Source organism: Zonotrichia leucophrys, chromosome 11, assembly GCF_028769735.1.
Source record: "Zonotrichia leucophrys gambelii isolate GWCS_2022_RI chromosome 11, RI_Zleu_2.0, whole genome shotgun sequence".
Classification (NCBI taxonomy): Eukaryota; Metazoa; Chordata; class Aves; order Passeriformes; family Passerellidae; genus Zonotrichia; species Zonotrichia leucophrys.
Window position 1 is genome coordinate 7,258,052 of NC_088181.1, and position 109,287 is coordinate 7,367,338.

The following is a 109,287-nucleotide window of genomic DNA, read 5'->3' on the forward strand; positions in this document are numbered from 1 at the left end:
GTGGCCCCAGGAGCTGCCACACATGGTCCAGCAGAGACCTCCCTTGGTCTGTGTGAGCGTTCATGTGCAACAGCTCATGCTGTTGCACTCAGGCCTGGGTGACACCAAACCAGGTGCTGCAGCTCTCCTGGAATTCAGAATGGCTGGGGAAGGTGCCTGTGTGTGAACAGCTTAATGGGAGGCTGAAAGGACGAGAGCTGAGAGGTGTATTTGTGCAAAGACCACAGGTGTGGCTGGTGCTGAGTGGGCTCTGTAGTGTTCTTCTGAGGAAACACCACTCCATGAAGGGTTGTGGGCTGTGACCATGTGCTGGCATCATGCTCCATCCTTTAGGCCCTTCACGTGCCCACCCCTGGGGTGGCACTGCCTTGGTCAGTCAGGGCCCAGGTGAGCAGCCCCACACCAGGAGTCCATGACTGACAGCTCATCCAGGGTATGGGTGGTCTGGGGATGAGCAGGGTGTGGCCTCACCTTTTGCCAAGCCCCACCAGACACAGGCACTGGCAATCCAAGAGGTTGTGAGATGTGCAACATCCAGTGTCTGACACAGGTACATCACCTGTGCAATGCCCTTGCAATTGCCTCTTCCAGTGCCAATGTCCCTAGGGCTGGAGGCTTGACTGCTCTGAAGCCTCAGCCCAAGGCACAGGACAGCTTGTCACTGAGGCTGAGGTGCCCATTCCTATGGGGGGGTCCAGATCAGAAAGGTGTAGGAGCAGCAATGTTTTGTACCTTGCCAGGATTGTCTTGGCAGGCCTTTTCCAGCACCAGTGTCCCTGGAGCTCTGGGCTCTTTGGCTCTCTCAATCCTAACCCTAAGCATAACGCTAGCCCTTAACCCAGATCTGAGGAGCAATTTCTGAGCAACTTTTTTATTGTGCTCTGATTCTAGAACTTTCTTCACAGACCCCAGGAGAGGTTCAGTGAGGATGGAAGCTGTCACCCTGTGGCCATCCTCCTTTTTTCCCCAGCCTGGCGTGTTACCTTGCGATCTGCTCAGTTGACCTGGTTTCTCTGTGCTTGCTCAGTCAATGGTTCTGTAATGCAGGCTGGGTTTTATTTGATTTGAGCTGAGGCTCCTGCCTTGGGCAGGGATCTCTGCTTGTGCCTCTTGCAGGCTTCTGGTTCACCCTCAGAGGAGCTGTTCTGGAGTGGTGCAGATCAATATCCCAGCCTGCTGCCAAGGACACACATCCAGGGCAGCATCCAAAGCCTGAATGTGGACAGAACAATTCTGCTCAACCCAACAGCTGTTATCAGTGCTGGAAAAGCTGGGCTTTGGGCTCTGATTGTAAAGCCAGGGCTGGGATGGATCCAAGGAGCATTGCTGCCTCTGCCAGTGGCTTGGCCTGGCTGCCATCCCTGTGTTCTCTGCTGGACCAGAGGAGATGTGCTGTTCTGGACATCCTGGTGTGCCTGGGCTTGCACAGAGGCAGGAACACCTGTGCTCATGGATGTCTGCCCCACTCCTGGAGTACATGTCCTGCTGTGCTGCTGCTCAGAATGTTCCAGCATGTGGGAACCAGTATTTTGGGGAATGGGCTTTGGATGCAGCTTGCCTGGATATCTCCTCTGTGCTGCTAGTCTTCTATAGAAGCCATTCTGATACATGAAAGGGGACAGCTGCTCCCTCTGTGCCTTGAATATCCTTTCATGCCAAAGCTGGGAGATGGTGCCCTTTTAGAAGTTCAGATACCAATAACCTGGCCTTCTCTATCCTGGAAAAAACATGGATCCCGCCAGGACTGCTGCTGGTGGCTGCTGACTGCACTGGGTAGTGAACGCCCTCTGCCCCTCATCCTGCTGGTGCTCATCCCTCTGCTGATGTAGCTCAGGAGGCTCGAGGAGGTGCTGCCTGCCTTCACTCTCACACAGAAGGTGGTTTCAGAAGCACTGTGGCCTCGAGTGGATGTAGTAGGAGGGCAAACCCACCCATTCCTTCCAGGAACCACCTTCTCCCAAGTGATTCGACCTCTGGGAAAGCTCAGTGAGCTTCTGGCTGGCAGATTCCAGCCTGGAGCTTGGAAGTTTGTCAGAAAGGGGAAGTTTAGGGGAAGAAGACAGATGTCACCATCCATCCTGGTGGGTGCTGGTCACAGAAACTCAGGCTGCTGGCTCAGAGCAGCTCTGCCTCTCCCTCCAGCACCTTTCCTGAGTTTCTAATTGGGGCCACATTGAGCCAACAGTGGGAAATCCTAAGTCCAGGGAAGCTCTGCAGCATGTCATGGGACACAGGAGCACTTCCTGGTCCAAAACGTTCCTGGATGAGTGGAGTGGTTGATATGCTCAGTCCTCAGGTTGATGTGCTCCAAGGAGGTCACCTGGCTTCTGCCTCTCTCCCTTGCTTTGGAACAGAAGGCCTGGGGTGTTTCTGTTCTGGAAAAGCCCTTCCTTCAGCATCCTTCCATGGGCACCAGCATCCATCCTCCAGAGAGCAGCCTGCACTGGGCACCTTCACCCATCTCCAGTGCAAGGTGATGGAGCTGGGCTGGCTGCCCAGTGCTGGGAAGGGTGGACTTGCCCTTACCCCACACACCGGCCATGTCCAGGCAGGAATATGTCCCCATGAAGCACCTCAGGAGATAAGGAGAGGTCACGGATCCTCCACCCTGAAAGCTGGAGCTGTGGGGAGATGCTCCCGCTCCGTTCATGGAGGGATGCCCTCCACACGGCAGGAGAAGGGTGGAAGCTGGGTAGTGCCGCCCTCTCCTCCCGGCGGGGCCGGTGGGCCGTGGGCACCGTCGCTTTCATTTCGCTTCTCCTGCTCAGGCGGTAAATCTCGCCTGACGGGGCAGGAAGAGGCACCGGGAGGGGGAGGAGGCACCGAGGCGGCGGCGCTGCCGGTCGGTAACCTCAGCGCTTCCTCCCGGCAGGGCGCCTTTCCCGCGGCGCCGAGGATGCTGCCCTGACCCCGCAGCCCGGGCAGGTGTCCCCAGGTGCCAGGCATGGCTGTGTCCCCCGGAGGGATCCCCGCCGAGCTGCAAGGTAAGCATCGCCCGCCGCCGCCACTGCCGGGCACCGCTGCCACATGGGGCTGCCCCTGCCGGGCCTGCCTGGCCCCCGTTTGCCTCGCTGGGCTTGGCAGAGTCACTTTTGGGTCCCTCAGCGGCAACAGCTGAGGTTGAGGGGGGCCCATGCAGCGTCTGGGGGTTCCTCTTGTCTGCAAAACTAATTTGCCTGAGGATGGACCCTGGACCAAGAGCATCCCCAGATAACCTGGCTGCTCAAGGATGGGATTCTGCACAGCTCAAGCTGCCGGATTTGTGGGTGCAGCTTGGTGCTGCTCAGCCCCATGGGCTTGGGCTCCTCTGGCCAGCTGGGGGTCCCCAGGAGCTCCCCAGGAAGGCACAGCCCGCAGCTCAGCATGGGGGGTGCGAACACCACTGCTCACGGCCTTCCCTTGGCTGATTGGAGCAGCAAAAGGCCACAGGGGTCTCAGGCTCCTGCAGCCTCACCAGCCCCACCGAGGCTGGCACTGGTGGGGAGGAGCTGGGTCACCGTGTCCCCACAGCCTCAGGCTGGCTCTACCAGGGTGGGTCCCTGGGGAGGCGTGGCTCAAACCACTGACCCATGGGGATTGGTGTCACTGTGACAGCCCGGTGTGCTCTGCACAGCGATGGACAGCTGTGCCTTTGGCCCTGTTTCTCCCACGAGAGGCAGGAATCAGGAGGGCATGGAGGGGGTGCTCAGGGCAGGAGCCATGCTCACACTGGCCCACTGATGGTGACAGTGACCAGCTGTGACCTTGGGGAGGCTGGCACGTGTGACCACACTGGCTGCCCTGTGGAGAGGAAGGACTTGGGTGACCAGCTGCTCCCTGGTGGTAAATTTGGAAAGGAAAGAAGAGAAATCAGGAGCCTCTTATTGCTCAGTGCCAGCTCCAGTGGGTGAGGCAGCACAGGCAGTGTGAACCAGCAGCCCCAAACCCTGTGCTTGGTTGAGGCTGTGGCAGAAGATGGGGAGGTGGGTGCATCATCCAAGCAGCAGAGGAGACCCACAGGTGGTGTGTGAGGCTTGTCTGAGGACAACCAGGGTGTGACTGTCAGGTGTGGAGGGAGAGGAGATGATTCAGGTGGGGACAGTATCCTCAAGAGCAACATGGGAGAGGAGCAAGGTGACTTCAGCCACCTAATTTCATGTGGACATTGGTCTTTTCAGAGGGCATCACCACCTTCCTGGGGACAAAGAAGGTGCTCCTGGTGCTGAGCATCCAGCTGCAGGTGAAATCCAAGTATGATGACTTTATCTTGGTATGTGCAGAGTCTGGCCTGGTTCCTGCTTTCCTGGTTTCCCCAGGAAGGTGTTTTATGGTGGCAGTGGGGTACAGGGGTGGCTTCCATGTCACCATGGTCCCTTGTCACACCTTGCCTAGGTCCTGACACCCTGGCGAGCCTATGTGCTGCCTGTGATGCTGCCAGTGAGGGTAAGTGTGGGGACTCTGGTACAGCCCTGGGGGGCCTGGGGCACTGGAGGGAGTGACCCCTGAGTCACCTGGGCCACTGGGTCAAGAGCAGGATGGGGAGAGAGATGGGGGAAGGGGAGGGGGTCTTGTTTGGGGGCTGGTGAAGGGTGGGGCCAAGGCCAAGCACTGCTTGAGGCATGGGAAGTGTGGGAGTTGGGGGGAACCCTTGGGTTTCCTTTCTCCATCAGCACTGGGTTTGATCCTGTTTCTCTCACCCACAGGTTCACAGCAGCTTCAGCTTCCTGGAGGTGAGGGAGATGGCAGTCCAAGAGCCCAGTGTGGTGAGTGGGACAAACTGGGACAAACTCAGCCTGGGCATTACCCCCCTCTCTGCCCACTCCCCGTGGCAAACCCTGGTCCAGAGCCCAGCACAGGATCTGGGGGTGTTCTGGTCCCCCATTGAGGGTCACCAGTGTTGGTCTCATCAGGGTGCTGCCCTGGAGCTGGGGGTGCTGGGTGGGTGCCTGCCCTCCTTCCCCTCTGCCATCCACAGACAGCACCTGGCCATGGCACCTCCTGCTCAGCAGGGACAAGGTGACAAATGGCTGCAGGCTTACCAAGGTGAAGACAAATTTAGCAGGAGGGTGTTTTAAACCCCGTTAATCCTCTTAGAGAGGGGCGGGCACACAGGGCAGATGTGGCAGTGGAAGCCATGAAAGGGAGGATATCAAGGCTTGGATGTATTGGCCAAAACAGGGCTGTGGTCCTGGTTAACCTCCTGTCTGCTCCTTTCTAACATCCTGTCTGGCTTTTTCTTGGTGAAGCATCATCAGCAACCATGGCCTCAGCCTCCACACAGGATTTCTGCTGCTCAGCAGGCGAGAGCTGCAGGAGCTGGGCACAGACAGAGGGTGCAGGGGTTGATTCCTCAGGGTGGAGGGGGCTGAGATGTCTGACTGGGCCATGGAAAGCCCAGGGATTGTTGAAGTGCAGGCAGTCCCACGCTCTCCTGCCTCCACAGCCCCGGGCACTGGCGGAAGCTCCGTCCTGCACGATGCCAGCAGATAATTGTCATCCTGCTCCCACGCCTCAATCAGCGTGTAATTAAATCACGGAGCATGTTGCCATGGGATTTTTTTTTTTCCTGGTAGGAACCATAAGCTGAAAAAGCCCTAAACCTCGATTAAATAAATTCAGGGAGGAAACCTCCATGCTCCAGCTGCGGCTGCTGCAGGCAGAGACAAGGCTGTTCTCACCTCACTGCATTGGGCTGCCTCTGCATCAGCTTAAGCTGAATTTTCAGGAGGTTTATGCCTTATTCTGGCACACTAATGTATTTTATCCTGAATTCCTGGTGCTCACAGCATTCTCTGTGCTTGTGGCTGGGTTTGCAGTGAGGAGCTGATGGCTGTCACTGTTGTGTCTGGGGGCTTGGGGACGCTGTGTGCTGCCAGCTCGCTCAGGAATCTCTTATCCTTTGGACCCTGCAGGTTGTCATAGAAACAGATGCAGCGTCTTTTGCCTTCCGGTTCATGTCCTTGGATGATTTGGAGCAAGTTGTTATCCATGTCACCATGTCACTTAAGAAGGTCTTTCCAGACTCATCCCTTGGGTAAGGGTCTTCTGCTCCTGAGGGGTGCTTGTGTAGGAACCAGAGCAACCCCTTTGCCCAGAAAAGCCCCCAGACTGCAGAATCCTGGAATGGTTTGGAAGGAACCTTAAAGATCATCTAGTTCCAACCCACCTGCCATGAACCAGGACACCTGTAGCTAGAAAATCCCAGATATAGGATGGGTCTGCAACAGTGCTTTTAGCAGGAGAAAAACACATGGATGGAGGCAAGACCCTGTTCTCTGATTCAATATTTCTGGCCACCCTACACACAGGGTTGTAGCTAAGCACAGAGTGGTGGGGATGCTCTTCTGGCCCACCCTGACACCCCTCTGCTCCCTCCCCAGGACACTGCTCAAGAACTGCCCCCCCAGCCTGTATGAGAGGATCCAGCAGATCACAGACTCACTGGAGGAAGTGCTGCAGAGCAACCCTGGGCCATGTGGTAAGTCCTGCCATAACCTCCCTCAGGCAGGACCAGGAGGGTTGGAGCACTCTGAGAACCATTCCAGCCCTGCACCCACCCACAGCAGCTCTGCTGACAGCCCTCACCTCTGGCAGGGCACCTGTGATGGCTTTGGTCAGATGGAGCCCTGCTGCTGGGGTCTGCTGCCCACCCCATCCCATCCCATGGGGCAGGAGCAGGTTTGAGGGGATGCAGCTCCCCAGGAGGAAGCAGGACAGCAGGCAATATTGCTCAGGATCTACCTGCAAGGACCTGTAGCTGTGCATGCTTCTACCCACCTCACATGGCACCAGTGCAGAGCCAGGAGCTTTTCCTGTGGCCTGCTCTGGAGCAGGATTCTTGCACTAATCCCCAGGGCAATGTGCCTTGCCTGGAACCCACATGGAGCAAGCAAAGCAAGCCACAGCCCCCACTGGGGCTGACAGTGGATCTCTCTCCCCTCTGGGCAGGGAAGGGGGAGCTCTCAGCATCACTTCTGAGTCCCTGTCATTCCTCTCCTGTTTCCCACTCCCCTCAAAGTTCTCCTCCATGTTCCCTTGGGAAGCTCTGCCCCCAAACTGCCTTCTCCTTGCAGGGGGGTTTTCAGAGACCTACGCTGCCCTGTGTGACTACAACGGCTTTGCCTTCCGCGAGGAGATCCAGTGGGTAAGCTGGTCCCTCCTGAGGATGCAGCAGGGTGTCCCTTGGGGACAGGATGCTTGTGGCTGCCTCATGGAGCTGCTGGGGCTGGGAGCTGCAGCTCTGAGTGCCCCCTGCTCCTGGCTGGGCTGGAATCAAAGTGCAGGTGGGAGCAGCTGCCTTGGACCAGGCTGTTTCCCAGACTGTGACCCAAGGAGAGGCCCTGGAAATGTGGGACCTTGCTGGGTGTCCCAGGAGAGGAGAATCCTTCTGGGACCCAGCCATTGCAGGACTCCCTGTCCCCCTTTTCCCTGGACACTGATCCCAGCTCACCCCTCCCCACACCCTCTCTCCCACCAGCCTGGGCTGTGCTGCCTTCTGAACATTCCCTGCAGAAAATGTCCAAGGCTCACCAATCTGTCCCACCAAGCTGGGACATGTCCCCTGCCAGCCATATGGGAAGGGTTTAGGCTTTGGGGTTAGGCAAGGGGCTCCCCAAGGGCTCAGCTCCCTCCAGCAGCAGCACCAGGGACCTGAGCCCTCCCCAGGAGCCAGTGCTGAGCCTGATCCAGTGTGCCTCCTTCTGGGAAGGATGTGGACAACATTTACCACAGCCAGGACTGCCGGGAGTTCAACCTGCTGGACTTCAGCCACCTGGAGAGCCGGTGAGCCCCCAGCCCTGCTGCCTGCAGGCTCCCAGCACCATCCTCATCTCCCTGCCCCTGCTGGGGGACCCAGCACGCTCTCCTGCCCGTGTTAGAGGCTTTTATGGGTTACACGCTCCAGGGATGCCACATCTGCAGCCTGACTCTCCCCCTCACCAAACACCCTGAGCCCCGTCCCATGGGGCAGCAGCTGAGAGTCCAGGCAGCCTCTCTGTTCATTTTTAACTCTTAGATCAGCCTGGGAGCTGTTTATAGGGCTGAAAACCCAATGCCACAGTGGCTTCTTGCAGCTCGTGGCTGTCAGGTGTTTCCCTATGCAAAGCAGCTGGTGCAGCTTGCCACCCTGAAACTTGCCCTGCTCCCCACCAGCCCCCCCAGATATCTGTTATAACCCTGTTATCACCTGATTATAACCTGATAGAGGGGCTGTGAGCTCCAGCTGTGCCTGGAGCTCTCCCTGTGGGGCTCAGCCCTGTCTCCATCCCAAGAAAGGCAGAGCAAGGGCTCAGCTCTCAGGGCAGGCAGCTGCCAGGCTGGGACACAGCAAGTCAAAGTTCTGGGCTGAGTGTTTTGGGGAACAGAGGATCTGTGCTCAGCTGGTGAAAAAGGAGACCGTTATAGAGATTTCTTTGGATGAGGAAGTAAAAAAGAAACTTGTTTCCATTCAACCAAAACCTGTGGTGTTGCTCACATGAGCGCTCAGAGTTAAAAAGAATTTAAAACCCTGAGGTTTAGATAGAAGCATGCAAATACTTTGATTAATTTGATTTTCCCTAAGAGAATAATCTGGGGAAGATGATCTTTAAACCCACAATCCCGAGTCCTGTTCTGTTGAACATTGTGTTGGAGCACACTGAGGTTGGGTGTCTTGGAGCATCCCAGGGCTGGGTCAGCTGGAGCACCTTGGGTTTGCATGGGATGGGTGTGTTCTGGCATCCTGGGTATCTTGGGGCACCCTGGGCTGGATGTCTTGGGACAAGCCCCAGTTGGGTGTTTTTTGTCACCCATTTGGGATTAGCCTTGGCTCAGCCTGGCCCTTGACTCCCTCCTCCCTGTCACCCTGCAGGGATGTGGCGCTGAGTGTTGCTGCCTTGTCCTTCAACCTCTGGTTCACCAAGCTCTCCTGCAAGGATTTCAGGCTGGTGAGTGCTGCTGCTGTGGCTCTGGGTGCACCAGGGGTGGCCAGGCTCCCAGAAAGGCTTTCTTCTTCCCTGACAGAATCAGGAGATCTCAGAGCAGCTGCTCTACATGCTCAGCAAGTCAGTGACCCTGGAGGAGCTGGTGCTGGAGAACAGTGGCTTGAAGGGGTAGGTGAAGGTGTTGCAAGGCAATGATGAGCAGGATTTTGGCAGCCTGGTGGCTCTTCCCTCAGTCCATGGAGCAGGGAGGTCCATGCATGGACCCTTGTGCCAGGGGCTGGTGGCTCCATCCCCTCCACACTGGGAAGCTCACTGGGAGCAGAGACTCCCATAGCCTGGCAGTGAATACCACCCAGCCCTGGAGGTGCTCTGCTTCCTTCTGGCTGCTCAGATGAGCCAGGTCTGCCCCACAGGCAGGAGCTGCTGGCATTAGCTGTAAGACTACAGAGCTGGTGGCTGTCTCTCCTGGAGTTATCTAGGCATTGCTCAGATGGCTGACCCTTCTCCCCACAGTGACTTTGTGCAGAGGATGGCCCAGGCACTCAGCAGCCACCCCAACTCTGTCCTGCACACCATCAACCTCTCTGGCAACCAGCTGGAAGATAGAGGTACCCAAATTTGGGCTGGGATGAGATTACACCCACAAAAACTGATGTTCAGCTCCAGCTCCCACCAGCAGCTGGCTCCTGCCCTGGAGGCTGCAGCTCAGCTCATGGTGCAGCCATTCAGAGCTCCCTGCTCCCATCAGGGGTCTCTGCCTTCAGCCGGCACGTGGAGAGGAGTCCCAAGGGTCTGCAGAGCCTCAGCTTGGCCAGGACAATGCTCACAGCCAAAGGTAGAGCCCAGATGCCCTTGCCCCCTCCACAGAAGGAGAGACGGAGGGGCTGCAGGGACACCCTGGAGAGGGCACCTTCATGGGGGCAATGTCCTGCTGCCCCAGCTGGGGGAAGTTCCCTTGCTCTGCTCCCTGGCTCTCCCCAGTGCACAGAGCCTGTAGCCATGCCTCTCTCCCTCTCTCTGAGCAGGGATGAGCACATTGTGCAAGGCCCTCACAGATAACAAAGCCACTGGGTTCTCCCTCCGGCACCTGGACCTCTCTGGGAACCCCGGCACGCTGGCTGGGGATGACATCAGTGTGAGTACCCGTGCTGTCATGGGTGGGGTGGCACACTCAGACTGTCCCCAGTCTGGTTTGGGTGGCTTTGGTCTGCTCTGCTCTGTGCCCTGTGCACCCCAGGGATGGGGAGGTCATGGCTGGGAGCAGCTGGGGACACCCTGGGGACATCCCCCTGCATCTCCCTGTGGCAGTATGGCAGATGCCATCTGCAGCAGGGGGCTGTGTGATACATGGCAGTGTCCCATGAAAGAGTGGGCTCCTGTGTGCAGGATTCACCCCTGTGCTCAGCAGGAGGGAGAGTCAGGCTGGAACTGGGATTCCAGGGCTGCGGGGTGAGGGTGGGACTCAGGGGCAAAGCTGCTGAGCCCCCCGTGCTCTCAGCACCTGCAGAGCCTCCTCCAGCACTGCCACTCGCTGTCCCACCTCAGCCTGGCCGGCACAGACTGCCCTTTGGATGCTGTGAGTACCATGCAGGGCTCCTGGCAGTGAGCCCTGCCCTCAGCCCCCTCCATCCCTGGGCTGTGTGAGGGGCTGCAGTGCCCCTGGCTCCTCCTCCACACGGCTCCCATCCCACCCTGGCAGCTCTTTGGGGCCCTGCTCCACGGACCCCACAGCAGCCTCGTCCACCTGGACCTCTCCAAAAATGTGTTCTCCCACAAGTAAGCTGGGGATGGCATCAGGGGGGTGTGGTACCCAGGGGTGGGATACCCAGTGGGGTGTGGTACCCATGTTTGGGGTACCCAGGGGTGTGGTACGCAAGGGCTGGTGCTGGGATGCAGTTGTTGCCATGTTGTGCCCATCCTTTTCAGGAGGGTGAAAACCATCTCCCCCGACATGAAGGAGTTTTTCAGCCAGGCCTGCTCCCTCAGACACGTCTCCCTGGCAGGTACCAAGCTGCCAGCTGATGCTGTAAGGTGCGATGGGGCTGCGGGGATGGAGCTGGGGTGAGCACAGCCTGGGGAGACCTCGGTCAGGGCTGGTGGGAGCATGGAGGGAAGGGGCTGGGAGAGGCAGAGCTGTGGGAAGGATGCACTTCTCCAGCATCCCAGTCCCACTGCCTGCACTGCTGGGGTGCCCATGGCAGATGCTGGTGCCCCCATTTCTTGCACTGATGGGGCTTTGGTCACTTTTCCAGGGCATTGCTGCAAGGGCTGGCAGACAACAGCCACATCAGTGACCTGCAGCTGGATCTCAGCAGCTGTGAGGTGAGGGCCCAGCAGCCATGGGCAGCCCCCCTCTGGCCAGGGGGTGCCCCTGTGGCAGTGTGAGAGGATCTGTGCCCTGCCTGACCTCCCCAACAGGAGGATCTGGTTTGCAGGGCTCACTGCCTCCCCTGTACTGATGTCTTGCTGTTTCTTCCAAGCTGAGATCAGCGGGGGCCCAAGTCATCCAGGACCTCATCCCTGATGCCAGCTCCATCAGTCACCTGGACCTGTCTGACAATGGTAGGTTGCTTTTTCCCAGCCTGGGAAAAGATCTCCTGCATCTCCTGCACTGTCATGTCCCAGCACAGCGAGTGAGGTGATTTCTTTATGCCCTCCTACCTCAAGACTTGCCAAAATTTCTCATTTTGCATCTTTCTTGGTACAGTCCTCTTCAGTTCACTGAATCTGAGGTGGTCTCATGTGGCTGGTTCAGGGTTGGAAGCACTGAAAGTGTTTCCCTGGGCAGAAACTCTTCCCACTTTTCTGCTTCCAGCCTTGTTCTGCTGTGGCCTCCAAAGCCATGGGCAAGTGATCCTAATCATCACAAACATCACAAGCTGCCAGTTGTTAATTTCACCTAAACTTTCAAACAGCCTTGCTAAGATCTCACAGCAGACCATACAACTCCTCAGCAGCCAAATGACTCTGGGAAAGCTGATGTGGTTTGGAGTCCTTCAGGACACCAATGCTCCAGAAGCTCATGCTCTCACCCAAAATTTTCAGTCAATCTTTGCCAAAATATACTTCTATTTTTGGCTTTCCCAGTAGAGCACCTCTGTGCAGGAAAGGCAGTCCATAAGTGGGTGTTGGTGCCTTGTGCTCTCGGCTGGTTGAGCTGCTGGGTGAGCAGATCCCTGCCCATATCTCTGCTGGATTTCCCTGGGGTGGTGCAGCCAGGAGGATGGGAGTGCAGGCAGCTGCCTGGAAGCTGAACTCCCCCCATGGTGTCCAGGGTGGTGGGTGGGTGATGGGGGGCACACCCTGAGGGATGGCAGAGAGCAAGGGCCATCTCCAGCTCCCTCAGTGCCCCCGTGGCTCAGCACAGCCTTGGCACCCCCATGTCAGGAGTGCCCACAGTGGCTGCTCCTCCCTGGAGGCCATTTCTCAGGGACCCCAGCTCTGCACAGGTCTTCAGTCTCCTTGGGGAAGCCAGGAAGGGAGGAAGATGCTCAAGAGCCTCCCTGGGCATCTCCAGCATCCCTTTATGGCAGCTTGGTGGCTCTGCAGGTCTTCTGAGAGGGACCACCTTGGTGCCACCTCCATGGATTTGTTGGATCATCCTGGGGTGTCTCCCTGTCCTGCAGGCTTTGACCCCGACATGGTGACCCTGGTGCTCTCCATTGGCAGGAGCAAATCCATCAGGCACGTCTCCCTGGGGAAAAACTTCAACATCAAATCCAAGTGAGTGCCAAGCAGCAGCACTCAGGCTTGGAGCCACCCTGGAATGGTGCACCCACCTTGACTCTCCCTCCCCATCAAAAGCCCATGGGCTGGTAGGAATTGCCTGCCCATGCAGGGAGGGTCACAGTGATGACACCCCTATTACTGCACCACTGCCAGCACCTGGTGCAGTGTCAGGGATGGGTCACAGCCCAGGCAGGAGTGGGAGGGAGGGCAGAGCTCTGCCTCTGTGGCCCCAGGGCATGCACAGTAGCCCCCTCACACACCTCTCCTGCAGGGAAGGTCTGTTGGATGTTCTGCACCGCATTGTCCAGCTCACCCAGGAGGAGGATTGTGTAAGTCCAGCTTGCTCTCAGCCACCAGAACCATCCCATCCCTGCTCCTGGTCACCCTCAGCCAGCACTGTGCAGTGTCCATGCAGGGCTGCCATCCAGGTCCCTCCTGCACTGGCTGGAGCAATCCTCCTTCTCCCCCACTGCCATTCAAATCCTTCTGCTTTTATTTTTCCTCAGTCTGAAGCAAGAGCTCAGACAGAGAAGTGGGAAATGTGGGAAAATGGAAGCCTGTATCTGACTAAAGTCATGGAGGAGACTTATTGTAACCTGCATTCAGCACAGCTTTCCTAAAAAACCTCTCTTTTCTCCTCACTGCCTGCTGGGCATCTGAGCTAAACCCAGCCTGTCTAAGCAGTCCCTGCCCCTCTGTTCCTCAGGGTTCAGTATCACTCCAAACCAGCACCAGCCCAGAGGCTGCTGCACGGGGGGGAGCTGTGTCTGGAGGGTGACATGCACCTTGACATGTCCTGGTCCCCCTCCTTGTCCCTTTTCCAGCCTCTGCAGTCGCTGTCAGTGGCTGAATCACGCCTCAAGCTGGGAACCAACGTGCTGCTGAGTGCCCTGGGCAGCAACACCAGCCTCGTGTCCCTGGACATCAGTGGCAACGCCATGGGGGACACAGGGGCCAAGATGCTCGCCAAGGCCCTGCAGATCAACACCAAGCTCAGGTAGCAGCAGCTCTGTGACACCCCGTGGGTGGCCCTGATGTGATGGTTGTGATGCTGATGCCATCAGAGGAGTTTTGTCACGGCTCCTGGTGGCCATGGATGTGGTCCTGGACCACTCCTGGTACAAGGTCGGATGCTATTACTGCATTTTGCACCCATGGCAGTCATCTGGGGACATGTGAAGGGCAAGGGAGCAGCTCCATCCCTGCCCTGGTTCTTGCCACCTCTTTTCCAGGTTCCTGCCCAGCCCAGCATGCTTCAGACAAACCTTTGTTGTCACTGCCCTCACCTCATGCTCTGCCATCACTTCCTAAAACACCATTTTTGACCACATTGTGTACACAAAGCCAAAGCAGGGGTGTCTGCAGAGGACAGGGAATGGTGTTCAGCCAGGGCTGTTTCTCTGGACATGTCTGTCCCTGCCCACAGGATGGTCCCTGAATGTGTCCTCCCAGCCCTTCACTCCCTCCAGGCACCCACCTAACTTATAGCTCCTTGCAAAGTCCAAGTTTATGTTTTGGATACTGAAAGTTGTAGTTTCCAACCCCATTTTTAGACTGTCTGATGCCTGGGGTCAGCCTTGGGCTGACTCTTGCTAGCAACCCCTCAGGGTGGTGTGGGTGTGGGCAGGGCTCACCCAGGTCCTTCTTTTTGCAGGACTGTGGTTTGGGACAGGAACAACACAACAGCCCATGGGCTCCTGGAGGTGGCTCAAGCTTTGGAGAGGTAAGGAAGGAGCCTCTTGGTCCTCCTGGCTTGTTACTGCCATGCAAAAGAGCCTCTGTCACCAGCATGTCACTGTCCCCAGGGCGTCACACAGTTTCATACATGTCCCAAGGGAGCTGGTCCACAGCTCTGGCCTTGCAGCCAGAAAAGCAACCTGGCACCCATTGGGTGATGATACCCCCATTACCAACCTCAGGGCTCCCCTGGGCTCTGCATCCCACCCAGCACAGCCTCATGTCACCCCAGGATCCCCCCATGAGCACGGGGTGATCTGCTGGTGGTGCTGATGTGATGTGATGCTCCTCTCCTCCCTGCCCGTGACAGATGGGTAGAGCTTGTTCCCCTGCTGAGCACACCCACCACCTGTCTGGTGTTTGGCTGTGCAGATCTCCAGAGGTCTGAAGAAAGAGGGGTGCATGGAGAGCCTGGGCACGTGGTCACTGCCACCCCATCGGGGCCTGCTGAGGGCCGGAGTTTGGCCATCTTATCTCTAGAGCTGGACCTCAGCACAACGTCCAGGCTGCTGTTGGGTGGGCTCTGAGCCTGTGTCACATCCATGGGGACACGAGCAGAGGGCTGAGCCCTGGGTGCAGCACCTGCTGACCCCCTGTGCCCCACAGGAATTTCACGCTCAAGTCGATGCCGCTGCCGATGAGCGACGTGGCGCAGGCGTACCGCAGCCACCCCGAGAGGACGGAGGAGGCCGTGCACAAGGTGGGGAAATGGGCTGTGGAGCCCAGGCCAGGTGCCACCATCACTGCTCATGGGCCAGATGCCACCATCACTGCTCACGGCCTCTGCCTTTGCAGCTCCAGTCCTGCCTGACGAGGAACCAGCTGCGGCAAACGCTGCCGGCGCAGACCTTCCGGCTGCAGCAGGGCATCCTCACCACCTCTTCTGAGCAGGTCTGAGGGACAAATACTGCAGGGGGCTGCTCCTCCCCTGCCCCAAACCACCCTGGCTTGCTCATGCGAGCTCTTGCAAGCAGCAAAACACCCTGTTAACCTTGCCTGAGTGGAAGGCAGAGCAGATTCAGGGATGGAGCAGGTTGCAACCTGGTCTGGTGGAAGGTGTCCCTGACCATGGCAGGAAGGCTGGAATAGGAGAATCTTTAAGATCCCTTCCAACCCACACCATGCTATGGTTCTGTGGTGAGGGTGGGGGCGGATGGAAAGCAGATCTCCTGGAATCCTGCTGGTTGCATCCATGCTTTTCATGCATATGCACTGCTGAGATAACTTGCAGCTACACCAACCTGTACAGTGTGTTCCTGCCTCCTGGGCACTCTTGCCAGCACATTCCTGCTGTGTGCATCCCTGGTTATTAGGCAGGGATGCTCTCGGAGGCTGTAACCTGCCTGTGCCCCCTCTGAGCACACTCCTCTCTGGGAAAGTCACAGCAAGGAGGGGACCTGGCAGTGCTGCCCCAGCGCTGGCACAGGACACAGCCTCTCTGTGCCCCAGATGGTGAATGAGATCTGCCTGAGCGTGCAGAAGCATGTCGACATCCTGAGCACCTGCACGGGCAGGGAGGTGGAGACGGACATCCTCTGTGCTGAGGAGGCCATCAGGAATGCCAACCTCTGTGTCAGTGTGAGTGCACAGCGTGGGAAACCCCCACAGCTCCGTTCGGGATCGAAGCAGGGCATTGATTAATTAATGACATCATTAACCAGCAGTCAGGGAATTCCAGAATGTCAATGCAACAGACACACACCACCGAGCACTTGCAAGCACTAAAGAACAGCTGAGAATTTCTGAATTCCCTTCTAGAACAAAGATCAAAATGTTCTTAGGCCCCTTGCCCCAGAGCCACACAGTTGTGTGCACACCCCCACAGGGTTACAGCCCCCCTTCCTCTGGCATCCCATGCTCACACATCCCTCCTTGGGAGAGATGGGAGCTCCAGCTTTGAGAACACCCTGCAGCCCACAGATGCCCACACTGTTGAGAAACCTCCCTGAATCCCTGGGGCACCTTCATCCCACCCCAGCAGTGACAATGCTCCATCAGCCCATGACAAAATCCGTCATGTTGGTTTGGCAGCTCCTGGCTCTGTCAGACCTGGTTTGATCCTGCTGGTCTTGGTTCTCTCTCCCCACTGCACCTTTTCCTCTTCTGCTTCTCTTCAAACCACCCCCTTTCCCCTTTTCTCCACCTTTCTGGCACCCCCTGGTTACTTAATCTGGCAGAGACAGGATTTAAGAAGACAGTACTGATGTTGGGAATGCATGAAAGGGTTGGTTAAGGGTCTCCCTGATGCAGGTAGCAGTGTAGTGGAGTGCAAGAGGAGAAGGAGAGTCAGTGAGTGGCAGGGAGAAATTGAGAGATGAGGATGCTCAAACCTGGCCCAGTAAAGCCAAAAGATCACTGTGTCTCCCCAGCTGATGTGGGTGATGCTCTTCCATGGGAGAGCCACAGGGGGAGGCTGTGCATGGAAATATGGGAGGAGAAGATGAAGTGACACGGGATGATCCACACCATCTCTTTCCATGTCAGATCCTGCCCCTCTTGTATGAGGCTGGCAACACCCCCTACCAGAATGGCAAGCTGCAGCACAAGCTGGAGTGTCTCACAGAGGAGGCATCACAGACCTGCAGCCGGGAAATCCAGGTGGGCACCATGGGCAGCACGGAATGTTCATCAGCCTTGGCCCAAGGATAAAGGGGGATGGTGTCTACTGAAAGCCATGTGAATCCTGATAGAACAGAAACTGAATCCTTCCTTTCCTGCCCAAACTTCAGGCAATTATGCAGGCGGCGCTGGACACAGCCCACGGGCTGTGCCCAGCCGTGGTGCAGAAGAGCGGGGTCAGGGATCAGCTGGTCACTGCCATGTCAGAGAGGATCTGCCTCCAGGACCAGCTCAGCCTCAGCGCTGTCCTGGACCAGATGGTCACCGATATCTTCAGCAAGCTGAAGTAGGTGATGTGCTGTTCTTCCTCCTTGCTCAGTCACTGGCACTGACCCCGGGCCAGAGGAGCACTCTGGGGGCTCTCTAGCAACTTCTCTCCCCACATTGTGGTAGAGATGTGCTGGGTCCTGCTGCTGGGTTTTCCCACCTGTAGCTTTTCTTCCTGCTTGGATCCACTTTGGATGAGTCCCTAGGTGCTGGAGAAACCTGTGGAGTGATGATGTTCTTGCAGGCACATCCCCTTGGCCAGCCCTGACCATCAACAATGGGATGCATTTGGCATTCTCCATCCCAGCCAGTGCCTATTCCCATTCCTGCTCTGGCAGCCCAGACCCAGCAAGCTGCAGCATGTGGGCATGTCCTGGGATGCTCTGTGTGCATCCATCTCCTCAGCAAAGCCCTCCCTGGGGAGATGGCCCCATGGCTTGCAGGGGTGCTGGGTGCTGGCCCTGAGCACCCTCTTTCTGCTCCCAGTGAGATCAAGCTGTCCGTCACAGCCGCTGTAGCCGACTGCATCGTGGATGCTGTGCTGGGAGACCTGACCATCGCCCAGTGCAAACTGGTGAGTGCTGGGGCTGCCAGCACCTGTGGGATGGGGATGGATACCCCAGCATTGCGGCTGGGATGCACAGTGGGGGTCTAGATACCCCAGTATTGTCCAGGTACCTGGACACCAATGCCGTGACCATGGATTTGCAGTCTGGGAAGCAGGATAATTCCCACCCAGGCTGGTTTTCCTGCCAGGTAATCCTCTCCCAGTGTGGTCACAGCAATATTAACACCCTGAGCAAAGTACCAGCACTGCTGCTGTGTGCTGGGGTGACGCCAGGCACCGGCCACTCCTGCAGCAGGGCAGCTGCGCCGGGCTGGACACCGGCTAATCAGGCCTAAATCCGCTCACAAATCCCAGCCGTGGGTAGGGAGCAGAGCAGCGCAGAGCACACAGGGCAGCCCAGCACGCTTCAGCCCCTGGGATAATTTAAGCGCTTCCTAATGGTTTTAGGCAGAGAGCCTCTCCAAGCAGGGGCTCGACCTCCTGGTGCTGCTGCCGGAGTCGGCTGAGGACGATGCCACGGCGCTGGCGAGGGGCAGGAATCCTCCGGACCTGGCTGCAGAGGAGGTAGGGACCGGGGCTGCCGCGTGATGGCCGTGGTACAACCGCCCTTTATCCGCCTTACGGGATGATGCCGGGCTTAGCCACAGCCCCTGCGGGTGCACGCACCCCCAGCTCCCCCCAGGGCAGGGCTAAGGCAATTAGTGCTGGGAAATGGGACCGTGAGCCTGCCAGCCATGCTGCTGGCACTAGAATGTGTCCTTGTGGCGGCCTGGCTGCTTGTACCTTGTCCTTCTGTGGCTGCTTTGGGACCTGGGATCCAGTGTGGTGAACAGTTCTGGATGGGGAAGTATCCAATCCAGCACCGTGGGTGGTTTTGGAGCTGGGATAAGATGAAGGGGTGCAGCTCTGGGAGCCTAGGGGTGATGGAGGGACTGCACCCATCACTGGGCGAAGCCTGGCAGGCTCTGGCTGCCATGGGATATGTCTTGGCACAGCCAGCCTGTCCCTGTCCATGCCGGAGCTGCCACCATCCCTCTCTCCCTGCAGTACAAGATGGCCCTGCGGAGGAGAAACAAGCACTTCAGGAGCATCCGGCCCACACCAACTGTGAGAAGTAAGGTCACCGTGGAGCTGTCCCTCTGCTGCAGCTCACTGGGTGCTGTGCTGTCTCCATAGGGCATGGCAGGGGCAGGGGGCTTGCAGCAGCAAAGGGGGAGCCTCATGGTCGGAGTCCCCCATGGTCATGGGCTGAGGGCAGCAGGGTCAGGACCCTTCCGAGAGCCTCTCCCAGTGCTGTGGTGGAGTCTATGGGGGAAGCTCACCTTGACCTTGCTCTTGTGCTGGTTTTGGGCCCCAGATGGCTCGGTGTCCTTGGGCAGTGGAGTAAATGCCCTGAACTCCCTCCCCACAGAGCCAGCCAGCGGTAGGAGGTTTGTCTGTGATTGTGGGTGCCGTGGTATCTCCCACGGCCACCCTGGACATAGACATCACCCACTCACCCAACAACCTTGGGGAGAAGAAGTTGCCCATGGGTTTCCCTTGCTGCTGGTGCTGTCCCCACCAGCCTGGGAGGGGAGTGAATCTCAGGGGGCACAGACAAGGAGCAGTTGATGGGTCACTCTGCTTTGGCTGAGCTCATGCAGACTCCAGCACCCCTGTGTCCCCAGGGGATCCCTGAGCCCCACAGCACCCTGCCAGAGGGTCCCTAGGGGGGGGGTGAGGAGCTGCCTGCAGAGCAAACCGGGTATGTTTGTGATTGCTGCTCGCTGCCGGCAGAGTTTGTGCCTGCTGCAGGTCTCAGGGCTGGCTGCGGGGCTCGGCCCCTGCCTGAGCATCCCCGCACACTCCCCCGCAGCATCCTCCCCTGCACGCAGCCAACCTCCGGCGGTGGCGGTGGCGGGATCCATCCCGGCCGCGCCGCAAAGCCGCCACGCGCGCTCCCGGCGGGCACGGCCGCGCTCCCGTTCCCGCCCCGCGGCGGAGCCACTGCCCCGCTCGCTGCCCCTCCGCGCGTGGGCGAGGGCGACGGCGTCCGTGATGATAATGATGATGGTGATGGTGATGATGATGATGATGGGGAGGCCTGGCGAGGGCGGGTGTCAACAGGGACCCTCTCGCCTCTCGTAGGTGTCTCGGAGCTGGAGCCGGCAGCGGGTCGAGACGCCAGCGGGCTCCGAGCTCACCGGGCGCCGCCGTCACTCAGCCCCGCCGCGCCGCCGGCACGCCCTGCCTCCACAAAGGATGCTGAGCCTGCGAGCGGCTCGCTCCCCGCCACGCAGCCTGCCACCGCCACCGGATTCCTTATGGACCTGCCGACCGCCGGCGAGAAGCTGGAGCATTGCACCAAAGGCAGGCCCCGGCCCAACCGCCGGCACCGGCAGCCGCCCAGCAAGCCGAATGTAAGGGTGGGGGCACGGCTGGCAGGGGAGGTGGGCTGCGTTCCGGGTGTTTTTCCCATTTTTTTTTCCGCTTGGGTGAATTATTGCGGTCAGTATTTGTTGCAAGGCAGGAAAATAAGATGCGCAAAGACGCGGTGGGTTTATTATTATTCTGCATTTCAGCTGCTGCCGGAGCCGCCTCCTCCTCGGGGGGGAACCTGAAAGGATGGGCAGGGGGGCTGGGGGGGGGCGAGGGGAATCATCCATCCTCTTTCCTGCTCCCCACTGGGAGGTGCTGAGCGGTGGGAGCCGGGAGAGGAATGGAAAACCCTGCAGAGTTTGGGTGCAGAGGGCCGGCGATGTGCTCGGCAATGGCTCCAGCTGCCTCCCTCCTGAGCTCCATTTGCTCCCCCTTATCCAAAATCCATCATCCCTGAAGCACCGGTGGCCACCACGGCTCCCGGTGGTGCTGGTGGGGCTCTGCCAGCCGTGATGAGGTGGGCTGTGCTCCCCCCATCCAACAGGCGACTGGATGGGGATCCTGCCTCTGCACCCCCCTTCCCAAAGGAAAAGTAACTTTTGGGTGCAGTCAGTGGCGAGTACAGCTCCATCACTGTCCCCGGGGCTGGATCCTGCTGGCATCACCTCATCCCCGTGCCACCGTGATGCAGCTGGATCCTTTCACTTGCTGGAAAGCCCTGGCTTGCAGGGCTGTGGTGATGCTTGCCCTTGGATCATGGTGGGATCAGGGTGGCACAGGGCCGGAGGGAAGGAAGGAAGGCAGGAGCTGTGTCCCAGGGGCAGGGTGGGTTCTGGAGGTTGGCAGGGCCAGGGGACCACCACCCAGCAGTGGGACAGGCATGCCTGGCACCCAGGGTGGGCCAAGACTTGAGCAAGGACAGGCTTTGATGGATATGATATGACAGGGAGAGCAGATCTCAGATGGCTGGAACGGCTCCTGAGCGGCATCAATCCAGCCGTAATGAAAAGTCATTATGGATTGAAATGCCACCGATGGGGAAGCGCCTCCCTCTCATCGATAGCGTGGCACTGATGCAGTGGCACATGCCAGGGAGAGGAAGGTGCCATGGAGGAAGGCTTGGCCATGGCGTGGGCCACTTTGTTATGGGGATGGAGCGGGTGGCTCTCAGGCAGGCTGTGGTGGCGCTCCAATGTTGGAATAGAAACATCTGAGGGATGCAGATGTGGGTCCTTGCAGGTCACCTGCTCTATCACTGCCAGCAGCAGAGGGGTCCCTTTCTTGGAGCTCAGATGGAGGAGGCATCCCTGCCAAAGGCCTCTCCCACAGTACAAGTGCCATACCTCAGCCATTGTGCTGGACAAGGGGTTGGAAGGAGCCTGGGGCTGCCTGGAGCTCCCAGTGCTCAAGGGAAGGAGCAGGATTAGAGCTGGGATGCAGCTGGTAACACTATGGTTTGGCTTTAATGCTGGGTATGAGATGGAGCATGCCAGCACCCATCCTGCAGGGGCACCCACTTGTCCATGCCCAGGGATGGGTGACAGACACACCTTCATGCCTGGGGACACCTTTGTCCTGGGCTGGGCTGACAGCAGCTGTCCCTCACAGGTGCAGCCCGTGGCCTGTGAGAACAGCGAGGACAGGAGCATCACCCGCGTGGACGAGGGGCTGGAGGATTTCTTTGCCAAGAGGCTCATCACAGAAACACTGCCGTAAGCTGGGGGTGCTCAGGGCCCCTCACCTGCCCAGCACACCCATCCCCAGGTTCCAGCAGCCTCCCTGCAAACGCTGCTGGGCCCAGTGCAAAAGGGGTGCTGGGGAAAGCAGCACACACAGGGATATCACCCAGGGCAGGGCTGGGGGAGGAGGAATGGGATGGCAGCCATGGTGTGCCAGATGTGGCCATGGAGTCTGTTCCACAGTGGGGAGGCAATGAAGCAGCACCCAGGGGAACAGTGCTGGGAATGGGTGCCCTTGCCAGGACACTGCCATCTCAGGTGGAGTGTCCAGGGTCTGGATCCATCCCTTTAGGATGGGCAGCGTGAAAAAACTGATCCCTTACCTCTTGGCAGCCTGGAGCTCACCTTCTCCAATGCTTCATCTCTTCCCCAGCCCTACAACTCCGGAGACCTGCCCAGGATCAGCCCCTCTGGCTCCCTCTGGTTCCCGCACCCTCAAGAAGAAAATTGGGAATTTTTTTGCCTTCAAGAAACCCAAATCCAGCCGGGGCTCGAGGTGTGAGAAGGAGCCCGAGGGTGGTCCCACTGCCCCTAGGAGCAGGCGCTCGATGCTCAGTGACATTTTACGAGCCCCCAGCAAGGCAGGCGAGTCAGGGAAGCCCCTGAGTAAATCAGAGGAGGGCGGGCTCTCTGCCGAGCCCCAAGCAGAGCCTGAGCACTGCCAGACTCCTGACTCTGCCCGGAGGATCCGGCCCAAGTACTCTCGGGAGGGCAAATCCCAGTCACTCATCTTGCTGTCCGGGGAGGACGAGGATGCGCTGGGGGTCAGGCATGACAAGGTAAGCACTGTCACAGTCACCAAGCCACCACCACTGTTCAGCTCCCCTGGTGGGGGCTGCTCCCACCCATGGACACTGGTGGGGTTAGCAGGGGATGTGGGGACACTGGAGTGATGGCTGGGGATATCCCCTTGGGTCCTGTCCATGTCACCATCTCCTGGCAGCATGGCTGGGGTTGAGAATGTGGGTGCCCCGCAGGCAGCAGTGTGGGTGCCGCAGGTGCTGTGGTGGGTCCATGTTCCTGGCAGGGTTGTGTCTCTCCTGCAGAAGAGGCACCTGGAGAAGAGCGAGGGAGAGTTGTCCAGCTCCTTTGAGCAGCGTGTGCAGGTCATGCTCCATCGCATCGGCGTCACCAAGGGCCCGGCTGCTGAGAGCAAGAAGCAGCAGGTGGGGACTGGTTCCATTTTTCGGATGAACCCTGCCCCTCCAGGGTGGTAGGAGATGGTGGTCCATAGAATGGGGACATCTCCCCACTGGGAATGGCAGCACCCAGCTCTGCGCTGCCACTGCCCATAGCCTCTGCGCTGCCACCTAACCCTCTGCAAGGGGTGAATTCCTATGCACTGCATGGTGTCTGTCAGTCTGTCCCTCCTTTCCTGGCATGCATCCATTCCCTGCAGCCACATCAGAGCCTGGCAGCAGCACTCTGCCCTCTGCCCCCATTGTCTCTGTGGGCACTGCCTCCCCGATAACCCCCTTACCAGTATTTTTCCCCCTTGCAGAGCAAAGACAGCGAGATCAAGAAAGCCGGCTCAGATGGTGAGGGGCTGCTCCCTCTCCACCCTGACCCCACCCAGCTGGGCACCCATGGGTGGCCATGGGCAGGCCCTTTGGGCTCCCAGCTGTGGGTCCCACTACATCTTTGCCTTGTTGGGTGCTGGTGGCACTGGGCAGACCCCAGCTCACTGCTGCTGCCCGGTGGCTTGTGCTTGCAGGGGACATCGTAGACAGCTCTGCAGACTCACCCCCATCCCTGAAGGCCCGCACACACTCTGTGTCCACAGGTGGGTCACCACTGCATGCTGGGGGGTCACACCAGCCCCTGGGGCAGAGGGCTTCATCCCCTCTCCTAGCACCAAGCATGGGGACTGGAGCCAACAGGGGACTGGTGGGCACAGGCACATGGGCAGAATTCCACCCTTGGGAGCGTGCCCTATGCCCATGGGTGCCCATCCCTGCTGTTGGCAGATGGCCACCAGCCCACTGCCCTTCCCTGGGCTGACTGCAGGCTGGTTCCCAGCACCAAGAACCATCCCTGGGGCTGTCACTTCTGGACGCCCACAGCTCCATCCTGCCTGCCCCACAGACGCACCCTTCCGCAGCCCAGCCGCCAGGACGGAGCCCAGCGCCGAGCCCCGGCCAGCCTGGAAAGCCCTGGGAAGGCAGCTGCCCGCTGAGCCTCCGGCCACCAGCTCCGACCAGCCCCGGCGCTCCCTCACCCTGGCAGAGCCCAGCGGGCTGCCGGAGCCCGGGGGCCGGGAGGGCTGGAGCAGCAGCCTGCCACGGTTGGGCAGGAATGTGCCAGTGGCACTGCCACGAAGGGTCAGCCATGGTGGGGAGGTGGGTGCTGGCACCCTGCCCACCCCGCCCAATAATGAAGGTAGGGATGCACGAGGTGCCCATGGGTGCTTCATTCCACTGCTGGCCTGTTGTTGGAGCCCTTGGGATGGAGGGCAGCAGGGAGCCAAGCACACGGTGGGTGCTGGGTGCTGATGGGGCCTGCCAGGTGGGGTGCTGTGGGCTGTCCTCCAATGGCACCTCCCCATTGCTTACACAGACACCCGGCTGATGGCACGGCTGGCAGCGCCACGGGGACCCGGCCGCCGAGCACTGTCCGTCCACGAGGAGCAGCTCAGGGAGCCCGAGTGCCCGGCCGAGCTGGGAAGTAAGTTGTGTGTGAAGTGGGACCCCAAGCCCTCCTTGCACTCAACACCAACAGAGGTGGGTGGTGGTGTTCCACATGCATGCTGGCGCTGCCTCTTCTAGCTGGTGGGTGATAGACAATGGCACTGCCATAATGGGAAGTTCTTGAGGGGAATTCAGTATGGGGATCAGTTCCAGCAGGTGCCACGCCACTGTGCCCCACCCTAATATGGGCCTGGGTTTTGTTTCCCCCAGTGGGCACCGTTCCCCTGCGCCTGCGGCGTTCGCCTGTGCTCAGGCACAGGACCAAGCACGAGTCCCTCTCAGAGATGGAGGGTGAGCCTGGACCAACCTCGGATGCTGAAGGTGAGATGTTCCCCTCCCTGCTAAAGCAGCTGTTGGGGTACCAAGGGTCCCCCCATGCTCACCCCAGCACCTGTGACCTGTGTAGGTGCCCCGCTGCAGGATTGGCCCTGTGCCGGGCTGGAGGAGCCGCAGGCTGGCACAGGCACTGAGGGTGAGCAGACGCAAGCCCTGGCACAAACTGTTGGGAATGCACAAGACTCAGCTGCCGTAGACCAAAGACGCCCAGTGCCAGGCCAGGAGGAGCCGGCCCTGGGACAGTGAAGCCCCTGCATGTCACCACGCTGCTCCCAACAAAACCCTGCAAGCAAGCGCACCGTGCCAGGGTGTTTGGCAGCTGGGGTGCAGAGAGGACAGATGGGCACCAGGCTGGCGTGGATGTGCCAACGATGGCATCGCCCAATTTCCGCCATGGGGACAGCCGGGCCACCAGCATTGCCCAGGATGCCCAGGACTGTCAGAGCCTGCAGGATGCATCCAGTGGTGTTGCAGTCCCCAGTGCCCTCTGTCGCTGTGGGCTGCAGCGGGGGCGCCGGTGATTTTAGGCAGCCAGCTATTTTTAGGAAGCGTTCCCAAGGCACTTTCACTACTCCAGCTCCTGCCCCATGGGGTACTGCTCTCTCCAGCCCCCGCCAGACGCAGGCTTCCATCAGCGGGACCACGACCCAGCCTTTCAGCACGCAGCTCCATCCCCGCAGCTCCCTGACGGCGCCAGCGTGATCCCGACACCCCAGTGGCTTTCTCCTGTGTTGCCCTCTGCTCCGGACCAAACGCATTCCTCACACGGATGTTTACGACAAAGCAAGATGCTTGTTTTGGGTTTTTTTTTTCTTTTTTTTTTTTTAATACAAGAGCTGTGTATTTAAAAAATATACAATTTTTAATTTCTACAGCATAACCCTGCGGGATATTTTTTGTAATAAACAGTGCAGGACCCTACCTAAACTTATTCAATAAACCATCCAAGCTCCTGGGGTACCTTTGGAGCAAGATCAGCTTGTGGGGCCTCTGCCATTGCTGCTACGGTGGCACTGGGTCACCTCTTGTCCCCACCTGCTGGGACAAGGCATTTGAAAAGGATGAAGAGGTGGGAGAGGGATGCTGGTTCACATATAGGCATGCCTGAATGAATGCTTTTCTCCCCTCTTGAGGGTATTGGCTTTCAACAGGTCATGTGCCAGCACCCCTGGAACCAGGGTTTCTGCAACCAGGCCAGCGCCCTCATCAGTCTCCTGAGGCACAGTGCTTCTGGTATCCCCACATCCCTCCCCCAACCACTCATCCCAGTGTTCTGACAAACCCACTGAAGAAACAAAGGAATGAAAGATGGGCTGGGCTCAGGAGTCCTCCTCCTCCTCCTCCTCCTCTTCCTCAGTCAGCATCCAGCATGCCCACATCAGCATTGCCTTTGAAATCCTGAGAAACCAGACAGGAGGAGCCAGGGTGAGAAGAAACCCAGCTGTGGACATGCCACTGGGGCAGCTGGTGACAAGGGGTAGGGCAGAGGTTGGGGACTCACTATAGGTATGTGAGTCCCACTGCAGGAACAAGGGACAGCCACAAGTCCATGGCTGATATGGCACTGACCTGATAGATTGTACCTGCTGGCAGAGCTCGGGGCTCGGTGCCTCGTACTGGTACTGGGGTGGTCTCTCCATGAACTACAAAAGCAAAGGGGAGGGTGAGATGGGTCTGCTCCAGCCAGAGTACCCAGAGTGCTGCCCCATGCAGCCTGAGAGCTCAATAACCCCAGGACAACACCTAGGATTGAGGTGTCTTTCCCTCGTTTCTGATCTTTTACCCAGATAGCTCAGCAGATGCTCCAGCAACTGTTTGTTCCTACCCAATTGTTTAACTCAGGCTAAATCACATCTTCACCATCCCTGGAGGGATTTAAAGACCTGTGGATATGGCAGCTGGGGCTATGGTTCAGTGGTGGCTTGGCAGTGCTGAGGAATGGTTAGACTTCCATCTCAGGGGCTCTTTTCCAGCCTAAGTGATTACATGACTCCCTCATGATTCCCAGATCCTCCACCATCTACACTGACACCTGCATTCAATTTCCCATCCCCACCAGCCTGGTGAGGAAAGATCTTGGGGATGGACATCAGTGCTGTGGGCACAGAGAGCCCCCCCAGGCACCCCCCAGCCCTCAGGGGACCTCACCAGCTGCTTTGTATTTACCGTCTCCCGAGCACTGCACTGCTCTGGCCTGGAGCTGGGCCCAGCTCCTGCAGGGGATGCTTGCTCTTCCTCCGCCTCCATTTCCTCCTCCTCCTCCTCTTCCTCCTCAAGCTCCTTTCTATTTCGCAGCCCTGTCTCCCTTCTGCTCTTCTTTGCACCCTGTGGGCTCCCGAGCACCGATCCCTTGCGTGTGCCTCTCCCCCTGTGCTTCGAGGTGCCTGGGAGATGCTGCTGCTCACTGCAGGCCTGCTCATCTTCCTCCACCAGTTTCCTCTTGGCAACCACAGTCTCTCCTCCCTTTGTCCTGGTGTGAGCCAGTCCAGGCTTCAACGCCTCTGCAGAGGAAGCTGTGCCACTGGAGCAGGCCTGCTCCCTGTCAGGAATCCTGCCAGGCGGCGATTGCAAGCTGCTGCTGGGCAAGACTGGGAAAACTGGAGAAAGAGTGGGCAGGGTGGGCTGAGAGCCCCTGGATCTCTGCAGGCTTTGATCAGCACACAGAGCATCCCAGGCTGCCTCTGCAGCTGATGCTGCCTCACTGGTGCTGATCTCCACCAGACTGGGATGGCTGTAGCAGCGGAGCAGGGAGGGAGAGGAGGTCTGTGCTGGCTCTCCCCGGGGTGAGCCCTCAGCAGAGCTCTGGCTGCACACTTCCAACAGGTCAGCAGTGTTGCTGTCAGCAGCCACATCTTTCTGGGTCTTCAGGGGAGGGTCAGATTGAAAGGTCTTCTCTAGTAAGAGGAAAAGCACAGTCAATTTGAGCAGGGTGGTGGTGGGACCTGTCCTGGCACACAGGAAGAGTGGCAGGGCTGGAATGATGCAGATCCAGGCTATGGGAACACCACAGCACTGCTTTATGGCCAGGGGAAATCAAGCCAGCATCATTAAGAAGAGTGGAGCTGTCTCCTGCCAGGAAGGCAGCCTGGATGCCCTGGGACATGGGGACTCACCATCTGAAGAGCTTGGGGTCAAAGACAACGAGGGCATCCCATTCCAGGGGTTGTCCAGGGATCCCCCCAGGCTATCTGACAAGGTTGGTGATGCAGCATCTGCAATGAAGAAGCCAGAGGGTTGATTTTAGCACAGAAAGCAGCTGCCCATTCCCTGTGGGTCCCCTGTGCACAAGATCTCAGAGACAGCTCTTGAGGGGAGCCTGCAGCCCTTTCCAGCCCAAAATGTGGCATATTCCAGTGAGATCCTCTCCAAGATCTCACCGGGCAGGCGGTGGAGAGGCAGACACTGCCCAGAGAGCAGGCAGCTATGAAGAAGGCCTTCTCCTACACCCTGCACTGCCCAGGACAGTTCTTCCCTTCAGCTCCTCCTCCACATGGAGCTTCCACAGGTAATTCTGCAGCAAAGCTTGGTGACACCAAGCCAAATAAGGTGACACAAACCCAGGGTGGTGCTGAGCCAGAGCCAGCAAGAAGCCCACACCAGGGCAGGAAACTCACGCTCAGTGGTGGCATCAAAATGACTTCTTGTGTTCCCAGCACAACCAACCAAAGCTGCAGCTTCAAGAAGCTTGAGGACTGGGACCATCCCCTGCCTGCTCAACGTCTCCCAAAGACCTGGCCACACCAGTACCTCCTCCACTCAATCCGGGGAGATGGGCTGAGCCAACTGTAGAGGAAACTAAAGGCTGGATGGGATCTGGAGCGTTCATAGGATGCCATGAGGATGATCCAAGGGCTGGAGCACTGCTGCTATGGAGACAGGCTGAGAGAGTTGGGATTATTCAGCTTGGAGAACTGAAAGCTCTAAGGAGACCTTCAAGAACCTTCCAGTATCTAAAGAGGCTCCAAGAGGGCTGGAGAAAGACTTTAGACAAGGCCATGGAGTGGCAGACAAAGGGGAATGGCCTCACACTGACAGAGGGCAGTTAGATATTTTTAAGAAATTCTTCCCTGTGAGGGTGGGGAGGCCCTGGCACATGTTGCCTAGTGAAGATGTGCCTGCCCCAGCCCTGGAAGGTGTTCAAGGCTAAGTTGGACAGGGCTTGGAGCAACCTGGTCTAGTGCAATGTGTCTCTCCTCATGGAAGAGATTGGGGCTAGATATTCTTTAAGGTCCCTTCCAACACAAATCCTTCCAGGATCTGCAGATTCTGCTACTCACAGCTGATTTGAGATACAACACTTGGGTCTCCTGGCACTGTCCTGTCATCACTACTCTTTCCAGGAGCTGCTTGGCTTGTATCTGCAATGAAAGGGGCACTGTTGGTCATATCCCCAGCATGAGGCACACCCAGAGCAAGGGAACTCTTCTCCCCACCCCAGGGAGCCCCTAATTCCATATGCCTGGGTGCTGCACTGCCTACCTGTGTACCCTGCAGACACTGCCTCAGAAGAATCACAAACCACTGCCTCCTCCTCAGGAGGGATCACCAGGGCACTGACTGGGACCATGAAAACATCCTCACCCTGCTGAAATGAGACACATGACAAGGTTTTTGCTGGGCAGTCCCTCTCCAGATGCAGGAGTCCACCTGTGCCTGCCCACCCAACACCATCTCCCTCCCCAGCAAACCTCCAGCTCTGCCCACTGTCCTTTCCTTCCTTCTCCCACCCACCAGAGCACCCCTGTGCCAGCAGGACAGACTGACCTCCTTCTTGCGCTCTGCCTCCCACTGGGTGATGGGAACCTCGTCCTCCACTGTCACTGGCTTCTCCTTTGATTTCCATAAATCCAAGCATTCCTCAGCATTTTCCTTCAAAATCTCCAGCTGGTTTTGTCCTATGGCATCAATCAGCTGAGAGACAGAGGGGTCTAGAGCAAGAACACACAGACATCAGTGGAGGAGACAGCTGAACTCAGGCAAGCCTCACTTGCAAACACTTTTACCCTGCTGCATGACTTAGTGACTGTCATGACACTGAAACCTGTGGGAGCAGCCACAATTCTGCATTTCCTTTGCTTCTAAAAACTATCTTTCCTTTCTTCACAAATCCTGGACCAGGACCATTTAATGTCCCACTCTGCTTCAACTGTCAGCATTATCTCTTCCTGCTTTGGGCTTAGCAATATACACTTGTGAGATCTGACCAGGTCTGTGCTACCTCTGCCTAACATGGACCAAGCTGAGGAAACCCAAGGGCTCCCCCAGGCACTCAGAGCATTGCATGCCCCCCACAACCCTTTACCTGAGCTGGGAGCGTTCCTCACAGAAAGATTCCTCCTGTAATGACCAAGGAGAAGACAAAGCCAGGTTAGGGCTGGGACATACACAGCTCTTGGCCACAGGTCAAGCAGCCTGGATTGGAAGAAGCAGTTTGTGAAAGCAGTGGATCCCTCACTGGTGCTGCTCTGGTCACATGCTCAGTGTGCCAGGAATAGCCATCAGGAAGCCTCACCCCTGGAGATGGATGGATTGATTGAAGGCCCTGGGGATCTCCAGTATTGGATCTCCAAGGATGAAGGATGAGCTGTGCAGAGCTGACCCACACAGCTGTGCTGCCCACCACTGGCAGGAACAAGCTCCCCTCAGGTGTTTCCTCCTAGCTCAGAGGAAGAGGCTGGCAATGTGCCACCACAATTTCACTTTTCCCAGTCTATTCAACTCTGTCACATTCCAGGGCAAGGAGTCACACAGGTAAACCAGGAGCTGCCATAATCTGTGCCAGCCCTTGCCAGCCTGCTCTAACCCCAGTCTGAGGCTGCACACATCAGGGTACCTGGATACATCCCTCAGCCCCATACTCACAGCCAGAGCTCCTTTATCTTCTTCATCACAGAGGGATTCTGGTTCCTGCAGCAAGAAAGAAGCCAATTACTGATTCCCTCCAAGTCCCTATCTCCCTTCTCCCTTGCTTTGGAGACAATCCCTCCTTTAAAAGGGATTGCCACAAGCAGGACTCCCAAGGTCAGTGCTGCTGTGGGGAAGATGAAGAAGTCCCCCTGAGCACAGCCCCACCCAGCCATCCCATGGGCCATACCCATCAGATGATTCCATCCTCTGCCTCTGCATGGGCAGCACAATGAACTGCTGGGCCGTGAGGTAAAACTCGCAGTCCTCCTGTGGGGAGAAGGCACCTCTGAGTCCCACCACTGCCCCTGCCCTCCCTGGGGGCAGCCAGCACTCCCACACCCACCCCAGCTCTGCCACCAACCCTCCAGTCTAAGAGAAGGTCCCCTCAAAAAGGACAGCCCCCCTTCAAACAGGAGTTTGTGTCTTCCTGTGTCAGCTGATGGCTCCACAAGAGCCAGCCCAGGGAGTCTGTGGGGACACCTCTGAACCACTGCAAGGGGACAGTGGGCTGCTCTGCCACCAGCCCATGCAGGCCCTTCTGCAGCTGTCCAACAGGCAGAGGTGACAGCCAGGTGACCCAGGGAAAGATGCACCCCGTTGAGGAAAGATGTACCCCAGCGAGGGCTCATCCCTGCCAGGTCAGCTGCCACAGGCCCCACAGGAGCTGCAGATGGAAATGAAAGGCCACCCATCACCTGCCTTCAGCTCCTGGGAGCAGGCAAGAGTGCAGGGAGCACAGCAAGGTAAAGGAGCAGGCTGCTTCCACTCCTCAGAGCACTTACCAGCCTGGCCTCGTCCTGAAAACACACCGTGTACTTCTGCAGGACGATAATTCTGCAATTAAGGCTGGAAAGCCTGAGCTGCAGGTGGGCACTGGAAAGGGAGCAGAGCAGGAGTGCCTTGAAGAACAGAGCTGGACCCTCCCCTGACACACAGTGGGGCTCCTGCAAGAGCTCTGCCAGCCACACTGGGGCGTTCTGGAACATGTCTCAGCATGAGCAGCAGGCACCAAGGGCTCCTTAGTAATTCCTGCCTAAGAGCAGCTTCTTCCTGCTGCTTATCCTTGGCTCTCTGCTGCCAGCACCCCAAGAGTTTAAGGGTGTCCAAATGGGGAAATGGAGGAAAGCACTGAAGGAGCAACCCAGGCTACCATGGTTAATGATCTGGCTCCTTCCACAAAACCCAAGGGCTTTACAGTCCTTTCTAATGGCATCACAGCTTCCACCATGGATCCCTGCCCATCCCAACCAGCAGACACTGGAGCAAGAGCATTCCAGCTTTCGTCTCTGAGCAGCTCTTTCACACCAGCTTCCCACCCTGAGGTTGCTTTAGCTTAAACACAACCTGAGACAAGAGCAGGCAGGAGCCCCAGGTGCTCCCAGCAGCTGTGCAGAACTGCTGTCCCAGCCACGCCAAGCCACGGTGGAACCCACTTTTCCTCTGCCTGCAGAGCCTCGGCTGTAATGACCACACGGATGTAGCAGGATCCGTCAGAGACCTGCACCACAGCGTCCTGGAGCAGCCCAGGCTGGCCAGCTGCACTCGAGTCACTCAAGACCTGTCAGGAGATTGGAGAAAGGGAATAAAAAAAGAACTCTTATTCGTAAACCTGGAACAGGTTTCACAGGAAGGCAGTCATGACACCAAGCTTTTCCTCGTCAAAAAAAATTAAAATAAGAGATGTTAAGGAGGAAGAGTTGCACATCCATAGACATCAAATTGGGAACCACTGTGCACTTCCCAGAATTCAGATTTCAAAGGCTGTTGGAGCACTTTAGGACAGTCGCTCTGGGTACCTACCCGCACCACCTGCCCAGCCAGGGAATTCTCACGCTCATCCACTTGATCATAATTCACCAAGAGGTCAGCAATCCATGGCTCCAGGACATAGAGTTTGGGAGAAGCCACAGTCTTGTCGACACACGCAAGACTACACGAGAAGAGACAAGACACCGAGCCATAAGCAGTGCCCCATCACCCTCGGAAGGGTTTTGCACTCCAAGCACAGCCGCAAACCCAGGAGACAGCTCAAATCCACCCAAGTGCACCCACTTCTCTGCAAGCACCCATCCTAAGGGCTTTGTGATGAGGAAGCCACGCTGCTGGGGGCACACAGGTCCTGCTGCATCCTGCTGGGACAGTGGAGGGGGACACTCACAGCTCTGGAGTGTGCCTGGCCTTCTGCAAGTCTCCCACATAGGAGGGGCATTTATTTCTTCCATATTGTTCATTATCACCAATAACTATTCGCCTGGAATCAAGTCTTAACTATAACTGAACTGTGAAAGGGAGAAGAACTGGGGACAGGCAGGGGCTAGGAAAAGGTAAAGGTTGGGGGCAGGCAGTGGCTGAGGGCAGCTGGGGATGAGGGCAGGTGGGGATGAGGACAGACAAGGGCTGAGGGCAGGCAGGGGCTGAGGGCAGGCGGGTCTGGGCCACACGAGGTTGGGCCAGAGCAGGCAGGGGGGGCTCGGAGCAGGCAGGGCAGGCAGGGCTGACCCCCCTCCCGGGCCCCCTCACCGCTCCCCCGCCGCCAGTCCCGGGCTCGCCCCGCCTGGCGGAGCAGCCGCTGCCGCCATGGCCGCGCGGCCCGGAACGGGAAGCGGCGCCCGGCAGCGCCACCTCCGGGGCGGGGCGGGGCGGGGCGGGCTCCCGGCCCTCCCCATCTCACCCCAATCCTAATCCTCATCTTTATATCCGGCCCTATCCCTGTGCCCAGCCCCAGCGCTTTTCCTGGGCACGCGCGTCCCCTTCTAGAAGAGAAGGGTCTGGGGAGATGTCAGAGCCGGTTCCAGTTCATAAAGGGGTTGCAGGAGATCTGGAGAGGGACTTTGGACCCTGAAGTCATAGCATAAGGGGGAATGGCTTCAAACTGAAAAAAAAAAAGGCAAGTTTAGGTTAGATATGAGGAGGAAATTCTTGCCTGCTAACGGGGTGAGGCCCTGGCACAGGTTGCCCAGAGAAGCTGAGGCTGCCCCATCCCTGGAAGTGTCCAAGGCCAGGTTGGATGGGGCTCTGGGCCTAAGGGAAGGTGACCCTGCCCATGGCGGGGTGTTGGAACAACAGGTTTGTTCCAAACCTGTTCAGAACAGTTTGCCATTCAGTGATTCACACGTGATGCTAAACCATCCCTGCAACTCTACCTTGGTTTTATGTTCTTTCCTTTAGTTTTGGCTCCAGCTCCCAGTAATCCCAGGGTTTCCCCAGATGGTTGCCAGTGGGAAGAAGCATCCTGCCACAACAGCCTTGCCCATCCTTTATCTCATCTTAAGGCATTAAAGCCACTTCATCAAGTCTGTCAAGCAACCTGGGAAATGTTCTGGCTGAAGGGATGGGAAATTCCTGCCCTCACCCAGTTCAGCTGTGACTTGGGGCAGTCAGTGCCTTCCATCCCTGTGTCAGAGGCTGTGGTTCCATCAGTGGGCTGACACTGGGGGCACTGAAATGGCACAGCAAGATGGATATAATTGTCACCCTGTATTTGGTTTGCATGGCCAGGTTTTGGTGGGCTGGGCCTTCGGGGAAGCTGCCAGGAGCCTCCTCCATGTCCAGCAGAGCCAGGCGCAGACGTGTTGCTGGCCAAGGCCAAACCCTTCAGCCACAGTGGTAACACTTCTGTGATAACATATTTAAGAGGAAAACAAAAAAGTTATTGTGGAGATGTAATTGCAGCCAGAGAAGAGTGGAGTGAGAATATGTGAGGGGAGTAGCTCTGCAGGCACCAAGGTCAGTGCAGAGGGAGGGGGAGGAGGTGCTCCAGGCACTGGAGCTGAAATTCTCTTGCAGCCCATGGTGCAGCCATGCCTGTGCCTGAAGGACTGCACCCCAAGGAAGGGTGATCCATGTGGCAGCAGTTTGTGGAGAACTCTTGCCCAGGAGATGGACTCACGTTGGAGAAGTTCATGTAGAACTGTCTGCCATGGGAGGGACCCCATGCTGGAGCTGGGGAAGGACTCCAACTCTTCTCCCTGAGTCACAGCAGGGAAAACATGTGATGAACTGACCACAGTCCCCATTCCCTGCCTCCCTGCACTGCTGAGCAGGGGGAGGTAGAGCTGGGGAAAGGGGAGTGGTGGAGGGAGGTATTTTTAAGATTTATCTTACTTCTCATTATCCTGCTCTGATTTTGTTAGTAACAAATTCAGTTAATATGCCCAGTTTGAGATTGTTTTGCCTGTGATGGTATTTGGAGAGTGATCTCTCCTGGACCTTATCTCAACTCATGAACCTTTGTTACATTTTTCCTTTCCCCTGTCCAGTTGCAGAGGGAAGTGATAGAGAGGCTTTGGTGAATGTGAGGCATCCAGCCAGGGTCAACTCACCACACACACAGAAGAGGAGGCAGCAGGGTTTGCTCTTACTGAAAAAAGCTGATTTATTTGGAAAAGTTGCATTTGGATGGAGGATCAGATCTCCTCAACATGGGAACTCGTCATTGTCCAGTTGCAAAGAAATTTGGAGCAGCATTTCCAGCTGGAGCAGGAGAGGTTCCACAAGCTTATGCACCCTAGTTCTGCCCAATCACATGCCATAGAAGTGGTTATTAATTACTTTAAACTACCTACACAACATCTCTGAACTATCTTAATTGTGTGTATTCCACTGTTGCAAATGGTCTGTGCAGTTTGAGTGATGCTGCAGCAGGAACCAGCTGGGGAGGCAATGGGATCACAGAATCAGAGGATCATTTAGACAGGAAAAGACCCCTAAGACCACCAAGTACAATCCATCCATCATCCATCAGATGCCCAGACCCTCCCTGCAGGGTGGGGACGCATGGAAACATGCAGGTAATAGTTCTCCATTGATTTTAAGTACAACAGGAACTTCTGGAGGATGATTCTATAATTCAGTGATCCTCAGGCCTGTCCAAAGCTCCTGAACCCACCAGTCAGGTGCTTCCCTGGGAGTTCAGTCCATCAATTGGTTCAGTACTGCAGGAAAGAGCTGGGCAGTACCTGGACCACCCTGGGGCTGGATGTTCCCCTGCAGTGCAAGTGCCTGAGCACAGCCCTGGCTCCCACCTGCACCAAAGTCACACTCAGGGGCAAACCTGAATTTTGTCACAGCATCACAGAGCCATAGTTTGGGCTGGAAAGGATATTAAAGACCATCTAGTTCCAACCTGAACAAGTATATAGACCAGGTTGCTCAGAAGCCCATGCAGCCTGTCCATGAACACTTCCAGGGATGGGGCAGGGATTATTCTTCTATCACACTTAAATATTATAGATGCTGTTAGAGCAGACACTGAGGAAAGGGGTCACTCTGATCAGCCCTGGAGGGTTTTTACCAGTGGTCCTGGAGGGTTTCTAGGTTTCTCAGCCTGTTCTTGTGGCTAAGGAACACTTGTCTGTCCTGGCTGCTTCATCCTCAAGTCCTCAAGGGGCATTCACCTGTCCTGACTGCTCCATCCCCAGCCCTGGCCTTGGCATTGCATGAACTTAGGCCAACAAACTGCAGTGTGCAGAGTCAGCAAGTCCAGCCTTGCCTGCCTGACCTTGGGCAAGGGGAGGGACAGGCCTGGCATCCCAGGAGGGAGGGAGGTGGTGGGAGAGGGTGTCACACTGCAAGGACAGGGAAAGTGCTGGCCTGAAAACCAAAAAGCTCAGGTTTGGTAGCATAAAGCAACACTCCTGACACCTAGCCCAGGGCATTCCCTGCCTGGGCAGGACACTTGGCTCCCTTTGCATCATTCCGCAGCCAGCAGGAAAAGTGGATCATGGGTATGGACCAGAGCCAAAAGATTGAGGTGCAGGCAGAGAATTTCTGAGAGCCACGAGCTGATGCAAGTCCTCATGGGAACATGTGAGATAACCAAGTAGCAAAAGGCACTGGCAGAGTCCAGGCAGGAGCAGTGCAGCCACAGCCAGGGCAGCATGGCAGGGCTCCACGTCTGCTCCCTTCTGGTGACCGGGGCCAACCGAGGCATCGGCCTGGGGCTCATCCAGCATTTCCTGAGGATGCCAAACCCACCTCAGTGGATCTTTGCGACCTGTCGGGACCCCAAGGGACAGCGAGCACAGGTGAGGCTGGGCAGGGGGAGATTGGAACAGGGATGGTGCTTGCAAGGGGCTGGAGCTGCAGTCAAGCACCTGCAGCACAGGGCAGCTGGCTTGGGACACCACAGGACCAATTGCATGGGATACGTGGAGGGGGGAATGGCACCAGGCATGTAAAGAAGGCACAGAGCCCCATTGATGTGGCAGCTGGAGCAGGTGTTGGACACAAAGTGATGCAGGACAGAGATGAAGTGGCATGGGCTTTAGCTGGGAACAGCTGAGCCTCTGCACAGCCCCTCCAGCCTCTCCATGCCTACACGGTGCTCTCTCTTTCAGGAGTTGCAGAATTTGGCCTCCAAGCACCCCAACATCATCATCATCCCGCTCGGTAGGTGCCCCGAGTGCGGATCCTTTGCCCCAGTTCCTCTGGCGAGTGCCCAGGCTGGGCACACCCTGGGAGCCCCGTGCTGGGAGGGAGCTGTGCCACGGGCTGGTGCCTGCAGGGCCATGGGGCACTGCCACCTCTGGGGGAACAGAGGGGACTCCAGCATGGGGACACAGGCTCTGACCTCCCTGTGTTGGCTCTGCAGAAGTCTCTGACCCCGCCAGCATCAAGGCAGCTGCAGCCAAGGTTGGGGAGCACCTGGGGGGCTCTGGGCTCAACCTCCTTATCAACAATGCTGGAATTGTGAAGCTGAACACGCTTGATACCGAGACATCAGAGGACATGAGGGAGATTTACACCACTAACACAATTGGACCCCTGCTGATGGGTCAGGTGAGACCCTCACTCACATTGGGCTGTCCTGGAGAAGCATGAATGGCCAGTGGGAGGGGCTCCTGTCACTGCTCTGGTGCCCTGATGGGCTCTCAGTTAATGAGAAGCTCAGGCAGCCATGGGCTGGAGCTCAGGAGCTGGAGCCTGGCAGGGAAGAGGAGGGAGGATGCCCCCCCCAGTGCTGGTGTCCATGTTACCCAGTGTGGAAGGAGCTTCTCCCCTGCCCTGTGCTGTGTCCATGTGTGCTCCTGTCCCCTCTGTCTCCTCACAGGCATTTCTGCCCTTGCTGAAGAAGGCTGCCCAGGGCAGCCCAGGCTCAGGGCTGAACTGCAGCAAGGCTGCCATCGTCAACATATCCAGCATTGGTGGCTCCATCGCTTCTGCCTTTGGTTGGGAGTTGATGCAAGTCACCTCGTACCGCTGCAGCAAGGTACTGTCACAGCTTTGCTTTCCCTGCCCAGCTGCGGGTCCCCTTGCAGCCCCCCTTCCCCTACCACCACCATCCCTGCATTGTCTCCCCTCAGGCTGCTCTGAACATGCTGAGCAAGTGCCAGTCCCTGGCGTACAAGGAGCACGGCATCCTCTGCGTCGCTCTCCACCCCGGCTGGGTGCAAACCGACATGGGCAGCGCTGCCGGACACGCGGTAGGAATTCCCCCGGGGCGGGTCCATTACAGCTCCTGGGCTGATTTTGCATGGTTGGGAGTTGCTGTCCTGAGCCCCTTCCCGTGGCTTCCCTGCCTGCCCAATCCCTGCTGGGGCAGCTCCCCCATCCTGGTGCTGGGTGCTGGGTGTCCCCATTCCCTCAGTTCTCATCTCAGTCCCTCCCCCTGGGGTTTTCAGCTTTCCCTTTGCCCTGGAGCAGCTCTTTCCCCTGGCTCCAGCTGCTCCAGGGCCCTCAGCCAGGCCTTGGCCATGGGCTGCATCTCCCCCTGTGCCCCACAGCCCCCAGTGACAGTGGATGACAGCGTGCAAGGGATGCTGAAGGTCCTCTCCTCCCTCTCTGAGAAGGACACCGGCACCTTCCTGGACTGGGAAGGGAATGTCATCCCCTGGTGAGACACCACTGCAGGATCCTGGCAGCCAGAGGTCCCTCTGGCACTGCTCCCACCTTCCTCACATCCTCAATAAACTCCTGCTGAGACCCCCAGCTCTGTTGTGCAGTGCCAGCTCATGGGATGGCCCTTTCCAGATATCCCACTCCTGCCCTGGGGATTGGTGGTGCCCAGAGCTGCCCCAGCCCAGGGCTGTCACTGGCACTCCCATGAGTTCCAGCCAGCAGCTCCCATGGCACCGTGAGTGCCCTCTGGAGACCTCCTCTCCAGGAGGCACTGGAGGAGCTGGAGCTGGGCCCCTCTCCGGAGAGGAGAGAGATCTTCTGAGCCCCTGCAGGACTGGCTTTCCCCTGCCCAGGCTGAGCTGCCTGAGGGGCTGGGGGGCACAGGGAGCAGCTGCCCTCTGCCCTCAGCTGGAGGATGCCTGGTCTCAGGTGGGACAGAGGGACACACAGAGCTCGGGAAGAGCACAAGGATCCTGTCATGTGCTCAGACAGGGGTTTGAGACTGGGTGTGGAGACAGAGCAGAGAGACATCAGCTGTCAGAGTTTACAGAGTGAGGGATACAGAGGGAGCACAGGTAACACATACTGTGGGAAAGGAGGGAGAGGCTGTTTCCCAGGCTGATTCCCTCTCCCCAGCAGTGTGGGGAGGGCTGAGGGTGAGCAGGGGTGACCATGCAGAGGGGTGAACCAAGCAGGGGTGATCAAGCAGAGGCTGCAGTATGGGCAAGAGGCGCTGTCCATCTGTCCATCACCAGGGCAGGCTGTTCCCTTCCCAGTCGAGGAAGGCTCCAGAGGTGTCCTGTGAGAGGCTGGCCAGCACAGTCAGGATGCCCCTCACGCTGTGCTCCACTGTCAGTGGTGCCTGCAGAAAAGGACAATGAGCTGTAACAAAGAGCAGCTCTTGGGGAGGGTGCTTGCCTGGGAGCAGCATCCATGGTGCTCACAGGCATATTTTTCCTTACTGTCATACCTCTCCAGGCTGGCTTGGGAAGACAGGGCTGGCTATCCCACATACTCAGTGTGTTGCAGCTTGCTGCCTTCTCCCTGCCTACTCTGCTCCAAAAGATGGTCCTGGCAGCCACAGCATCACATAAAATCCCCCAAGTGCCCCTGCCCTCCCCAGAACATGGGGATTCAGTGGGGGTCCTGCTGACCCTCCCCTGCACAGCCCAGTACCTCCTGTGTGCCCATGTCAGTCTTCACCCAGCCAGGATGGATGGCCACGCACAAGATCCCCTTGTCCTGGAGTTCTGCAGCCAAGCACCTTGTCACCATGTTCTGGGCAGCCTGGAAGAGGCACAGCCCTGCCAGCACAACCCAGGGAATGTGTGGGCAGGAGAGGAGACATTTCATAGCCACAAAATATCTGTGGAGGTGGGGAATGGGACTTGGTCCTGGGACAAAGCATCAGCATGACCTGCTGGAAAGGCTCAGTCCTGGCTGCTGCTGTCCCAGTCTCTGTGCTTCCACCTGGGACAACCAGGCAGGGGGTGGTGGCTGGGGCAGGGGGTGACCCAGGGGCTCCCTCCCCTCCATGGGCACCGTGCCTGGGACAGCATCTCCAGCACGTCCCTGGCAGCTCACCTTGCTGGCCCGGTACGGGTACATGGGGGCCTGTGGCACGTGGAGGCACAGCCCGATGGAGCCCAGCTTGGAGGAGATGTTGATGACAGCAGCCCTGCTGCAGCTCAGACCCTCCTTTCCCTCTCCCTTCGCTGCCTGCTCCAGGAGCGGCAGAAATTCCTGATGCAAAGACACCAATGCTCCATTAACATGTAACAGAACCCCAATTTGAGGACCATCCTGGAGGGCTCTGTCACAGACTGCAGACAAGCAGCTGGACAGACACTCCTGGCAGAAGTGCAGGAGATGGGGAAGATGCCCCAAGGAGGGGCCAGGCTCCAGCCTTTCCTGTCCCCAGGAAAGGAGTGAGCTGGCCCAGTGAGCCTGGAACAGGCAGCCACTCCAGGTGGGGAAGACCTAAGCATGGGGGATGCTGGGCTGGGCTAAGCCACTGAGCTCCTCTGGGTAGGCAGGGGAGATCCATGGAGGTGCCCTTATTCCCATCTGGAACATCTTCCCAAACAGAAGAAATGCAAAAGGTCCAGACATACCTTGACAACCTGGAGTGTCCCAACCACGTTGGTGGCAAACACGTCGAGCATCTCCTGCGAGTCCAGGGAGCACAGTGTGGCATGGGAGCTGATGCCTGCATTGTTGATGAGCAGGTTCAAGCCCTGGTCCTTCAGATGATTCCCCACAGCCTGCATGGCCCTTTGGATGCTGGGCAAATTCACTGTGTCTGCCAGGGAAAAAGCAAAGTGAAGAATAGCTCTGATGGGTCACACAGCACCCACTGGAAATTGTGCTGTGGCTGGAAGCAGCACTTATCCAGAAGGGATGCAGCAGGTTTAGCAGATTATGCACATTGGAATGAGCAGCAGTTTGTCCTTACCTCTTGGTTTTGCAGCCTCAGCTGAATTAAACCTTAGTTCAAATCATTTTGGGTCATGTGGGGGCTACTGGTGGGAAAAATTTGTCTGTATTTGCTTTCTGTATCTAAGGAATTTATGATTGTACAAGGGATGCTTGGTCCTTGCACACTGACACTCCCAAGTTTATTTTCACAGATGAGCTGAGTACAAGTAATAAAATATTTGGGATGTAACCTGCAGTATTTGGTTGCAGGCTCTGAATCTGAACTTCCCTATCCCTACTGAGCAAGTTGTGGAGATATCCCCTCTCAAGTAACAAGGCACAACTGAAATTGGGTTAACAAGGATAAGCATCCCCAGTGCCTTCCTCTTTGCTTAAGTATTAGTATAGCTTTTGAAATTCTGCCATGCTTTAATTGCAGGATTTTTCTGACTTAGGCAATAAAAGTGGTGTTTTTTTTTAAGTTTGCGTCCTTAAGCTTGCATTAGCTGTCAGGGTTGTTTGTTAGGATTTACATCCTGTCCTGGATACTCACCAACTGAAGTGGCCATCATCTGTTTATTTAAAAGGTCATCTAAATACCTTCAGGATGTGAAACAGGCTAATTAGGCCAACATTAAACTTTATATATTGCTTTTTAATACCTTAGGTATACCACAGAGCCCTTAAAACCATGAATATTCACGTGTATGGGCAGGTTGGAGTGTGCCCTTGTTCCCATGCACATTTCTGTGCCTGTTTTTTGCAGATGCCAATGTGATGAGCCTGCTGGGAGTGGGGGACTGCAGATTCCTTATTTTTTTGCAACACTTTGGCCCCTGAGCTGTGTTTCTGTTCTCATTCTTGGAAAAGAGTGACTTAGCAAAGGTTTCCAAGGCTGAAGATTTCTTTCTTGGAATATTTGTACACTGATGGGCAGCAAAGAGATCCTTTTCCCTGGCATTTTTAACTAGCCTGATGTTTTTATGGTGGTAAGCAAGTATGTGAGCAGCATGGGACTTGTTCCTACCTTGTGTTGTGCAGCCCAGACCTCTGTAGAGGTGTCCTAAAAACATTTGAGGGGAACACCATGGGAAAATCTGCTGTGGGGCTGCTGGGAGGGGAAGGAGTCTTGGGATTCAAGAGGATACTGCATGTCTAGTTGCAGAACAAATCACAGAGTGCTTTAGAGTTATTTCTTTGGAGAACAATGGGATGAAGTTCAAGGTTCTGCCACTCCAGTACATGTGAGGGATTTTTTGGTCACCTGGTGAATGATTAACTGCTTTGTTTGGGTTAGCTGAGTCATTGCTCCAAGGCATGTGGGACCAACACATTTTTAGTCCTTAATCCCCAAATTTGATGAAATAACCAATGCTTGTCTCCCTGGAAGAAATGAGGGTGGGAAAGAAAGAGAGAGAATGAAAAGAAGTGACAGATCTTACACATTTTTGAGTTATTTTTTAGCTTTTCTTCCTGAAGAGTCTATGCCTGTTACTGGTTTGAAGACAACTCTTCCTTTTTATGGATCAAGAGAGCTTGAAGCAACTTCTCTTTTTAAAAAGTATCTTGTTGCTGTTGATATTTAAGAGCTTTTAAGCTTATTTTGGGACTTTATTGACAGGTTAGGACTTGGGATGTGTGTTTTTAGAAAAGATCATTCATGTTGTGGCCAGTTCCTTGAGATGTCCCTTTATGTTGGCCATGCTCTTCCCATCAGGTACTGCCAGTAGGGGCTCACAGCTCATTTATTTTTTATTACAGAGAAGGTATTTTATTTTAATAACCTACTTAATAGCAAAAGAGAGATTTGCTGCCTCTTTGTAGTAAAGCCTGAATTCAATAATGTCTATTTTCTAAGTATTTAAAAAGTTGAACTTGAACTGAAGTTATTTGAACTTTTCAGGTGCTTTTAAACAAATAAACAGGTAGGTAGATAGGTAGGTACTGATATGGAATAGCCTTGATTCAGTTTTCTTATTATTGGTTTCAATGAAATACAAATATTTAGAAGCTATGGCTGCTTCCCACCTCACTTTTTACACCAATGGCAATCCTAGTGCAGGCACTTTGCCAAAATGTTTCTTTTGGATTTAGATGTTCTTTTAATTCTTCATTAATAAAAGCAGCCCCCACTCTCTCAGACACAGGGGTACACAGGAAATCTCTGCTTCTCAAGACTGGTGCTCCTTATCTCCCCACTCTTCACCCAAACACTGTCCTCCCCAGTGAGACCCTGTCTCTGTCCAGCACCCTGGAAGCTTCCTTCCTGTGAATACCCCAATCCAACTTTACCAATTCCAAATGAGAGAGAACAGCCTGTCTGTTCTCCCTGTGTTGCCGAGGTCCATTTGCAGCTTGTGCTTCTCCCAAATGCTGCTGAAAAAGGTCACTGAATTTGGCCCACATCCATAGAAGGAGGGAATGGCCAAGAGGACATCTCCCCAGTCCAGGCTGTGGACATCCTGTGCCTCTGGCTCAGAGCATCAGCCTGGGGTACCAGGCTGGGCAGAGTTCCCATGTGTCATTTTTAGCTTTTTTTCCTCCCTTTTTTACCTGAAAGAAATGCCAACCATGACCTCCACCAAGCAGATCCCAAACCAACCCTCCTCCTCAGGAACCATCCAGGTGGTTATTGTGCCCTATCTTGTTCACTTTGTGAACCCATGTGTCCCAGCCCAAAACCTGGGCACTGTATTTAGCATCCTTGGGAAGAGACGTCATGCCTTTCCAGTGACACTTGCTCAGCTGAGATGCCTGGACCCACCTCTGCCTTCTCTGAAGCCAGTTTGACTGCTCCAGCCAGGGCACAGCTTAATTTGCAGGGAGAAGCTTGCCCAAGTGTGCATGGATGCCTCCCCATGGATCCCTCCCCACCTGGCAGGGCTAGAGCTTCCTGCAAAAGCTGCCCCTGCTCCCACCTCCAAAATCACCGGAGAGCAATGTTGGGTGCAAGGAGAAAGGTTGCTCCATACCTAGCTGGACCAGTTTGATGCTGGAATGCTGGGCAGCTAAGTCTTGCAGGGCCTGGAAATAAAGTGATGGGGCAAGGGACAAGGTTAGAAGCCACTGGCTGCATGGTCAGGTGTCCCACCCCTGCTCCCAGATCACTGAGCCAGGGTGGCTTTGCTTTCTGTGGGGAAAGAACACAGGGCCATCCCCAGTGGATGGGGTAGGGCAGCAACCCCACAGCCAGCCCAGATGCTGCTGGGCTTAGGAACTGCCCCCCCTCCTGAGTAATCCCAGCACAGAAAAGGGGTAAACCAGCCATGGACACAGCAGGATTGAGTGCTGAATACATGTCTGCCTCTCCAGCCTCATCCCACCCTGCCACATTGGGCACTGCCTTTTCCAGGGAGCTGGGGGGGTTATGAGACCCCCAGAGCACTTCTGCCCCCACTCCTGGGCTACCCAGGCAGGGCAGCAAGCCAACAGGGCTGTGGGGAGCATGGATCCCCTCTGCCCACCTGGCTTAGCACCATCCCCTTCCCTGTGCCCGCACTGACCTTCCCTCTGGGGCCCTCAGGGTCGCGGCAGGTGGCGAAGATGTGCTGGGGGGGCCGGGGGCTGGCGGCCAGCTGCCGCACGAGCTCCAGCCCGATGCCCCGGCTGGACCCTGTCACCAGGACGCTCCGAGCCAGTGCAGCCATGTCCCCAGCCTCTGCGCCGGGCGGTGACACATGGCAGGGGTGCCGCCTGCTTGGCGTGAAGAGGAGCCTGGCACAGCCCAGGGTGTGGCTCTGGGCACCCATGGGGACTGGGACAGTGCCAGCGCCTGGCCCCTCGCCTGCCCCAAATACTAGGGTCTCAAGAGGACCAAGGGCTCCCTGATATTTGACAGGGCTGCATGTCACCTGCATTGTCACTATGCTCCTCTAAAGCCCCAGCTTCCATAGTCTCCGTAACAGCAGAAGGGTCCACCTCTTCCACAGACTTGGAAGAGCACTGCGAGGAAAAGGAGAACAGGTTCAAATCTGGCTGTGGCCAGCAATCTCCTAGTTTGTGGGGTGAGTTGAATTCTGAGACACTAATCCAAAGCCCAGCCTGGGAAGCACAGGGAATGCAGTTTATGTGCTGCAAATTCCACTCCTTCCAACACTTCTGCCCCAGAGCATCCAGGAGCCAGCAGAGAAGGACCCCCCACTCCCTGCAGCCTTGACCACTGACTGCTGGGGCTTCAAGCTCACATCCATCACCTTCCTCCTTGCTGAGGACAATGCTGGATGCTTATAAGCTGAAGAAATGCCTGTAAAAGCAAGGCTGCTGCAACCCAGGCCAGCCTAAGGGCATGGATTTTTAGAATGCAGAAATGTTAGAAGAAGCATAGAGCTGCCATGTAAAAAGCCTCAGCTAAAACAGAAGAACTGGGGCAACATGAATATGGGGTGGGGTAGGAAAAAAGAAGAGGAAAGTAGTGGGGGTGGGTCCATCCCATCTGGATGTGCCTCATGGCACATACCTGTTGCTCAGTATGGCAGAGGGAACAGAAGTCTCTATTCCCCAAGTGGCTGAGTGGTTCCACATTTGGCAATCACCAAAGAAACACTCGGGAGATGGTGAAGGGCCCCCACGTTTGGAAGATCATCTTTCAGATGATACAGATCATGAAGGGGAAGAAGCAGTGGTGTTTCCTTCCATGGTGGTGGACAGACTATGGCCCCCATGAGAGGTAAGCACGTTGGGCGTGGATTTGGATGGTGTTGGAGTCGGAACTGCTGTTGCAGACGTTCTTGCAGGTGTAGTCACCTGCACAAACAATTACACTGCACAGACTTGCCTGCCCTGCCAGCAGTATCCAGAGCAGAGCTCCCATTAGGAACAAATTAGACTGGAGTTTCCTCTTTTCCTTCCAGACTCCTTAGGAAGGAAACAACAGAAACAAGCGAAGAGGGCTGCATGACCAAGAATGGCTACGGGCCAGTGCCAAGCAGGGGAGTGACCTTTGGAAAGGGCTGACCGATGGTGGCCAAGGACAGCAGCACAGGCACACTCATGGCTCCAGAATCACAGCCCCAGCGCCAGGGAAGAGATGAGACCAGGCTTCAATGCTACAGAGGCACCTGGGAACTGTCCAGGTTAGAGAGGAACTGAGAGAACTCTACTCTAAGGCACAGCAGGAGGAGCAGGATCGACAATGACTTCGGAACAGGTTGCCCAGGGCATGAACCTGACCTCAAAACCCTCCAGGGACCCTGCAGCCTTCCCAAATTCCCTTTCAATGCTTGATTGTCCTCAGAGTGATTTATTTTTTTGTCAGTGTGGAACCTCTCCTGCATACATGCTTTGCCCCTTGGCCTGGGTCCACAAGCCCTTCCCATGAGCTCCATGACCAAAGCCATGCAGGGACCTCTCCTGCATCTCACAGCCTTGACTTCGACCCTGCAGACCCCTGCAAAGACCCTGTAGCCATCACATCACCCAGCAGGGCTTTGCTCACCCCTCCAGCACCCCCAGCCAGCTCCGGTTCTGCCACAGCCCCTTCCCGGCTGAGCCCCACAGCTCCCGGCTCCCTCCATGGCAGCCGGCAGCATCATTGTTGCAAAATGTGCAATGTGTCAGTCAGTGTTATCTTAAGTCAGGCTGTTCTTTGATGTAAAACCTTTGGATACTTTCAAGCCTAATCAGCAGGAAAGGAGAGCTAATCGCTGGAAGAGGCAGCAGCCAGCATCCCTCACTCAAGGACATTCCGGAACTAACAAGATTTAGGGATTGCTAACTTGGCAAAATTTGTAACACTGAAAATCACACCTCCAGATCAAAAGGACCCTCCGCACATAAAGACCCTTCCCCTGAGCATGAGTAGAAGTTAGCTGGGGTTATGTGAGTTGTATGGAACATACTGGTCAATCCTAACAGAAGGGCTGTCACTAATCCTGAATTTCTGTGCATAAATAACAGCCTGGAAAGTCCGGTGGGGTGTGCTGGATTTGTGGAATACCACCGAGCAGGCAGGCTGGGGTAGCTCTGAATCACTCAATGTGTCATTATCGGTTCGCTGCACACCAGGGACCGAACCCGATTTCTGAGACAATCTCCCCGCGCCTGCAGGGCCGGCACCCCTAAAATGGCGGCGCCCACTGAGGCTTCAGCTCGCCCGCGTCACGTGGCCGCTGTATCCCGCCATTGCATCAGCCGGGGGCGGGGCGCCGCGCGGATGGGTGGGACTCTGCAGAAGAGTGACAGCCGCCGCAACCAATGGGAGGTGGTGTCCAGCAGGGGGGCGGGGCGGAGCGGCGCTGCGGCGCGGCCGGAGGAGCGCAGCGAGGGGCGGCGGTGGGCGCGCAGGTACGGCCCGAGGGGCCCGGGGAGCTCCGGCTGCTGGGTTTGGGTTCCGTGGCCCGGCCGGGACCCGCGGGCACAGGGGAGAGGGGCACGGAGAGGGCAGGGCGGGAGGGTGGCGGTGCACTGGTCGCGCCCCATGCGGGCCCGCGGGGGGATGCCGGGCGGCGCTGCCGGACACCGCGGTGCCCTCACCGCTCCTCGGGCGCTGGAGAGCGGCTATGTCTGAGCATAGGCTCTGACAGGGCCTGGGGCCGCTGCTGTGCTTGGTTCTCCCCACCTCGGGTCCTTCCCTCCTGCAGCATCGAGGTTGGACTCGATGATCTCAGAGGACTTTTCCAGCCCAATTGATTGTGTGCTGTGAGTGCTCCCAGGCCTTGCTCCTGTGGGGAGTTCCCGTCTCTCCGCGCCCAGCAGGCTGCTGGGATCTCGCCTCCCTCCCTGGATCCGCATTGCGCTGAGCTGTCAGGGACAGCCCTGTGTGCCCGTAGGACACGGGCGGTGCTGCCCTCCAGGCTGTCACTTGCCTCTGGTGTGCATGTAGGGATGTGGGTCCCTCAAGGAAGGCTGCCGGGCATCCCTGCAGCTGGCTCTGCTTTGAGCAGGGAGGGTGGACAAGGTTATATTCAGGAGTCATTTTAAACTTGGCTGTTCTATGATTTAGTCATTGAATCACAGAAAGGTTTGGATTGGAAGGTACCTTAAAGCCCACCTGATTCTAACACCCCTGCTATAGGCAGGGACACCTTCCACTACACAATGCTGCTCCAAGCCCCATCCAACCTGGCCTTGAACACTTCCAAGGATGGGGAAGCCACATCTTCTGTTGGCAACCTGTGCCAGGTCTTCACCACCCACGCAGGGAATAATTCCTTTCTAATATCTAACCTAAATCTCTCCTTTGCTGGTGTAAAACTGTTCCCCCTTAAAACTGTCATATCATTACCTGCCCATGAAAAAAGTTGCTGTCCATCATTTTTATAAGCCCCTTTAAATAGTGAAATGCCATAATGATGTCTCCTCACTCTGCATTTAATCCCTTTGAATGCTTTGGTGACTAGGCAGTCCCTCTGTCCTCAGTAAGGCAAACACAACCTCTTAAGTTTAGTATCCATTTGAGTTTGATACTTTGTATAACAATGTGTTATCAAACAACCGGCAACTTGAGGTAGAGCCCAGAAATGAGGGAGTTTGGAAGAGAGGAAATTTCAGCTTAGGCTGCCACTATTTGGGGCAGATTGATGGTTGGACAGAAGTGTCAGTGCGTACTTAACAATGTGAGGAGTCCCTTTCTGGAGTTGGAGACTATGATCTTGATGTTCCCCTTGAGCTGACAACACATCAGAGTTTTGTTTGTTTTCATTTGTTCAGACTGCACCGAGGTTTTGCCACTTTCCTGCCCCTTGCTTTGGACAGTGGCAACTTCCAGCTTCCAGATGGAGACCCCGCTCACTGCCAGCCAGATCCGGCAACGGTTCATTGACTTCTTCAGGGAAAACCAGCACACCTATGTGCACTCATCTTCCACAATCCCCCTGGATGACCCCACACTGCTCTTTGCCAATGCTGGTATGAATCAGGTAGGATTCCCACCCTGGCATTGTGGTCCTATGAACATATCCTGTTGGAAACTGTGAAGCTGTTTCTAGAGCTGTTGGGAAAATTGTTCTTTATTCAACCTTCCTTCGGGTCACAGAGAGATGAGCGGTGTGTCCTCTGGAGTTCTCTGTGCTCTCACAAAATTGGCAAGAGCACTGGAACAGGTTCCTATGGTGAGAGCTCTGCCAGTCTCGTTTCCTTGACCCTTGGTACCACAGCAGTCCTGGCACAAATGATTAATGGTGTCTTTGAAGAGTGGTTGAGACTGGGATGCTGCAAGGGGTCTGCTGCAGATCAGCACCCAGTTTTTTATTTTTGACAGCTGGGAATCTGACAGCTTTTAGTCCCTTTTGGAAGGCCTGGGCTTTGGTGGGCTCTAGGAACACCTGTGTGTGTGTGAGTGCTGAGTTCTAGGCAGCCTTCTCATGGACAGGAGCAGCAGATTTGTTTCTGAAAGTGCTTTGGGTATGTTCAGACTAGTGATATCATGACACTTACTGCCTTGCTGTTGCTGGGAACATTTGAAAACAGGTTCTGAGTGCTTTCCTCAGTTTCTCAGCTTTTCTAGCAGTTCACTTGTCCTTTTTCTCTCCTTGCAGTTCAAACCCATCTTCCTCAATACCATCGACCCCTCACACCCACTCGCTAAGCTGAGCAGAGCCACCAACACTCAGAAGTGCATCCGAGCAGGGGGCAAGCACAACGACCTGGATGATGTGGGCAAAGATGTGTATCACCACACCTTCTTTGAGATGCTGGGGTCCTGGTCCTTTGGGGATTACTTCAAGGTAAAACAGTCTGGGTGCAGCTCTGAATCTCTCTTGCGCAGATTTATGCATCTCTATAAGCTCAGCAGAGCAGTTGCCAAGATGAAAGAGAATGTGTTGGCAAAGAGGTGCTTGTGGCTCCTTTGGAATAAATGAGCTTGGAAGCTGCCCCAACCCTGCAGAATGATTTGAGATTAATTACTTAAGGTTTACAAAGCTGATTAAATTAACTCTGCTAGTCTGGAGTCTTCAGGTGGAGATTTTGGTGGCTGTCCTGGAGATGTGGGGACTAACATGTGCTATGCAGCTATGACTCACCTTCAAACAGGACTGATCATACAATAGTGACTTCCTTTCCCAAGCTTCTTGCTAGTGTAGTATTTAAAGTCAGAATTAAAAGTATTTTTGGAGGCAGTGAACATGCTAGGCATTAACTTGGCTGCATCAAGACAGTCATGTGAGATGTTTCTTGTGCCCTCTTCACTGCATGTATTAATTTTTCTTTCTTATGTCAAAAGTCAGAAAGTTTTCAGCTGCTGATACCTACAGTAGTCAGTACTTTGGATGTTGAAGAGAAATTATTTTGCATTTACTTGCTGACCTCATGTTTTCTTCTGCAGGAACTTGCTTGTAAACTGGCACTGGAACTTCTCACCAAGGAATTTGGCATTCCTGCTGAAAGGCTCTATGTCACTTACTTTGGTGGAAATGAGGCTGCAGGACTGCAGCCAGACCTGGAGTGCAAGCAGATCTGGTTGGATTTGGGGTAAGGCCTTTCACTGAGGAAGGTGCCTGTTTTGATGAGCAATAGTAATTTATTTGGCTTGGATAATAGGAAAAATTTCTTCTTACAGGCTGGCTGAGGGCAGGATTCTGCCTGGCAATATGAAGGATAATTTCTGGGAAATGGGAGACACCGGCCCCTGTGGCCCTTGCAGCGAGATCCACTATGACCGGATTGGGGACAGAGATGCTTCACACTTGGTCAATCAGGATGACCCCAACGTCCTGGAGATCTGGAACCTGGTGTTCATACAGTTCAATAGGTGAGCCAGATCTGCTTCCAGCTTCCAGGTGAGCCAGGTTGCTCCAGCTCAGTTTGGGAGGCTGCTTGGGCTGTGTGTTCTTTCAGCTGCCTGTGGCTTACTCACCATTCCCAGTTATCCAGCAGCTGAGCACTTTGTCATGCTCTGTCCCCTTACCCACTGGTACAGACTGGTACAGAAGGGGTTGATCACACTGCTTTTGGGACAAACTGAGAATATTTTCTCTGTTTATCTGCCAGGTGTTCAGTAGGGAATAAGTTGTCTGCTCTGGGTCTAAGTTCTTGCTTAGGGTCTTGTTAACTGTATTTTATCAAAGTTGTCCTTTGTGTGGCTTATGTACGGGCCTGTGTCACAAATCTGATGGAAGTAAATCTTACAGAGATTGAGAGAAAGGGGTTCCCCCTGCAGAGCCTCCATCCATAACATCTCATCTTTCTTGGCAGGGAAGCTGATGGGACACTGAAACCCCTTCCTAAGAAAAGTATTGATACTGGGATGGGCCTGGAGAGGCTGGTTTCTGTGCTGCAGAACAAGATGTCCAACTATGACACTGACCTTTTCCTTCCTTACTTTGAAGCCATCCAAAAGGTATGAACTGAAGCCTGACCTAGCTGCATCCATTCCCTGAATTCTTGGGGAGATGTATGGGCCTGGTTGGACAGGGTGGTCTGTGCTTTCCCAGCTGATGTGAGCCCACACATTTGCACTTTGCTGAGGGCAGTGATCTAGGCTGGCACAGTAATTGCTGCCCTGGGCCATGTTTCCAGGGGAAAACAGGACAGTGAGTGGTGCAGCTTTCCCAGTTTTGTGAACTGTCCTGATGGACACTCCATGGTCCTCTCCCAGTGGGAGATACTCTGCAGTCCAACATGGCCAAGTGCCATCTTTTTGCCACATGCTAGAGAGCACGTGGTACTGCTAAGCCAGAATCAATTCGTCCTTCAGCCTCACACCTGCAACATGCTGATCTGTAGAAAATTCCTTTAGCTAGGAGTGCTTTGCCATAAACCACAACAGTCATTGTCAGAACCTGTGTGCTGTTGCTGCATTGTTCATTGTCCAGCATGGGTAACGTGGTCCCATGCTGGAAGTTCTGTGTGCAGGTCCAAGCCTTTTTTTCCTCTGTGGAGGAGGCAGAGCTTCCTTACTCTAGATCATGCTGGATAAAATGCAGGGAGAAGAGCCCAGGTTCCTGCTACCTCTAAGGAATGAGGTGCCAAGCTCCAGAGTTGGAATTGTACAGCTCCCTTTTTTCAGTGTTAAGTCCACTGGCCAGACACAGTCCCAGTGTCCTTGTCTGCCTTCCTGCCATGTGCAGGGGACCTGGGTGGAGGGACTGTGCCCATGGCTGGAGGTTTGCACCATATGCAAGCAGTGCATGGTTACAGCAGTATCTTTCCCTAGGATATGGATAAAAGCATCCTAAAAGAGGAAAGCTGGGACTATCTCCTGTGTGACAGAAATTGAAAGGTTTCTTGGCTGGGCAGGTTATGCCAGGTTGGAATACTTGAGCCAATGTGCAAAACAAATTATTTTCCTGTACTCTCCTCTTCCTCTCTCTTGGGCTCTTAATGGTGGGATAAATTGCATTTTCTTGCCTCTGGTTTGGAGAGCTTTCTGCCATTGAGATATGGGCCATGGCACCATGCAGAGCCCTCTGTGCCTCCCCTAGGTTCCCTGTGTTGCCTCTTTCCAAGAGGAATATTCTCCTGTGGCTGTGGGTGGTGGGGTTGGCTTGGCTTCTGAGGCCCTCCCCTGTAATTCTGCCATGGTGCCACTGTCAGTAATTGTACCCTCTGCCCACTGCCTTCTCCCTGCACAGGGCACAGGTGCCAGGCCTTACCTGGGGCAGGTTGGGGCCGAGGATGCTGATGGAATAGACATGGCGTACCGTGTGCTGGCTGACCATGCACGCACCATCACCCTGGCCCTCTCGGACGGGGGCAGGCCTGACAACACTGGCAGAGGGTAAGAAGGAGCTGCTGCATTGTCACCACTCCCATTCTGTTCTCAGACTGATGCATGAGTCTGAAGGTTCTTGTGAGCAGGATTGCTGCTGTGCCAGCCCCCAGATAAGATGACTGTGGGCAGAAAGTCACAAAGCCCAGCTTGGTGCACTGTTGCTGTTGAAAAAGTGGGGAATTTTGGGCTGGGAGGCTGTGCTGCAGGTGCCAGTGGACTCCATAGGCACACAGTGAATGTGGGTCATGGAGCTGGGGCCTAGCACCTCACCTGTGCCTTGCTGCTGCCATGAGGGAAAACAAGAGGAGAAAGCCCTGTGCTCTTGGTCCTGGGAGGGGGTGCTGGTAGGTGGATGCTGTTGGAGCCCCTTAGAACTTGCTCAGATGTGTAACATTTGCATGGGGGGCTCTGCTGTTCCCTAGGTACGTGCTGAGGCGGATTCTCCGACGGGCTGTGCGCTACTCCCATGAGAAGCTCAATGCCCCCAAGGGGTTCTTTGCTACTTTGGTTGATGTGGTGGTGCAGTCACTGGTAAGTTCTCCTATTCCACTGTATCTGCTTAAGACTTCCTCTGCTGAGGTGTGCAGATCTCCATGTTAAAGGGCTCCTCCTCCTGGGTCTGCAGGGAGATGCCTTTCCTGAGCTGAAGAAGGACCCAGATATGGTAAAGGACATTATCAATGAAGAAGAGGATCAGTTCCTGAAAACACTGAGCAGAGGCCGTCGCATCCTGGACAGGAAGATCCAGAGCCTTGGGGACAGTAAAGTCATTCCTGGTAAGGCTGAGTTCTGTCTAGATGCAGCAAAAGGCATTTGTTATCTGGGATTACATAGTGACTTAGGGAAGTTAGGAGAAGGAAAAGGATAGGAAAATTAGAGGTGGTAGAAGGTGGTAGGGAGACAAAGTTGGAGTCAGAAGACATCACTTAGAGCTGAGCCACCCATCTCTTCTCTGGCCTGTGCTCACTTGCTGTGGTTTCTAAGCTGCCCAGACACACATCTCTGTGCTGCCAGGGAGGAGCCTTTTGGATGTTCACATTCTCCAGACCTGTTCACTGTCCTGCCATAGCTCAGAGCCAGTGGAGAAGCAGGGAAGGGAGCAATGTCTCATAGAACATGAGAGGTGACTGCTTTGCCCTTTCCCTGCAGGTGACACTGCCTGGCTGCTGTATGACACCTACGGTTTCCCTGCGGATCTCACTGGGCTGATTGCAGAGGAGAAGGGCCTTGTTGTAGACATGGAGGGCTTTGAAGAGGAGCGGAAAAATGCTCAGGTGAGTAACAGCTCCAAGGGAAGCTAGTTTATGAGTGGGCAGGTAGAATTCCATTCCTTGCAGTTTGCAGTCATGAGTTGCTCCTTTCTCACTGAGTCTGCTCACACCCCATATGCCTCATGGTTTTTCCTGTGGGAAAATCCAGGACAACTGCAGTTGCTCTGGGTCATGTCTATTCTGTACAGGTGGGGTTGGTTTTGCTGACTAGCAAAGCCTGGAACCTTGAGCTCAGCCTTCAGACAGAGGTAGTGGAGTGCTGGGAGCACCTCTGCTGTCCTGTTCTGGTTAGGGAAGTTATTCCCTGTCCAAGGATCAGTATCCAGGCAGGCCTGCACCTTGGGTGCATTTCCCAGTATGTTTGCTGCAGCAGCAGGGCATGACATTGACCAGCTGGGTGCTTGCCTGGTGCTTACTGGGCTCAGGCCCACTTGGTCTGTATGCTGGAACTGGATGCTCTGAAGCCAGAAAAATTGGCACCTTCCAGGTGCTGGCACACAGCTTCCCAGGGCAGAGCTCTAAATCAGGGAGTGCTGAGGGATGTGAGCAAGATGTGCAGCTAGGCTGGCATGCATTGGTGTTTCTTAAACCTTGGTATTTGGCAGGTCATTTCTCAAACCTTGTTCCTTGGCAGCTCAAATCCCAGGGCAAGGGTGCTGGAGGGGAAGATCTCCTCATGCTGGACATCTATGCCATTGAAGAGCTGAGAGCCCGAGGGCTGGAGGTGACAGATGACTCACCAAAATACAACTATGCTTCAGATTCAAGTGGTACCTATGGTATGAAAAACCTTCTCACAGTCATGTTCTGCTCCTGAACCTTGCCTGGCATGTACCTCTGGGCTCCCCTTTCCTGGGACATGGAGTTGGAAGTGGGAGGCTGTGCAGCTGAATAGTCTGCTTGTTACTAATTGAGGAGACAAAGACAACAGACTATTCAGGGGCTACTGTACTGCTGTTGCTAAATTAAGGGAATTCCTGTTCCTACAGCTTTATGTCTCCACGCTCCTATGTTGGTATTTCTCAGCTGCTCCTTTGCCAGTGCTGCAGGAGACTGCAGTTTCTGCTTGGCCAGTTGGAGGGTCCTTGGCTTGGTCACTCTGGCTCTTCTGCTAGTTTCATTTGATGGAGATTCAGGAGGCTGAAGGCTCATAGCCATGTGTGCTGCTGACTTTTGCTGCATAGGTGTGGAAGGCAGTGACAGTCCCTGCCTAGGAGGGCACTAAATGAGATTTCCAGCTAGCTGCTGCCTTACTCCTCTCTCCTTATCCCCTGCAGATGTGTGGGGATTTGTGCAATGAGCTCCTGCAATAACTGGGAGGTGTTGCTATAACATTCTGCTCCCACGTGGTGTCTACAAGGTTTTCCTGTTTCACTGACACTGCCTGTCCTCCTGGTGGCAGATTTCGGGAGCCTCGTGGCCACAGTGAAGGCCATCCGCAGGGAGAAGACCTTTGTGGAGGAGGCTTCCACCGGCCAGGAGTGCGGGATAGTGCTGGACAGGACCTGCTTCTACGCCGAGCAGGGGGGGCAGATCTACGACCAGGGCTACATGGTCAAGGATGACGACAGCAGGGAGGATGTGAGTGGGCCTGAGAGCCTTTTGCTAGGCTCAGTCTGACACAGTGCCTGGGCAGAGGGGAGAAGGGGCCAAGCAAGCTCCAGCAATTTCCCATCCATATCTGATGTCATGCAATGCACAGGGTTCCTTTCTGGTGGTGCAGCATGGATGTACTGGGGTTTTGTTCCCCTTGCTCCTTGAGGAGATCAGTTCTGTGCTATTATCATCAGAATGTGGGTGCCTGTGGTGGTGGTGCTGGGATTGCCAAGCCCAAGGGCAGTGCTCTGAAGCTGAGGTGGGGAGCTCTTTCTGTGCCCCATTCACTTCTCTGCTTTGCTGTGTGCTGTGCCTGGGGACACTCAGCTTTCTCCAGCACACACACCACTCTAGCTCCTCACTGGGACCTTTCCAGTTGCAGCTCAGACTTCTGGCTGGATGTCTCCCCTGCTCACATGGGGCATTTCCCTCTTTGTACAGAAAACAGAATTCACTGTGAAGAACGTTCAGGTCCGCGGAGGCTACGTGCTGCACATAGGAACTCTGTATGGGAGCTTGAAAGTGGGAGATCAGGTCCACCTGACTATTGATGAGGTGAGTTAAAACATGGTGTAACACATGGGCTTGTCTCTTTTCTCTGGATTTTGTTTCTGAATTTTGTGGGGGCAGGGGGCTGATGTTTGGGTCCTGCCCTCCCTGCATCACACAATCAACCAGTGTCTGGCTGACTCCCAAGTCTCTCTTGCTTTACACCTGGCTTTCTCCTACCACAAAGCAGATAATGCCCAGCTAGCTCAGAGCCACTCTTGCTGGGTTTGCTGGTCACAGGCAGAAACACATTTTGATCATGTGTTTTGGGTCATTTGGGTCATTCTGGGACTTGCAGGGAGAACATGTGTGGTGCTCCACTGTGTGGAGACAACAGCAGAGAGCCTGGGCTCTCTGCCCCAGTCCAAACATTACTCCTGTGGGCTCAGCTTGCTGAGGGAGTGCTGGGTTGAGCACAATCAGCCTGATGAATTTCCCTTCCCTATAGAGGCAGCATCTTTAGAGGAAGAGGGAAGGCTTCCATCTTGAAGTGCTTTTCCCCGCTGAGGAACAGAGATTAGTTATCTGTGCCTGATCTGTCCTTGGCCTCTTTCCACACAGACCAAACAAGGGAACTGCCAGGAAAAAAGCCACACACAGGTTTGCTGGGTAACACCAGTTTCTGTGGCTGAAGCTCCAAGGCAGAAAGTGTGATCAGTTGTTTCTGGTGTCCTGAGCTAGTTTAGGATTCTGTTGGAGCAGGGCATTACCCTCCCCTTCGGCTGCTGGACGAGGTTGTGGCTCTGGGCTGTGGGACCCCATCCAACAGTGGCTTCCTCCCTCAGGCCAGGCGGAGGCCGGTCATGAGCAACCACACAGGCACCCACATCCTGAACTTCGCCCTGCGCTCCGTGCTGGGGGAGGCCGACCAGAGGGGCTCCCTGGTGGCTCCCGACCGCCTGCGCTTCGACTTCACGGCCAAGGGAGCCCTGTCCACACAGGAAATCAAGAAGGTTGAGGGGATTGCCAACCAGATGATCGAGGAGTCAAAGGTGGGTATGGGTGACACGTTGTATGCCTTGAGTCCCTGTTTTGGATGATCTGGGATGCTGGGAGTTTGGTAGGCACAGGAGGATTCCGAGCTGCTGGTGCAGTACTGTGCACAGATTGCCATCACCTTAGAGGGGTTTGAGTGGGAAAACTCCATATGGATTGTTTGGTTCATTGGTTTCAAGCCCTTACTAGGGTTGAAGTGTTCCCACGCCTGCAGTAGTGTCACATCAGCTGCAAGAGCTGGGAAGTTTGGCAGAGTAGTTTTGCAGGCCTGGCTGGATTTACAGCATACACCCAGACAACCCAGTGATGTGTGCCCAGTGGCAGGAGAGTTGCTCTGTCTGGTGCCAAGTGTCAGAGCTGACCCTGAAGGACCCTGGAATCTCTGCTTGGAACCATTTGCATGTGCAGCAACACACAGGGAGTCTGAGCAGGTAGTGTGGGGAGTTTTGAAGATGAAATGTCTTTTAATAACTTTGTGATTCTTGTAGGCCAACAAGCCCCATCTCAGGTAAGGCACAACATTTCCAGGATCTTTCAGAGGAAGAAATTCCCTGGGAATGTGGGCTCTCAGTCACAGCTGACATGACTGGCTGTTACCTGCATCCCTTTGCTGTCCCTGCAGACTGTGTATGCCAAGGACTGCCCTCTTGCAGAAGCCAAAGCTATCCAAGGTCTTCGGGCAGTTTTTGATGAGACCTACCCCGATCCTGTGCGTGTGGTTTCCATTGGCATCCCTGTGGAGGAGCTGCTGGCTGACCCCTCTGGCCCTGGGGGCTCCATCACCTCCATTGAGTTCTGCGGAGGGACGTGAGTACCTGGAGAGGCCGGGGAAGGTGCAGGGTAGCTGAAAGGAGTTCCTGTGGAGCTTGAGCTCCTGTCATGAGCATACACTGGGCAGAGCCAGGGCAGAGATGGAGGTGGTGGTGATGATATGCCTTTGCATTCCCAGTCTTGAGTCAATCAGTCTTTAAAATTACCTTTTGCAGGCAGGGAACTGCCTGTATTGCCCCTGCCCTCACTCAGGGCCTCTGGCACTGCTGGGAGCACAGGTCTCACCACCCTTTCCTCACTCATTTGCTTTCAGCACTGGTTGTTTTTTCTGCCTGTCCCCACACTGCTGCATTTCCCTGGCAGGATGGTTGTCTTATTTCTTTTCTGATTCTTGCTGAGATGAGAAGTGGACTTGTAACTCTTTCTTGTGGGTCTGTCTGGGTTCTTTCCAAAGGCACTTGCAGAACTCCAGCCATGCTGGCCCCTTTGTGATTGTTTCAGAAGAAGCAATTGCTAAAGGCATCCGGAGGATAGTTGCAGTCACTGGAGCTGAAGCTCGGAAGGTAAGGCTAGGCAGGAGAGATCCTCTGTGAAATTCCACCTATTAACTCTATGCCAAAGTTCATTTTGTTCAAATTTGCACAGTATCCTCTGAGGGACTCATGGAAAAGGGTGCTGCTGTTGCCAAAGAGTGTTCTGGAGACCCTGACTGTACTACAGTCAGAGCAGGGAAGAGAGAGGGAAGTCTCAGCTGCAGGTGTTGTGGCAGACAAACCTGGGTGGGTGTGTGGGATGGCTCCAGGGTTAGCTCAGGTTGCTTTTCAGAGTGGCTGCCAATGTAGAGCTCTCAGCAGCTGGCAAGGCCAGCAGGAGAGTGGTGAAGTCTGAGAATCCAGTCCTCTGCTGCAGGAGGCAATGACTTTGGATGTGGGCTGGTGCTCCCTAAAGTGTGAGAAAGGGGTTTCATGGAGGAGATGATTTCTCTTTTGGGGGGATCTTGGCAATCCTGACAAAGGAAAGAGACCTGGAGCCCATGTGCCAGCATGACACCCTGGTTCTGGTCAGGTGCTGCCTGCTTTGGCCCTGTGGCTTTCCAAGAGTTACTAAGTTCCATCCTGGGGGATTCCAGCATTCCTCACCTCTTTGCACTCTGGGGTGACCAAAAGCCCAGTCTGCTCAATCTTCCAGCTTGACTTAACTCAGATTGTATCCTCCTAGGCCCTCAGGAAAGTCGACAGCCTCAGGAAACTGCTGTCAGCCCTGGAGGCCAAAGTGAAGGTCCAGACAGCTCCCAACAAAGATGTGCAGAAGGAGATCACAGATCTCAGTGAGGTGAGGATGGTAGCAGTGCTCAGCCTCCCCAAAGTGAAAGGGACCTTGATTGCCAGAACTGGGTATTAATGAGGCCTGAGTTCACCTTCCTGATCCTGTCCAACAGCCCTGCATCCCATGGGTGCTGCAGCCAGCACCTGTTTCCTCAGGTCATTGGCACTGGGAGAGGAGGGGAGCTTACTGGGCTCTGCCAGCTGAGGCAGAGTTCGTGAGGTGCTGCATCTCCTGCCATGATTACTGTGCCTTTAACCTTCTCTACCTGCTCCTCTTTTGCAGACTCTGGCCACTGCTGTTATCCCACAGTGGCAGAAGGATGAACTGAGAGAGGCTGTTAAAGCACTGAAGAAGGTCATGGATGACCTGGACCGAGCAAGCAAAGCTGACATCCAGAAAAGAGTGAGCTGTGGGCTGCCATAAAGGACGGTGTGGGAGGCCTGTGGGGTGCTCCTTTGGGAGCTCTGTTAATGTCCAGGATGGAGGAGAATTGATGTGTGGGAGTGCCCCTCACACTGTTCAGCCTTCCAGCTTCTCCTGCTGCCTTCTGAAGCAGAATTACCTCTGTGCCTGTTCTCTGGGTTGCAGCATGGCAGCATGTTCCTGCCCTAACAGAGCCCCTGGGTGCAGGCTTCCTCCTGGATCCCAGTGGAGTTTTCTGGAGGAGGAGTCATGCACAACATGGTGTCTTACAGGCCACATATCTGCCTGTCAGAGTACATTCCTCCTGGCTTCATAGTGTGAGGCTGCTCCAGGCTGGGCTGTGGGTGTGTTTGGGCAGCTTGGGGACCTCTGTCCCTGCTCTGCCCAGGTGGTTCTTGTGTCCATACACAGTGTGGATGGTTTAGTGGCTGACCACTGTTGTCCTCAGGTACTGGAGAAGACCAAGCAAGTTATTGAGAGTCATCCTAACCAGCCATGGGTCATCATGGAAATGGAAAATGGAGCCTCTGCAAAGGTATGGGAAAGTCTGATCTGTCCTCAGCAACCTTCCTTCTCTCTGAGGAGAAGCTGGGTGGTCTTTCATCACTTGGAGAGATGGTTCAGTGTTACAGAGCTGTTCCTCTTGCCACCTGCCATCCCTGAGAAGGGGAAGGGACCACTGAGATATTCTCTTGTGTCCCACCTCCTGGACTGGCACATGGGCTTGCAGGGGTAGTGGGGTTTTGACCACTTGCTGAGTTTCCAGCCATGCTGGTAGATTTGGAGCCCAGCAGAAATCCCACTGTGTCCCAGGTAAGACTCATCCTGCAGCAGCCATGACACTGAAATGTACTTAAGGGACTGAGAGCAGCAGCTCTGCTGAGCCATGAAAGTCGTGATGCTTGTGGCCCCTGCAGATCAGTTCCAGGAGTGCTGTCCTGGGCTGGGTGTGGACAGGACCAGGCAGAGCTGGCCCCAGCACTGTCTGCTCAGCTGGGTTAAAGATCTTCCCTGGCTAGGGCTGAATCTCCTCCTTCCCTCCTCCACACACGTTTTTTTCCAAGTGATTTCTGTTGGAATGAATGCTCTGTTGTGTGTGTTGTGCCACAGTGCTGAGCCCAGTAAGTGCCAGGCAGTGGGAGCTGGTTGTGCCTGGGCTTAGACCTCTCTGGGCTAATGCCCTGTTAAAATTTCCTCTCTGAGAGTCTTGGAGCTGATCCTGCTCACTCTCTGTGGCCACCAGCATCACGCTTCTGCTCCCAGTGCATGCTGTTGCAGCATTTTCCCTGGCAGAAGGGTGCATCCCACGGGATGGCAGTGCTGGCAGCCCAGGGAGCTGTGTGTTCCCAATCCACCCAGAGCAGCACTGCTTTGCTCACCAGAGGACCCACTCCTGGGGCTCTGTGCTGCATCATGCTGTCTGTGCAAGTGAGGGATGATGGTCTCCTTGAGAATAATAGAATGTGTGACAGTCTCCCTGGTTCTTCCCTGCCTGCTGTGTCTGATAACTCTTGCAGGCTCTTCATGCTGTGTTTGAGTACTCTTGACTCCCTTTGGAACAGCTGTTCCCTTCTGCTGGGAGGAGCTTTTTCCCCTCCAGCCAGTACACTCAGGCAAAGGTTTATTCTGGGGCTGATTTTGCCAATTGCTGTATTCCTCAAGGTGGGGAAATAAAAGCATCTCTTCCTTCCTGCCTTGGGGTACACAGGCAGGGTTATGTCCCCTGCCAAGGCTTTTACACTGCCAGGAATGTGAAGATGGCTGATGTTTGGCAGGAGGAACGTTGCAGAGTGCTGCTGGCTGGTTTAATGCAATTCCTGATCCCTGAGGTCTCTGTGGGTGCTGTTGGGGCTGGGTGCAAGTGCAGGGAAGCAGTCATATAATTATTTTGTTCTCTTCCAGGCCCTGAATGAATCTTTGAAGCTCTTCAAGACTAATTCCCCCCAGACTGCTGCTATGCTCTTTGCTGTGGATAACGAAGCTGGCAGGATCACCTGCCTGTGTCAAGTACCCCAGGTAATGCCAAGACTGTGTGGCTGCCTTTCCCTGAGCCTCTGTGGAGGAGCTGCAGCCTCCAGGCAGGAGCTATCTAACATTACACAGCCAGAACTGATTGGGGTTTGGCAAAAGCCACAGCCTTTGTGCTTGGGCTTATTGTCAGGCTGCAGAAGTGAGGGAAGAGGGGTTATGCTCTGCAAATAGGGAAGAGGAAGAGTCAGGACTTCATGGGGTGGTAGGCACAGGGTGGGGCAGTTGCTAGCAGTGCTGACCGCTGGGTTTCTCTTCCTGCCCAGGAGACTGCAAATAAGGGCCTGAAGGCCAGCCAGTGGGTGCAGGAAGTGTCTGGCTTGATGGATGGCAAAGGCGGTGGAAAGGACATCTCTGCACAGGCAACAGGCAAGAACGTGGGCTGCCTGCAGGAAGCCCTGAAACTGGCCACGGACTTTGCCAGGCTCCGCCTGGGGGAGCTGAAGAACTGATTGAGGGGGGAACCCCGGTCCCTTTGTCTCCCTCTCTGTCCCCTGCGCAGCTTTGCTGTAATAAAGGCTCCCTGCCCCGCGCTGTGCTCCCCGGCTCTGGAGGCGGGACGGGATGGGGTGGGCTGGGCTCCCGCTGCCAGTCACGGCTTGTGCCCGCCTCCTGCTCGGGCCCGCCCCGCCGCCGTCCTCACGGCGTCCCGCCGACCATGCCGCTGGATCACCGCCGCCTGCGCGGCCCGGAGGAGTCGCAGCCGCCGGCGCTGTGGGCAGCGGCCGCGGCCGAGGATGAGGAGGACGAGGAGGGCGCGGGGGCGGCGGCGCGGGACCCGTGTGCCCTGCGGCCGCTGTTCGCGCGGGCCGGGCTGCTGAGCCAAGCGCAGGGCTCGGCCTACGTGGAGCTGGGCAGCGGCACCAAGGTGCTGTGCGCCGCTTGGGGCCCGCGGGAGGCGGCCGAGCCCGGGCCGGGCCGGCTGATCTGCGAGTTCCGCCGGGCGCCGTTCGCGGGGCGAGGGGCGCGGGGCCGGCCGGGCGCGGCGGCCGAGCGGGAGGCGGAGCGGGAGGCGGCGGCGGCGCTGCGGGAGGCGCTGGAGCCGGCGGTGCGGCTGGGCCGCTACCCGCGGGCCCGCCTGGCCGTCAGCGCGCTGCTGCTGCAGGACGGGGGCTCGGCGCTGGCCGCCGCCGTCAGCGCCGCCGCCCTGGCGCTGGCGGACGCGGGCGTGGAGATGTACGACCTGGCCGTGGGCTGCGCGCTGTGCCGGCCGCCCGCGCCCGCCGCCTCGTGGATGCTGCAGCCCGCCGAGCCCGAGGAGCGCCGCGCCGCCGCCCGCCTCACGCTGGCCCTGCTGCCCGCCCTCAACCAGGTGTCGGCCGTGCTGGGCGGCGGCCGGGGCGGCCCGCCCGAGGACTGGGCGCAAGCCCTGCGGCTCGGCCTCGATGGCTGCCACCGGCAGTACCCGGTGCTGCGGCAGAGCCTGCTGCGGGCCGCACAGCGCCGCGATGCCGCCGCCGCTGCCACCGCCGCTGCCGCTGCCGCCACCAGTGCCTGAGTGCCCGTGAGACCTGAGTACCCCAGTCTGGGGATGAGGCATCTCCCAGAGGCCGCCCAAGCTGCTTTCAATGCTGCCGGGGACCCCTGGAGCCTGCCTGATCCACACATCGCTGTTGGGGATTAAAATAAGTTTATTTTTAGAATCTTAAAAGTTTATTAAGTTTAACTGTTTACTGCTGATGAACTCCCTGATCCATGCCTGATGCCGCTGGAGACTGGATGAGCCAACCTTACACTGCTGGAGAGCCAAGAACTGTGCCCAAGGACCCGGGAATCTGCACCCCCACACACTGCCCGAGCACCCCAGAGTGCACCTGAGAAGCCCTCGTGTTGCAGGACACCATTCTCAACTGGCACCACAGAACCCTTGCACGCTGCGGAAGCCCCCCAAGAACAATCTCCATGCTGCCTGAACAGCCAGAGCCTGCCTGAGACCTCCCTCCGAGCAATTGCTGGCACTCTGGGCCCCCACATCTCCACCCAGGCTGAAACCTTCACTACAAGCTCCTCACCATATCCATCTGTGCAAACAACACAGGCAGGAACCACACCATGGCATGGACTGCACATCCCTTGGACTTCTTGCCCAGACAGTGCTTCAGGGTGGCAGAGTTGTGTTTTGTTGGTTTTTTCATAATAATAAATAGTATTTTTTCTGGTAAATCTTCTGCCTGCATGGGCCTCCTGGGGCCTCTGCCAGCCATGGGCAGGGCTGGAAGGATGTGCTTCTACAATTGAGGTCACCCTCTCTGCTCCCACTGTCCTTGAGGAGTTCAGGGGGAGCTGGGTGCTTCCTTGGGATCTGATTATTCCTGGGGATGGAGTGGAGCAGGTGGTGTTGTCTGCCAAGCTGCACCATGGTGGGCTTGCACTCAGCACAGGGGGTGCTGTGACTTGGGGCCATCCTGGGGCTGGAAGAAGCAGCTCTTGGCTAACACCATCTCTCCAAGGCAACCCCACATGCTGAAGATGAGTTCAGCCAAGGCTGGCCTTGGCTCCAGCAACCCCAGAACCCACTCCAGAGATGAAACTGGAGCTTCCATCCAGTGCAGGCAGAATGTAGACTGTGGCTAAAGAGAGTCTGGTTGGCTTAGGGGAGGAAAATGAGACAAATTGCTCTTCCCAAAGGAGAGAGGGTCTTTATTAATGACCAGGCAGATGATGAAGGACCAGGTGAGGGTGAAAAACCCACCAGGCTGGGGCATTTTCAGCCAGGTCAGGACAATGGCTCAGAGCTGAGCCTGGTCCTCCCTGAGCTATGCCAAGGTCTGCACCCCCAAAGAGCCCCCTTGGCCCCTTGTAACACTGAGACCACAGTCCAGACACAGCCCAGCTGCCACTTTTGGAGGAGGATGCTTTTGTACCTGGCTGTTGCAAGGGATGTCTCCTGCCCAGGGTGTTGCAGAGTGATGGTGGCAGAGGAAGGTGAGGGGCAGAAGAAGATGCTGTGTCAGGGATGCTAAGGTACAGCGCACCCCTTCCTGCCAGGTCCCAGTGCCATGGGTCCCCTGAGCCCCTGATTCCTTGCACAGTGAGCTGTGCAGAGATCCTCCTGAGCCATGGTCTGGGCTTTGCACAGCACCAGGCTCCTCCTGAGCCCCAGGATCAGCACAGCAGCCAGCGCTGGCCAGTTCCCAGGGCTGCCAGCTCAGGGGTCCCGCTGCCACAGCGCGATGTGTTCCTGGGCTGCAATGGCAAGTGTAGAGTCAGTGCCTCCCACCCCAGGAGACACAGAAGTCTGAGCAGGGCTGGCAACAAGGGACAGACACAGCAGAGCAGGGGATTGGCACCTCCAGGGCCCAGGAGGGCTCCCAGCCTCTCACTCACCAAACTGGCAGATGTACCGGTTTCGGGTCTTGCAGCGCTGGTCGTTCCAGTTGAAGGCAGCTGACGCTTGCATCTCCACACAGTTCCCAAACCTGTGTCCCACCAGGATGGTGCTGAAGCCAGCCAGCAGTGACACCACGCAGAGTGTGGTGTCCTCTAGATCCACTTACCCCTGGTTGTCCGGCTGCCCGAAAGCAAAGCTGGTGAACGAGGATGGCTCACCCACATCCCAGCGGAAGGAAGCCTTGGATGTCTTGTAGGTGAGACCTGGGGGAGCAGAAGGTGGGTTAGCATGGCTGCCAGCACCCCAGGCACTCTGCACCCTGCCTACTGCTGTCTCTCACCAATCCAGAAGTTTCCAGTCTCAAAGTCAGTGTCTGTCACCCTGTTGCCCATCTCCAAGCGGCTGAGGTAGAAAGCCAGGATGTCCTGAACCTTCTGGTTTCTTATCTGGGCCAGCATCGCTCCTTTCTCCTGTGGGGAAGGGAGTGAGTCTGCCCCATCTGCATGGCCCAGCATTGCTCCAAGCAGAGGAGAGATGTCCAGGGACTCTGCAACCACGGGTAGCACTTTTCAGCTGCCCAGAGATGCTCGGAGCACCCCAGGAGTTCACCTGGCATTTAATTTTGGCTCCATAGTAGGTGTCAGCTTCAGGGGACACCATGAAGCAGTCGCTGTCTATCCGCACATCACAGGCATGGAAGGGGAAATGGATCTTTGCTGGGGACACAGGCAGAAGCAGGTGGGTCCTTGTGCCAGCAGAGAGGGGCCCACAGAGGACCCTTTGCCCCGCTTTGGGGTGCCCTGCCTGTGGATCACAGCAGTGCAGGGGGCACAGACTCACTGCCACACTCAGCTCCTCCATATCCCACGTCGCAGAGGCAGGAGCACTCCTCCTTCCTGAACCTCCCGTGGAGGCACTGCCCGCTGCACCTCACTGTGGGCACAGCACTACATCAGCTGCCAGGGGCCTCAGCTGGCCGTGCCCCCTGTGCTGCCACACTGCACCGGCTGTGCCCATGTATGCCTTGCATCAACCCTGCACCCGCTGCCACGCACAAGGCTCCGAAGGCTGCACGGTGCCCTCTCACCTTGGCAGTACCTGCCCGTGTAGCCGGGGGGACAGGTGCACTGGCAGCTGCTCATGTCGAGGCGCCCGCTGTTCCTGCAGCTCATGCGACAGGGGTTCCTGGGCACCTCTGGGAACACCAGAGAGACACTGGGGCATCAGGAGGGGTGGAGGCAGCACCACCAGGGTCATGCAGAGGCCATGCTGACCGGGGGGACTCACCGCAGAGCCCGCCGCTGTGGTCCCAGGACTTGAAGCAGCCAGAGAGGCCAGCGGTGCAGAGGGAGCACCAGGGTCCCTGCTTGTAGGGCAGGATGGGCATCCCGGCCACCTCCCAGTTGCCCCTGGCCCCACAGACAGATGGAGGAAGATGCCCCACCCACCCGGGCAGTCCACACCCCTTTCTGGGGCAAGCCCTCACCCACCTTGCAAAGCCACACCCATCCCTAAATCACCGCCCTGCTTTCGTTCCCCAGCCCCATCCACTTCCAGCACTCGGTCCAATCCACAGCACACAGCCCGGCCCAGAACATCCAAACCCTCCTTCTTCTAAAACACGGCCCTATTTGCATTTTCAAGCCCCACCCACTTCAGTGCACAACCCCACCCACCACCGGGACAAGCTCCCCATCCCGTGCCGCACATCCCGTAAGTCAGCTCATGCCCCGCCCCGGTTGAGACCCCACCCACCCCGCTACGCCCCGCCCCCTCGATCACACCCACCACACCCACAGCCACACCCACCACGCCCCGGCCCCACCGCAGCCCTTACCCCGGTGAGTAGGCGCACACGAAGGCCTCGCTGGGGCCGTGGGGGCCGGGGCAGCGGTGCCGGCCGCAGCCCAGCTGCCCCGCTGTGGCCCACACCAGCTGTGGGAGAGCGTTTGTCACGGGGGTCCCTGGTCCCATCCCTGGGTGCTGGTCCCCAGCAGCCCCCCCGTGCCCCTCATGCCCACCTGGGTGTAGTGGCTGCAGGTGGCGTTGCCGGCGCAGCGCCCCGTCCTGTAGTCATAGCGCTGTCCCTCGGCGAACCAGAGCTCCAGCACGGCCCCGAAGCCGCCCGCGCCCGCCGGCAGCAGCAGCTCGCTCCAGCCCAGCTGCGGGGCTGGCGGCGGAGCGGGGCCCTGCAGGCAGCTGGCTGCCCGAGCCCCCGCCCGCCGCCCCAGCTCCTCGCTCCACTCCTGCGGGATGAGCATGAGGCACCCAGGGAACAGCCCCAGGGGGCGTGGGGACCACCGAGATGGTCAGTCCGGGAGGTGACTGGGGGACATCAGAGGTTCGACAATGGGCAATGCTGCAAGGGACCTGTCCTGCCCCTGGTGTGGGTGGCTGGGGGGTAATGGAGGGACGTTGAGGGCCACCACAGGACATGGGAGACACCCCTAGGGACCAGCCCTGCCTTTGGTGTGTTCAGGTGTGAGGTGGTCGGGGAATAGCAAGGCCCTTCATGGGGGATGGGGGACCCCACAAAGGACTCCAAAGAGCTCTGCTATGTCCTTGGGTGATTAGAAGGCATCAGAGGGACATGGGGGACACCAAAAGGCACCTCAAGGGATCAGCCCTGCTTTCAGTGTGCCCTGGATGTGGCAGTGACATGCTCTTCCCCAGGGGCCCCACACCAGCCAGCTCTTCTGCTTCATTAGCGTGTTAGCAAAGTACTGTGTGTCACCCATGGGCTGCCCACCTCCCTGGGCATGGCCAAGAAGGTGGATGTGACATCGAAGGTGGGGGACACGGGACCTGCAAGGGGGCTCACCAGCTTCTGCATGTTGGCAGCAGGAGGCTGCACTTTGCTCCTCAACTTGTTGTGCAGTGAGAGCACCAGGAAGGTCTCCTTCGTGCTGAGAGCTGGGGGGGACAGCAGGGGATGGGGCAGGGACCGAGGGGGCTGAGAGGTACAAGTGCCCTCCCCGTATCCCTGGCTGAGGCCGGACCCTTCAGGGGGCCGTGGGAATTCCCCCTGAAGGGTCCGACCGCAGCCGGGGATACCGGGAAGGCACCCGGGTCTCCATGGAGACTTGAGGGGAGAGAAGAAAGAGCTTTTGGGCTGGGAGCACAAAAGGGGCAAGGGGACGGGGGGGGGGCAGCCCGCTGGGCCCCCGTCTCGCACGGGTGGGCTGAGACTGCCAGGAATGTGCCCCTCTGTCCCCCCACCTCTGTCCTGCCAGGATCCAGACCCCACTGGGCAAAACCCATCACTAGCCCCCATCACCAGCTGCAGGACCCCCACCCCCATTCCATAGCAGGCTCCATCCCATTCCCAGCCCCAGAGCCCCCTGGTTCCATTGCAACACCAGCCCCAGAGCCCCCCAACTCCATCCCATCACCAAGTCCATGCCCCTCCTCGCAGTCCCGTTCCATCCCCAGCCTCTATCACCCACCAAGCCCCCCACAGCCGTCCCTGGGTGCCCATCACCCACTCAGTGCCCCACACACTGGTCTGGCCCAAGGGGACGGTGCTCAGGGCACACTCATCCCCCAAACCCGCTGCCTCCCAGCCTGCTGCCGGGAGAGGCAGCCCCTCCACCAGTTACCTCCCGGAGCCAGCGGGGACAATTTTTCTGGAGCATCCGATCTCGTCTCACCCACCCTCCACGCCAGGAGGCTGCAAACCAGCAGGACCAGGAGCTTCATGTATGTCCCGGGATGTGGGGAGCAGACCCCAATCTCCGGAGGGAGGGCTGGGGAGAGCCGAGCGGCCCCGCAGCAGCCCCGGCTCTGGGGCGAGCTCGGCCGTGCGCTCCTGCGTGCGTGTGTGTGCGTCTGGTTGCAGGATTTGATCCTATTCAGGACTCCAGACAGGCACCGCTGGGCAGCGGGAACAAAAGCTTGACGGGTGAGTAATGGCTCTGTCAAAACAGTTGCTCGCTGGAGCGAATGTGGCAGACAACTCCCGGGGCCCCGGGCTGCAGCCCCGCCGGGATGTCCCGCAGCGGGGTCAGCCCTCCGTGCTCTGCCCCGGCCCCTCTGCCCAGCCCGGGTCGGGCTGTGAAGGCAGCAGGAGCAGGGGTCGCTACCGGCACCCACTTTGGGACACTGGGAGACTGGAAGCCAAGGGGCTGGGGCAGCAAGGGGGCCCCTGCTGCCAGCCTCCCTCCTGCCCTATGAATTAAACATGCCGGGGAGGTAACACACACCGTGCAGGCACGAAGCCAAATACCCGCTCCGGAGAGCTGGGCAGCGTGGTTACAGGGTGGGAGGATGTGAGAGCCAGGGGCCGGCGGCGGGAGAGGTGCTGGGCACAAGGGGGCCGTGTCTCAATGGGCACCTGGATCAAGCACGGGTCCCACAGCCCAGGCTGCTCAGGGGGCTCAACAGCACCATGAGAACTCTGCACCAGCACAGGGCTTTGCAGAACCCATGGCAGGTGCTCCCCTGGCACAGGGCAGAGGTGAGGGCTTCAGATATCCTTGCTCAGGATTCTGCAATGCCACAGCCAGGAGGGACTGGGAGCATCCTACACACCAGCTGTCAGGGCTGAGCTGGGTGTCAGCATAAACCCAGCTGTAAATGCTTCAGTTCCCTCAGCCTGAGTCTAAACCTGACCCAGGCCTGAACCCTGGCACTAACCCCAACCCCAGCTCTCATACAAACTCTCTTACTAATATGGATCTGAGCCTTTGGCATGGATCCTAACACTAACATTAACAAAAAAACTAACTTCAGCCCTAACAATTACTTTAATGCTAATCAAAACATTAAAATTAATGCTAGCCCCAAACTTAACCCTAATGCTAACCCCAACTCTAATCTTAACCCTAATCCTAACCTCATCCCCAGCCCTAATGCTGACTCTAATCCTAACCCTGACCCTTATGGGTTAACGTGGACTGTAACACCAACTGCACCCCAGCTCCAGGCTGCAGCAGCACCTGGGGTTCCCCTCTGAACTCCAGCCAGGGCTGAGCTCACCCCAGCAAAGCTGTGCTGAGTCCAGTGAGTCCACAGCATTCCCGGGCTCCCCTTCCCAGTAGCCCCACCAGTGAGCAGAACCCCCGCACAGATCCCAAAGTCGTCTTTTCTCCCAGGAGACTTTCCCAGGCTTAGCTGGTGCACGGGATTAGCCTCATCTTGCATCTCTGCGTGCCGGGGAGCCCCAGCGGCAGGACTGGCCTGTGGTGAGCCCGGCACCGCCGGTACCACCGTGAGTGCCGTGACAGCCACCGCCTGGCCCCGATATCTGCTGGCCTGGGACATGAAAGGCCCCAAAGCCTCTGATGTGCAGAGAGGGAAAGGAACGGAAGGGAAGGGAAGGGAGAGGCTAGAGCCAGTGCCAAGGGGAAACTTTCCTACAGCTCGGCCTCAGGCAGGGGAAAAACCAACAAACACATGGGCACAGGCTGCGGATAAATCCCTGTGAGTGCAGGAGCGCGGCTGCGAGCAGAGACGGACCGCCAGCGTCTTGCCCCTGTTGTCAGCCCCAGCGTGATGCTCCTCATCCCACTGCCAGCCTGGCTGGCCCTGGGCATCCTGCAGCTGCCCCTCAGCGGCTCCCAGGTAAGGACCTGCATTCCCTCTCCTCCAGCCCTCCAGCAGACCTCCCTCTCTGGGCTGCTCAGCACCCACCTCTCACACCCCAGCACCGTGGAGGGGGGTACGGCACAGCCACAGCACCTGTGGAGCTGCCAGGGCCTAAGGGGTGGTCATGGGGCTTTTCCCCTGCAGCAGTGAAATGGTGTTAAATGCACACAGCGCATGCAGCTTCTCCACAGCATCCAAGTGCCACAGCAGGACCGGGAGGTGGGGGCTGAGGCTGGAGCAGACACAGAGCCAGGGTCAGACCCCAGCCAGGATGGGAAGGGGCTATGTGCAGGGCAGGACATCCAAACCAACCCCAAAGATGCTGCCTGCTTGGAAGAGTCCTCCCAGGCTGAGGCAGATTGAAGTGTGTGTCCATAATCCCCCAGGAGTGCCTGAACAGGCAGCAGGCACTCAGCGTGGTGCGGCAGATGCAGAAACTGCTGGTGGCACAGGAGGCCGCCCACCTGCAGGGCATCCGTGGGCTCCGGCACCAGCTCTCCATCCTCCAGAGCCACCTCCAGAGAGCAGCCACCAAACACAATGGTAATCCTGGCTGGTCACCACCACAGGTGACATCCCCTTGGGGCCAGCTCTGAACCCTGGCCCTGCACAAACAGCGTGGGCAAGCGACCCCCAGCTCCCTGTCAGGCTGGAGTTGGCTCTAGGCTGGCAGTGCCCATCCCCACCCATGTCTGTCTGTCCACAGAGATCTGCCCACAGCTGGCAGTGCCCCTGAATGGACGGATGCTGGGCCGGAGCCTGCGCGCGGGCCACGAGGTTCACTTCATCTGCGACGCCGGATTCCGGCTGGTGGGCTCGGAGACGCGCGCCTGCCGGCACAACCGCACGTGGAGTGGCACCCAGCCCTTCTGCAGAAGTGAAGTGGAGCGGGGTTGGGGTGCCATGGGCTCTGCTCTTCCAATGGGCTCCTCTGTCACCCTGAGCTGTGGGGTTCCATTGCTCTGCTCAGAGGCTGCAGCAATGGGCACCAGGGTTGGGCAAGGGTGCACCTCTCCAGCTGATGCTCATGAGCTCCTTCTCCCCAGGTATTGATGACTGCTCCAGCAACCCCTGTGCCAACAGCGGGACCTGTGTGGATGGCAACCAGAGCTACACGTGCCTCTGCCCCCCAGGCTGGTCAGGCCCCAGCTGCCAGAGCCCCATCTACTCCTGTAGGTGCCTGGGTTTGGGCTGCAGAGGATGGGGATTCTCATGGGGACAGTATGTGGCCATGCTGTGCCTGTCTCCCCCTTCCCTCGCAGCCCCCTGGTACCTTGCCCCCACCATCTCCCCATGCCCCAGCATGACACCTGCTGTCCCCTGCAGACTGGGTGACCCTGAGCAACACCTCCTTCAGCCGCCAGCCCCGCTGTGCCGAGGGCCGCTCGGGCTCTCGGCGCTGCAGCTGTGACACCGGCTTCCAGCTGCAGCCTGGTGGCGTGTGCCAAGGTAAAAGGAGGGTGAAGATGATGAGATGATGGAGGGTGGGGAACCAAGGCTTGGTGGCAATGGGACCTCTGACCATCCCCTAGATGTGGATGAATGCCAGCTCTACCAGTCCAGCCCCCAGACGCAGATTTGCCTCCATGACTGCCTCAACCTCCCAGGCTCCTACCGCTGCCTCTGCCCCCCCGGGTATCTGCTCCACGCTGACCGCAATGCCTGTGAGGGTAAGAACCCAGGGTGCAGGGCAGGGGGCCTGCCACAGGAAGAGAGATGCAGTGGGGACAGCCCCACTCACCCCGTGTCACCACCACAGATGTGAATGAGTGCACTGGGAAGCAGCACAACTGCAGCCAGGGCGACCTCTGCATCAACACCTTCGGGGGCCACCGCTGTGTGCGCCCCAAGTGCCCCCCGCCGCGCCACAACACCAGCTATGTCAAGACCTCTGCCTTGTGAGTACCCTGCTGTGCGTGGCTTGGGCTGTGTCGTGCCCTGTCCCAGGGTGATGGGTCCTGTTGTGGGCTGGGGGCTGTATTGTGTCACCCAGGGGCAGCAGGGAGAGTAGCAGCCAGCACTGGTGGGAAATTGCCACATGGGGTGCTCAGGTGTGCTTGGCATGTTCTCTGATGGTCTTGGGATGCTGGGGGTGCAGGTGGGAGCACTCCCAGGATCCTGGCCCCTCTCAGAGCCACAGCCTGGGGGGAATGATGCTGATTTTCTTCTGCTGCACATACATGTGGTGCCATCAGCTGCCTTCCAGCAGTCCCACCCATCCCACTCTTGAGATTAAACTGCTTTGTGCCACCAAATAGAGGAGCCCTGATCCTGACAGATTCCTCTTCAGGAGGCACATCTGGCTCCATCCCTGGCCTTCAGCTGGGACTGTGATACCACCCCAGTCCCTCAGAGTGTCACCCAGAGCTGAGTCCCTGCAAGCCACATCATTTGCCTGGCAGAAACAGGGATGAGGCAGAGATCCGATGATGGGCACACCTGGATGTGGCTCTCTTGGGTTGCTCTGCCACAGGAGTGACAGCAGGGCTGGAGGTGCTGCCTGTGGCACAGGCTGGGCTTATGTGCAAGGATGAGGGCAGCATCCTGAGTATAGTGGGTATTTTTTCCCCTGATGAGGGGAGAGAATGATGCATCTGACTCCATCTTATCAGAAGGCTAATTAATTACTTTATTATACTATATTATTCTCTATTACATTACATTATATTACTTTACATCTAAACTGAATCTGCTAAGCACTTAACTGCACTGAATCTTGTGGCTGTCAGCCGACAGTCCTGACACACACATACTTGGCCCTGACAGGCCAAGGAAACAAAACACCATCACTTTGGGTAAACAGTCTCCATACTGCATTCTACTTTTGCACAAACACAGGCACACCAAATGAGATAAGAATTGTTTTGATCATTCTCTGAGGCTCAGAGAATGTGAATCCCAGAATTTTCTTGGGAAGATTGCCTTGCTTTTCTCTGTGAGGACAAATGTGTCTACACTGAGAGCCAAACCATGGCACTGAGCGGCAGCACCCTTCTCTCCTGGCAGCCAGTGCGAGCGGAACCCCTGCCCCATGGACAGCCGAGCCTGCCAGCTGGCTGCCAGCTCCATCTCCTTCCACTACCTGCCGCTGCAGGCCAACCGCACGGTGCCCCGTGTCCTGTTCAGGATGTCCACCACGCGCTCGCTGGGGGACAGCCTGCGCTTCGCCATCGCGGGCGGCCACGGCCGCAGCGTCTTCGCCGTGCGGCGCTCGGACCGGCACACGGGAGAGCTGCTGCTCACCAGCCCCGTGGCGGGGCCGGCCACGCTGGAGGTGGAGGTGGAGATGAGCGAATTCTCCCACAAGGTCCTCCTGGGCAAGCACATCTTCAAGGTCACAGCCTTTGTGTCCCCATATGTGTTTTGATTGCCTTTGGAGGCAGGTGTGGGGCCATGCCAGGGCCTCTCCTTGGGAGAAATGGAGCAGGTTCAGCTCAGTGGTTCCAGTTTTTGTCCCATTGGAGATATCCCTCTGCCATAATGCTTTCTCATAGCCATCACAGCAAAAACTGTGTCTCTATAGGAAAAACCTGACTGCCAATGGAAGGACTGGCCTGGCTGCCAGCCCCCCTTCCTCTCTGCCCACGTGGCACGCAGAGGGGAAAGACAGAGTGAGCTAACAGCACCTGGCACACCGATTCAGCTTCTTATATCTTGTAATCTCTAATAAAAGAAATGTGGCTGTAGGAAGGGTGTGCTCCTTGCTCTATGTTTTGTCCTCCTGATGCAAGGCTCCTGGGGACAGCTGGTGGCTGTGCTAATGGCAGGGTCACCTCACAGAGCTTGGGGTGAGCTACCAATAGAGCTACCAAGCCCATCCAGGGTCCATGCCCCTCCCAGCACTGCTGTTCCAGGGGCCACACTGAAGAGTCCACCAGCAGAAAAATGGCAGATGGGCTGAGCAGAGAATCACAGAATGCTTTGGGTTGGAAGGGATCATCTTGTGCCAACTCCACTGCCATGGGCAGGCACAACTTCCAACACGCTGCCCTGAACATCCTGCACAGCCAAGACTGTCCTCAGCCGCCTTGGCAGTGCCTGGAAAGCACAGCAGGGCTCCCTGGCCCTGGTGAGCAGGGGATAGCGACAGGAGCTGTGCTTCCTTGTGTGCAGGAGGATTCCCTCTGCGGCAGCTCTGACACAGGCTGGTCAAACCTGCAGCTCCCCAAGCACAGGAGCTGTCCCCCTGCACCCACCTGGAGGAGGGTGGGCTGTGACAAGTGGGGCGCACACCCCACACCCCTTGGGTACCCCTGTCACTGCCAGCATAGCCAGACCCTGCACAAGGAGAGCATCCAGGGGTTCAAAAGGTGACGAGGGCCTTTGGGGACAGTGAGCTGAGGACACACCATCCCTGGCTGCACACAGAACCCTGCTGAGCCTGGGTCTGGCCGGAGCCCTCACACAAAGCACCCGCTGTGCGCGGACACGAGCAGCCATAAAGAGCTCCTTGTGCCCGCCGCCGGCACTGCCACCGGGGCCAGGCTGTGCTCAGCCGGGGCCGGCAGAAAAACCTCCCCAGGGCCAGCAGAGGAGCAGGCCGGGCCGGGCTGGGCTGGGCCTGGGTTGGGCCGGGTTGGGCCAGGCTGGGCCAGGCTGGGGTGGGATGGGCTGGGCTGGGTTAGGCCGGGCTGGGCCGGGCCAGGGCAGGCTGAAAAGCCTCCCCAGGGCCTGCAGGCAAGCAGGCCGTGCCGTGCCAGGCCAGGCCAGGCCAGGAGCTCTGCGTCACCCAAACCTGCAGCTGGCCCCTGCCCACTGCGACGGTGGGCTGGGATGAAAAGAAGGGAATTACGGGGTAAATATTTATCCCTGCACATGAGGCGTCCCAGCCAAAATGGATAAAACAACCCGGGATTTTTTGCTCAGGTTTTCTTCTATCCTTGAAACCTTCAGGTACAGCTGGACTAGGCACTAACAGCCACATCACTGACTGCTAATGATAACTAAAGTTTGCAAAGGTCACTACAAGAAGGGCATGGAGGTGTTGTGACGAGCCCAGAGAAGGGCAATGGAGATGGGGAAGGTCTGAAGCGCAAGTCTGGTGATGAGTTAATGAGGGAGTTGGGAGGGCTCAGCCTGGAGAAAAGAAGGCTCAGAGGAGACCTTATCACTCTACAACTCCCTCACAGCAGGGTGAGCCAGGGGGGATTGGGTTCTTCTCCCAGGTAACAAATGATAGGACAAGAGGAAGGGGCCTCAGGTTGTGCCAGTAGAGGTTTAAATTGGATATTAGGGAAAATTTCCTCATGGAAAAGGTGGCCAGGCACTGAGGCAGGCTGCCCAGGCAGTGGTGAAATCATCATCCCTGGAAGTGCTCATAGGGTGTGTGGATGTGGTACCTGGGGACGAGGGTTAGTGGTGAACACGGCAGTGCTGGGTTAGTGGTTGGACTCGATGATCTTTAGAGATCTTTTCCAGCCTTACTGCTTCTCTGACTCTGTTTTCCCAGTGTTCTTGCTGCTTGTCTGGGGATGCACTGAAATGAAATGTTTGCAGCACCAAACCTGCCAGACTTCAGGAAGCATTTGGACAATGCTCTCAGACACATGGTGTGATTTTTGGGATAGTCCTCTGCAGGGTAAGGAGTTGAAGTTGATGTTCCTTGTGAATCCCTTCTAACTCAGGATAATCCATGATAACATGATAACGGAATCTCTGAAATCCATCTTGCTGGAATCACTGATGCCAGATGATGCTAGGAGGGTTTCAAATCCATCAAATTCTGTGTTATCTTGGTTGCCCAGGGGTATCCTGTATCCTTCACTGATAAAGCAATCCTTAGTTCCGTGTCCTTTACTCTGTTTTACTTAAGCACAAACCACTGCAAAGCCTCCAGTAAAATTCCAAACTCCCCAGTAAAATTCTGCAACCTCATTACATCACAGCATAAATCTGAATATATATATATATTATATATATTAACAAAAATACCATAAAGACTGGTCGATACGACAGGGAATGGAATTTTCCAGGAGTGGGATGGCTTTAGCTGCCAACCAGCCTCCACCGCTGGCTCACTGGGCATCTCCAGCCCCATCTGTATGGAATGTCGCTGTTTGGAAGGCTGGAGAGTGTCGCAGACAGAGTTTCCCTGGGTGTGACACGACCTCATCCCGAGGCTGATGCAGGACAAAATCTCACGTAGGAACGATCGCGCCCGGCGCGTTTTGCTCCCTGCGCGCCGCCGTAGCCGTTGCCATGGTGACGGGCGCAGCGGCCCGCGGAGGCGCCGGGAGCTGCCGTGGAGGCCTCGGCCGGGGGCCCCGCGCCCTGCCCGGGCATGAGGCGGGGCCGGGGCCGCTCTCCACCGCTTCTGCGGGAAGAAGGTGAGGGGTGGGAGTTGGCGGAGTGCGGGAGGGGTCTTCGCGGCTCTCACCAAAGCGGCTGCCCGGGAAGCCGCTGACCCAGCCCTGGCTCCCTTACCTCCCGGTACTTTTCTCTCTATCTACCCTGATCGTGATTTCATGCTGGTTTTTATATTCAGTGTTTTCTGGAGCTGGGTATAAGGGCACGCCAGGCATACCCACTGTGGGTTTTGTAACAGGTAGCTCAAAGTGATGCACGAGCAAGTTTTCAGCAGCCTAATGAGAAAAGGATGACATGACTGGTAATGATTTCTCGTCAGAGATGAGCCAGTTGCCATGTAGCAACTTAAATGGTGAAGGCAGGCGGATACTGCTAATTACTTCAAAGGGTGAAGTTCGGAATTTTTTATTCCAGCCTATGTATTGATAAGGCCATGCTGATGAACATAAATTATATTCTCTACTATTCTTACCCAATCCTCTACCAGTTGACCCAAAAAGACATTTCCAGCCCTTCACCAGGGACTGAAGGGCTGTTGGCATACCAAGGTGGGAATTGTCCTGCTCACTGTTTCAGCAGTTGCTGTGCTTGCTCTCTTCCAGCCCTGTGGAATTGTTCTGGCACTGGAACCATTATCAAAAATACCACAAGTGAGCCAGAGACCTCCTCCTTTTCTTTCATCGCTCTCCTGTGCACGTTAATCAGACTAATTGAAGTTGTTTGTCGTGTTAGATGTTAATTTCAATCCTCTTTAGTTACTAAGGAGGGGTGGGAGTGGTGCAGAGGTACCTTGAGTCAGCTCAGGTCCAGCAGAGCTCCTTTGTGCTGGTTTTGTGATGCTGCCCTTGATCTGCTGCCTGGTTTGCTCTCCCTGCTAGCTCAAGTTTTCTGTGAAGCAGAGCCACCCAGCTCTCTGTTGTTAGAAGCTCTCCTGGCCCTGTGGCAAGTGAAAAGCAGCGCCTAATAATCCATGAGAAACTGAGAAAAGGAGAAATTGCTTCTGAGCTCAGAGCTGTTTCTCTTCACATGTGTCAACATTTTGTCTGCCTTGGAGCATCTCTCCATCACCTGAGCTCAGTCACAGCACTTTTGTTTCACATCCTTTCGTTTTCCATTTTTGATTTCTGTAGATGAATATCTGCAATAAACCCCACAATAAGATCGCTCCAGAGGATTTGGGCGAAGCTGTCCCTGAGGTGAAGGTCCAACGCGCTCGGAGAAATGGCTGGAGCTGGCCCCTGCACCTGTTCCAGGTCACTGCCTGGCTGCTGTTCCTGTTCTTTGCTCTGGTTGGCTTTGGGATCCTGGTTCCCCTCCTGCCCCGCCACTGGCTGCCCGCGGGTTACATCGTATCCTTGGATGGAGAGGGAGCAGGGCTGGTACAAACTGTCCCTGGGGCTTTGGTAGCGCACAACACTTGTTGGGTAGCACAGACAGCATAGGAGAGAAGCACCTGAGCCAGAATGTTTCTCTGAACTGTCACCATCATCTTGGATATCTCCTGATTATAAAAAAACAAGTGCTTTGAGATCCTCACTTTAGGTCACTGATGTTCTGCTTCATCACTCTCCATTAAGGTTACTGCCTTTGCCTCCAATGCTCTTCTGCTGCCTGCTTGCTTCTGCCTGTGCGTTTCCTTTGCTTTATATTATTCTTCTACAGCTATGCTGCAGGGTTTGAGGGAAGTAATACAATAAAGCCCCTCCTGAAACATCCTTGTTGTAAAAGGCAGCCCCACCTCTCTGTGCTGGCTGGGTGAGTCATGCAAGGCAGCTTGGCATGCTCATGGTTGGATCAGGGGTTGCTTGTGGTGGCTCACAGTGGATCTCCTCCCTGGGCACTCTCCTGTGTTCAGGAGGAAAGCTGGGAGTGGCACACAAGGTGGTGTGGTGTGAACCTCAGAGGAGAGGTCTCTTATGGGACAGTCAGGAGCAGCAGTTTAGTACACAGCTAATAAAGACAGTGAAGGGTCTAGAGGAGAAGCAGCTGAGGACCCTTGGCTTGTTCAGCCTGCAGCAGCTGGGGAGTGATCCCAGTGCTCCCAGTACTCCCAGTGCCACTGTGCTATCACCTGTGCCCAGGAAAGGAAATTCCTCAGAACCAGACCTTGTTCTGAAGGGGTGGAGTGTGCACTTACACCATTTGTACATCTGACACAGATGCCTCTAAGTCTTGGATATGTTTGGGATGATTTTGCTTATTATTGTTATAGTTTTTACACCTGCATGATTTAGACATTAATATAATTAGCTCAGTGGTCTTACATCTACTTAGCTTGCTCAAGTCCTTGATATTATCACAGTTCAAACCTTGTGAATTTGCCTACCAAATATGTTAATGCAATCTTAAGTTACTCTTAATTCAACAGATTAATATTTCCTCAAGTTTTACTTCCAGTTAATAAAGCACTAACATCTCTTTTGTGTCAAAGGCAAATCCCTTCCCAATCTGCTTCACCAGCCATCAGATCTCGACTGAGCTGGACCTCTCAGAGGCCTCCTTTTTTAACTTACTACACTGATCTATTTTCTGTAGGTCTTAGTATGATCAATGATGTGCACATCTGGGTGTATAGAAACAATGAACAAACCCTGGCTCCTTTGTAGGAGCCTGCTTTAAAGGTGTGCTCCTCTTCCCTGGGATTCTAAGGAAAAGGAAAGCAAGGAAATCAATACTACTTCCTTGATGTGACCTTTTTTTTCTTGAAAGTCTGGTGCAGTGATAGGGCATGTGCACAGCCTTTCCAAGGAGTCTGTATGGACTGAGAAACTTGGACCTATGTCAGCAGCCTGTACTTGGGCTCAGGTTCTGGTAAGTACAGGTAACTTTGGAAGATATTCTGTGCTAGGAAAGGCACTTCTGCAAGGCAGAGTAGTTCATAATGAGGAAGGATGTTCCTGTAGATTTAGTTGTCTTTTTCCAGGGATATTTATTACAAGGCAAATGTCTCTATCAATGGAGCTCAGATTAATGTGCTGCAATCAGTTATATAGCAGTTTCTAATTCTACACTGCAAATTTTTCATCTGTGTGGGGTTTGTGTATTAAGGATTAAAAGACATGTTAAATCCTTAACTGTGTACTTCAGTGTCCAGGAGTGTGTTTTATCTACCATTTAGTTGTTCATCTTACTGCAGTTTCAATTGATCCTGCGGATGCAAACGTGCGAGAAAAAAACTATCTGGGGCCTCTGGCCACCTTCAACCGTAAGCAGCATGCACATGTCATTGAGAACCATCACTGCCATGTCTGTGATGTGGATGTGTAAGTAGCTCTTCTTTCTCCTGCCCTGTCTTCTTCCCCATTGCATTTCACCATTAGTCCTTAATGTCAGACTATAAGATTTGAAATTGAGCCCCTGAACTGCTACAGTGCAAGTTAAGCTTCATGCTGTGGCAGGATTCAGGTAGTTGGGTAGGGGCCTCTGTCAAATGTGCACACAGGGTTCTGTGTTTTATTTCATTGCTCATGTTGTGTGGAGAAGGCTGTAGTGCGCCATGTTCCTTGAGTGTTGGTGTTTCACCTATCAGTGTGTAAGTAGTGTGTGTGCTTGTCTCTGGCTGGATGCTGGCCAGTTGCAGGAAATGCTTGGAGGGCAGGCATTAACACCAAGCTCTGTAGAATTGCTCAAGGGATTCAAATAAGAATTCAACAATCTCCAAATTAAAAATCATGCAGTGCATTGAAAAGCGAATTTCGGGATTGTGGTGCAGCAGTGACAGATAAGTTAGGGAGATGAAGTACTCCTGATGCAGAAGGTTTACTCACTGTTATCAGGATCTCTGCTGCTGTATCCCCCTGTGTTTGAGTCACTGAAAAGTCGTAGTAATGAGCTCTGGTGCTGCCATGCTAATGCCACCCTTTCCTTGGCAGGAGTGCCAAGTCAAAGCACTGTGGAACTTGCAACAAGTGTGTGTGTGGCTTTGATCATCACTGCAAATGGCTCAACAACTGTGTGGGAGAGAGGAATTACTGGTAAGAGCTTGGCATTGTGGCAGAAGCACAACTCTGCATCAATAATGTGGCTCCATCTCTTTCTGGGGTTCTCCTGTATCTCAGTCCAGTCTGTACTTAGACTTGCAGAACCACTTTTCTTTTATCCCCTGGCTGAATAGAATCTGTCATGAGAAAACTAGATGGAAAATACAAGCATAATCATTCAAATAACCAGGGATAAAATTCCTAAACTTAGAATGTTGTAGCTGAACATCTGTAAGTAAAAACAGAGAGCATAGAGTTACTATTTGGTATTAGGAAATGCTTACAGGATGTTAATTGAGTGTCCTTAGTGCTTCTGAAAGCTGAAGTAGGAATGGAACCATGATGGTGCTGTTCCAATTTGAAACAACCTGCATCCAGATCATGTGCTTTCCCTACAAGACTTGCCAGTTGGCAGGAGTCACAGCAGCATATAGGGACCTCTAATCCATGCCAGGTTTGAGATAAGAATAAGGAGACTGCCACTGATGCTTCTCAATTTACTTTCCTGCACTTAAACCCCGTGGAAAGCAAAGTGGTGTTGTTGCTGGGTGCCATGTTACACTGACGGCTGGTGAAGCAGATTGGGAAGGGATTTGCCTTTGACACATACTACACTTCAGATTTTGTGCAAGGGACCTCTTTGTCTGTCCTAGATATACTCTACTGTTTTGTAACCATGGTTGCACTAAAGGGTCACAGTTTAGTCCCTCAGAGTAACAAATAATAAGTAAAGCTGTTCACCAGTATCTATCAGAAGTATAAGAAAGCCTGACAGTAATTGGAGATAGCTGTCTCTATCTCTTTGTTTATTAGAGGCTGGGATATTGATTTGTGTGTGTGATGTTATTGAAGGCACTGAGAGCTCTCCCTTTCCTGGCAGGCTCTTTTTGAACAGTGTGCTGTCTGCCATTCTGGGCCTGGGGCTTCTGCTGCTCGTCGCTTTCTACGTCTTTGTGGAGTTCTTCGTGGACCCCGCGGTGCTTCGCTCTGACCAGCACTTCGATGGTACTGCAGTGCTCCACATCAGCATCCTGGGGATCTGCCAGCATGTCTTGATGAGGGTTTGGATTCTGTCAGCTCTTCCACTGAGGAGGAATTCCATTCCTTACTGCTTCCATTTTATATTTCTGTTGGAGTATCTCTGCTCAGCTGGATGGAATGTCTTTCCTTACAGAGCTAATTGCTCTTCCTAAAAGCCTTGCAGACACTGGATTTCTTAGACCTCCAGTGCACAATGGGTCTGCAGCTACTTTTGAGTTAGCAGGATTTCCAGCTATAAAGTTTATTTAGAGAGAATTCATACCTGGACAATCTACTTACCTCCAACTCTGTTTTACAGCTTTGAGGAACCACATGGACCGCTGGTTTGTGTTTCTTCCTGCATCTCCTGTTGAGACTCGGGCACCTGCCATTTTGGTGACAGCTGGGATTTTCATTCTTCTGAGCCTAGTGACCATGATCCTGCTGGGCCACCTCTTGACCTTTCACATCTATCTCTGTAGGTGTTTTGTTCCTGTCATCTATACCCTCATTTCATTTTTGCTTATCTTCTGCTCATCCTGCATTCACTGTGTGTTCATCCTTGTCACTAATATGCACCCATTGTGTAAAATTGGGATTTAACATAATATTTCTGAATTTCCCCCTGTACCAGGTAGGCTTATCAGTGCTTGTGTAATGTGGGGCTTGTGTTGGGCCTCTGCAGCCATGTTTAAGCTATGTTGTCCTGAAACTGAAAGTACATGGTAGGGTACTGGAGAGGCCAAGTGGGATGAACTGGTCAATGTCAGCTTGATGCCAGCGATGGCAGATTCAGATTAACTCCACATATGGCCTTTGTGAGTCTCCTGACAGTCCTCCCCAGTATTTCTGTTGTGTGAAAGAGCTTGTATTTTTCCCTTACCCCAGAGAAATGTGGATGCATGGAGCTGAATTTCTGATTGGAGCACTGCCATCCAGGTTAAGGTACCTTCATGGAAATTGTGCCATATTGATACAAGAAGATTTGTGGAATTCAGAGAAAGAGGCTTTCAGAAAGGCTTCTCTTTAGATCTACTGCTTGTTGCTCTGGCAAGAAAGGATATTTATGTTTGTTTATGTAGAAATGAACATCAAAAACTTTTTTAAGCCATCGTCTACAATTAAGCCAATGCTTTTTGGCTGCTAATGAAAGTCATGATAGGGAAAGATCTTACATTTGCAGTGGTTGGTGGTGCCAGAAGTAGGAAAGAAGGGATGTGATTGAAGAGAAGTGAGGACAGAGGTTACAGAGGATCCTTGGATGGATTTTCAGGTTCTCAGTTAACAGACCTGCAGCTGCCAACACAAACTAGGTCAGCACAAACCAGCAGGGCTCCAGAAGCAAAACAGTCACACTGCTGAAGTGTAGTGTTTGATAGGGGAGTGTTCCCAGCTGGCATGGACAGTGCACCCAGTGAGGACACTGACCATCATTTTCTTCTACAGCCTCTTTGAACTTGTCTGAAGTTTGGGCATGCTGCAATTTCACTTCCTTGGCAGAATTAACAGTTGGCTTTTCTCGGTTAATGGCACTGCCTGGAGATTTGAAAGGTTGATCTAGCACTTTTTAAAGACAAAAAGCATAACAAAGCTCCAGGAAGGTTTCTCCTGAATGAAAAAGGATTATTCTGTTTAGTCCTAGTATTTATCCTGTCCTTGTGTGCAGCTTCCACAAGAGGGTGCTCCCTGCCTGAGATGATGACCTGCTTTATCTGACAGACTGAAACCTCTGTGTGTGCCACTAGTTGTGCTCTGGGCTTGGGGGAGATTTTGCTGCTCTTGTCTTAAGGTGATTCTTTTTCCTCATTCAGAATAAATTTTGAGCCAAATTAACTTTTACTTTTGGCCCAATTTTAAATCTTTATCTTCCATCTTATGTGAAAACAGAATTGTTGCTAATGTTTTTAATGTTTTATTACATTATAATAAAAGTAGAATAAAAAGAAAAAACAGTAGGGAATATAGGAAAGCATATAGTGTTACTCACAAACTGATTATATTTTGCATGTTGTGTGCTGCAGTTTTAACTGGCCAAAAATGCAGTATTTCAACTAAATAGCTTTATTAAAATATTTTAAAAGTTACACTGTAAGTATTCAGAAACCAACAAGATCCAATTGGTTAATAGGCCTTTGCTTATGAAGCAACATTCTGTTTTTCAAAGAAAGCAAAGGGTGCCATTCTAGGAGCACTTGCCAGCACCCTGCACTGTCCCTGTTAAGTAATCACTTGGCTGCAGACTCACATTCATCTCTGTGTTCTCTCTTCTTGGCTAAATGGATCCTGATTTTTTATTTCTGCATAAGGTGATTGTGATTCCTTAATGAGGTGATTTTTATTTATTCATAAAGTGATTCTCCCCCACTTCTCTGTGAAGTAGTCCTGTGTTCAGGGCATGGTATTGAGAGGTAAGATATCAATGATGTAAATGTCTTCAGGCAGAGGGAGGATTTTAGTCCAGCTGATCCTAGGCATCTGCTTTAACTCCTGTAAAAAGGAGGAATAACCATGAGGCTGTGCACTAAAACCCTTCAGCATCCCTTTCTGGGTTTATTCTCTAAAAATACTTAAGGTCATTATGGGAAGAACATCTGCTTTTTGGACTCTTTTTGGTCTCATGAAGAAACCAAGTTGCTCAGAAATGTCGCATGCTGTTGGTCATTCATGGAAGCAGATGTGTTTGCATGGGCACCTGGAGAGCTCACAAAGTCAGGGACATGGGAACTCTGGGCACATCTGTTTGGCACGAGGCAAGCTGTGCATTTGATGCTCACTGGTTTGCACATTAAGTGTCTCAATCACTGCAGGGCACTCTAACCTGCTCCATTTCTTCTCTCCATTTAGCACCACCTTCTGCAATACCTTCTGATTGCTCACTGAGCTGTTTGTACAGTGCAGATCTTAAACCTCTTAGACAGGAATAATGGATTTGCCCTGAAATGAACTGAACAAATGACTACAGTATAGAAGGCTGTACCATTCTAGGACACTTTAGAATAGCAGGACTATAAGAAAGCATTGTGATGGTGACAAGAAAGGATATGGTACGATGTACAATGCACAGCTGCTTTTGGCTTGGATTATCAGTTTCTTCATGTTTATAGTTACTATTTGATGGTATAGTTATCCAGCCTGTTTGTGTAAGTGCAGTCAGGGAGGGGCCTTTCCTGTGCTGACAGGTCTCTTTCTTCCCTTTCAGTGTGGCACAAGCTGACTACGTATGAGTACATCCTGCAGCAGCGTCCCCAGCAGCAGCCAGACAAGGTGGACAAGAAACAGGAGTCTTGTTCCTCCCAAGTGAGACCCAGTCAGGTACTCATCCTACTTCCAGCCCATTTCCCAAAACCAGCCTTGTTTGTTTGCTGTGTAAACTTTGCTTCACTTTCTTGTGCTCCATATTTTAAAGGCAGTTGCCAGAGATAAGACTTGGTACTTTGATGGAGTTGAGTAGGATGTGAAAGAGTGCAAGGCCTGTAATTCCATGAACACTTTAGGTATAAGCAAGCAGTGCTTTCAAAGGAATCAATCCCACCCACTCTCTTCTTCCACCACTTGTTTTGGGCCCTGCACTATCTCCTCTCTTCTGCCAGCACAGCTGTTCATTAGGACAGGGTGGGGGAACTCATCTGAGTAACAATAAACTTTATTAAAAAAACAGTTGAGCTGGCCCAGCTCCCTCCCATTTGGTTCACCAAGCAGTCACATAAATGCCTGGCTCAGCACAAAGGAAGGTGACTGAGGAGTGGGAAGAATCCTTTCCCTGAAAAGGACAGGACCATCTGTTTGGGTGGCACTGCACATCCTGGGGCCTTGTGTCATGGCTTCAAATGAGACAGGCTCTAGGGCTGGGGAAGCTGGGGGTAATCACTGAGCAGCAGTAATTTAACCATCTTAAAAGGACACCAATTTTTCAGAAATTACCCAGATATCTGCTCTTCTTTGAAATTAGTCTGTACAATGATATAGGTCCTTGTGATTAGCATGATGTTGATCTATATCTCTGTAAAAAGAGTTCTACAAGCTCTTAAATGCTGTTAAGGCTCTGCTGAGGCAAGTATATCAGGCTCTGAATTGAGAGGTTCAGTGTAATTGATTTTGATAAATTATTGGATTAACTCAAATTTTGACTGGACATATTCTTTACTGACTTCAGCAGGGGCTTAAACAGAAATTTCCAAAAATTCTTCCTAATCTAAATTATTCTGTGATTCTCAGTCGTGTATAATTTTTCATTTTATGCAAGTAAGTTAGCTACTATACAAACAGTTTTGTATTTAATAAGAAATTAATTAAATACAAGCTTCATCCAAGTATTCTCTGTAGAGATACTGGGATGTCTCCAGATTCATCCATAGTTCTTCCCTATCAAAGCAAAGGGGAAAGTGAGCTCATTCACTTTTCTATAATATGAAGTCCCTAGCTTTTCATATATATTTTTTACTGTTTTGGAAAAGTTGAACTTTCAGTTTAAACAGAGGTTTCCATAACAACAAAAATATTTGGCACTTTGTTTCACAGAGCTTTGCTTACTATGAAGATTAAAACAAAAATAAAGCATTAGCTCTAATAATCTAGTTATTCAATTTTAGTTGATACTGAAAATGTATTTGAACAGGGGTGGACTTTATGTGTGCGTGCACTTTTAGGATGTTGGCATTCTCCTGTCCTGTGTTGTTCTCCTGTCTGCACTGGTTGTTATCTAGATATGTGTGAATATGGTTAATTTGAAGCAGCAAGCCTGGAAGGAGCAGGGTGAAAAGGAGTTTGATGTTTCAGGACTGCAGTTAGGACCTTGGGGAACAAGACTGGATGATGCCCAGTAACATTGTTAAGAAAAATGTTAACCCACTAGATTTTCCTTGTTTCTTACATAGCAACCAGAGATAAACACAAACAAACAGATTGGAGTAGGAGGACACCAAGTGACTTGCCTTTTGTAAGCTGTGTTGAATACAGCCTTCTTTAGCTTGAACACTGCAACCCTTTGTAATTGATCCAACATGTTGTAAGCATAAAATGGAAATCATCCTCTTCCCACTTTTGTCTGAACTGCTCATTCATTTTAGGGACTAAGAAGAAACATGCATTTCCCCTTTAATGCTTGTTTTTGAGCCTTATTCAGGCTTGGGTGTTGGTTTTGGCTTCAATTCTCCATGTTGGTCTGTGGTTAAGTCTTCAGCTATGTTCAAGTTAAAGGATTCTTGTTCAGGGTAAAGGATTCTTATGTACTTGTAGGATCTACAAAATAAGAGTCCTAATTTTGCACATTTAAGTGGTTCAGATGTCACAAAAAATGCAGAGCAGTTGGGCACATTGAGTCTTTGCTTCTGTTACCATACCTAAAGCAGGATGTGCAAGTAACCATTTTTTCTGTAGTCATTTGCAGTCTAAAGAAATATAAACTAAACCAAACCCTGTGCTTTAATGCATAATTGCCTTCATGCCAGGGAGCTGGCTTTCATATGAGGCCAGCTGGGATGTGATTCTTCTCACATTCCTAAAGCTTTGAGCTTGCTTTGGAAACTGATTCAGGTTGGTGGGGTTTGATTTTAAATTCTAAACACAGATTTTACTCAGCTTCCCTTACAGTTTCAGAATTGTTTCTTTCTTCCAATATTGATGAAACACAAACTTAGTCTTCACTCTCAGCCTCAACACTTGCAACAGACTCACCTTCCTTGGGACAAGAACTCTTTTTTTCCTGTTCAATTCTGCTTCCCTCCAGGCAGACAGCACTTCAGGGCACTTCTGACCCAGGAAGGATTCTGATTCTCCTGCTAAATGCCTGGGAGCAGAGGGAGGCTTGGCTCTGTGCTGTGGCTGTAGCTTGTGTCACACTCTGAGGGAACATTGTATTTTCTACTGATTGAGTCTCATTTGTTTTCATAGTCAGCTCTAATGCTTTACTTTCATTTATGTGGCTGGTTTGGGTCTACATTATTTATAGAAGGCTGAAATGAACAAAATGGATTTAAAAAGGCTCTTTCATTCCCTGCTTGGAAAGAAATTGTCCACGTTATTCTCAAGATGAATCATTTATTAAGCTCCCTTGAAATGCCAGTCCTGCAGTCCTGTTTATGTGCTGTGGACATTGAATCCTGATTGTTTTCAGTTGTTCTGTGCAGGGGGATGTCTCCTGCTGCAGCTCATTTCAGCCATGAGCTGCTTCCCTCTGAAAAGACCTGCATGTCCTGCCTCTACACTCACAGTGACACCAGACTGTGTCTGGTCTCCTTCCCTTGTGACTCAGGTGCATGAGGCCTGAATGTAAATCTGATTGTAAATGTCCCAAGGAGCTTTGAGGAGACATTGTGCACACTTTGTTGGTGATGAGTGATGATGTGACTTGAGTTACAAGTTCCAATTGCAATACATGTAGTAAATTTCTGCAGATTATTAATCTTGCATTCGGATACATTTTTAAATCAGAAAGACATGGTTTTGATTTCTAAACCAATTCCCTTTAGATTTTATGTTACCACATACAAAATAGCTGATTTTTTTTTCTCTTTTTATTTGTCTTTTTATTCCTAACATCTGAAATGATTTTTTGGCTGTCACTGAATGTGCAGCTCCATGGGTTCTTTTCCAGTTCAGAGACTGTTGCTTTGTCTATGAAGTTTAAACTGCTTTTCCCACATGCTTCACTGTCCATCTTTACCTCTAGCAATATTGATTTTTTTGTGCCATTTTAGCACCCTGTAATTCAATATTGCAAAGATCTTCCGCAGCTCTTTGCGGCTGGCTTTCATTTTTAATGCCTGACATCAGGGAGTGTCATCACCAGGCTTCTCACTGCTCTGCTCTTTTGTTGATTGTTTATGAATTTGTTCAAGTGCAGAGGCCCTGGATCTCTCAGGAGCTCATTTGTGCCGTGTCCAACTTTGACTTCATTTTCTCAAATTTGCTGATCAGGCTCTTCAGAAAAAAAGGTCTTCATGATCTTGTTTTAGCTATTTTTGCAGCTAATGCCTATCACGTTTTAAATCCTTCTATCTTAACCTAAAAGTTACTTTAAAATATCTTTATAGTCACTACACAGTTAAACACTTATGAAGAAGTTCTCTGATGGTTATCCAAGTTTAAAAGCAGCTGATAAGTCGTGTCCAGGTCTTTCTGAGCATGGTTTATCCTTTTTTGATAGCAGTGCTTCATACTCTTCATCCCTTGGTACTCTGACCATCCTAACTGGGTGTTTTTGAGGGAGAACTGGGGTCCTTTCCTGTAATGCAGCACTTGGATTTAGGAGACTTATTCTTTTAATTTTTCTGAAAATATGCAGTTTTCAAGTTCAACTGTCATTACTCTGAGCTCATCCATACCTGAGGCAAATAAACAATATATCACACTCATTTTTAAAAATCAGCAGGTCTTAACCATACAGGGTCACACAAGAAATAGAAAACACTTTATGTTTTTCCTGTATATTTAATGCTTCCATTCTCCTCACCTCCATTTTGCATTTAAAGGACATTTTTTGCATTCACTGCAGAGTTCCTCAGATTGGACTGTGTAACTAATGGAAGCTTTAAGTGGTATTTTGAATGTGCTCCCAAGAAATGACTAAGCTGATCTCTGTAAGTGTGATTTGGTTTTGAGACATATAAAATACTGACTGGACTAAACAAATTAATCAAAGACTTCTAATTGTGCCAATCTTGGGTTTTTCATCTTCTTAAGCTGCAGCTTCCTGCTGTGCTACCAATAAGGACAAAAGATATTTGGCATAAGGAGAAAGAGTACATCTATAATAAAAATCCCTCTTCTCCCCTCTGTATTAGTCTGAAGTTGTTGTTTGTTTTGTTTTTTCCAGGAAGCAGAGTTATTGTCAGGTAATCCTGGCTATACAGACCCTGGAATTCGAGTAGAAGAATTCTCAACAGTAACTGCAGGAAAAAGGTGAGAAAAGTCAAGGAAAAGATTCTCCCAGCATCCTTTGTGGTGAATGGGAAGTTGCTATCAAGGTCAGTGATGGATAGGGAGCACCAGTGTTTTGAGCAAGGCATGGTGAAATCTTTGAGTTTCAGGAGGGTAGATACCTGCAGGAATACTTGCCTTCCCTCTCCTGGGAAAATATCTTTCCTAGAATATTCTGTTTAGGCTGTTTTAAATTAAATATTTTATAGCAAACTGCTTTCTATTAATTGTTCTATATTAAAATTACTTTAAGGCTGGCTGATTTCTCCTGCAACTCCTCTATTGAGCTCATTATAATTACATGAACTCAGGTTGTGAAGAAATGCATCACAACAGTTACAAATTTATAACCTAGGCAAGCACTCATGGGAAACCAGGATCCTTGTCTCTAAATTAGTCCTTTCCTGTTAACTTGTGTCCCTGGGGATTTCCTTTTTATTTTGCACAATTGTGCAGGAGAAGTTCCCCTGCAGTTTTGCTGGGAATGCTGTGTAAGGCAGGGGAGGCTGTGATCAGCCTGATCTGTGTGTGCAGGCAAAGAGGGCATCAGACTTCAGTCCTGCCTTAGGGAATCACCTTGTGTGTCTGCTGTGTTTTTAGCTTTCCACAGCTCTATGTCCATAACCAAGAAGGTGACCCCAAGCAGAGCTCATCCCCTGAGTCCCCATCTCTGCAGTCTGTGGCCCCTTCTCAGGTAAGGAGGATTTGGCACACACCAAACCTGCTGCTGACAACCCACCCAGGTGCTCAGGCATGTTCACTCTAGAGCAGGCTGTGCTTCCCTGCTCACACAGGCTCTGCCTCCCCTCTGTGAGTGTGGCTGTGCCCTGCAGTCACCAAATCCAGGTGATGTTCTCCTGTCCCTGCTCACAGGCATAATCAGAGCTGTCCTCCAGTCCCCTCATAAGCTCCCAGCTGTAACACAGCTGTAATCCAGTGCCTTGCTGCCCCAGTGCAGCTCAGTGACTCTGACTGTGCTGCTTTGTTGATGTAAGAAGCTCTGCATGTTTCTGTAGAGCAAAATCCAACAGTCTCAATGTTCAAATAAAGCAGTTTCCCGGGGAAACATGGTGAGTGTGGATGTGGAGCTGGAGTGTATGGAACAGCTCTCCAAAGTCTCAGGCTGGGCTCCTGATATTCAGGTATCTGCATTCAGATGCTCTCTCCTCTTGCTCAGGTGGCAGGTGGTAGTGCCTTTCCTCTTTCCTCCAACCTTATTAATCAGTCTTGCCATTTAGATGGTAAGAAAAATTCATTTTCATCTATACTGTATTTGGGACAAGGACTGTCCCTTTCTTGGGACATCCTGTGCTCTGTGAGTTTTGGTTCCCTCTTCTAGTTTGGCTTTACAAATGCAAGTGACCAGTGTCTCATACAACCCCCAGCTCTATGAGACAACAGCTTCAAGGTACCTACACACAGAGAATCACTGTATGCAGATAGAGTGGGAGTGTGTTCATTAAATCCCTGTTCTCTGTTACTGCTTTGTAGTATCTCAGTCTTTATTGGTAAAATATTCTTGGACTTTGGTTATACCTAGTGCTTGTTATTCAAAGTAGGAAAAATTAAAAAGAGGTAACAAGTAAAAAAAATATCTCCTTCCTTTGGGCTGGTGAAGTGACTTCCCTTCTCTTGGGCTACTTGCTTTCACAGCAGCAGAAGAAAAGAAGAAAGAAAATGCAGAAAGTTTCTTCCTGTGCAATGGACAGTGGATCTAAAGCACATGCTACACCTCAGCTCTCCTTCCCAGATCCCTCATCAGGTGAGAGTGCACCAGTCAGCTCCTCTACTGAATCTTGCATAAATATATGTGCGATTTGCTTTAACACTAGTGCATCAGCCAGAGCAGAGTTCCTGGGCTTGTTGATGTCTTTGTGGGGCTGAGGGATCTCTCTCTCCTTAAGGTTTCTTCTCCCTTTATTTCCATCTGCAGAGCTCCCAGCCATGGCTGCTGCCACCTCACCTTCCCACAGGCTTCAGCTCTTAGTGCCAGCTTTTCCTCTGAGAGCTGCTGTGTCCCCCAGCAGCATGGGCCTCATCCAGGCAGCAGCACCCCCAGCTCACTATCACTCACAGTCTGCTGAGTCCATGGATGAGATTCCTGTGGCTCAGACTTGCCTTGGGAGCCCAGTCCTTCAAGGGCCTCCTAAGAATAACTCAGGCAACTCTCAACGTTCTCCCTTGTCCACAGACAATCCCAGAGGAGTCAGGAAGAAGAATCTGTATTCTGAGCACAAGGTCAAAAGGAGAAGCTGCCAGCAGGACAGACACACGGAACGAGACCTGGAGCTTTTTTCTAAGATTCCTGCTGTGTTTGTAAGTAAGAGCAGTGGAGAACCTCTTGTCCCTCAGCCCCAGCCCAATGAGAGCACGTCAGAGCCTGACCACAGAAAATGCACCAGCAAGCAGCATGTGGGCACACAGGATCCATGCTCAAAGGACATAAGGACAAGCACCACAGCGGCCTAGGGACCATCCTTCCAAAGCCATGGCCTTTGGGAGCAGCATTAGTGCTGTGTGGAGCCCTGCAGGACTCACTCTCACTGTGCTGTCAGGCTGCAGTGGGACATTTCTCATGCTCAGCCAAAGGCAGGAGGCAGCAAGGTGGCAAACCTGAGGTAGACTTGTTGCTCATGAGAGCTCAAGTGCTTTCCCTGGAAGGCCAACCCCTCTTGGCCCTCTGCATGCTGGTACTGCAGTAAGTTCCCAGCAGAGTGTATGGGGAAGAGCAAGGCTGCACCTCTGCCATTCCCTGCTCCCTGAAAGCTGTATTTCCATCTGCCTACTCCCTGTCATTGGATCATGCTCAGGGGCTTCAGCAGGTGGCCAGGGAGTAACCTCAGGATTGCCCCATCCCTTATACCGCTTTCCACTGTGCACCCTCAAGCCAACTCCACCACCAGCATCTTCTCTGGAAGGCAGCATAGCTTGACCTGCTCCCCCTTCCCAGCAGCCTGGGGTGCCCCACACTGCAGCATTCTCATCAGAAGTTTTGGGATACAGAAGGCCCTGAAACCTTTGCAATTCCTGGGCTGCCAGATCTGTATTAGCCCCCAGCCAATCCTGGTGTGTGTGTAGTGCAGAAAGACCCCACAGCAGACAGTGGGGCACATGGCCAGTGCCTGGAGCCACAGCAGCCTGTGCTGGGGGTGAGCTGCAGAGAGCTGTCTGGGCTGCCATCCTACAGCACCTCTGCTCTCCCTGCCCTCTTGGCTTCCCCAGGCAGCATGCCCTGTTCCATGTTCCCGGCTGAGTGCTGAGGCTGGGCCTTCAGCAAGCCCTGTCTGCCTAGCAGCCAGCTGATCTCAGAGCCCAGACAGCAGCCACCAGCATGGCCATGTCTGACAGGATTTGGCACAGCCCTGAGCAGCAGCACTGGCATGGCTGGATGCACATTTCCAGGCACATCCCCAGCACAGCACACTGCTGGTGCTGTGAGCAGACAGGTGCACCAGCAAAGAAAAGGAAGCCAGGGAAGTCTTCATCACCCTTCAAAATGACCTTTCTCCAGCCTATGGTGGTTGCAGGTTAAGGAAGGACAGGACAAAGCATGGTGCTGTGAGAGCCAAGGTAAGCTGTTCTCCCTCAGTCTGCAAGCATTCCTTGGAACTGAGCAGGACAGGGATCTGGGGCCAAAGGCTCTTTGGGCACAGTCAGCATGAGACAGGCAGGCTGGACTCACAGCCTTGATGGGAGAGTCTAGCCTGAGAGAAAGACCTGGGAGTGTTTTAAAGGGCTGCCTTACCACTCTTCTCTTGTCTGATTTTTGTCTCCTGGAAGAACTGGGATGAGGAGCTTTGACTCTTCATCAATTTACCCCAGAAGAATTACCCCAATTTACATCAGAAGAAGTCAAGTCTCATGTAGCTGTTGGAGTCATTTTGTCTCAGTTTGCAGGAAGGGCTGGCCTGTGGTCACACTCCTTGCAGCTTCCCTGCCTGCTGTGGCCAGCGGTGCCCTCTGGCAGTGTGACCCTTGGGAAAGCAGGTGAGTGTGGACCAGCAGACATGGCACTGGTGTCTGCAGAGACCAGGGCATTGCTCACCTATGGCTCCCAGTTAGACAAAGCCCTTCCTATTGTTTCTCCTCATGTCTGCTGTCATCCAAGGAAACTGTGTCCTGCAGCACTGCTGGGCTCATGGTTTTCCAAGGCCAGCTGCCCCTCCACCAGAAAGCATTGGTAATTCCTCTTCAGCAGGTGCCCCTGAGCAGACCTTGTGTGTTTTCTTACTCTGTCCATGCAGAATCAGTCCCAAAATCATGTATGGAGCTCTTTGGTAGCTCTGGCCACAATAAAATTTTCTATATTCTTTGCTAAATAGTTTCCTCCTTTCTTTTGCAGCAATTCCTGGCTCTGCCCTGTTGATGATCCCCAGGCTGTTTGGGTTCACTTCTCCCTGAGCCTCTGCAGTCCCAGAAGGGCTCAGCACTGTAATTGATGTGGGGGTGACCACAGTCCCTTCTCCACAGAGCCTTTTGGGTGTTCGATGGGAGTGTCTTCCCTGAGGGGTAGGGACCAGACCATCTTCTCCCTGAGCTGTGTACCCCAGCCTGGTCTTTGTGCTGGAGCACCGGAGGAAGGAGCCCAGCCAGCTCTGCATTGTGCTGCAGAAAGGCTGCTGTGCTCTTTGGGCTGAGGGGAGCTGGGGTTCCTGGGCAATCAGATGTCCAGGCCATCCTTCTGCTGCCTTCAGCTGCAGCATTTGCTCCACTCTGCTGAATAACTGAAGGCTGCCAAACATGCAAGGCTGTGTCCGTGCATTGGAGCAGCTGGGTGCTGAGCCAAGAGCCAGGCTCCAGCAGGATGGGCTCCCAGCACTGCCAGGGTTGGACTCTGATCTCCTAAACCTCAAGAGCAGCAGGAGGATTGTCTGTGCTACATGGTGACTGAAATTAGCTGGAGTTTATGTTTTTGCCACAATCACATCCAAAGAGCGCTGTCAAAGATGCACAGTGAGCACAAAGATGCACAGAGTGAAAATGGTGAGGCTGAGACAGTTCTGGCTCCTAGACTCTCCTTCCCAACCTTGCTTTTGTCCTCTTGGGCCTTTAATGTTGATACCCTGCAGGTTCACATGCGAGTGGCATTTCTGCTGCTCTGCATGAGGAATGTCCATAGCAGACCTGTGGCAGTAAGCAAAAGGAACAGGTCACATTGGGGCGCTGCTGCAGAGTCCAGCATGGGCAGGGCAGTCCTGGGCTCAGCACCAGAGGGTTGCAATGACCACAGGCTGCAGCCCAAGGCCATAAAGAAAGCTAGGTTAAGGTCCTGACAGCAGAAGTTCTGATGTTTCAGCTCCCCATCACTGCAGACACATTGAGGTCTGACATCCTCAAGCCCTTTTTCCAGCATAAATAAATAAAAGGTTTTTGCCAGGGCGTAAACTCTCCCACCAGCTGGAGGCAGTGCTCTGGACCAGCTGTTTCCACCACAAGACACTGTGGCTTTCTATTAGGAAGAAGCAATGATTTGCAGGATGACAGCGTTCCACAATCCTCTGAAATCATGTCATGGTCCCTGGCCACTGTCTGGCAGCTGTGCCAGGCCCCGCAGTGCCCGCTCCAAGCCTCCACCTTGGCACGGGTTTCACGTCGTGGTTCCTTTAATCTTTAAGCCTGGCTCAAGTTTCTTTGTTTCCCCTTTGAAGTCAAGGGGACCTTCCTTAGGGAAATGATTTTGTAGGACTCTGTTCTTGCACTGCTTTCGACACGTCCTGAGAGCATCTCAATGAGCTGCCTTGAGCTGCAGGGTGGGCAAAAGGAAATTCCTGCCGGAGGATGGAGCTTTACCCCCTCTCCTGTGCCCGGAGCCGTGCATGGCACGCCCGCAGCTGGTGCTCGGTGGCACACCCGGCACGGCACGGCACGGCACGGCCCGGTCCCCACCGCGCTCAGCAGCCGCAGCTAAGCCCCGCTAATGCCTTGTGGACACGCCGTTGCTGGGGTGACCGTGTACATATTGCACAACCTCCGAAACACTTCCCTCTGTTTTGTAGCAACTCGCGCTGGAGAAGCGGCGCTCCCGCATAACCTCATCCCACCCCAGACACGGCCGAGCCAGAGCTCATTCCTGGAACGGGATGAGTCCCGGGGGGCTGCGGTGCCCAGCCCCGGGGGAAGCGAGGGGCAGAGGATGGGGGTGAGCGCACAGGGTGCTCAGAGGTTGTGCTTGTGCCCTCTAGCAAGCTCTGAGCTGCACCCGGAGCAGTCACAGCACCCCGAGCTCTGTGTGAGGTGGGGACAGGGACACAGCCTCAGCAGGAAGCGGCCGAGCCCGCACCTCGGGGCTGCAGCTCCTTGTGAGCCATGCTGTGTCCGGGGTGAGCGCTGGGGTATTCGGCTCGTTGTGTCTCTGGGGCAGGACACAGCCTGGGAACATCCTGACCCCGGTTAGAAGGGAAAGGCCCCGGCGAGCTGAGCCCTGAGCCGTGTGCCTGCTCCTCCATCACATCACAGGAGCTGTGCAGCCTCCCTCAACTCCTGCCCGTGCCGCGGGCTGCGGACCAAGTCACGGCCTCCTCCCGGGCTTCCTTTTCCGGGCTGCGTGAGGAACAGCGGGAGCCGGCCAAGGACCACGCTCCATCCCAACAGGGCTGTCATGGTGACAGCAAACGCACAACAAACCCCAGCCCTCAGGAACCGAAATCCGACCTGCTCAACCCGAGCCCGTGGGCAGCTCAACAGCCGCGGCTCAGCGCCCCCTTCCTTAGCCGGCTCTCCCCGTGTGCCATTGCTCGGCTCCTTGGCTCTGCAGCCCCAGCAGCAGCTGAAGCTCCTACAGAGGAGCTGCCCACATGTCCTGCTTCTTTTCCACCTGCTGCTGGCTCGGAGCATCCAGGCTCCCACGCTGCCCACGGCTGCCAAGTCCTGCTGGGTGCTCCAGCTGATGTTACCTGGAGCTGTCAGCTGGAAGCAGAGCCAGACACCTGCTTTGGTGGGGAGCTGCAGGGCAAGCTAAGGAGGAGGCTGTACCTTCATCAGGACCTAACCACCCTCCTCTGTGTGGCAGTAGTTATTCCCTTGCCCTTAAAACAAAGAGTACAGCTCCTCCCCACCTCCTGCAGGTGGGATCACACCCTGGGTCCTTGCTGGCCTGCAGAAAGGCTGGTTAAAATTCCCACTTCACAGTCAGGCACTGTCAGCTCTGACCTCTGCACTTTGGAACCTGCTTTCACAATCTATGAGGAGGAGAATGTGTGATCAGGAGAGTCCTCCTGGTGCCACCTGCTCCATGCAGCTCCCAGGCTCTCTGGCCATGTCTGAGCTCCACCAGGACAGTCCAGAGAGAGAAAAACACTTGGAGGGATCTGCCTGGACTCTGGCATCAGGTGAGCCTCCACACTTGCCCTTCCCACTCTGGACTGTCCCCTCCAGGATGTCCTTGCCACCCTGCCTCTGGTTGGGCTGGAAAAGAGCAGCTCTTGAGGGGCCACAGGGTTGGTTGGGGGAATAATGAAGTGGGGTCCTTTGTGTGTGTGACCAGCTGGGCCCACCCAAAGGGGCCAGGGGCTGTGACACACCTGGGGCCTCTGACACCAGCCCTGGCACTCACATCTGAAGTGAGAGGTAAAGTTAGTGATCCCAGACTCCCAGAGCTGGCTGGTGGTTACCTCTGGAGGTCTCCAGACCCCAACCCAAGAGAGAATCAGTGTGAGTGGGCCGCTCGTGGCTTTGTCCAGTCAAGAACAGGCAGCAGTGTCCCAGGAGAGAACAGGTACCCCTCAGCCAAGTGGGGGAGGTTGTCACTGGGGCTGTGCCCCACAGCAAAATGCTCTGGGTGCACAAGCAGAACTGATGCCTTGGGGCAGCTCAGCCATGGGGGCACCTGTGTTTGTCCTTAACCTGCAGCTTCTCTGCACAGGGAGCGGGGCAGACAGAGCACAGGGTGCCAAAGACTGATGTTTGAGGCGCTTCCCAGTCCCCAAAGCTGCTGATTTATCCTCAGGACCCCCAAGGCAGCAGCAAATCTCACACTGTGTGTCCTGGCTTGCACAGCTCCTGCTGGTGCTGCAGCTGATCACCCACGATGTTCTGCAGCCCGAGCAATGCCAGGAGGGCATGGGGATCAAAGCAGGCTCTGGGCAAACAGCTGAGGTGGGGCAGTGAGTAAGAGATGTGGCTTGTGCTGGGGCTCCATGGCAACCACAATATTTGGGTACTGCCTCAGCTCTCAGCACCCACAGGGAGCCCTGCTGTGGTCACGCTCCATGGTGCCAGGGTGGGCAGTGCTGGCATGGGGCTGCTCCAGGGGTGTCCCACGAGGCCACAGGTGCTCACCACGGTCACACCAGAGGGGCTGGCACTGTCTGCTCAGCCTGGGCAGCGTTCCTCTATGGGGGCATGGTGATTGTGTGGGGCAGGAGAAGAGCTGCAGGGTAAAGCACAGCCGGGGTGCCAGGGGCAGCCTGTGCTGAGGGGGTGATGGAGAGACCTCGTAGGTTTACGGTGGGGCCCCGGGGGGTGCTAAAGGACCTTGTGGGACAACGCTGGGGATTTGTGGGGTGATGGAGAGACCTTGTGGGGTGCAGGAAAGACGGGTCAGGTGCTGGTCAGGTCTCGTGGGGGAGCAGAGAAGATTCATGGGCTCGTGGAGGGTCCAGAGGTGGTCCGGGTGCGCGGCCCGGGCTCCTGTCCCCGCCCCGAGGGCGCTCCCGCCGTGCCCGGCCCGGGGGAGGCGGGCGGGGGCGGCCCGGCCCCTCCCGTCCCCATGGCGGCGCCTTAAACAGGCGGCGGGGCCGCCCCCGCCCGCCTCAGAGCGCGGCGCCGGGAGGGGAGCGGTGACCGGGAGGTGAGAGACCGAGCGACCGGGACTCCGGGACCCCCGCGCCCCTGCGGTGCCCGTCCCGGGGCCGCTGCACGGGGAGGGAGGGAGCGGGGAACCCGGAGGGAGGGCGGGCGGGGGTCGCCGCTGCCCCGGCACTCGCAGTGACCTCCAGGCGGGCGGGAGAGCCCCGGTGCCCCTGCGGGGCCGTGCGGGGCCGGGGCTGCTGAGCCCGAGGGAGGACCAGGCCGGGAGGGGACCGGCGGCATCCCCGCCCCGCCGCGCCTCCTTAGCGACGGTCGCCAGGCAACGCCCATCCTCCCTAGCGACGGTCTCAGGGACCACTCCCCGGCCCTCGCCGAGGCTCCGGGTCCGCATGCCAGCCTCTCCTGCCCGGGCACCCACCGGGCGAGGCACCCGCTCTGCCCCTCGGGCTGCCGGAGAACCCCCTGGGTGCTGGAGCTCCCCAGATATGGCCGTGCCCAGTCCCGGCCGAGATGCTGTGGGTGAGGGATGCTGAGCCGCCAGGGCGAGGCTGGCGAGGCGATGGCGAGCGGGGATGGGACAGCAGCAGCAACAGTGCCACCACGGGGAACAGAGATTGTTGGCTTCTTGTCACCCTGCAGGGCATCACGCTTGGCCCAGCCCCGGGGCAGTCACGGGCCGGGGTGCTGCAGCTCCGCACAGGGGATGGAGGCAGGGGAGAGGTGGGGCTGGAGACAGCGGCGGGGCCGCTTCTCCCGATGTGCGAGCGAGCGGGAGGAAGGCGGACGCATTGCGTCATTCCCGGAGAGGGCTCCCGAGGGACAGGCTGATGCTCTCACTCTGGAGCTGAGGCTGATGCTCTCACTCCCCGCCAGCCTCGGAGCCGGCAGCCTCGCTGCTGACAGCTCTCCACCAGCAGCCTCCATTCCCCGAGACGCTTTCTTGGCCTTCGGCCTCGGGGCTCATCCGAGCCTGCTGCCAGCCCTCACCCCTCACCCTCAGGTGCTGCCAACACCCCGATCCTGCTGAGGAGCCTCCATCCTTGCCAGCCTTCCTCCTCCTCCTCCTCGAGGGCCTCGAGCAGCCAGCCGAGCTCTGCCGTGCCGCCCGCAGGAGCCTGGGTGTGCCGGGCCCGTCCTGCAGCCCCATGGCCGGGAACGCTGAGGTGGCGTCCCTGGAGGAGAGCTTCCGCAAATTCGCCATCTACGGCGACACCAAGGCCACGGGGCAGGAGATGAATGGCAAGAACTGGGCCAAGCTGTGCAAGGACTGCAAAGTCACCGACGGCAAAAGCGTCACCAGCACCGACGTGGACATTGTCTTCTCCAAGGTGAAGTAAGTGACTTGGATGCCTCTGCAGCTCGGGCAGGGTGTGGGTGTCTGGGCGTGGGGTCTCCACAGAGCTCTGCTCCCCCTGCTGTGAGCCCAGGCTGTCCATCCCGCTTGTCACAGAGCTGTGGGAGCTGTCCTGCAGTGTCCCACCTCCAGGGGGGACATGTGGCTGCTTCTGCAAGACCTAATGATGAATCAACCCAAATTTGGGGGTGGGAGGCTCAGATTTGGTGCAGAGATTGTGCCCCTGCTCCCACTCCAAGAACTGGGGTGGGCCTGGTTGGCTCTGCCGGGTTCCCATCTCTCAGGAGGTGCCACAGAGAGTAGAGGAAGGTGCTCAGGGTTGTCCCATGTGATGTGGCCCTTCCTGGGCCTGGCCAGCCAACGCCCAAGCTTGGGGAGGATCCTGGTCCATGGCAGTCACAGGGGCAGCTTGAAGGGGTGAAAGGCTCCTGGAACTGCTTTTAGGGTCCCTGGAGACACAATGATGCTTCATGCTCCACACCAAGTTATGGGAACAGGTAGAGAACCCACTTCCTCCACATGCTCTCTCCAGGAATTCCCATATTCCTGGGTTGGGAAACATGGAGCTGAGCCCTGGGAGGTTTTTGGGGTGCAGGACAGCAGGTTGCTGTGCTGCCCCAGAGATGAGGACCAGAAGCTCAGGGGAGAGATGCTCTGTGCATGTCCTTCCAAATTTGACTGGAGGATTGATCCCTGCCAGGGGAGAGAGTGGGGTGGGCAACCCAGGCAGGCTGGGAGCAGTGGGGATGGATGCACTTTTCTCCTGACACCAGCACCAAGTCCTAGAGCACTTCCATGCACCCTGGTTTTTGGTAACAGGGATTCCAGCAGCAAGTGGCTGGAAAGCTCCTGGAGCTCAGCACCAGCTGTGCCCAGCTCATTCAGCTGTAGCTGAATTTCAGAAGTGGGTGAGGGTAGGACAAAGTCAGGGTCCCTCTGATGCAGCTCATCCCATTTGGAGGCATAGCCCAAAGATGTGCTGGTGGCAGCCTGAGTTTTGCTCCTGCAGAGGGAAGACAGCCCGTGTCATCAACTACGAGGAGTTCAAGAAGGCGCTGGAGGAGCTGGCCCCCAAGAGGTTTAAGGACAAGAGCAAAGAGGAGGCCTATGAAGCCATCTGCCAGCTGGTGGCAGGGAAGGAGCCCATAAACGTGGGCGTCACGGTGAGTGAGGAGCCCTGGGCTGTGGGAGTGGTCAGCAGGAGGGGAGGATGGAGCTCTGTCCACTGTGCAGGTGCTTTCCAGGAGACCCCATGGCCCTGGGTGAGGGGGGACCTGGGGGTTTCATAGGGCACAGGGGGCACAGCAGGGTCTTTGGTGGGTGTCAGGACCTTGTGTGGGGTAGGAAGGGATGGAATTTGTGTGGGAAGGGGATGGAGCATCTTCTTGTCTCCCATGTCCCACTGCAGAAAGCCAAGACAGTGGGAGCCGTGGAGAGGCTGACGGACACCTCCAAGTACACGGGCTCCCACAAGGAGCGCTTCGACGAGAGCGGCAAGGGCAAGGGCAAGAGCGGCCGGGAGAACATCGTGGACACCAGCGGCTACGTCAGTGCCTACAAGAACGCGGGCACCTACGACGCCAAAGTCAAAAAGTAGGGACGGGTGCCCGTGGTGCCACCGGCCCGGGGGCTCGGTCACAGCCCCGGGACGTGCCCGTGAGCGGGGCCCGGGAGGCTGCGCTGGGGCTGGGGCCGGCCCGGGCGCTGGGGGGATCGGGGAAATCGCCGGGCCCAGAGCTCTGCCCCAGCGCTGCGTCCGTCCCCCCCGTGCTGTGATCCCCTCCGTGTCCCCCGTGCTGTCACCGCAGCCCACACCTCACTAACAGCGCCGCTCCTCAGGGCTCCCCTGCCCGCCGGCACCCACACCTGCCCTACCTCAGCCCCGGCCGTCGGGGCCCCCTCCGTGTCCCACCGGGCACCGCCGCTGTGCTCCCTCCGGGACCTGCCTTAACCCGCAGCAGCTCCACCGCAGCCGCCTCCTGCCCTCCCCTGGGGCTGCCCGGCCCTGCCGCCCCCCGGCGCTCGAGGTCAGACCCTGCGGTGCCGTTTGTGCCGGGGCTGCTCCCGGCCCAGCCCGGGATGCACCCGCGACATTTGGTGTCACCGGGCCACCGGCAAAAGTGTCCGACCCGAACCCCGTTGGCTCTCGCTCCCTTCGTGAAGCCCAAACCAAAGGATGCTGCAGGCCCGCGCTGTAACCCGGCTCTGCAATAAACCCCGTCCGCACTGAGCTCCGCTCTGGTTTGTTCATGGCCCGGCCGGACAGAGGGGGCTCGGCCGCCCGGGGCAGCTGTGCCGGGGCTGGCCCGGCCACCGAGGGTTTGGCAGCTCCTGGCTGGCCCCGAGTTGCCTGAGCAACCGCAGGCACACAAACACTGTGAGCGCCTGGCTCCCACTGCTGCTCTGTTTGCAACCAAACACACGCGGAGCTCCTGGTAACGATCCCTGGGAACAGGCCGGGCTCCAGGGCGGCACGGCGGCTCCGGGAGGGGACGGGATGGGATGGGATGGTCACTCAGAGAGTGCAGGAAACCGCGTGTGGGGCTGTGAGCCCCGGGCACGGCTGAGCCTGCTGCAGCGCTGCTGGGGGGGCACGCCGGGATTTGCAGCTGCACATCCACCCCCGCGGTCATCCATGCACAGCCAGGCTCCCTAAATAATCACAGGGTTATCCCGGGTGCCTCAGTGCGGCATTGGCACTGCTCAGGACGTGAGGGAGGTGTCAGGGGCACCCATGGGGCTGGCAAAGGCTCACTCGCTGCCAAGGCACAGCACTGCACCCCGGCATCCCAGACACTGCTTTGCAAACGCAGGGGAAGGAAGAGCTGCTCTGGTTGTCTTCTTCCAGGCTGGGTTCAGCCCATCCTCAGTGAGGGCTGGGGGATGTTCCCTCTCCTTTCTCCTCTGAGCAGGTTGGAGGGAGTTTGTGGCTCTCAATCCCTAAAGGCTCTTTATGAACAGCCAAAGTTCCTCGAAAAATTACTTACGAAGGGAGAGGCTGGGGCACTTTAACCCTTTGCTGACTCCCTTGCCCAGCTGCACAAAAGAGCTGCAGAATTCCCAGGGCCAGGCTGCCCTGCGAGCCCTGAGGTCTGGGGAGATGACTCAGCCCTGTCCTTGGAGGCTTGGGAAAGGAAGATTATTTTGGGTAGAGGTGAGCAGCTCAGGGCCCACAGGGCTCATCCCTGCCTGTGTGTGAGGCCCTGGTCAGGACCTGGCTGTGGAGCACAGGAGCTCCCATGTGGGGACAGTTCTGCAGGGGACTGGCAGGTGTTGATGTGGTTTTGATACAGGGAAATCAAGAATCCTGGGAATCACAGAATCCTGGAATTATTTGGGTCGGAAGGTACCTTAAAGCCCATCTCATTCCAGCCCTTGCACCATGAGCAGGGATTCCATGTTGCTCCCAACCCTGTCCAACCTGGCTGTGAGTGTTTCCAAGGGATGGGGCACCCACCCTTCTCTGGCCAGCCTGTGCCAGGGCCTCCCCACCTGCTGCTCAGGTGCTGGCTCATCCAAGGCAGGGCTGCAGGATCCCCCAGGACAGCCAGCCTCTCCACCAGCCTCTCCCTGCTCAGTCCTGAGCAGAAGCAGCTTCCTCACAGCCTGTGGAGCCCCTGCAGAGCTCAGGTAAGAGCTCACAGCTCCCACCTGCTGCCACCCCCTGCATAAGGGTGCTCCTCACCCACTCCAGCACCTCTTCAAGTCCTTCACTGCTTTCTCCACAGTTTACACAGAATTTCTCCCCTCCAGCGCTCTTGGTTCTGGAGGAGGCAGCTCCAGTGCCCCCTGTTCCCAGCATGGAAAAGGCATCTCAGCCATGCCAAAGCAGCCCCAGGAGAATTTGTGCCAGTAAAGATTGGCTGGGTCTGTTGGCTGCAAAGTGCCCCAGATCAGACTGAAAATAATCATGTCCTCTGAGGTGATGGGAACAGCTTTCTGGGAAGAGTAAGATATTGATCTGGGTCTTCACCAAAAAGGGGAATCTGAATAATATCAGTGTAATGATCTCCTGAGAGCTGCTGGCTCTGTGTGTGCATGCCCAAGGCCCCCAGTTCATCCTTGCAGGAGGGTCTGAATGCCCTTCAGAAACAGCACCTGCAGTTCTGTGGCTGTGACCTGATTACAGACACATCCACAGCCTCTCAAAGTGGTCAAATCCAGGTGGAGACACAGGTAAGTGCGAGGAATGTGGTCTGTAAACAGCAGCTTTCCTGGGCAGTGTGGGCAGGAGAACAGAGAGGTTCCTGGAGGGGTTGGCAGTGCAGCACAGGACTGACAGGAGAGGCTGAGCTGGATTGCTCAGCACCTGAGGAGACCAAAACTGAAGAAACTTCCACAGGACCAGCAGCTCCAGCTCTTTGCCCAGCGAGGCTTGAGGTGGTGCCACAGCTGCTGAGCCCTTGGGGCATTCATTAGAGATCTTCTCTGTGTGATGAAAAGTGGCACTGCCCAAACGCAGGGCCTGCAGCCATCTCCTCGTGCTAATGGCCTTCCTCTGGCCAAGCATCTGCTCTGGCCTTGGCTCCTCACCAGCCCCAGACTCTGTGCAGCCAGCTGCAGCTCCCTGGCAGCAGAGGAGCCAGCAGGGAGGGGTCTCAGCCAGTTTGTGTTGTGTGCCTTGGTCCAGGCTCCAGACATGGAGGTATTTTCTCTTTCCCACTTGTCTCTTCCCCTTGGCCACCCTCTGGCCGCGCTCCCACAGAGGAGAGACACTCCAGACCTTGTCCCCTGTAGTGTCCTGACACCAGAAACTGCCACCTCTGGGTTTTAGACAAACCCAGACTCTCTTACAAGGTGAAGTCCCACCTTGCCACTGGGACGTGCAGCCCAGAAGGATCAGGTGGGTGGTTTGCAATTAATTTAGCTGTAAAAACAATGTAAAATGTGTTTTCTGCCCCAAGTCCCTTTCCCTAGAGAGCTTCTAAAACCATCTGGGCTCAAGGCTAATGTGCTTCATGCTCTGACAGCAAGTTGTGTGCTGGGGATGAGGGAACTGGCTCCTCTGAGAGGTCATTTTTCTCTAGGATGAGCAATTTGACCAGAAGGACTGATGAGGATGGATCACTCTGGCCCTCAAGGATGTAGATTTGTTCCTAGAAGAGGGAGACAGTGGGTACCAATATGGCCAGGGAGGTTTTACCCTTTGTGTCCCTGTGCAGCATCCCCAAGAAGAGCCCATGTGCTGTCCAAAGCTCTGTTCCCCAGGGAGCATCCCTGCTCAGAGGGGCTGGTGCTGGCAGCTCCTGGCAAACACAAAAAAAGCTCTGCCTGCCCTGTGCAGCTGTGCCTGCCCTGTGCAGCTCTACCTGCCCTGCTCCCCCAGTACTTTTCCATTTCACTGCCAGCCTGATGGACAATGCTTTCCAAAATACACAGACCAGGCTGTAAATCGTGTTCAGACAGGATTCAGAGTGCAGCTTCTGTCACCTAAACCAACATTTGAATTGAGGCTCCTCCTGTCATGCCCTGGGATTGGTGTGACCACGTGTGCTCAGGCAATGCTTCACTGCCAGCCACGTGCTGGAATATTGATTCAGTTCCCTTTTAGATGGAATTCAATTAACTAAATTACCATCTTCCCAGCATGGCATGGCTCCAGATAAAATGTTATTATCCAGGACTCATCCCTGCATTTTGTTAATGTAATAACTGCAGCAGAGTCGTGAGAGCACAGAGGGAGATGGAAGCAGGAAGATGCAGAGAAAGAAAACAAAAGGCAAGGGTTGGATTCACCAGACTGAAATACAACAGGAGCTACCATGCAAGGTGAAACTGAGCATGGTCCATATTTCATGTCTGTTTTGCTCCCTGTGCAGAGCACAGTTGTATAATTGCTCTGAACTCCAGAGCTGCCCAGAGCTGTGCACAGCTTCCCCGTGGGGATGAGGCTGCATTTCTCGTGACTGGTGCATTTCTCAGCTGGAAGAGGGGTTTGGGGACAGTGTGGCTGCTCTCTTCAGTCAGTGCTGCAGCAGGATGGTTTGTGGATAGTAAAGACCTAGGCAAGATTGTTGCATAAAAAAGATTAAATGATAAGCAGGCATTTGGGAGAGGGCACCTGCTGCAAGGATATTTTTCCAAAACTGATGGCCTGGTTTCATCATGGAACTGTGGAATATTTGGGACTAGAAAGGATCCTAAAGATCCTTTAGTTCTAATCCCCTGCCATGGCAGGGACATCTTCCCCTGTCCCAGGTTGCTCCAAGCCCTGTCCAGCCCGGCCTTGGACACTTCCAGGGATCCAGGGGCAGCCACAGCTGCTCTGGGCACCTGTGCCAGGGCCTGCTCACCCCCACAGGGAAGAATTTCTTCCCAATATCCAACCTAACCCTGCCCTCTGTCAGTGTGAAGCCATTCCCCCTTGTCCTGGCACTCCATGCCTTTGTCCAAAGTCTCCCTCCAGCTCTCCTGGAGCCCCTTTAGGGACTGGAAGGTGCTCTAAGGTCTCCTCCTCTCTTCTCCAGGCTGATTTCCATTATTCAAAATCACATTTTAAAACATTTGTACTTGGAGCTCTAAGCCTGTAGCCCAGAGCTCTGTGTTTGACAGCCTGCACCTACAGCCAAGATTCATTTTAAGATTTCATGCAGAGATTGCTGACAGTCCCTAATAACTGATAGAAGCAGTTCCAAGAGATCAATAGCATGTGCTAAGATAGCTGGAAGCACATCAGTGGAGCAATCACATCTGTCATTGCAGAGGCAATTGGCTCCTCTCTCCCGTTTTGACCTAAGATATTTTTCTAAAAAAAATAGGTTTAATCAGACACAGACTATTCCTGATGTGCTGCTCACTGAACTGGCATTTTCATGACTTGGCTTAGAAGCCTGTGACCAGTTCCAGCCTCATTAAGGGTACAATGTTAATGGTCCCCAGAATAGCTCTCTGCTGTGTCCAAATCCATCCATGTGCCAGCAGTGGGGGCACTACAAGAAGCAGACAGGACTGGAGGAATTCTGCTGGGACACAGGCACAGGTGAGCTGTCCCCTGCCTGTGACCTCTGCCTGCCCTGCAGGACAGCCCTGGGCTCCTGTGTTCAGTCAATGGTTTCACTTCCAGGCTTGGAAATGACACCTGGCAACTCAGATTTTTCCAAAACAACTCGTCAGGAGGGAGCACAGGGAGAAGGGTGGCTGAGCTTGCAGGTGCTGCTTTCTGAGCATCTTTCTGTCAGGCTGGGCTGCTCTGAGGGACAAAAGGGATCCAGCAGCAGGGGTTGCACACAGCAGAACATCTCCAGAGCTGCCTGTGAGAGGCTGCACATTCTGTCTGTAAAAAAGCTTGTTTTGGTCCTTCAGCAGCCCAGGTATCCATCCTGTGATGCTCTGGCTTCCTCAGAGTAACTCCACTCTTGCTGTACCATGACTCCAAGCTCCTGGAAAATGCCAGTGGGGCACATCTGGCTCTGGCAGCACATGTGTGTGGTTGCTCTGTATCAGTTCTCATGAGCTTTATAAACCATATCAGCCCCCATTTACTCAATTCTCAGCAGGCTCTGAAGGATCCTTTCATTTTTCTTTGCTCTGTGAGTGTTTGATCCTGGAGATGGAGTGGCTGGAGCAGCAGCCTGATCCATCTCTTGTAGGGTGGAAGCTGCCACATGGTTCCCCTAAAGCCTTTCATCCAGCTAAAAATCAGATAATCCCTTTGGGATGAGACAAGACATAAGAAAGCAAACCCCAAATCCCCAGAATCACAAAGGGTCATAAATGCTACAAGAAATGAATCACTTTTGTACAGTTTTCCCCATGTCTGGTAAGTCCCTGGGAGACTTTCCAGTGGTGCTGCTGAGCCTCAGAAGCAATGAATGTCCATGAATGTAACGTGGTGTGAGTTTAAGCAAACCCTTCTGTCACTGCTTTGAAGTATTTGTCTCAAACACACTTCTAAAGAAAAAAAAAACAACTTTTTCCAAGCATTCCTGCATAGGTGTGTGAAAAAAATAACTTAAACAAGCAGTAAAATCTGGAACACACCAAGATAATCTGGAGTTTTGGCAGGAAGCTCAGGTGATGTCAGGAAACAATTCTAAACAGAAAAGTTTCTATGGATTTTTTTTTAAATTTTTTTTTTGAGACATAATTGGAAACAGATTTTTGCTTTGGGTTTAAACACTTCCTTGCAGCATCTGCAGTGTTATCCCTGCCTCAGGCATGCCAGGAACAGGAGGGTATGGAGCAGAGGAGGGAGCAGCTCAGCACCCTCCTGTTCATGTTATTGCTGCAGGTTTAGGTTGTCTTTGGACAGCCATGAAACATCATTTTCTTGGGATTATTACCCATTCGATTTCAAGGTAAATTACAAAACCCAGTGAGACTCCTGTCCATGGAGGTCCATCCTTCCCCCCTCATAAATCCAGGAAGGGATTTTGGAGCTTTGAGAAGAGCTCGGAGCTCGGGCAATGTGCTCCTCTATATTAATGGTTTTGCAGTAAAGTCTTCCAGCAGAGAATGTCAGAGACACCAGCGACTCCAAAACCATAAACCTGACACAAAACCAGACTGTGAACCACTGTCTGGAAAGCTTATTAATTAAATAAATTAAATAAATTATCTTTATGTCAGCTGATACTTCCAGTAGTAACACACAGAGGTAATAATGGATAAACCCAGGAGAACATTCAAGACATGTAAACCCATCCCTGAGGTGTGACACTGCCCCATAATTGCAGCTCTTATTGTACAGATTTATTTAGATTATAACATTTAAACTATAAATTATTAACAAATATAAAATATAGATATTAAGATAGGGAGTTTGCCAGTATTCATACTGATGCTCTTTTTTAATGCTGACCTTATCTCCAGAGGAAGTTTAAAAATATTACTGTGAAAATTTGCTTAAATATTTAAATAATAAAATATTAATGTACATTAAGTAAATATTAATAAAGTATTGAGGAGCACTCCTATATCTTTATCTAAAGCCCTCTTTAGGTTTTTTAACTAAAAATCCCACATGATCAAATTGATTAGTTAATTTATTAGCTGCCATATTCCAGGTTTTCTTGGGTTTTTTAAAATTTTTTGTGTCTTGCTTCTCACCTGTTCCCTATTCTAAGAAATGACACATAGAGCATCTAATTAAAGAGCTCTGTCATGTTAGCATGGTGTTAATTGGCTTTTAAATAAATTGCAGCCCTGCTCCTTCCTCCAGGCCTGATGGGATGGGATGGGGCAGCGTGGGGTGGAACGGAATGGAATGGGTTGGAATGGAATGGAATGGAATTGGATGGGATGGGATGGGATGGAATGGAATGGAATGGGATGGAATGGAATGGGATGAGGAGGCACAAGGCAGGGCTGAGCCCCCTTTGTGCAGGGGGAG

At 54.8% G+C, this 109,287-nt stretch overlaps 10 protein-coding genes across 16 annotated transcripts; 7 read left to right on the plus strand and 3 right to left on the minus strand.

Moving 5' to 3' along the window:
• The first annotated feature begins 2,929 nt into the window (after positions 1–2,929).
• On the plus strand, positions 2,930–25,521 carry CARMIL2 (capping protein regulator and myosin 1 linker 2). The gene is given in 41 exon segments (XM_064722944.1): positions 2,930–2,984; positions 4,158–4,249; positions 4,372–4,422; positions 4,683–4,742; positions 5,892–6,013; positions 6,360–6,457; positions 7,053–7,123; positions 7,688–7,761; positions 8,828–8,903; positions 8,980–9,068; positions 9,414–9,508; positions 9,649–9,735; positions 9,926–10,035; positions 10,399–10,476; positions 10,600–10,676; positions 10,827–10,931; positions 11,153–11,222; positions 11,381–11,462; positions 12,527–12,623; positions 12,901–12,958; positions 13,454–13,626; positions 14,284–14,352; positions 14,973–15,066; positions 15,162–15,257; positions 15,816–15,944; positions 16,851–16,964; positions 17,096–17,271; positions 17,739–17,826; positions 18,268–18,384; positions 18,868–18,934; positions 19,676–19,732; positions 19,735–20,219; positions 21,787–21,890; positions 22,291–22,696; positions 22,964–23,083; positions 23,419–23,455; positions 23,632–23,700; positions 24,003–24,296; positions 24,474–24,581; positions 24,815–24,925; positions 25,011–25,521. Coding segments are annotated over 41 exon segments (4,722 nt in total). The 5' UTR covers positions 2,930–2,944; the 3' UTR covers positions 25,187–25,521.
• A 383-nt stretch (positions 25,522–25,904) lies between these two features.
• Positions 25,905–33,449, minus strand: LOC135452638 (uncharacterized). 5 transcript variants are annotated; one of them, XM_064722947.1, is made up of 15 exons: positions 33,368–33,449; positions 32,648–32,777; positions 32,281–32,405; positions 31,630–31,720; positions 31,035–31,114; positions 30,803–30,847; positions 30,243–30,277; positions 29,705–29,868; positions 29,420–29,525; positions 29,218–29,298; positions 28,688–28,819; positions 28,054–28,152; positions 27,107–27,834; positions 26,510–26,583; positions 25,905–26,338 (listed from the first exon to the last, which is right to left on the minus strand). In XM_064722947.1, the coding sequence occupies exons 1-15, from the start codon at positions 33,424–33,426 to the stop codon at positions 26,260–26,262; spliced, it is 2,028 nt and encodes a 675-aa protein (XP_064579017.1). In that variant the 5' UTR covers positions 33,427–33,449; the 3' UTR covers positions 25,905–26,259. The 5 variants fall into 5 exon arrangements, with proteins under 5 accessions (XP_064579017.1, XP_064579016.1, XP_064579015.1 ...); XM_064722946.1 differs by lacking the exon at positions 33,368–33,449 and adding an exon at positions 32,900–33,352 and having other exon boundaries at positions 29,420–29,522; XM_064722945.1 differs by lacking the exon at positions 33,368–33,449 and adding an exon at positions 32,900–33,352.
• A 2,938-nt stretch (positions 33,450–36,387) lies between these two features.
• On the plus strand, positions 36,388–38,776 carry LOC135452627 (C-signal-like). The gene is made up of 6 exons (XM_064722929.1): positions 36,388–36,873; positions 37,186–37,237; positions 37,440–37,627; positions 37,899–38,057; positions 38,152–38,271; positions 38,572–38,776. Exons 1-6 carry the CDS (start codon positions 36,727–36,729, stop codon positions 38,683–38,685), a joined length of 780 nt encoding a protein of 259 aa, XP_064578999.1. The 5' UTR covers positions 36,388–36,726; the 3' UTR covers positions 38,686–38,776.
• A 611-nt stretch (positions 38,777–39,387) lies between these two features.
• Positions 39,388–44,766, minus strand: LOC135452629 (C-signal-like). Its single transcript, XM_064722931.1, has 6 exons — positions 44,608–44,766; positions 44,077–44,128; positions 40,801–40,988; positions 40,271–40,429; positions 39,863–39,973; positions 39,388–39,548 (listed from the first exon to the last, which is right to left on the minus strand). The coding sequence occupies exons 1-6, from the start codon at positions 44,749–44,751 to the stop codon at positions 39,435–39,437; spliced, it is 768 nt and encodes a 255-aa protein (XP_064579001.1). The 5' UTR covers positions 44,752–44,766; the 3' UTR covers positions 39,388–39,434.
• Positions 44,767–47,309: 2,543 nt separating this feature from the next.
• On the plus strand, positions 47,310–62,246 carry AARS1 (alanyl-tRNA synthetase 1). The gene is made up of 21 exons (XM_064722930.1): positions 47,310–47,386; positions 48,752–48,960; positions 49,579–49,767; positions 50,367–50,512; positions 50,601–50,792; positions 51,236–51,380; positions 52,615–52,760; positions 53,177–53,285; positions 53,380–53,530; positions 53,904–54,028; positions 54,660–54,804; positions 55,428–55,606; positions 56,063–56,176; positions 56,956–57,162; positions 57,789–57,973; positions 58,392–58,500; positions 59,156–59,269; positions 59,546–59,665; positions 60,135–60,221; positions 61,589–61,702; positions 61,981–62,246. Exons 2-21 carry the CDS (start codon positions 48,817–48,819, stop codon positions 62,164–62,166), a joined length of 2,907 nt encoding a protein of 968 aa, XP_064579000.1. The 5' UTR covers positions 47,310–47,386; positions 48,752–48,816; the 3' UTR covers positions 62,167–62,246.
• A 93-nt stretch (positions 62,247–62,339) lies between these two features.
• On the plus strand, positions 62,340–63,877 carry EXOSC6 (exosome component 6). Its single transcript, XM_064723301.1, has one exon. It carries the CDS (start codon positions 62,373–62,375, stop codon positions 63,210–63,212), a length of 840 nt encoding a protein of 279 aa, XP_064579371.1. The 5' UTR covers positions 62,340–62,372; the 3' UTR covers positions 63,213–63,877.
• A 412-nt stretch (positions 63,878–64,289) lies between these two features.
• Positions 64,290–69,253, minus strand: LOC135452844 (C-type lectin domain family 18 member A-like). Of its 2 annotated transcripts, XM_064723297.1 has the most exons (12): positions 68,645–69,253; positions 67,867–67,958; positions 67,067–67,291; positions 66,883–66,980; positions 66,333–66,454; positions 66,133–66,240; positions 65,886–65,978; positions 65,655–65,761; positions 65,386–65,515; positions 65,212–65,308; positions 65,042–65,133; positions 64,292–64,900 (listed from the first exon to the last, which is right to left on the minus strand). In XM_064723297.1, the coding sequence occupies exons 1-12, from the start codon at positions 68,742–68,744 to the stop codon at positions 64,863–64,865; spliced, it is 1,302 nt and encodes a 433-aa protein (XP_064579367.1). In that variant the 5' UTR covers positions 68,745–69,253; the 3' UTR covers positions 64,292–64,862. The 2 variants fall into 2 exon arrangements, with proteins under 2 accessions (XP_064579368.1, XP_064579367.1); XM_064723298.1 differs by lacking the exon at positions 65,886–65,978 and having other exon boundaries at positions 64,290–64,900.
• On the plus strand, positions 66,848–74,183 carry LOC135452845 (fibulin-7-like). Its single transcript, XM_064723299.1, has 11 exons — positions 66,848–66,886; positions 68,609–68,744; positions 68,884–68,946; positions 70,406–70,607; positions 71,018–71,174; positions 71,338–71,508; positions 71,678–71,803; positions 71,958–72,080; positions 72,164–72,301; positions 72,391–72,529; positions 73,638–74,183. Exons 4-11 carry the CDS (start codon positions 70,539–70,541, stop codon positions 73,996–73,998), a joined length of 1,284 nt encoding a protein of 427 aa, XP_064579369.1. The 5' UTR covers positions 66,848–66,886; positions 68,609–68,744; positions 68,884–68,946; positions 70,406–70,538; the 3' UTR covers positions 73,999–74,183.
• Positions 74,184–76,840: 2,657 nt separating this feature from the next.
• Positions 76,841–94,167, plus strand: ZDHHC1 (zinc finger DHHC-type containing 1). Of its 2 annotated transcripts, none has more exons than XM_064723328.1 (11): positions 76,841–76,957; positions 78,068–78,286; positions 80,025–80,200; positions 80,810–80,911; positions 81,798–81,922; positions 82,257–82,415; positions 85,137–85,249; positions 89,751–89,836; positions 90,455–90,548; positions 91,508–91,616; positions 92,046–94,167. In XM_064723328.1, exons 2-11 carry the CDS (start codon positions 78,068–78,070, stop codon positions 92,321–92,323), a joined length of 1,461 nt encoding a protein of 486 aa, XP_064579398.1. In that variant the 5' UTR covers positions 76,841–76,957; the 3' UTR covers positions 92,324–94,167. The 2 variants fall into 2 exon arrangements, with proteins under 2 accessions (XP_064579398.1, XP_064579399.1); XM_064723329.1 differs by having other exon boundaries at positions 91,511–91,616.
• A 4,384-nt stretch (positions 94,168–98,551) lies between these two features.
• TPPP3 (tubulin polymerization promoting protein family member 3) lies at positions 98,552–102,186 on the plus strand. Its single transcript, XM_064723474.1, has 4 exons — positions 98,552–98,642; positions 99,603–99,935; positions 100,966–101,119; positions 101,365–102,186. Exons 2-4 carry the CDS (start codon positions 99,748–99,750, stop codon positions 101,551–101,553), a joined length of 531 nt encoding a protein of 176 aa, XP_064579544.1. The 5' UTR covers positions 98,552–98,642; positions 99,603–99,747; the 3' UTR covers positions 101,554–102,186.
• The last annotated feature ends 7,101 nt before the right edge of the window (positions 102,187–109,287 follow it).

Bases quoted from the DNA above. Each gene is read 5' to 3' on its own strand.
- LOC135452629 (XM_064722931.1), bottom strand. From the start codon at position 44,751: ATGGCTGCACTGGCTCGGAGCGTCCTGGTGACAGGGTCCAGCCGGGGC. The intron at 40,430-40,800 runs GTATGTCTGGAC...TCTTTGCATCAG, and splicing joins GGACACTCCAGGTTGTCAAG to GAATTTCTGCCGCTCCTGGA. The intron at 39,549-39,862 runs GTACTGGGCTGT...CCTTTTCTGCAG, and splicing joins CTGACATGGGCACACAGGAG to GCACCACTGACAGTGGAGCA.
- TPPP3 (XM_064723474.1), top strand. From the start codon at position 99,748: ATGGCCGGGAACGCTGAGGTGGCGTCCCTGGAGGAGAGCTTCCGCAAA. The intron at 99,936-100,965 runs GTAAGTGACTTG...TTGCTCCTGCAG, and splicing joins ATTGTCTTCTCCAAGGTGAA to AGGGAAGACAGCCCGTGTCA. The intron at 101,120-101,364 runs GTGAGTGAGGAG...GTCCCACTGCAG, and splicing joins CCATAAACGTGGGCGTCACG to AAAGCCAAGACAGTGGGAGC.
- LOC135452845 (XM_064723299.1), top strand. From the start codon at position 70,539: ATGCTCCTCATCCCACTGCCAGCCTGGCTGGCCCTGGGCATCCTGCAG. The intron at 72,081-72,163 runs GTAAAAGGAGGG...ACCATCCCCTAG, and splicing joins GCCTGGTGGCGTGTGCCAAG to ATGTGGATGAATGCCAGCTC. The intron at 72,530-73,637 runs GTGAGTACCCTG...CTCTCCTGGCAG, and splicing joins TATGTCAAGACCTCTGCCTT to CCAGTGCGAGCGGAACCCCT.
- AARS1 (XM_064722930.1), top strand. From the start codon at position 48,817: ATGGAGACCCCGCTCACTGCCAGCCAGATCCGGCAACGGTTCATTGAC. The intron at 49,768-50,366 runs GTAAAACAGTCT...TTTCTTCTGCAG, and splicing joins CCTTTGGGGATTACTTCAAG to GAACTTGCTTGTAAACTGGC. The intron at 53,286-53,379 runs GTAAGTTCTCCT...CTGGGTCTGCAG, and splicing joins ATGTGGTGGTGCAGTCACTG to GGAGATGCCTTTCCTGAGCT.
- LOC135452638 (XM_064722945.1), bottom strand. From the start codon at position 33,078: ATGAACAATATGGAAGAAATAAATGCCCCTCCTATGTGGGAGACTTGC. The intron at 31,721-32,280 runs GTGGGTTCCACC...CTCCCTTTCCAG, and splicing joins GCTCTGCAGGCAGAGGAAAA to TGCCCACCTGCAGCTCAGGC. The intron at 29,526-29,704 runs GTCAGTCTGTCC...GTCTCATTTCAG, and splicing joins AGGCAGAGCGCAAGAAGGAG to CAGGGTGAGGATGTTTTCAT.
- EXOSC6 (XM_064723301.1), top strand. From the start codon at position 62,373: ATGCCGCTGGATCACCGCCGCCTGCGCGGCCCGGAGGAGTCGCAGCCG.
- LOC135452844 (XM_064723297.1), bottom strand. From the start codon at position 68,744: ATGAAGCTCCTGGTCCTGCTGGTTTGCAGCCTCCTGGCGTGGAGGGTG. The intron at 67,292-67,866 runs GTGAGCCCCCTT...CTCATCCCGCAG, and splicing joins CTGCCAACATGCAGAAGCTG to GAGTGGAGCGAGGAGCTGGG. The intron at 65,762-65,885 runs GTGAGTCTGTGC...CTGTGTCCCCAG, and splicing joins TGGAGGAGCTGAGTGTGGCA to CAAAGATCCATTTCCCCTTC.
- LOC135452627 (XM_064722929.1), top strand. From the start codon at position 36,727: ATGGCAGGGCTCCACGTCTGCTCCCTTCTGGTGACCGGGGCCAACCGA. The intron at 36,874-37,185 runs GTGAGGCTGGGC...TCTCTCTTTCAG, and splicing joins CCAAGGGACAGCGAGCACAG to GAGTTGCAGAATTTGGCCTC. The intron at 38,272-38,571 runs GTAGGAATTCCC...TGTGCCCCACAG, and splicing joins GCAGCGCTGCCGGACACGCG to CCCCCAGTGACAGTGGATGA.
- ZDHHC1 (XM_064723328.1), top strand. From the start codon at position 78,068: ATGAATATCTGCAATAAACCCCACAATAAGATCGCTCCAGAGGATTTG. The intron at 89,837-90,454 runs GTGAGAAAAGTC...CTGTGTTTTTAG, and splicing joins ACAGTAACTGCAGGAAAAAG to CTTTCCACAGCTCTATGTCC. The intron at 90,549-91,507 runs GTAAGGAGGATT...TTGCTTTCACAG, and splicing joins AGTCTGTGGCCCCTTCTCAG to CAGCAGAAGAAAAGAAGAAA.